Below are 144,179 nucleotides of genomic sequence, written 5' to 3'. Positions count from 1 at the left end.
ACACCAGATCACACAAATCATACATTTCATTACACCACAGCACAGAGCAACCAAATCATACATTTCATTACACCAGAGCACAGAGCAACCAAATCATACATTTCATTACACCAGATCACACAAATCATACATATCATGCCCCAGCACTGCGTCGCTCCTTACGCACCTCTGACATACTTAATACTACGAGATCACCCATAAACACCCCAGGTACCATCTTAACACCTCTTAGCACACACACACATGCTATCTATCTATATAATAATGAAACTCAAGTTTGTTTACATGTTTGAATATTTATTTGTTTGTTTGTCTGATTTGGTACTGTAAGGAAACTGCTCTATATTGTGAGCTGTAAAATAGTATGTAGGTAGAGAGCAATTTTTGATTGCAGACAGACTGTTAATCACACATTTATTTAAAGACGTTAATTAATTTATTGATTTATTCATAGGTAGATTAACCACATTAATTTTAAAGTTTTAGAACAACGGCTTAACTTTGACTGAATAGTGAGTTTGATAACTCATTTTTTTTTTATTTGTTATTGGGGAGAATCTGCATTACGTGTAGAGCTGTAAAATAGAAGTTTGGGTAGTAAATATTGTTTTTTCTTAAACACGCTGTTAATTACAAACTAATTTAAAGCCGTTAATTCATTTATTGATATATTCATTGGTAGATTAACCACATTAATTATAAAAGTTTAGAACAATGACTTTAGTAATAGTAATAATTTTTTTTACAACAATGTTTTCAGTTATTTTTTCTATGTTAATGATAAGGTTGACTATAAGGACCTCGCGGGGCACAGGGCAGGTGAAGTAGAGTTCACCTGTTTCTATGTTCTCAGCATATGAAGGGATAGTGTGGTCAGAGCCATGTTCGGCCGGAATCTTCTTTTTTTTAAATACAAACATGTCTGAGACTTGGCGGGGCACTGGACAGGTGAAGTAGAGTTTAGTAGAGTTTTTAAAATATAAAAAACGTCTTTTTGAATGTGGGGTCTGGTTATTTTGGGATGAAAAAGATGTCATTTATGGATGACCCCCCCCCCCCCAAAACCCACAGTTATCTAACTAGATAACGGGTACTCTAGTTAATATTAATGGCAGACAGACAGGTGTATTGTGGCCCAATCTCAGGTGAACACGGATGTGTGAGATAACCTTAAGGTGTAACCTAACCCAGGGTAACATGACAGGTAGGCAGGTATAGGTCATCGAATGACAAGGTTATATACAGGTTGATGAGGTCATGGGGTCATCGAATGACAATGTTATATACATATTGTAAAGGTCAAGTTGTGTTGCTTTAAGATACCTGTGTCAGTGTATCTTAAAAGACAGAGGCGGCAACAATATTACTGAGCCGACTATTCCTGCTAGCTTCTCATATACCCCCCCCCGTTTTTATGTCTTAGTCTGGTTTAGAGCTTAACTCCCCCCCCCCCCTTTCATGTCTTAGTCTGGTTTAGAGCTGAACTCCCCCCTCCCCCCCCCCCCCCCCCCCCATCTCGTACACCCCAGCAGACGCCCGTGAACATGTGATGAATTAACCCCAGTTGTTCTGTCCACTTACAACCTTTTAACTCAATAAGCGTCGCCAATGATTTCTTGCAGCAAGAGAATTAGTGTTCATCTCTCAAGCCACAAAGGGTTAAGTCGTTGGGACAGCAGACGGGCTGAGCAGACACTCGGAATTAGTGGCATCCGATTTCAGTTGTCTCAGACAGAGACAGCAACTTCTGACAGGAAATGACGTCACAATTATCCTTCTATCAGCAACTGCTGGATGGAAATGACGTCACAATCTTCCTTCTATCAGCAACTGCTGGCTGGAAATGACGTCATTACACCATGGCGCCCTTTAATGTACAACATGGCGCCCTTTAATATACTACATGGCGCCCTTTAATGTACAACATGGCGCCCTTTAATGTACAACATGGCTCCCTTTAATGTACAACATGGCGCCCTTTAATGTACAACATGGCGCCCTTTAATATACAACATGGCTCCCTTTAATATACAACATGGCGCCCTTTAATGTACAACATGGCTCCCTTTAATGTACAACATGGCGCCCTTTAATGTACAACATGGCGCCCTTTAATATACAACATGGCGCCCTTTAATGTACAACATGGCTCCCTTTAATATACAACATGGCGCCCTTTAGTGTACAACATGGCTCCCTTTAATGTATAACATGGCGCCCTTTAATATACAACATGGCGCCCTTTAATGTATAACATGGCGCCCTTTAATATACAACATGGCGCCCTTTAATGTACAACATGGCTCCCTTTAATGTACAACATGGCTCCCTTTAATGTACAACATGGCTCCCTTTAATGTACAACATGGCTCCCTTTAATGTACAACATGGCTCCCTTTAATATACAACATGGCGCCCTTTAGTGTACAACATGGCTCCCTTTAATGTATAACATGGCGCCCTTTAATATATAACATGGCGCCCTTTAATGTATAACATGGCGCCCTTTAATATACAACATGGCGCCCTTTAATATACAACATGGCGCCCTTTAATGTACAACATGGCTCCCTTTAATGTACAACATGGCTCCCTTTAATGTACAACATGGCTCCCTTTAATGTACAACATGGCTCCCTTTAATGTACAACATGGCTCCCTTTAATATACAACATGGCGCCCTTTAGTGTACAACCTGGCTCCCTTTAATGTATAACATGGCGCCCTTTAATATACAACATGGCGCCCTTTAATGTATAACATGGCGCCCTTTAATATACAACATGGCGCCCTTTAATATACAACATGGCGCCCTTTAATGTACAACATGGCGCCCTTTAATGTACAACATGGCGCCCTTTAATGTACAACATGGCGCCCTTTAATGTACAACATGGCGCCCTTTAATGTACAACATGGCTCCCTTTAATGTACAACATGGCGCCCTTTAATGTACAACATGGCTCCCTTTAATGTACAACATGGCGCCCTTTAATGTACAACATGGCGCCCTTTAATGTACAACATGGCGCCCTTTAATGTACAACATGGCGCCCTTTAATGTACAACATGGCGCCCTTTAGTGTACAACATGGCGCCCTTTAATGTACAACATGGCGCCCTTTAATGTACAACATGGCGCCCTTTAGTGTACAACATGGCTCCCTTTAATGTACAACATGGCTCCCTAACATGTCGATCTACACACGGTTCTCTAGTATGTCCCAGAGTGTGACCTAATATGTCCCAGACGGTGACCTAAAAGTCCTACATGGCGCCCTCTAGCACCTAACAGGATACCTCACATAACGACCAGCCTCAGATCGATACCGATCAAAACCAATAGCTTGCTATCGATCTTCTAGAGATTAACCAGTAATGACATCAAAACCTAATCAGGGCTAGCGGCATTACAGCAGTCATCAATGGCGAAATATTTCCTCAGTTATGCGGTACTAAATCACAATAAAATAAAAAGTTAAACGATTAGATATTTTATTGAATTCTCGTACGATTGGGGGTGTGTGTGTGTGGAGGGGGGGGGGTAGTTAGGAGAGGAGGATATTCGAGTCTCTTGCCTTCAGTAAAACATTCCGAGGGAACTCTACTTCATCTGCCATATCCACTGTCGAATGTAAGAGTTTAGTTGTTTTCTTTTTGTAATGATGATATGTTGATGTTTTAAATTAATCACATACTGAGTTAGAAAATGTTATGTGAATATATCAGCCTCGCTGTTGCTGTTAATCTATGTCCGTGGTTAAAACAGACCTTTACTGCAGTGTCGAATTGTTTTACTTTGTAGATTTGAACAGTTTGAAATTCGAACTGATTGAAACATACATTGAACTATTTTGAGCTGTTTAACGATTTGCACCGCATTGGATCGGATGTTTTCCAACAATAATGCCTGTACAAGTCATGTTGGGGTGCGGGCAGTCATGTGACTTAAGTTGCACGTTATTGTAGCGATGTTGTGTAGACTGTGTTGGGTAACAACAGCCTCTTTGTTCTAAACAAATTGACATTGATCAGTGGCTTACACGGTGGGGTGGGATGGTGGGGTGGGATGGTGGGGTGGGATGGTGGGGTCAGATCTTAGGGCCTGCTGAGGTGTGAACTGAGGGGGGGGTGTGATGAGGCGAGTGACGTGACGTGACAAGTGCCAGCAGACCCGGAGGGCTGGTGTCTCGTGTCTTTGAGGTTTGTTTTTGAAAAGGTCGCCAGAAAGTGGAGTCAAGTGACGATTGCGCAACATTGCGACATTCGAGAACTTGAGCAATCGAACATATTTGAAACAGTTCATTTTCTGGAAGCTAATTTTTTTACGTCTTTGATTTGTCCTTAACTCCGTGTCGAGTTGGCTTGACAGCGTTTATCAGTGTTTACGTGTATTCGTTTGTTGGTCTGTATGTCCGTGTGTCGGTATGATGGTATGCTTGTGTTTTCCAATTAATCAATCCAAAGAGATGATCGTTTGTAACATATATTTAAAAAAAACAGCCATAAAACAAACAAGTGGTTTATAACGTTTATAAATGATACAAAAGTCAACCAACCAATTTAATAAGCGAAACAAAAAACCAGTAGACTGAATAAATAGTTTTTTTTACTGAATCAACTAAAGTCATTGAGTAATACCATAAAAAGTTGACCATTCAACATTCGTTTCGTCCAAACTTTCAACGAACAGAACACTCACGGTAAGACCACCATTCGTACAGTGTAGGGGTATTCAATGGGAGGGTGGGGGGGGGGGGGGGGCGGGGGGGGGGGCAGTGGGTGGGGGTCTAATACAAATTTTTGATTGTTTAAACATACTGTGACGTGCCTGTCACCTTGAATGTTACACGTCTGTGACACGCGACAAACAAAAGTTTGTTCTTACACAAGAAAATTATTAGCCAATTAGACAAAAATTAGGTTAATTAGTGATAGGCTTAATCCTATGTATATTTGTATGATATACTCAAACATTCTTGACCGCTTTGCCAACACATACACCATTCAGTCTTAGCACATCTTTAAGTGTGTAGTAAATAATAATACATGATAACAGGATAACATGGTTTCAATAAAAGATACATCAACACACACAACGATACGGTACAAAATTCGAACAACGGCCCAAAAATATGTCCAAAATTATGATTACTTCACGGATTAGCCATGCGCAGAGCGATGCGCAAAGAGGCAGGTTCGAAAATAGCACAATTTGTGCTTTACTTCGCTTCTAATGTAAACTGCAGCAATGATCCTCAACAATCAACATTTACGGGAAATACTCGATTCTTTGACTTTCATTTACTGTTAGTTTTAAATTCCCGTGTAAAAATAGGAAAAATATTTATAAACACGTAATAATAATTTAGAACACATTTTCAGTGTTTCTATAATAAAAATTCCTAAAAAGAAAATGTATCGGTACATTTACATTATTGATAAGTAACTACTTATTTCTAAAAGAAATAATTAGATTTTATAAAATTAGAAGTTGCAATACCATTTTTAGAAGTATAAAATTGTTAAAATTTAGTGGAGTAGAAACAAGTTTCTAACAAAATTATTTCTCAAAAAATAGAAACTTCTTAGTTTGTTTTGTATAAGTCGTTGGTGGACTGAACATGCAGTTTGAACTATGGGACTGTTAGTGGGATAGGAATGATTAGGAGACAATGCTAACACAAGAGTCGGGGGGGGGGGGGGGGGAAGGGGGGGGGGTGCATCGCGCTAACATTGAAGGTGGGGGTGCTAACACTGGGGTGGGGGTGCTAAAATTGGGGGTGGGGGTGCTAACACTGGGGAACGATGTTGGGGACCGCGATGGTGCAGCCGTCTCGATCGTTCCTGATGTTGATGAACTGGTTGATGTTGGTGGCGCTGGGTCCGGCGTTGCCGTTGGTGTTGAGTGGCGTGCCGAAGATGTCGTTGATGTTGGCGCCGGCGTGGGTGTTGCGGTTGCTGCCGAAACCCTCGAAGGCGGCGTCGCTGGGGACGAAGTTCTGCAGGAAGGTGGGGATGAACTTGTCCAGCAGCTTGCCCATGGCGTCACACTCCTCCGTCGTCAGGCGACGCCCCCCTCTCGGGTTCACGCGGAACGGCACGGTCTCCCCGCTGCGTATCACCGTACAGGCTGCGGAAGGTCAGGATCATATTAAACAAGTTGACCTGTAGTGATTTACGATAGTCATTTAATAATATACCGTAATCACATCATTTTTTCACGGTACTCATGTTGCAAATATTACTTTATCCGCCAACGACACATGTAGCAGTTAAAGAAACTATTTGTACCATCGTCTGCTTCTATTGAGCTGTCAGCTACATAGTTTTTATGTTATAAACATGAAATTTTCTGTAACTGGAAAACCATAAGGTTGATTTCCCCCCCCCCTCAGTAAATCTAAGAATAGCTGGTTACACGTGACCCTGCGACCTACTTTTCTGACCGCTGGCCAGCGCGTTGGGTGCTGATTGGCCAGGTACAAGCTGGGCGTTGCTAAGGAGACGCGTCAGATCGTCGCCTAAAATATCCCTGAGCGAGCCCCGAATGGTGTTGACACTTCCGTCGGTGCCGGGAATTGTGGGCAGGACGGAGGAGGGAGTCAGGGGAGACAAGAAGATCAGATTGATGGCGTCACGTCCAGTTGCCGGCCCTGATGGACACATTCAAACTTTTTGAAACATTTCAAAAACATCAAATGTAAAAAGTGTGAGTAAAAATAAAAATAAAAACCAAAGTAAAAGTAGTTTCCCTTTCAGACCTTACGATCCTTAGGTCAGATGAAGTAGAGTTGACCTCGGCATGTAAAGTAATAGTGTGGTCAGCACTATACCCAGCCGCCTTTACTTTCCTTACTGCTAGTCAGGTACCCATCAGGATTTAAAATAAAGACTGACAATTAGACTGAAGACAAAAGTGTGAACTGACCAGGTGTGGGCTCGACGGTCGCAGGTGGTATCACTGACAGGACCCTGTTGTTGACAGGTGGAACTGCCAGTGGACTTCTCAACAGGCTCCGGCCAGTCACTGCAAGACAAAAAAATAAACTGACAGGCATCAGGGTTTGTTACAAGATTTATGACATTGATTTTTTTTTCATTATTTTTGTTACATTTTTTTTTTATTTTACATTTTGTTTTACTCTAGCCACTATCTTAAATTGTATTGTTCTGCTTTAGTTTTTTTTTTTTTTTTTTTTTTTTTTTTTTTTTTTTTTTTTTTTTTTTTTAATTGTTCCTCTGCTTTAGTGCTCATTAATTACCACCAAATTATATTTTTAACAATAAGGTAAAATTTAAGACGATATTTTGTGCCTTACAAAATGTCTGCAGAAAAGCCTAAAGTGTAAGACATTGAATGCAGAGCTTTCTTACTGCTAAAGAATAATCTAAAAAAAAGATTTAAAAACTAAAATATTTAAATTTTTAAAAATTTACAAGTGAGGCTACCGTAAAAATCAAGCAAAATGAAAACAAAAACGTTTTTACCTCCCTGTTTTTTTATCAGAGATAACAACACGCATTTAAATGGATTGTGTCCCTTGACTAATTATTTGTACTTGAAAGAGTGTTAATGGGCGGCAACTTGAAATTAAAAATTAAATGCTAACTTCCATAGGAGTTTACAGTAAATAGGTGAGACGTACCTGTCGCAGTTGTTGGTGCCACAAATGCCTGCACCTGCGTGTTGCTGCCAGGGTCTGTGAAGATGACGACTCGGTTGGTGGTGGTGTCGTACACGGCACCTGGGGGTGGGGGAAATCAGGTGTGTTATACGGGTGGGTATGGTCAATAAGGTGGGAGTTTTATTACAGCTGGGTGGGGGTACATATCGTGTGTTTTACACAGGTGTCTCATCAGGTGTGTATTATACAGGTGGGTCGGGTACATATCGTGTTTTACACAGGTGTCTCATCAGGGTGTATTATACAGGTGGGTCGGGTACATATCGTGTTTTACACAGGTGTCTCATCAGGTGTGTATTATACGGGTGGGTCGGGTACATATCGTGTTTTACACAGGTGTCTCATCAGGGTGTATTATACAGGTGGGTCGGGTACATATCGTGTTTTACACAGGTGTCTCATCAGGTGTGTATTATACAGGTGGGTCGGGTACATATCGTGTTTTACACAGGTGTCTCATCAGGGTGTATTATACAGGTGGGTCGGGTACATATCGTGTTTTACACAGGTGTCTCATCAGGTGTGTATTATACAGGTGGGTCGGGTACATATCGTGTTTTACACAGGTGTCTCATCAGGTGTGTATTATACAGGTGGGTCGGGTACATATCGTGTTTTACACAGGTGTCTCATCAGGTGTGTATTATACAGGTGGGTCGGATTTATAACGTGTGTATTACACTGGTTGAATAGGTGAAGAACTATCCTACACTTATTCTATTCATTCTACACTACATCAGTTTGACTTATGCTTAATATTAATCGGTGACAAATTAATTGATGTTGGGGGTTCAGGGTCTGCTAGGGTTGTCCTAAATTGATTTAGTTGGTTGGTGTTTGTGTCAAAACTGACCAAAAGCTGGATCAATTATGTTTATAGTTAGCGGAAAACGCTTAAAGAAATCTAAAGAAGCAGGTCCTTCACCGACTCCACAGATAGCTATTTCTGGAATGTTCTGACCAGATTTTCTCAAAGACTCACCTGAGATGGGGTCTACGGCCAGATTAGCGACAAGTACCGGTAGGTTGGTGGTCGGGTCGATGAAGCTGGTGACCGCGGCACCGGTGGACAAGGCTGTGAACTGACCGTTCTGGAACCGTAGGTTGGCCGGCTGGGTGACCGTTGTTGTCTGACCGGTGCCAGACAACAACCTCAGCAGAAGTAGAGTCTGTAGGAGACCGCCGTCACTGCCGCCCTTAGAACTGGAACCTGGTGACGTCACAAGATACAGTTGCTAGGTAACATCATATTCTGTATTATATCACAAGATGGATTGGTAGGCCCGTTATATTAGATTTGTAAGCGCTACTATCGTCTATAAAAACAAATTTCAAATTAAATATTTTTTATGTACTTACCTTTAGAGCTGAACAAGCCGCCTCCTAAAATAAAATTAAAAAAATGATATTAAAATGTTGCCATCTGGTGAGTACTTATTTATTTCATCATGTTCTAATATTATTTTAGGTGATATTTATATTTTGCCTTATTGATCTGATTCATCGTTCAATTAAAAAAAAAATGCAAGCAATCGCCATTACAAAATGTTTCTAACCAATAAAAACAAAGAATGCTTGAATAAAGTAGTAAAGAATGTATCTGATAAAGTGATACAGTGGAATAAAGTAGTAAAGGTTGTATCTGATAAAGTGTTACGGTGGAATAAAGTAGTAAAGGTTGTATCTGATAAAGTGTTACAGTGGAATAAAGTAGTAAAGGTTGTATCTGATAAAGTGTTACAGTGGAATAAAGTAGTAAAGGTTGTATCTGATAAAGTGTTACAGTGGAATAATGTAGTAAAGGTTGTATCTGATAAAGTGTTACAGTGGAATAATGTAGAAAAGGTTGTATCTGATAAAGTGTTACAGTGGAATAAAGTAGTAAAGGTTGTATCTGATAAAGTGTTACAGTGACTCACCTTTTCCACCGAGACCGAGTCCTGTAACGTAGAACAAAATTAATTTTAAATTACAGACATCATGGGATTACTGATATAAAATATTTGTTTTTTTATTTAAAAAATATAAACGTTTTATGCGAGTATAATTGAAGGGCTCAGTGGAAAAAGTACTTAAGTGTATTTTGAGAGTTTTGAGAAAAAAATGAGTGCAAAATTTTTAAATTGAAGCTGAAATACTAAAACAGCTGATGTATAGTATACGAATTAAGCTACTTCGGTACTTTTTACATAGCCCAAATTTACAGGGATGGTTAAGGGCAGGTATTCACATAATATACTGGTCTTAACTGATTTTTGAAAAAATGTAACTTAAGTACTTTTTCCACTGAGCCCTTCAATTCAAGGTCGTTGTGTGTCAGGTCTCGTTATGTCAGGTTTGGTTGTGTCATGTCAGGAAGTGTCGTGTCATGATGTGTCATGTCAGAGTGTGTCATGTCATGATGTGTCATGTCATGATGTGCCAGGTTGTGTCATGTCAGGTTGTGTCATGTCAGAATGTGTCATGTCATGTGGTGTCATGTCATGATGTGTCATGTCATGATGTGTCATGTCATGATGTGTCATGTCAGGATGTGTCATGTCACGATGTGTCATGTCACGATGTGTCATGTCACGATGTGTCAGGATGTGTCATGTCAGTATGTGTCATGTCAGGATGTGTCATGTCATGTTGTGTCAGGTTGTGTCATGTCAGGTTGTGTCATGTCATGTCAGGTTGTGTCATGTCAGGATGTATCATGTCAGTATGTGTCATGTCAGTATGTGTCATGTCAGTATGTGTCATGTCAGTATGTGTCATGTCAGTATGTGTCATGTCAGTATGTGTCATGTCATGCATGATGTGTCAGCACTTACCGCCTGTCAGCCCCTTGAGTTTAGGCAGCAGTAGTGACAACGTAAACAGCTGCTGTCCGTTCTGGGAGCCGCCCAACAGCAGGAGGGGCAGCAGGGAGCTGATGTCTCCCAGACCCCCCAGACCCCCCAGACCCCCCTGACTTGACCCCTTGGTGCCGGTCCCATAACCATGTCCAGTGTGGTCGAAGTGGACGTACTCTACGTCCCCTGCATCATTTAGTTGCTGGAGGGTAAAATGTTTGAAGTGATACATTATAACATTTTACGTTTGAAAGTATTACATTGCATAGCGTTACATAAAACAAATCTATTACATTAAAATATTATAGAACTATTATTTAATATTAGTTTTTTTACATACATTATTTTAGACCGTCACTGAGTCCACCCAGCTCTAATGGGTACCTAACTCACGTTAGGGAAAGTAAAGGAGGCTGGGCATAGTGTATTGACCACACTATCTCTTCATATGTCGAGGTCACATAAACAAGTGAACTCTACTTCATTTGCTCTATAGATCGTCAGGTTTGAAAAGGGAACTTTATTTACTTATTTGTAAATTAATGTTTCCTTCATATATATGTCAGGACGTGGAGCTACTGTTGTAGTTTACAGACATGTGTACAGCAGTGTCATGTAGAGTATAATATTTGGGTCCAGGTCCAGGTCCAGGTTTAAGTTTAGGTTTAGGTCCAGGTTTAAATTTAGATCTAGGCTTTAGCTTAGGTCTAGGTCTAGGTTAAAGTTTGGGTCTAGGTTCAGGTTTAAGTTTAGGTTTAGGCTTTAGCTTAGGTCTAGGTCCAGGTTAAAGTTTAGGTCTAGGCTTTTGCTTAGGTTTAGGTCAATGGTTTAAGTTTATGTTTAACTTTGTATTCTAAACGTTCAGCCAGCATCAGATGGATTACAATGCTGACATTCTTACAGGCAGATGGGCATGCTACAACGTTACCTGCGGCAGGTGTTGGAGGAACTCGACAGGTGAGACTTACCTGCGGCAGGTGTTGGAGGAACTAGACAGGTGAGACTTACCTGCGGCAGGTGTTGGAGGAACACGACAGGTGAGACTTACCTGCGGCAGATGACAGGGGAACAGTGTGACTTACCTGCAGAGATCTCTTCAGGTGTTTGTTGTTGGAGAATCCCTTGAAGGCGTTACCGAAGTACTGAGGATTTGTCAGGGCCCCGCTCTTGAGTTTGTTTCTGTACAAATTGTGTGACATTTATCATGTTTACAGTATGACATTTTATCATGTTTACAGTACACAATGTTTCTGTACAAGATGTGTGACATTTTATCATGCTTACAGTAGATATGTTTCTTTAAACGATGTATAACATTTTGTAATGTTTACAGTACTCTTTGTTTAACGCCATGTGATGACGTCGGCATTGCTTGAGACACACCTTTTTACTTTCTCGTATATACGTAGTATAGAGAAAGTATTGTAATCGTGCAAAAAAAAAAAATCGAGATTTTTACAAATCTCGACGTTTTACACCTCACTGATACGGAAAAACATAATTTTGCAATCTTGTCCGTATGTCTGTGTGTGTGTGTGTCTGTGTGTGTGTCTGTCCGTGTGTAAACACGATAACTTGAGTACCGTTACAGCTAGGTTGATGAAATTTCATATATAAGTATTTTATCAAAATCGTAGATCCGTATCAACTTTTGAGCGATTTCCGATAACCGGAAGTGGTACTTTTCCTACTTTGAATTTTTTAAAAGCCTATAACTTGAGTACTATTTCAGATAGATAAATGAAATTTCACATGTAAGTAAAAGATCTAATTCTCTACCTTCTGTTAAATTCTGAGTAATTTCCGTTGACTGGAAGTAGTACTTTACGCTACTTCCGATTTCTCAAAAAACTAATGTAAATTTTAAAAGTACTAATAATATTGCGCACTATTATGCGCTTTTTTTTATTTGCGTTCACTTGGTGTGCAATTAATTTGTCTACGAGATTTTATTCTATTTTTAAAACTTTAAGTATTTAAAATGGATTAAAAATCATGTCTATAGCCCGAGTTTCCATCCCCTGTTATTTTATATAAGAATATTCGAGAAAGTTTAGGGGAGATCACTCCCGGTTTATTTTAATTAACGATAAAAAAATAATGTCGTTAATTAATAAAAGGTGTGTCTCAATCAATGCCGACGTCATCATATTGTGTAAACAAAAATTTGACCTTCAATAAAAACAGAATGGAAAATTTATACTTCATGCTGTGGTTTATAACTTAAGTTATACAAACTGGTAAAAAAATCTTACTTGTTGATGTACCCTCCAAATCCTTTGTTACTTTGTGCTCTATTGCCGTCATCGTAGTTCAAGTCATCGTAGTAGTTGTAGTTGTTACCAGCATTGTAATCGTAGAAATTGTAGTAATCGTTCTGCCTGTTGCCCGCTTTATTGCCGCCCTTGTTCGTGCTGTAGTCGTAGTAGTAGATGGCTCTGTCGCCGTCGTCCCCCTTGGTTCTACCCGTCGACTGTTTGTTGTTGCCAAAGTTGCTGAAGAAATCGTAGTCGTAGTGGTAGATGCCGTTGTCGCCGCCATCTTTGTTGACGTTGTTGTTGTTGATGCTGTGTGATTGGTCAATGAAAACTACGTCACGCGCGTTGAGTTCTCAAACATAAAAAATAACCACATTGTGGAGGTGTTAATTAATGAGCTTTAAAACCTGTGCTCTAAAATGTGGTTCTAGAATCTGGAGACAGTGTGGAAGTGGGTGTGTGAAGAGAGACATCAATACATTAAATGTGAGTTGTTTAGATAATAAATGTACAAATTGATCTCTTATATTTTGTGTTGCCATCTAGATCTATTTTAGATGGCATAGTTGTCTACAATCCTTATAAACAAAGTATTCAGTAAAATCTGTCCGTTTATTTTCCGGCCATGATACTACACACGCCTCTGATGAGTTTTTTGTTAACCTAGTTCTGATCTATTTATTTCTCCAACAGTCTACACACTGTGTGTTACTAGTGGGGTGGGGTTTAATGGGTCAGTTAAGTCGACATTCACACACTGACCAGTAGCCTTGCTTGTGTCAATTTTGATGGGTGATCACACATATTTGTCGCCCTATCCAACCTGGGATCTCAAGATACTTTGTTTACAAATCACTTTCTACCATCTGTCACACATCCCCCCCCCACCCTCAGACATCAACACATCAACGTGTTTAGTTTACTACAACCTACAGACTACGCTACCACTAACACGTTTTACTTAGCCGTAATTGATAGACAACTTTGTACATAAACTACATTTTCTGGATGGTAACTTCACAAATTTTCATTAGATCTATTCTTTTAGCATTTTTTCTTTAGACCACTTAGTTGTCGTTTAATTAAACTATCAGTTTTATCTTTTCTTTACAAGCATGAGTCTAAGACACAGATGAATACATAGACCAACAGACACATATGTAAAGACATAGACCAACAGACACACATGTAGAGACAGAGACCGAGAAAGAGATAGAGAGAAAGCGCGAGAGAGAAACGAAGAGACTCACTTCTTCTGACGTCTGAGGTATCTTTTCATCGGTACAAAGAGTTTGGTCGGCTGCTGACCAACAAAGTGCTGACCATTGGAAGCAGACGACTGATCGTCTGAGGCCTGGAAGTCGCCGCTGTTAAAGCCGCTTTGTTGGTAGAAGGACTGCTGGTTGTCTTTGTTGGTGTCGTAGTCGAAGCCTCTGTTGCTGTCGACGTTGCTGTCGACGTTGTTGTCTCTGTTGCTGTCGACGTTGGGCTTGTGTAGCACTGTGTTGTCGGCGTCGTAGTCGGCGACGTCAGGACTTGATTGGTAGGTGGGCTTGGAGGCTTGGTAGTTAGTCGTGGCGTAGCCACGGGGAGGGTAGGGAATGATTGGTTGGAAGATGGGTGGATGGATGATGGGCATCATGGGAAATTGGAAGGGGCTCATTGGGAAGATGGAAGCCATGGAGGACTGCTGCCCGTACATGGGCTGTTGGTTGTATCCCACTTGCTGGAAGCTTCCAGACCGCTGCATGTTGCCCTGGGTGTAGACCGGCTGTTGGTTGCTGTACTGTCCGCTGTACGAGGGCTGTTGGCTGTACTGTGAGGTGCCAGAGTTGCCGCTGTAGCTAGGCTGGTTGCTGCTGGAGTCGCCTGATGTCGAGCCGCTGCTGTACTGGGAGGTGCCAGAGTTGCTGTTGTACTGGGTCTGGTCGCTGTAGGTCGGCTGCTGTGGCTGGCTGTAGGTCGGTTGGCTGTTGGAGCTGTCGTAGGATGACGAGGAACCGGTTCCCCCATTGGACATGGAGCTGGAGCCGTCGTACGAGGAACCAGTTCCCTGGCTGTACGAGGACTGAGGGCTACTCTGGGACCAGCTGTCCTGGAAGCCGGGGTCACCGGAAGTGCCAGTTGACCGCCGGGACTAGAAGAGTAAACAACAGGTGTACACGTTTCAGGTAAAATATACGAGATTTCTAAATAATTAAAGACAATTTAACATTATATTTTATCCAGCTTTGTTAGATGAAAACAAATTACAACTATTCAAGTAGGTCAGTAATGAAATCAAAGTGGATTTTTTATTACAGCAGACTTTTCTAGGAAAATGCGTCTTAAAGAAACGATAATTAGAATAATTCTGATTTGTTTCAAATATTAGATTGTAAGTTTGTCCAGTCAATGACAGCCTATAGCCTACACACATAAACATAGACACAATCAAACAAGCACACAATCAAACAAGGACACAATCAAACAAGGACACAATCAAACAAGGACACAATCAAACAAACACTCATGTAAGACGTGTGCGTGAGTACATCAATCTGTTGCTGGAACTCACCAGACCCTCATAACTGGAGCTGCAGTCGACGTTGGACGGCCAGTCGCAGATGTCGTAGTCCTTGTTGAACTTGAGGCCCGGGGGGCAGGAGATGAGGAAGGGCTTGTAGTGGGCGCACTGGTAGAACTTGGAGCAGTCGCTGGGGTGTCTGATGAACTTCACCTGTAGGGGGGGGGGGATAGGTCAGTCTTCACAAATTGCTTGTAGGTGTGCCTTTAACACAGACTACAGACTAATGACCCACTTACCCACTGACTAATGACCCCTCGACCACTGACTAATAACCCACTTACCCACCCATTAATGACCCACCGATTAATGACCCACTTACCCACTGACCAATGACCCACTTACCCACTGACTAATGCCCCACTTACCCACTGACTAATGACCCCTTGACCATTGACTAATGACCCACTTACCCACCGATTAATGACCCACTTACCCACCGATTAATGACCCACTTACCCACCTATTAATGACAGACTTACCCACTGACTAATGACCCACTTACCCACTGACCAATGACCCACTTACCCACCAACTAATGTCCCACTTACCCACTGACTAATGACCCGCCTACCCACTAACTAATGACCCACTTACCCCCTAGCTAACGACCCACTTACCCACTGACCAATGACCCACTTACCCATTGACTAATGACCCACTTACCCACTTACTAATGACCCCTTGACCACTGACTAATGACCCACGTACCCACCGATTAATGACCCACTTACTCACCGATTAATGACCCACTTACCCACTGACTAATGACCCACTTACCCACCGATTAATGACCCACTTACCCACCTATTAATGACCCACTAACCCACTGACTAATGACCTACTTACCCACTGACCAATGACCCACTTACCCACTGACCAATGACCCACTTACCCATTGACTAATGACCCACTTACCCACTGACTAATGACCCCTTGACCACTGACTAATGACCCACTTACCCAACGATTAATGACCCACTTACCCACCGATTAATGACCCACTTACCCACTGACTAATGACCCACTTACCCACCGATTAATGACCCACTTACCCACCGATTAATGACCCACTAACCCACTGACTAATGACCTACTTACCAACTGACCAATGACCCACTGACCAATGACCTACTTACCCACTGACCAATGACCCACTTACCCACCTATTAATGACCCACTTACCCACTGACCAATGATACACTTACCCACTGACCAATGACCCACTTACCCACTGACCAATGACCCACTTACCCACTGACCAATGACCCACTTACCCACTGACCAATGACCCACTTACCCCCTGGCCACAAACCACCGGCTGGCTTCTCTGCGCAGGCGCGCTGTACGACCAATCATCGACGTCCCTAGAACTGCGGCTGATGCTGTAGTCGTTGCTGTCGTCGATGTAGCTGTTCTTGTCGTCCTCCTCGCTGCTGTCGTAGTTGTAGTCCGAGTAGCTGGGCCTCCGGCTCGAGCTGCCGGAACTGCCGGAACTTTTGCCGGAACTCTTGCTGGAACTTTTGCTGGAGCTTTTAGATTTGGAGCTGCTACTTTTGGACTTGAGCTCAGCTAACATCTGACCGGAAGCGGATTGTGAGATCTTGTCACGTGGTTGTCTGGAGATGGCGGGCAACTCGTTTGTGTACTGAGATTGGAGTCAAGTGAACAGGTTACTGCAGGTTACTGCAGGTTACTGCAGGTTACTGTAGGTTATTGCAAGTTAATGCAGGTTAATAATCCATTCCTAGATAGGTTTTATTTTTTAAATTTTTCCTTTAATCTTCTATTTTACACAATTTTACTTTTAAGAAGAAACAAAAACAATATTTGAGTGACGAAGTTTAAAACTTTAATGGGTGAAAGCCGCCTAAAAAAAAACTTACCGAAAGAGCAGGTTCATTGTCTGACTGACAGTCGACGTTGGAGGGCCAGTCACATATCCTGTGGAGGGGGTTGTAGAACAGACCCGTGGGGCAGTGGGTCAAGATGGCCTTGTTGTGGGCACACTGGTAGAACTGGTTGCATGACGTGGGGTGGGGGAAGAACTCGCCCTGCTCACACAAAACATGTGCATGTAGGTTAGTGGCGCTCACACACAACACGTGCATGTAGGTTAGTGGCGCTCACACACAACACGTGCATGTAGGTTAGTGGAGCTCACATAAAACATGTGCATGTAGGTTAGTGAAGTTTCGACTAATATCTAACACAAAAAGTAAACATGAGGATACGCTTCTATTTCATATCGCAATACCTTTTGCAAACAGTTGGGATTGACTAAATAATATTAATATCATTTCCTAAAGGTAATATAAATTAACAAAGTATTATAGATTTATGGTTGTAGTTATATTTTAGTGTATCGCGCCCCGAAATCATGTTTTCATCCACTCTAAAATACTTTTACACCACCGACAACACTCACGGTAAAAGATATCTACAGTAATCACACCAAAGAAACACTCACACATTTCACACCATCCGATCCTAAAATAGTGTTACAATACTTACACCACCCTGACTCCAATATTCTTAAAGTATTTATGGCACCCTACTAAGACAGTCTTATGGTAATTACATCACCCGCACTAAAAAAGTCCTACAGTAATTACATCACCCCCACTAAAACATTCTTACAGCAATTACATCACTCCCTACTAAGACAGTCTTACAGTAATTACATTACCCCCACTAAGACAGTCTTACGGTAATTACATCACCCCCCACTAAGACAGTCTTACAGTAATTACATTCACCCGCACTAAAACATTCTTACAGTAATTACATCACCCCCCACTAAGACAGTCTTACAGTACTTACATCACCCGAACTAAGACATTCTTACAGTACTTACATTACCCGCACTAAAACATTCTTACAGTAATTACATCACCCGCACTAAAACATTCTTACAGTAATTACATCACCCCCCCACTAAGACAGTCTTACAGTACTTACTTTACCCGCACTAAAACATTCTTACAGTAATTACATTACCCGCACTAAACATTCTTACAGTAATTACATCACCCGCACTTAGACAGTCTTACAGTACTTACATCATCCGTACTAAGACAGTCTTACAGTAATTACATCACCCGCACTAAGACAGTCTTACAGTAATTACATCACCCGCACTAAGACAGTCTTACAGTATTAACATCACCCCGAACTAAGACAGTCTTACAGTATTAACATCACCCCGAACTAAGACAGTCTTACAGTAATTACATCACCCGCACTAAGACAGTCTTACAGTATTAACATCACCCCGAACTAAGACAGTCTTACAGTACTTACATCACCCCGCACTTAGACAGTCTTACAGTAATTACATCACCCGCACTAAGACAATCTTACAGTACTTACTCCTGATGAACAGAGACCATCGTCCCCACCAGTGCTGGACCAATCCCCTCCGTCCACACGGTTTTCGAACTCGCTACTCTGCGAGTTGCTGCCCCTGTTCTCATCAGAAGTGGAGAATGAGCTGTAACCGTTATCCGCCTGCTCGGGGGTGTAGCTGCTGTAGTAACCGTTGTTGTAGATGTTGCCGTCTTCAGTTCCAATCTGTCCTGGACTGTTTTGGTTCCAGTCGTTAGAGCTGCTGTAAGCTGAGCCGTCTGCACCAGAGTTATCTTTCCCCCAAAACCCACCAGAGTTTGCATTTCCGCTACCCTGGTTCTGAGATATCACGTCCTGTCCGCCATATTGGATATTAACACTTCCGGTGTCGCCTTTACTTTCGTAATTACTGCTGGGAGAGCCGTAGTTCCTTCCCCTGGAGAAGTCGCCTTGATTCCTGCCTCCGACGGTTTTGTGAAGGAACCTGCTGTCTGGCTCCACCCCCAGACTGCCCCTCCCCGGGCTGTCTGGCTCCACCCCCAGGCTACCCCTCCCCGGGCTTCCGTTACTGAACCTCCCTCCTGTCTCAAGTTGTTTGTGCCGAGCCCAGCCCCCTCCCCGACCAACAGACCCTTCGTCTCCGCCCCCAGACCTCAATGAATCTCTCCCGCCGAAATCTTGCCTAAACTGCTTCCGTCTGTTGCCAGACTTTGGACTCCCAGTTCTATCCGACCCAGAGCTGCCGTAGCCCGTGAACTGGTTGCCCCGACCGTCGTCGGCGCTGTAGTTATCGATGCTCCCGTCCTTCCTCCCCGACTGCCCGCCACTGTCCACGGCGGACGAATCGACCAGCTCAAACTGGCCCTCGCTTTGTTGACCAAAGCTTCCGCTGGCGCCGCCATTTTGTGACTCTAAACTTCCGGTCTGTTTACCGGAAGAACTCTCTGAAGCTGAGGAAGGTTTGCTAGCACCAAAAGATGAATCGGTCTCGCCATGCGCACAAATTAACACTGAAAATAATTTTGAAAATAAATACACGTTGCCATCAGGTCTAACAGATTTAGTGCAATCAAAACTAATTTTGTTTTAAGCGTTTACTAATGTGAATTTCTTTTTTAATGAGGTGTTATTAGAATTCAGAGTTTTTTCCAGGCAGAGTACCCCCCCCCCCTTACCCCCAAAGGAAGTCTACCGTCCCCCCAAACGAAATGGAATTTATATCGAAATTATATACTTTGAACAATGTCTCCCACCCCCACCCCCCCCCCACCCCCCCACCGGAAATTTTAGTCCGTCCCCACCCACCCGAAAATTTCTAGAGCCCCACCGGAGAAAAAAGTTTGGAAGAAACATTGTTAGAGTTTGAGAAATAAATTATTTTTAAAAAGACGCATATTAGTTTTCTTGAAACAAATTCTAAATGATTTGATGTATTCTTTTCTTGTATTACCGGTATTTAATGAGATGACGTTGAAGACAGTAGAGAGATCGAATGTTCACCCGGAATGTCTCGAATTCGGATTTCCTGAGTCCACCCAGCTCTATTTGGTACCTGACTCACACCAGAGGAAGTAAAGGCGGCTGGGCATAAATCTGACAACATTATCTATTCACGTACCGAGGCCACAGAAATAGATGTACTCTACTTCATCTGCTTATTGGCCACACGATTTAGAAAAACTATTGAAACTTTTTTTTACAACTTATATCTGTTGGCAGCTTTTGAATGAACATAACACATAGGCTACATATGATAGATTATTCAATATTGATACAACCGAAATATCCGTGTAAAACTTTGAAACAACTCAAAGGAGATTCCCATACATCAAGATGTTATCACAATGAGTTGAATGTTCATACACGTGATTACATAATTACATGAAGTAGCATGTAAGCGAAATCATATTGTTCAGTCTGGTAATGATTCTGTACTCACCGATATTCGCCGCTAAAACCAAGAGAAATACGCTGGCCATGTTAGCTATGTACCAGCGACAACAGAACACAAGTCACTCGTACAAAAAAGCTCCCGTCTGACTTATATACACTCTACTTCAATGAGCGCGCCCCTCCATCAGCAGCCGATACTGTAGCAGGTCGCGGCACGTGCAGACTTAAGATTATCTCCAGCCAATCTTCTTGACCTCAGGTTAAATACAAACCAGCGCCGGCAAAGGGGGTTCTGTCCCCCTGTCTCCTAGAGGCGTCAGCCGGAAGCCGGCAGACAGGTATCCCACGTGACCCTGATCCTAAGCCGGATCTCCGGCAGGCCGGTCATGTACGGTCTCGGTAACAAGTGGACGTACAAACGGTACATGCTTGTGTGCGGCTAGCCTGCTTGTGTGGCTACCACGGTCGTATTTGCTACCGTGGACTCTTGACCATACTCATTAGGAATTTGTCTATCCCCACAAGGTAAACCCTAAGCTACCAGGAATGTTGCATTAGCCAATCCGCACAAATCGTTCAAGTGATTCGACGTATGACCGTTCCTTGACCTTGCGATTAACCCATTCATAACCCATTCATAAACAAAACGACTCAGGTTACAAAGGGTTAAACAGCAACTAGCACACATTGTATGAATTCACGGGGCATACAAGAAACAAAATTGACATGAATTGGAGCACTCAACTAGGACTAGGACTAAAGCGGCTGTTGTGGGAGTCATATAGTGGCTGTTGTGGGAGTCATATAGCGGCTGTTGTGGGAGTCATATAGCGGCTGTTGTGGCAGTCATATAGCGGCTGTTGTGGGAGTCATATATCAGCTGTTGTGGGAGTCATATACCAAACAAACATTGGTTGTACGTTTGAACACAAATCAGACTCAACGCAAGAAACATGAAGTGGTACAAACTTGAAACATGTTTAGTAATCAGCATATATCCGGCATTGCCCACCCTAATCACAACCAACCAAAACCAAAGCACAAAAAAAACAAAACCGCAAACATAACACAAACGCAAACACCAATACAAACACAAACAAAAACGCAAACACAAACCCAACCACAAACGCACACATAAACGCAAAGTGCTCACAGTCTAGCCCGGGTCGCCAAATTGCACCATGCTGGGGCGCCGGCAAATTTTAGCTTGGTGAACGACTATAGTACCCTAACTTATTCATATTATTTTGCACTCACTTAAACGAACCTAAGCCGGGGCGCCGGATGACGCCCGAATTCGATGTAGTTAAAGACTATAGTAACCTATCTTATCCATAATATATCGCACTGTTAAAAACTAGATTATGCACTATAGCGCTAAAATGATAGCCCAGGGCGCCAAATCGAACCCTGCCGGGGCGCCGGCGGACGCGTCTAATTCGATTTAATGAACCACTATAATACCCCAAGCTTATCCGCAAACGGAAAGATAGAAGTAAACATTAAGTTGCGGCTTGTAAACTGTAATTGATTACATTTAATATTTAGTAAACAGTATGTTTAGATTTATCACACTATGGCGATCAAGTCTTTTTTTTTCTCTATTTCTTTGTAATCACGGGTCCGCTATCCGCTCTACGCGGCCGCATACAGAATTAAACTTTATATATTAGACTAATAATATTCCGCACTATTATACACATATTGTTTGGCGTTCACTTGGTGTGCAATTATTTTTTTCTACGAAATTCTATTCTATTTTAAAAAGTCAAAGTAATTATAAATGGATTAAAAATAAAGTCTATCTCCCTAGTTGCCCCCCCCCCCCCCCCCCACCCGTGGTGTTATATAAGAATATTCGAGACAGTTTAGGGGAGATCACTCCCGATTTATTTTATTTTAAATTCGTCGCGATTTGACTTAAGTTTATCTTAAACAAATTACAGACTAATCAGGCTTGAAAAATATATTTGGAGTTTAATAGACTAAACTTGGTTAGCCTTCATCATAAACATCCTATCATACAATATTTGGTTTAGTAATGTAAACAAGTTACAAACCCCACCCCTACAGTTAAACAGGTATCAGTGACAGGCCACACCCCCCCCCTAAAACAGATGTAGGTAACGGATATGGAAAGCTACAAGGGGACATCACCGCGACTGACGGCTCGTGACGCCGGGGGTGTCACAGGTAGGTGTGAAATCTTTCGTCACCCCGACCTCGTCACGCGCTTTTTGCAATGCAGGTGAAACTGGGTCAAGGTAATATAACAATCTGCAGAAAGAAACATCTGTTTGTGTGGTTCGTAGTTTTAAGACAGTAATTAGATCTACATTCGTGTCTTTAGTTTGTGTGGTTCGTAGTTTTAAGACAGTAACTAGATCTACATTCGTGTCGTTTGTTTGTGTGGTTCGTAGTTTTAAGACAGTAACTAGATCTACATTCGTGTCGTTTGTTTGTGTGGTTCGTAGTTTTAAGACAGTAACTAGATCTACATTCGTGTCGTTTGTTTGTGTGGTTCGTAGTTTTAAGACAGTAACTAGATCTACATTCGTGTCTTTTGTTTGTGTGGTTCGTAGTGTAACTACATTCGTGTCTTTTGTTTGTGTGGTTCGTAGTTTTAAGACAGTAACTAGATCTACATTCGTGTCTTTTGTTTGTGTGGTTCGTAGTTTTAAGACAGTAACTAGATCTACATTCGTGTCTTTTGTTTGTGTGGTTCGTAGTTTTAAGACAGTAACTAGATCTACATCCGTGTCTTTTGTTTGTGTGGTTCGTAGTTTTAAGACAGTAACTAGATCTACATTCGTATATTTTGTTTTTGCCAGTGTGGCAGGTCTTTAGCTAAAGTTCACGATTCCAAATTGTTTTGGAATTAATTTAAACGCAAATTTTAAAATGTAAATAAATGAAGTAAAGCTTTAAGTAATTTGTTCTAACCTTTATTACATTAATCAAGAATAGTAGCTCATTAACTTGTGGTATAATATGCTTAGGTCGTGGAGTATGTAAAGCACTGTGTCATATAATATGGAGGGTCATAATGCTGCATGTTATGTAATATGTGGTAGGGGGTCGTAGTGTGAGTAAGGCTATATGTTATGTAATTTGTGGGGTGGTAGTTTACGTGTTGTTGCATATTATGTAATATTTTGGGTTCGTAGTTTAGGGGTCGCCCTTTGACTAGGGGATACATAACGTCATATGTGATGGGGTTAGGTGTGTGAAAATATTCTTTTATTGTGAAATAGTGAACAGGCCCAAACAGTTCAGCGCTAGTAGTCTCTCTCTCTCACTCTCTTGGTCTCTCTCTCACTCTCACTCTCTCCCTATCTCACTCTCTTAGTCTCTGTATCTCTTTTAATCTATCTGTCCTACTCCATATCTCTCCTAGCCTCTCTGTCTCTCCTAGTCTCTATCTCTCCTAGTCTCTCTATCTTCTTATCTCTCTATCTCTCATAGTTTCTCTGTCCTAATCTCTCTATCTCTCCTAGTCTCTCTCTATCTCTCTAAGCCTCTCTATCTCTCCTAGTATATCTCTCCTACTCTATCCTAGTCTATCTCTTCTAGCCTCTCTATCTCTCCCAGTCTCTCTATCTCTCCTAGCCGCTATCACTCCTAGTCTCTCTATCTCTCTTAGCCTCTCTATCTCTCCTAGCCTCTCTCTATCTCATAGCCTCTCTCTATCTCTCTTAGCCTCTCTATCTCTCCTAGCCTCTCTCTATCTCTCTTAGCCTCTCTATCTCTCCTAGCCCCTCTATCTCCTAGCCTCTCTCTATCTCTCTAAGCATCTCTATCTCTCCTAGTATATCTCTACTACTCTCTCCTAGCCTCACTATCTCTCTTAGCCTCTCTATCTCTCCTAGCCTCTCTCTATCTCTCTTAGCCTCTCTATCTCTCCTAGCCTCTCTCTATCTCTCTTAGCCTCTCTATCTCTCCTAGCCCCTCTATCTCCTAGCCTCTCTCTATCTCTCTAAGCACCTCTATCTCTCCTAGTATATCTCTACTACTCTCTCCTAGCCTCACTATCTCTCTTAGCCTCTCTATCTCTCCTAGCCTCTCTCTATCTCTCTTAGCCTCTCTATCTCTCCTAGCCTCTCTCTATCTCTCTTAGCCTCTCTATCTCTCCTAGCCTCTCTATCTCTCCTAGCCTCTCTCTATCTCTCTAAGCATCTCTATCTCTCCTAGTATATCTCTACTACTCTCTCCTAGCCTCACTATCTCTCTTAGCCTCTCTATCTCTCCTAGCCTCTCTCTATCTCTCTTAGCCTCTCTATCTCCCCTAGTCTCTCTATCTCTCCTAGCCTCTCTATCTCTCCTAGTCTCTCTATCTCTCCTAGCCTCTCTCTATCTCTCCTGAGATGACTGGAGCAGGTTTCACGTGCATATCCCAGCATGCATCATTAGGTCAGTGGTGGGAAGCTGGGACCAGTCCTAAAATTTTAACGTGATTGTCTGGTCATCAGTTTAATCTCACTAATTACATTAATTACAGAAGATATTTTGACATTGTGTAATTAAACAACAAAAGCTAGCTATCGTCAAAATAAATGTGTTACAGCTTCCATTTAAGGGGTCCGTGGGTGGTAAGGTAAGGTGTGGAGGGCGATTTACTCCATTTCTTTGCAATCGAATCTTGATTTAACTACCGTTATTCTAGTCGTCCCTATTATTGTCGCCAACATAATACAGCTATAATAGCTGCGGCGATTGTAGCTGCCTATGGCTTCCAGTCCCCCGTAGCTGACACTATCTTAGCTCCAGCTATTTTAGCTGCCACTGCTTTACTGCTGTCGTTATTTTAGCTAAAGTACACTATCTTGCTATACATACATAAACGTAAAACGACATACCTATAAATGCTCTACATCTATAAATACATACAAGTAAAACTCAGGACCCACCTAAAATACATATAATTATACCATATAGATTCAAAGAAATAAATTATATGACCACCTATAAATACGTAGCTTTATACCATATGACCTACCTATAAATGCAAACAAAATTAGCTTTGTCAACATCACAGCTAATGAAGGCACAACCAACGTAGATGTTGCTAGGTTCGATAATCTGGTAAAAAAGTTGGGAAATAGGTTTGAAATATGGCTACAATGTCGACAGAGGATACGGTTAACTTATTTTTTGTCATCTTTGTTTTAATTAAACATTAGAGTTCATTTACGAATGAATGAATCTTGTCATATACATGAAGAAGAACACAGTTAATCTTCTTGAACAGTGTTTCTTCCAGACTTTTTTCTCCGGGGGGGGCACTTGAAATCTTCGGGGGGGCGGTAAACTTTCTTCGGGGGGGCGGACACTGTTAAAAGTATATATTTTCTATATAAATCATATAAATTTCATTTCGTTCGGGGGGGCGGTAAAAATTTTTCGGGGGGGCTTCGCCCCCCCGAAGAGATGCCTGGAAGAAACTCTGTTCTTGAACTAAAATAGTTCACCATAATGGATGACTATAGATTTCAGCGTTACAGTATTCAGGTTTCTCTGGAAGATATACCTCGCCAATCTATGTATAATGTAGTAAGGTTTTCTGGCACAGGGATATCCTACTTCATATCCTGGTGGGCGCAAGGATATTTTATTTAACAGCTAGGTGGGTCCAGGGATATTTTATTTAACAGCTAGGTGGGTCCAGGGATATTTTATTTAACAGCTAGGTGGGTCCAGGGATATTTTATTTAACAGCTAGGTGGGTCCAGGGATATTTTATTTAACAGCTAGGTGGGCCAAGGGATATTTTATTTAACAGCTAGGTGGGTCCAGGGATATTTTATTTAACAGCTAGGTGGGCCAAGGGATATCCTATATCCAGTGTTATCTTGCACTAAATAATATCTTTAAAACTAATTTATGAGGCTTCCAAGTCATTCATTAATGTGCAACCCCCTGTATTTACCCTTCAGTAATATACACCCCACTCATCCACCCTTCAGTAATATACACCCCACTCATACACCCTTCAGTAATCTACACCCCACTCATACACCCTTCATTAATATGCGACCCGTGTACTTCATCATTATCATCTTTTCCCGTTCGCGCCCAAGACAGATGGGGCAGATGAAGTAGAGTTCATCTGTTTCAATGATCTCGACAGGAAAGGGGATAGAGGGGTCAACTCTATGCCCAGCCGCTTTTGATTCCATAAAGTGAGTCAGGTACTCATTAAAACTGGGTGAACTCAGGAGCGTCCTACAGACGAACCCGAGGTCCGAACTTCAGACTTTTGTGTTTGTAGTGTAATCACCCTTCAGTACTCCATGACCCATCCACCCACCTGTCAGTAACCCATAACCCATATAGCTACCCATCAGTAACCCATAACCCCTGACCTCACCCTTCAGTAATCTATGACCCACTCACCCACCCTTCAGTAACCCATAACCCCTGTACTTACCCGCCTGTATTCTTCACTTGAATCGTCCCCCCATCTTGCGAATGCGAACCTAAATACCTGGTCCGTTTTCTTCGCTGACCAAAAGACAAACACGATTAATCGATGTAAGCCAAAATAAACATGCTGTGGTAGCTTTAATCGATGTAAGCCAACACAAACATTCCGTGATAGTGATAGCTTTAAGCCTCATTAGAATCTCACATGCTAAAACTGATAATTTCTAATTATAACTTTTATGCCCTAAATGGGATGTCAAATCGTGTCTAATATCAATGACTGACATTTATCAGATACTGTATGATATAAAGTCGTGTCTAATGTCAATATACTGACATTTATCATATACTTATTGTAGGATGTAAAGTCGTGTCAAATGTCAATATACTGACATTTATCATATACTTATTGTAGGATGTAAAGTCGTGTCAAATGACAATGTAATGCTATTTATCAGATACTTACTATAGGATGTAAAGTCGTGTCGAGTGACAATGTAATGCTATTTATCAGATACTTACTGTAGGAGATGAAGGCGTGTCTGTCATGCATGGCTGACCACGTACAGCCCTCCCCCCAGGCGGCCGCCAGGTTGGCCGTAGAATGGACCCAAGCCTGAACAGACAGAGTATGTTAGCAGGACATAGAGCTTAGCAGGACATAGAGCTTAGCAGGACATAGAGCTTAGCAGGACATAGAGCTTAGCAGGACATAGAGCTTAGCAGGACATAGAGCTTAGCAGGACATAGAGCTTAGCAGGACATAGAGCTTAGCAGGACATAGAGCTTAGCAGGTCATAGAGCTTAGCAGGACATAGAGCTTAGCAGGACATAGAGCTTAGCAGGACATAGAGCTTAGCAGGACATAGAGCTTAGCAGGACATAGAGCTTAGCAGGTCATAGAGCTTAGCAGGACATAGAGCTTAGCAGGACATAGAGCTTAGCAGGACATAGAGCTTAGCAGGACATAGAGCTTAGCAGGACATAGAGCTTAGCAGGACATAGAGCTTAGCAGGACATAGAGCTTAGCAGGACATAGAAATGAGCAATTAGCAGGACACGATGACTTAGAGCTTAGCGAAACAGATTGATTTACATAATTGCAGAATAAATGAATTCTGGTGAGGCGATAACACAAACACTTTAGATGCTTAGATTGATAAACAGCTTAGGTAGTGTCTGCTTAGCTCACTTCAAATTTAAAATCTTCCTCAAATGTACTTCTGTGAGGGGTGTTTAACGACTAACATTTTAGTCACATTGGTCCCCTGACTCACCATTTTAGTCACATTGGCCCCTGACTCACCATATTAGTCACATTGCCCCCCCCCGACTCAGCATTTTAGTCACATTGCCCCCCACCCCGACTCACCATTTTAGTCACATTTCCCCCCCCCTGACTCACCATTTTAGTCACATTGGCCCCCTGACTCACCATTTTAGTCACATTGCCCCCCCCCCCCTTGACTCACCATTTTAGTCACATTGCCCCCCCCCCCCTGACTCACCATTTTAGTCACATTGGCCCCCTGACTCACCATTTTAGTCACATTGCCCCCCCCCCTGACTCACCATTTTAGTCACATTGGCCCCCTGACTCACCATTTTAGTCACATTGCCCCCCCCCTGACTCACCATTTTAGTCACATTGCCCCCCCCCCCCCCCGACTCACCATTTTAGTCACATTGGCCCCCTGACGTATTTGGTTGTGTCTGCGCATGATGGACTGGATGTCAGCAGACGACAGGGTCATTCGCTCGCTGAAGGTCAAGGGCACACAGAGCATTAAAAGCGGAACGACCTTGAACACGATGACCTCTATCACGGACCTGTGTACAAACGTGTATGACATGACATTGAGTAGGACATTTTTTTCTACCTAGGACATTTTGTCTACCTGTTGAGTAGGACATTTTGTCTACCTGTTGAGTAGGACATTTTGTCTACCTGTTGAGTAGGACATTTTGTCTTCCTGTTGAGTAGGACATTTTGTCTACCTAGGACATTTTGTCTACCTAGGACATTTTGTCTACTTGTTGAGTAGGACATTTTGTCTACCTAGGACATTTTGTCTACCTGTTGAGTAGGACATTTTGTCTACTTGTTGAGTAGGACATTTTGTCTACCTAGGACATTTTGTCTACCTGTTGAGTAGGACATTTTGTCTACCTGTTGAGTAGGACATTTTGTCTACATGTTGAGTAGGACATTTTGTCTACCTGTTGAGTAGGACATTTTGTCTATTTGTTGAGTAGGACATTTTGTCTACCTGTTGAGTAGGACATTTTGTCTTCCTGTTGAGTAGGACATTTTGTCTACCTAGGACATTTTGTCTACCTAGGACATTTTGTCTACTTGTTGAGTAGGACATTTTGTCTACCTAGGACATTTTGTCTACCTGTTGAGTAGGACATTTTGTCTACTTGTTGAGTAGGACATTTTGTCTACCTAGGACATTTTGTCTACCTGTTGAGTAGGACATTTTGTCTACCTGTTGAGTAGGACATTTTGTCTACATGTTGAGTAGGACATTTTGTCTACCTGTTGAGTAGGACATTTTGTCTATTTGTTGAGTAGGACATTTTGTCTACCTGTTGAGTAGGACATTTTGTCTACCTGTTGAGTAGGACATTTTGTCTACTTGTTGAGTAGGACATTTTGTCTACTTGTTGAATAGGACATTTTGTCTACCTGTTGAGTAGGACATTTTGTCTACCTAGGACATTTTGTCTACTTGTTGAATAGGACATTTTGTCTACCTGTTCAGTAGGACATTTTGTCTACCTAGGACATTTTGTCTACCAGTTGAGTAGGACAATTTGTCTACCTGTTGAGTAGGACATTTTGTCTACCAGTTGAGGAGGACATTTTGTCTACTTGTTGAGTAGGGCATTTTGTCTACCTGTTGAGTAGGACATTTTGTCTACCTGTTGAGTAGGACATTTTGTCTACCTGTTGAGTAGGACATTTTGTCTACCTAGGACATTTTGTCTACCAGTTGAGTAGGACATTTTGTCTACCTGTTCAGTAGGACATTTTGTCTACCTAGGACATTTTGTCTACCTGTTGAGTAGGACTTTTTGTCTACTTGTTGAGTAGGACATTTTGTCTACCTAGGACATTTTGTCTACCAGTTGAGTAGGACATTTTGTCTACCTGTTCAGTAGGACATTTTGTCTACCTAGGACTTTTTGTCTACCAGTTGAGTAGGACATTTTGTCTACCTGTTGAGTAGGACATTTTGTCTACCTAGGACATTTTGTCTACCAGTTGAGTAGGACATTTTGTCTACCTAGGACATTTTGTCTACCAGTTGAGTAGGACATTTTGTGTACCTGTTGAGTAGGACATTTTGTCTACCTAGGACATTTTGTCTACCAGTTGAGGAGGACATTTTGTCTACCTGTTGAGGAGGACATTTTGTCTACCTGTTGAGTAGGACATTTTGTCTACCTGTTGAGTAGGACTTTTTGTCTACCAGTTGAGTAGGACATTTTGTCTACCTGTTGAGTAGGACATTTTGTCTACCTGTTGAGTAGGACATTTTGTCTACTTGTTGAGTAGGACATCTTGTCTACTTGTTAAGTAGCTTCACACCATCACCATTATCTATACATGCAGGTAGATGTGTCTTTAGTCTTCGCAAACTAACCTTGCCTTTTTTAGTTAACTAACTTTACTGTTAAAGTTAGAACACAACAACATCAGACAGTGTAGATCTAGATGGTTTATTTTTTATATAATGACCATCATGTACATTCTAATATTACACGTCAAGATATATTATTTATTCACACTTACATAGCCAAATAAAGACTGCAAAAATCAGCGAATGAAATAGAACTGTCTGTTAGAATCTCTGACTGCGGCCTAGGCTCTGTACCATTTGGTGTTAGTCATGGACACTTAGAACAAGCATTCTGTGAATGGCGTGCACTCCCATGGTGCGTACTGTGCTGGTGTGTGCACTGCGCTAACATAGAGTGAAGGATGTACATTCCCATGGTGCGTACGGTGTTGGTGTGTTGAGGATGTGCTGTGACGTAAAGTTGGTGTGAGGTTCAGAGTTAAGGATGAGTTGTGATATTTTTGAGGTATACTTTGGTAGTGTTGTAAGTGGTTGTATCGCAAGGTGTCAAACTGTGCGATGTTGCTGTTTTGTGTGTTGTGTTTTCGTTGTGTGACTGCTGTTTCTGTTTTCATAAATGGCACTCTTACCCCAGAATTACCAACTGTGTAAAGATACCGTGAGAATTACCAACTGTATACACATACCGTGAGAATTACCAACTGTATTTAGATACGCGAGAATTACCAACTGTAAACAGATACCGTGAGAATTACCAACTGTATACAAATACCGTGATTTAATGTACTTTAACATGAAATATAACTCCCAGTTTCCCAGTTGAATAGATCCTATTTCCAGCGACAATCCACAGGATTTTACAAGCTCCAATATATAATACTATCCTACACTCTCTATTGTGCTAACACTAGCTGCGTTATTACCCGTGCAGTGCACCCCATGTGTACAATGTTTTCAGTCTTATTTCAAAAGGGGTTGAGTAGTTTCAAAATTTTGGCTTTCATACAAAAACTTAAAAGTCAAAAATGGTTGGTTTTTTTTTAAATTTTAAATAAATAAAATATAATTATTATAAAGAACTTATTGGACATCAAAAAGTATATGGGTGTTGTGTGGTCGGCTAATGACCAAACTCTTCACATGCTAAGACATACAAGAACGGAGATATCGAATACCTGTTGGAACTTTTGCGTGTTTACTTGCATGTTGGAGACAAATACAACTTTAAAATAAGATCGTGGTTATACCAAGACTTAAAGCAGCCGGAATGGGAGGAGATCTTGACAAGTGAGATGATGGCGGTAAGGGATTGATATAACTTGTAGTAGTGATTCAAACTTTGACAGCAACCATACAAGATGATTGATTACACGCACAGAATCAATCGATACAATCGATACCTGTATGTGACAGTTGTTTTTTAGTGGTTAGCCTGTCATGAGCTGTGTTAAAACAAGTTCTTTCCTCACAACTACGCTTGCCTACACACAAACAATAAATGCACGTTCTAAAACGATACACTGTTTAGAATTTCAGAGGATATACAGTAGGGCTAGCGATTACAATACTATGGCTCTAGTGCATAGTGAGTTTGCTCAGCTCTGACAGGTACCTGACTGGATTTTGGGACATTTAGGGCTGCGAGTAACAACGAAGACACAACGATTATGCAGTAGTGACAATACAGATTTTAACGACTCTTATATGGCCGCTACCCGTCGGTAACCGTTACACGTGCATTATATGCCTATATATTTCAATGTTATACTTGTTTGGGAAAAATATGTTATAAAATAGTTATAGGTCAAAAGGCAATGTGCTTTACTACACGTTAAACGATATTACTGACTAATCAAAGAAATAACTAAATAACTAAAATCCAACACATTTAAAATAACATACGCAACCTATTAGAAAAAACAAATAATTACATTATTAGTCAACACAACACCATATTAAATGCACACACTGATTAAGAGACTTAAATGATTTAGTTAAAAACACGGCTGTTCAATGGTATTTATGTTGTTTTTTTAAAGTAAATTGTATTACTTTTGGCCGAGAAATTGTATACATTTCATAGTACACGTCTTGATAAGTAGATCTATAGATCTAAATCAAATTTGCATGATATAGTTCAAAGTTCATTTCTTCATATTCTAAAACTGGAAAATGACGCCAATAGTTTTGTGAACTTTCCGTAGTATAAACATGTGACGTCATTTTTACTTTCTCGTATATACGAAGTATAGAGAAAGTCTTGTAATCCTGCAAAAAAAAAATCGAGAGTTTTTCAAATCTCGATGTTTTATACCATACTGATACGGAAAAACATAATCTTGTCCGTATGTCTGTGTGTATGTGTGTGTGTGTGTGTGTGTGTGTGTGTGTAAACACGATAACTTGAGTACCGTTACAGCTAGGTTGATGAAATTTCATATATAAGTATTTTATCAAAATCGTAGATCCGTATCAACTTTTGAGCGATTACCGATAAACGGAAGTGGTACTTTTTTACTTTGAATTTTTCTAAAGCCTATAACGTGAGTACTATTTCAGATAGATAAATGAAATTTCACACGTAAGTAAAAGATCTAATTTCCTACCTTCTGTTAAATTTTTAAGTAATTTCCGTTGACTGGAAGTACTAATTTACGTTATTTCCGATTTCTCAAAAACTAATGTAAATTTATAAAGTACTAATAATATTCCGCACTATTATGCACAGTTTATTTGGCGTTCAGTGGTGTGCAATTCTTTTTCTACGAGATTTCATTCTATTTTAAAAAGTTTAAGTATTTAAAATGGATTAAAATTCATGCCTATATCCCGAATTCCCATCCCCTGTTTTTTATATAAGAATATTCGAGAACGTATAGGGGAGATCACTCCCGGTTTATTTTTTTTCGTTCTCGTAACGACAATAAACACTTTTCAGGTTGTATAATTAAAATGTGTATATCCATTCGAATATGCCTTTATTTTTCTTCTTTAAATAAAATTAGTTCATACATTTATTACATCCAGCATATTATTTTCAACAAAAGTCTGTATCTTTAAGTTCTCCATATATCGCTGAACATACTGATCATATAGTCTTAAAAATGTTGCGGACATAGAGAGAAGTGCGCAGGTGGTCATTTATATATTAGGATACTTCTAGTAAAGTAGCATGTGGTTGGATCGGGCGGGGTAGAGGACATCAATATTTTAAAATAGAACCAGAGTTTCTATATTTAAAATTACCTAATATTTTTTTTTACTAAATAAACAGTAATCTTTAGCGACGGTTAATTATGTTTTCATAACAAGCCTTTAAAGTTACAAATTCATATAGTTATTATAGTTCTAGGGCTTCTATACGATTGTACAACAAATGTTATTGTACTCATTGGTATTCGCTTTCAATCAATCTTATACTTCACAGCTTTCATATGTGTATGCACTGGAGCAATTCTAGTTAACATCTATGTTGGTATTGATGAAACTATTCTAGACAACATCTATGTTGGTATTGATGCAACAATTCTAGATAACATCTATGTTGGTATTGATGCAACAATTCTAGTTAACATCTATGTTGGTATTGATGAACAATTCTAGATAACATCTATGTTGGTATTAATGAACAATTCTAGATAACATCTATGTTGGTATTGATGAACAATTCTAGTTAACATCTATGTTGGTATTGATGCAACAATTCTAGACAACATCTATGTTGGTATTGATGCAACAATTCTAGTTAACATCTATGTTCGTATTGATGAACAATTCTAGATAACATCTATTTTCGTATTGATGCAACAATTCTAGACAACATCTATGTTCGTATTGATGAACAATTCTAGATAACATCTATTTTCGTATTGATGCAACAATTCTAGACAACATCTATGTTCGTATTGATGAACAATTCTAGATAACATCTATTTTCGTATTGATGCAACAATTCTAGACAACATCTATGTTCGTATTGATGAACAATTCTAGATAACATCTATTTTCGTATTGATGCAACAATTCTAGACAACATCTATGTTCGTATTGATGAACAATTCTAGATAACATCTATTTTCGTATTGATGCAACAATTCTAGACAACATCTATGTTCGTATTGATGAACAATTCTAGATAACATCTATTTTCGTATTGATGCAACAATTCTAGACAACATCTATGTTCGTATTGATGAACAATTCTAGATAACATCTATTTTCGTATTGATGCAACAATTCTAGACAACATCTATGTTCCTATTGATGAACAATTCTAGATAACATCTATTTTCGTATTGATGCAACAATTCTATACAACATCTATGTTCGTATTGATGAACAATTCTAGATAACATCTATTTTCGTATTGATGCAACAATTCTAGACAACATCTATGTTCCTATTGATGAACAATTCTAGATAACATCTATTTTCGTATTGATGCAACAATTCTAGACAACATCTATGTTCCTATTGATGAACAATTCTAGATAACATCTATTTTCGTATTGATGCAACAATTCTAGACAACATCTATGTTCCTATTGATGAACAATTCTAGATAACATCTATTTTCCTATTGATGCAACAATTCTAGACAACATCTATGTTCGTATTGATGAACAATTCTAGATAACATCTATTTTCGTATTGATGCAACAATTCTAGACAACATCTATGTTCGTATTGATGAACAATTCTAGATAACATCTATTTTCGTATTGATGCAACACACTTTGACATACATTGTTTCCCCTTCTCTCAACACAGAAACCGTGTGCATAAACATACATTTTTCCCACCCTACTTGCTGTGTACGACCTAAACCACACACAACTTGGTGTGAGCATTGAGCAAACTGTGTATTCGCATGGTGCGTAAAATGCTGGTGAACTTCTAGTCAGAGAAAAGAAATCCCACGAGGCATTTGTTGACTGTTAAGTAGAACAGCTGTTCCAAACGTTTCGTCCAATTTTTGGGTCGCTATAACATTAAGTATTAATTCTCTTACTAAAATGCTATAAGTGGCCTAAGGTATATCTATCTATTATACTACTAAACAGTAGCGTAGCGAAGGGGGGGGGACATATGTCTCCGGGCGCCGACCTTAGGGGGCGCCAAAATGGGTTGGAAAAATAAATTGAAAGGTTGAGGGGGGTGCAAATCGAAAGTTTGAGGGGGGGGGGGTGCAAATGGAAATCTCAAGGGGGGGGGGGGTGCAAATCGAAAGTTTGAGGGGGGTGCAAATCAAAATCTTGAGCGGGGTGCAAATCGAAAAGTTTGTCCCCGGCCGCCGGGAAGGGTCGCTACGCCTCTGCTACTGAATCTCGAGTTTTGTTTAAAAGCTTGAATATTTATTTTTTGTTTGTCTGTTTAGTTGCATGAGAGCGTCTGCACTACGTGTAGAACTGTAAAATTCGTGTGTATGTGGAGAATATTCTGCTTTTTACAAGCTTTTATTTAACTCACTTCCTCTGTCGACAGTCTGTCGACAGTCTGTCGTCAGTCTAGATGGAAACGCAGGAGTGAAAATTCGGACAGTTCTACTTGACCGATACGATTCACAGTTGGCACGTGGGTCAAGACATGAAGACAATGCAATCTGAAACTAAATTTGACTTAATTGGATACCTAATTAATTTTTTATGAATTAATTAAAATTTGGACCGAATCAGTAGGCATGTCAATCCAACCACACCACACGCGTCATCACTTTCAATAGCTGCGCCATCAGGTTTAATAGCTGCGCCATCACGTTCAGTAGGCGCGCAATGGTTTTTAGTCATGTAACACTATTGTAAATAAAACATGTAAAGTACTGAAAAAAAATTCATAAAAAACGTTTTAATAACAAGCTTTTATGTAATGATGCACTAAAAAGTAGAAAATAAATTATACACTACTATTTAAATTACTATAAAGAAAAGCGTGGGTCACTTTTGTACCTATTGGATACCTTTATTAATATTTGAGAAGGGACCCACGCTTTTCTTTATAGTAATTTAAATAGTAGTGTATAATTTATTTTCTACCTTTTAGTGCATCATTACATAAAAGCTTGTTATTAAAACGTTTTTTATGAATTTTTTTTTACAAACTTTTATTTAACTCACTTCCTCTGTCGCCAGTCTGTCGTCAGTCTAGATAGAAATGCAGGAGTGAAAATTCGGAAACTTCTACTTGACAAATACGATTCACATTTGGCACGTGGGTCAAGACATGAAGACAATGCAATCTGAAACTAAATTTGACTTAATTGGATGCCTAATTAATTTTTTATGAATTAATTAAAATTTGGACCGAATCAATAGGCATGTCTATCCAACCACACCACACGCGTCATCACGTTCAATCGCTGCGCCATCACCTTCAGTAGGCGCGCCATCACGTTCAATAGACGCGCAATAGTTTTTAGTCATGTAACACTATTGTAAATAAAACATGTAAAGTACTGAAAAAAAAATTCATAAAAAAAAAAACGTTTTAATAACAAGCTTTTATGTACTAATGCACTAAAAAGTAGAAAATAAATTATACACTACCATTTAAATTACTATAAAGAAAAGCGTGGGTCTCTTCTCAAATATTAGTAAAGGTATAAAATAGGTACTAAAGTACTAAAGTGACCCACGCTTTTCTTTATAGTAATTTAAATAGTAGTGTATAATTTATTTTCTACTTTTTAGTGCATTAGTACATAAAAGCTTGTTATTAAAACGTTTTTTATGAATTTTTTTTTACCATAACCACTTTAATTATAAAAGTTCAGAACAATTACTTTATAGTGATGTCATTTGATTCATTTACTTATTTTTCACAAGAAACAATGAAACATGGAAGATTTTGTTGCCCATTAAAAAGTTTAACATATTATAAAGCTACATTTTCTGTCGGCTAAAGCTTTCACGATAAATCTCTTTGCTATTTTTATTAGGATCCAACACTATTATAAATTTTCATTAGGATCGCAGGGAATTTCTTCTAATTTGACTATACATTATATATTTTCTTTATCTAGCGTAGATCTAGAGATTCTAGATCGACCGATATACCAAACCTAAATTAAGTAGCGACATAAAAAAAAAATTAGAGTTTCTTTATTTAACTATTTTAGTCCTTAAATATTGTATATAAATCTTTGCTGTTTAGCTTCACAGATCACCTAATGCAAGAATACAAGGGATTTATCTATCTGGATCTACGGAAAAACAAGACTTAAGCCAACCGTAGATTCTAGATCTAGATTCTAGATCTAGAATCTATGCAAATAATGAATTCCTATACTAAATTATTTCAAGCCTTCATGATTTATATAAATCTATGTTTAGCTAACCCTAACCCTAACCCTAACCCTAACCCTAACCCTAACCCTAACCCTAACCCTAACCCTAACCCTAACCCTAACCCTAACCCTAACCCTAACCCTAACCCTAACCCTAACCCTAACCCTAACCCTAACCCTAACCCTAACCCTAACCCTAACCCTAACCCTAATCCTAACCCTAACCCTAACCCTAACCCTAACCCTAACCCTAACCTTAACCCTAACCCTAACCCTAACCCTAACCCTAACCCTAACCCTAACCCTAAGCCTAAGCCTAAGCCTAACCCTAAGCCTAGCCCTAGCCCTAGCCCTAGCCCTAGCCCTAGCCCTAGCCCTAGCCCTAGCCCTAGCCCTAGCCCTAGCCCTAGCCCTAACCCTAGCCCTAGCCCTAGCCCTAGCCCTAGCCCTAGCCCTAGCCCTAGCCCTAGCCCTAGCCCTAGCCCTAGCCCTAGCCCTAGCCCTAGCCCTAGCCCTAGCCCTAGCCCTAGCCCTAGCCCTAGCCCTAGCCCTAGCCCTAGCCCTAGCCCTAGCATTAGCCCTAGCCCTAGCCCTAGCCCTAGCCCTAGCCCTAGCCCTAGCCCTAGCCCTAGCCCTAGCCCTAGCCCTAGCCCAGACCTAGCCCTAGCCCTAGCCCTAGCCCTAGCCCTAGCCCAGCCCAGCCCTAGCCCTAGCCCTAGCCCTAGCCCTAGCCCTAGCCCTAGCCCTAGCCCTAGCCCTAGCCCTAGCCCTAGCCCTAGCCCTAGCCCTAGCCCTAGCCCTAGCCCTAGCCCTAGCCCTAGCCCTAGCCCTAGCCCTAGCCTTAGCCCTAACCCTAGCCCTAGCCCTAGCTCTAGCTCTAGCTCTAGACAATAACATGTTGCATGAGGTGTAACGTCTTTTTGAACGTGGGGTCTAACCTTTGATGAAGTTGTGTAACGATTGGAAAAGGAAAGATAACATTTTTCAAACAAACGTTACGTCATTTATTGATTACACCCGAAAACCACGGTTATTCAAGAATAACGGGTAGTCTAGTGTTTATTTAAATAGTGGTACCGTATTATATGTTTAAAGAAACAGATTATGTACTTCTTTTTAGTAAATATTTTAAAATCTTGTTATTATAAACTTTATGTTTTTTCATGGGTGACATTTTGTTTCAATTTTATATTAACTTAGATTTTTTTTGGTTGTTTTAATTTGTTTGAATTAATTACTTTTTCTTTCCACAGTTCGTTTTGTGATACTTTGAATGCTATTAATTTCATGATATTTTGTTTGGTGATAAGTTGGCACAGTTTTGGGGAGAGTTAATTTGTACGAATGTTTTTGGATGCTTCGTCTGAATAGGAATACAAGTTTAAAGCCTTATATACAAACACACTTACACACACAAACATGCACACACACACACACAACCGGCACTATAGAACCGTATTTACAAATTAATACTTGTGATTTAAGATCATTATTAACTAAAAAAATTATCCTCTTATTTTACAAACCCAGCTTAAGATAAATCACCAACAAGTAATTCAAATTTCATCTTAATATTTATTGATTAAAGTTAAGTTAAATTTAAGTCAAATTAAAGTTAATTAAAGTTAAATTAAACTTAAAGTTGCATCAATGGTTTGTTGGTGACGGCCGTGGGTCGAGAGACCTTCAAGTCGGTGTTGTCGTTATTGTTGTTGTTGTTTATCGTGGTGATGGTGTTGTTCTAGTTAAAAAAACGCAGTATGTGTGTATATGTGCTAATAGTTGTTTGCATGGTTGATGAGCCAAATCGGCAGGAAGACAACGATGTATACTAAAATAAGCATCTGTGTATTGTTCACACAGACTCACTTCTGTTTGGCACGCACTGCTCACGATAGGCTCCTCACGCGCGCAGTTACCGCATATGTTATACACCCGTACCGCTGCCCGGCATGCAGGAGAACGATCAGCATGGGACCTCTTCAACAGCAGGACTGCACACAGACACAGGAAAATTCTCATTGTCAGGACCTGGGTCTTTTATCTGCAGGATGAACGATTGTTAATTAGTTATTTGGGATTAGGAGGTAAACATACACAGATATACCAGAACAATATGACACACACACAGTCACCAGGTCGTGCCCATATGACGCTGAACCAGGGGCGGATTAAGCTCGAGCGGGGGCCCCGGCTGAAATTTTGTGTGTTAGTGTGTGTGTGCGTGCGTGTGTGTGTTTGTGTGTGTGTGTCTGTGAACACGATAACTTGAGTACCGTTACAGCTAGGTTGATGAAATTTCATATATAAATATTATATCAAATTTGTAGATCTGTAAAAACTTTTTTAGCGATTTACGATAAACGGACGTGGAACTTTTTTAACTTTGAATTTTTCAAAAACTTAAGAACTATTTCAGACAGATAAATGAAATTTCACACGTCAGTAAAAGATCTAATTTTCTTCCATCCGTCAAATTTTGAGTACTTTTCGTTGACCGGAAGTAGTATTTTACGTTATTTCCGTTTTCTCAAAAAATGAATGTGAATTTACAAAGTACTAATCATATTCCGCACTATTATACACATTTTGTTTGGCGTTCACTTGGTGTGCAATTCGTTTTTTTTTGGTACAAGATTCTATTCTGTTTTAAATAAACCGGGAGTGATCTCCCCTAAACTTTCTTGAATATTCTTATATAAAACAACAGGGGATGGGAACTCGGGCTATAGACATGATTTTTAATCCATTTTAAATACTTAAAGTTTTAAAAATAGAATAAAATCTCGTAGACAAAAGAAATTGCACACCAAGCGAACGCCAAATAAAAAAGTGCATAATAGTGCGCAATATTATTAGTACTTTAAAAATTTACATTAGTTTTTTTAGAAATCGGAAGTAGCGTAAATTACTACTTCCAGTCAACGGAAATTAACAGTAGGTAGAGAATTAGATCTTTTACTTACATGTGAAATTTCATTTATCTATCTGAAATAATACTCAAGTTATAGGCTTTTGAAAACTTCAAAGTAGAAAAAGTACCACTTCCGGTTATCAGAAATCTCTCAAAAGTTGATACGGATCTACGATTTTGATAAAATACTTATATATGAAATTTCATCAACCTAGCTGTAACGGTACTCAAGTTATCGTGTTTACACACGGACAGACAGACAGACACACAGACATACGGACAGAATTGCAAAGCCCAGTTTATCTGACTGGATTACGCATAAAACCTCTTAATTTCGATAAATCTGGATTGATAATTTTTGCCCGATTAAAATAAGTCCTCTATACTTCGGATGTGATGAAGGACTGAGGTGTAATACGGTGAAAATTGTTAAAATTTCAAGTGATTTTTGTGCACGATTACAATACGGGCAATGCCGAGTGTATGATGCTTATTAAACACACAAGTCATGGTGCTTTACATATAGGTTTTTCACAGAGGCCAGTGCAGGGCCTCGCCGGGAATTTTAGCAATTTAATTATTTCAATGCTTTTCCACTGATATCGTTCAACGTGTAGTAAAGCACATTGCGTTTTGGCCAAAAACTATTTATAATTATTTTTCTCAAAGAAGTATAACATTAAAATATAGGCCTGTCATTCATGTGTAACAGGTACCGATGGCTAGAATAACAGTAAGGCACATCAAGATGTAAGGAAGATGTTACGTTCAACACAATCTAAGACTGTAAAAAACAAATAATGGTCCATACAGGGGCGTAGCGAGGGTGCGGGGCGCGGGGGGTGCGGACCGCACCGGGTGACACCATTTAGGGGGGTGACACCAAGGCAAAAAATAGCAAAATATAGAGAGAAAAACTTGGGGGGGGGGTACAAATCGAAAACCTGAGGGGGGGGGGGGGTGCAAATCGAAGTTTGAGGGGGGTGGGGTGCAAATCGAAAACTTGAAAGTTTGTCCCCGGGAAGGGTCGCTACGCCTCTGGGGGGGGGGTGGACACCATTAAGTGCCGCACCGGGTGACACCCGACCTCGCTACGCCACTGGGTACATGCTCTCTATCTAGTATTGCTTGTTTGTGTTCAGCCTCGCTCTTGTATACACCCCTCTAGGTAACATAAGGGGCGGTTTAAAATTTAACGGGGCGTTTGGAGAGAAAATTACTTGGGTCTCCACTATTTAGGGGAGTGACACCTAGGCAAAAATAACAAAAGATACACAAAAAAAGACAATTTCAGCTAGATAAATGATTAGAGTTGAATAGTCTTTTAAGAGCAAAATCAACAAATACCGACATCGGGGAGGGGGAGGGGAGAGGGGGTAACACTACGACGTAATTATATATATATATATATATATATATATATATATATATATATATATATATAAATATATATATATATATATATATATATATATATATATATATATATATATATATATATATATATGTATATATAAATATATATATATATATATATATATATATATATATATATATATATATATATATATATATATATATATATATATATATATATATATATATATGCCTGACACTAGTAGAACAATAATTGTACATTAGATTGCGATGAATCATTTAGTCATTACTCTTACTTTTCTTCTATTTCTTTGCTATCCGTGATTTCTGATATGTTTTATTTTGATTCTTTTTCTATATATGACTAAAATCAATCTGTATCTTTTCACGGAATTAAGTCATGGTCATAAATATTTACAATATGTAATTAGTTAAATAGAAACATGTTTTTTAAATTACTATTTTAAAGTGCGTGTTACAAAATAACATAGCTTTTGAAATGTTTTAATCCATTATAAATAAATTAAGTTAAAAAAATCTAATTGATGACAGCTTCAAATGGAAAATGTTTTACAACAAAAATATTGCGCCATTCGTGAATGCCACAAATCTCAAATTAAACTTACTTTAAACCAAATCAGAATCTAATTAAAATACAATTCATAACCACTTTGTGTTTTAAACAAAGTCTAGTGCCTAACCAAACGAAATTTATAGCCAGGCCTAAAGCTACATCAAATATAATGCTCAGCTATAACTGAAGTTCAGAATAAGTTAAGGCTACAACAAAATCTAATGTTCAGCAACGTCTAAATTGAAACGAAAAAGTTTTAAATACCTTCGAAATCTGTAACAAACAGAGAGTATCAATGCTTACTATCGTGTTGTGTTGGTTCGTCTCTTCATGTGACAACTGTAACATTCAGCTTGGCCTTTCAATACAGTTTACCTCGTCCTTCTATACACCCTATAGCTAATATCGGGGGCGGTATCGGCTTGGGTGGGGCGCCTGGCGAGGAAAATTATCAGGGGCTCTAGACCAGTTAATTATTAGGGGCTCTTGCCAAGTAAATTAATACACCTTATAGCTAATATCAGGGGCGGTATCGGCTTGGGTGGGGCACCTGGTGAGGAAAATTATCAGGGGCTCTTGTTATGATGTATGTTTGACTAGACAAATTGGTGCGCATGAATATTGAACGAGTGAAAGTGTGACTCGGTACGCAAGAAAGTGACCTTTTAGTTTGAGTTCGTTGTTGCCGGGGAAGAGGCTTCAATTAGTCTTGTTGTTGTTATGTTAGGATTAGGTTGTCCAGTCTTAGTACCGTTTGTTCAAGTCGTCCGATGTCTATTTCTTATAGTGTAATAAATAGAAGCAGTAAACAATGTCATTCTGTTAAGTTATTTGTATGCGTTGATGTCGTCGTCTTTCAAGATGAGTTACTAACCAGATAGACATAATAAAATGGCAGTGGTAGCGGAATATAATATTGGATCAAGTAGTTCAAACCTCTCACTGCATAACTGTGGTACACATTAGAAACCAGTTATAACAGCTCTAGTCCAGCAAACTATTAGGGGCTCTTGCTGAGTAAATTATTAGGGCTCTTGCTGAGTAAATTATTAGGGCTCTTGCTGAGTAAATTATTAGGGCTCTTGCTGAGTAAATTATTAGGGCTCTTGCCGAGTAAATTATTAGGGGCTCTTGTCGAGTAAATTAACACGGGATCTATGAGAGAAAATAATCAGTGGCTCTAGTCGAGTTAATTATAACGGGTTCTTGCCGAAAAAATTATTAGGGGCTCTAGCTAAGTAAATTATTAGAATTCAATGCGAGAAAATTATCAGGGGCTCTATGCGAGAAAACATATTCCTCACTTAACAAATGGGAACTAGCCATTTAATGTAAACATATTCCCAGCTGATTTGATGTAGTGTATACGTATGAAAAGGGTGGTTAAGATAAGTGCATTGTGGTTCGCTAATAAAAGGCGTCACTGCTGTAGGTTATGGGAGGGAGGGGGGATGTTGGGACTATACTGAAGATGTGAGATGATAGTCAGAAGCATTGCTGAAAGTATGACGACATGCGTTTGGAATATGGAGGGGGGGGGGATTAATATTAGAAATCAACATTTTTACTCCGTGAAGTTAATCCTAATATCTAAAAGCCCATGTGCGCACTTCTCTCTCTCTCTCTCTCTCACTGTCCGCATGTCCCGAGCCTAAGAGACCAGTATCTTAAAGCGATATATGGAGAACTTAAAGATACGGACTTTTGTTGAAAATAATATGGTGGAATTTTTAAATGTATAAACTAAATTACTTTTAAAGAATGAAAATAAAAATAACGACATATACGAATGTTGAAACACGTTTTTAATTATGCAACCGGAAAAGTGTTTATTGTTGTGACAAAAACGCTATAATAAATGACGTCAAATGTAACACGTTTAAACTACGGAAAGAAAACAACACTGATGACTTCACCCTCCAATTTTAGAATCAGAAGAAATGAACTGTTGCAATCAAATTTGATTTAGATCTATAAATATACGTATCATGACGTACGCTATGAAATGTATACAATTTTCTCAGCCAAAAGTAATACAAACTATTTTAAAAAAACAACACAATGACCATCGAATAGCCGGATTTTTAAAGAAATCATTTACATCTCTTAATCAGCGTGTGCATTTTATATGGTGTTGTGTTTAATAATCTAATATATAAAGCTCAATTCTGTATTTAACATGTAATAAGTTTGTTTGTCGTGGACATACTTCGATGGATTTAAGTGTTAGATTATTATCGTGCTCATAGTCTAAATTTATCAGTTAAAAAAATTACTATTGAAAGTGTTGGGAAATAATTTTCATTTTTCAAACTGATAGTAATAATTGTCGGCATGTTCATTAAACACAATTTTAAAAAAGTATCATCTTTTCCAAAAAAATTAATTATGTCTGAAAATTATTTATATTTAGTCTTTTAGCACTTACATCCCTTTGATAAATTAGGAAAACACAATTACTTCCCTTTATAAAACATTGCATAGTGGAAAAGAATTTACTTTTTATTACTTTGTTTTGGTGTTGGGAAAAAAATAATTACATAATTAGCGGGGATTGATCAAGTGCAAATGTTGTAGGTATTTTACGAATAAGCTTGGAGTATTATAATTGTTCATTTGGTTTGGTTTGGCACTTACGTTCGTTTAAGTGAGTGCAAAAGACTATGAATAAGTTGGGGTACTATAGTCGATTATTAAGCTGAAACAGGCGATTCTGCCCCGGGCTAGACTGTGAGCACTTTGCGTTTATGTTCGCGTTAGTGTTTTCTTTGGGTTTAGGTTGGGTTTGCGTTAGTGGTTGCGTTTTGATTTGGTTCGTTTTTGTTCTTTCTTTTTTCGTTTTCGTTTGTGTTTGTGTTTTTTTCTTTGGGTTTGTGTTTGTGGTTGGTTTTGCGTTTGGATTTGGTTTGTTTTCGTTTGCTTTTTCGTTTGTTTTTTTCTTTGTGTTCGTATTGGTGTTTGTGGTTGTGGTTGGGTTTGTTGTTAGGTTTTTGTTTTCGTTTGTATTTGTAATTGTGTTAGCGTTATGTTTGCGTTTTGTTGTTTTGGTTTTGGTTGGTTGTGGTTTGGGTGGGCAGTGCCGGGTTTATGATGATTACTAAACACGCAGGTAATGGTCTTTAACAGAAAGTTTTTTAACAGAAACCAGAGTAGGGCCTGGCCGGGACGGCTAGTCTAATATATAAAGTTCAATTCTGTATGTTTGTAATATGTTTGTCGTGGATACTTCGATGGATTTAAGTGTTAGATTATTATAGTGCTCATGGTCTAAATTTATGAGTTAAAAAATTAATATTGAAAGTCTTTAAAAACAATTTTCATTTTATATACTTAGAATAATAATTTTCAATTATGAACATTAACATAAAATTAAAAAAAAAAGGTATCAACGTTTATAAAATTTCTAAAATTGTGTCTGAAATGTATTTGCATTTTGTCCTTTAGTTCTCATAACATCCCTTGATTTGGAAAACACTGATACTTCCCTTTAAAAAAAGCATTAAATCGGGGGAAGAAAGAATTTACTTTTTATTACTTTGTTTTGGTGTTAAGAAAAAAAATAACATAATTAGCGGGGATTGATTAAGTGCAATGTCGTTGGTATTTTTAATACTGCCTTTTATTTATTCTATACACTGAACATACTGTTTACAAATTATTTTTTTAAATCAATAACATTTAATAAGCCAGGTCCTACAAATCCTATATGTTTATTTCTTTCCATTTACGGATAAGCTTGGAGTATTATGATTTTGTTCACTAAATTGAAACAGGCGCGTCCGCCGGCGCCCCTGCTCGGTTCGATTTGGCGCCCTGGGCTATCATGTAAGCGCTATGCTGCATACTTTTGTTTTAAACAGTGCGATAGACTATGGATAAGAAAGGTTACTATAGTCTTTAAGTGAATCAAATCATGGCGTCCTCCGGCACCCCGACAGGGTGCTATTTGGCGCCCCGGGCCTTCCCGTGTACGCTATGGTACCTACGTTCGCGTAAGTGAGTTCAAAAGACAATGAATAAGTTGGGTACTATAGTCGTTTACTAAGTTGAATCAAGCGGTTACGCCGCACGACGTCATGGTGCGATTTGTCGCACCGGGCTAGACTGTGGACACTTTGAGTTTATAATTGCGTTTGTGTTTTCTTTGTGTTAAGATTGGGTTTGCGTTTGTGGTTGTGTTTGTGTTTGCTTTTGTGCTTTCGTTTGTGTTTGTATTTGTGTTTGTGTTATGTTTGCGTTGTTTTTTGTTTTGTTTTTTTATGTGTTTTGGTTTCGTTTGGTTGTGGTTGGTTTGTGTTTGCGTTTGGATTTGTTTTCGTTTGCTTTTTTGTTTGCGTTAGTGTTTATTTTCTTTGTGTTTGTGGTTGGGTTTGTCTTTGCGTTTGTTTTTGTGTTTTCGTTTGTGTTTGTTTTGTGTTAGTGTTATGTTTGCGTTTTTTGTGTGTTTTGGTTGGTTGTGGTTAGGGTGGGCAATGCCGGGTTTATGCTGATTACTAATCACATAAGTTATGGTCCTTTACAGATACGTTTTTCAGAGATGCCAGTGCAGGGCCTGACCGGGACGGCTAGTAATGTATATAATTTGGTTGTATTTTTTCTAAGAGGCATTGGTAGTCTATGTTATTTTAAATCTGTTAGATTTTTAGCTATTTAGTTATTTCTTTGCTTTGTCACTAATAACGCTAAACGTATAGTAAAGTACAAAGCGTTTTGACCAATAACTGTTGTATAAACTTTTTTTCCAAAAAAGTATATTAGTAAAAATATATAGACCTATCATTCACGTGTAACAGGTACCCATGGCTAGTTGTTTTTTTTTTACAAATTGCAAAGAATCAATCAATCAAGAACATTGTACTCAATGTTGGATGGGTTCCCTGCATTATCAGAGTGTTGAAAGTCTGGGTTTAGACGTCATTTTAGAGAATGGTTTCTGACTTTTTTTTGAAGATGTGTAGCGTTTGAGAGAGTGAGGGAGGATGAAATAGTAAAAAACGAAAAAAAAAAAACGTAGGTTTTGGATGACCCAAGGGCCTGATTTATTTACCCAATGAGCTCGGGTTTTTATAACAGGGTACGTTGATGGTCCATGCCTCACATCCATACAGGGTACGTTGATGGTCCATGCCTTACATCCACACAGGGTACGTTGATGGTCCATACCTCACATCCATACAGGGTACGTTGATGGTCCATGCCTTGCATCCACACAGGGTACGTTGTTGGTCCATGTCTTGCATCCACACAGGGTACGTTGATGGTCCATGCCTTGCATCCACACAGAGTACGTTGATGGTCTATGCCTCGTGTCCACACAGGGTACGTTGAGGGTCTATGCCTCGCATCCACACAGGGTACGTTGATGGTCCATGCCTTGCATCCACACAGGGTACGTTGATGGTCCATGCCTTGCATCCACACAGGGTACGTTTATGGTCCATGCCTCGCATCCACACAGGGTACGTTGATGGTCCATGCCTTACATCCACACGGGGTACGTTGATGGTCTATGCCTTGCATCCACACAGGGTACGTTGATGGTCTATGCCTCGCGTCCACACAGGGTACGTTGAGGGTCTATGCCTCGCATCCACACAGGGTACGTTGATGGTCCATGCCTTGCATCCACACAGGGTACGTTGATGGTCCATGCCTTGCATCCACACATGGTACGTTTATGGTCCATGCCTCGCATCCACACAGGGTACGTTGATGGTCCATGCCTTACATCCACAATTGGTACGTTGATGGTCTATGCCTTGCATCCACACGGGGTACGAACACAACCAGTGACGGCATGAGTTTTAATGCCAATAGATGTGTTGTTATCGTACCAAATGTTTCTTAGTTTACTGAATGCTGTTGTTGTTGGGGAATTTGTGGCAAGTATTTTTGCTTCGTCCTTCATCGGATACTATGACTCACCACACAACGATTAAATATGTATATTAATAATAATCTTAATACAATATTTTGGGAACGTAGAATATAAATTAAACTGAGGCTGTACTAACTTGTGGTTGAAATAAACTAAAGATGTGTAAGCGTGGGTGTCGTAAAAACAAAAATTACACTTGATGACCCAAATTATTGTGCGTTCAAAGACTGGAATATAATTTACAAAGTAGAAAGCATTCCCCAGTGAATATTACATGATACATAGGTCTCTGAATCAAATAAAGAATTATTGATTTTTCGTACAGTTTCAATTATGTAACAGCTGCTTTATCGTGTAATCAGACAACCTCGCAAGTAAAACATGTTAATTATTGTCCTACATGCTTACGTGTCAACTAACATGAAAAAAGTACGTTAAGATAATAATACTACGGCTCTAGTCCATAGAGTTCTCTCAGTTTGCTCAGCTCAGACGAGTACGTGGCTCAAATAAGGGCCGCTGGTAACAGTACAGAGCAAACATGTTCATGTGTGTTCATTAGATATAGGTTAGTACATTTGTTTTAAAGCTAGGCTAGAAAATATTGCGAATTTACAGAATGTTAAGGTACAGTGTGTGATTGACGCCAGTATTGGGTGATATATGTGACTAACTCCAGTATATGTTTTGTAATATTATTTTTTTAATGTCTACTATGTATTCCCCAACATTACTAATTTAAAGACATTTTTCAAGTTCAATTTAAATATTAAATCTTTTACAAGATAGACACCACGACAAGGCCTACAAAGTTAACATTTTTTTTTACTGGACTCTGAATAGAAGGGATTGTGTTAGAGTTGTTTGCTTCAAACGTAGAACCGAGTTAAGCAGTCGAAGGTCATTGACTCTTGGCGTCTGCTATCCAAGGCCCTATATGGTATTATAGAACTGGTCGCAGTTCTATCTAGTAGCGCTGGTGTCTTTCTTCAGTTGCCACGTTCAACCTCCCTCTTGCTTATAAACTTATAGCTGACATAAGGGGTAGTTTCAACCTGGCGAAGCAATTTGAGCAAACAGTATTTGTGACTCCTGGAGAGAAACTTTTCTCAGGCTCCTGGAGAGAAAATTACTTGGGGCTCATGGAGAGTAATACGCTGGGGCTCTTGGAAAGGGAATAATTACTTGGGGCTCCTGGAGAGAAACTTATCTCAGGCTCCTGGAGAGAAAATTACTTGTGGTTCATGGAAGAAACTTATTTGATGTTCCTGGAGAGAAACTTATCTGGGGCTCCTTTAAAGCGTGGGTACCTTCCAAAATATTAGTAAAAGTATCCAATACAATGACGTAGCGACCGGGCGAAATTACAATTTGCGCTTCTCAAATATATATATATATATATATATATATATATATATATATATATATATATATATATATATATATATATATTAGCCGTCCCGACCAGGCCCTGCTCTGGCTTCTGTGAAAAACCTTTCTGTTAAAGACCATTACCTGTGTGTTTAGTAATCATCATAAACCCGGCATTGCCCACCCAAACCACAACCAACCAAAACAACAAAAGGCAAACATAACGCTAACACAATTATAAATACAAACGAAAACAAAAACCTAACAACAAACCCAACCACAACCACAAACACCAATACAAACACAAAGAAAAAACAAACAAAAAAGCAAACGAAAACAAAAACCTAACAACAAACCCAACCACAAACACCAATACCAACAAAAAAAAAACAACGAAAAAGCAAACGAAAACAAACCAAATCCAAACGCAAAACCAACCAAAAACACAAATACAAACTAAAACAAAAAAAACACAAACAAAAACGAAAAAAGAAAGAACAAAAACGAAAAAAATCAAAACGCAACCACTAACGCAAACCCACCTAAACACAAAGAAAACGCTAGCGCGAACATAAACGCCCGGGGCGGAATCACCTGTTTTAGCTTAATGAACGACTATAGTACCCCAACTTATTCATAGTCTTTTGCACTCACTTAAACGAACGCGCCTGTTTCAATTTAATGAACAATTTTAATACTCCAAGCTTTTCCGTAAAATACCTACAACATTTGCACTTGATCAATCCCCGCTAATTATGTAATTATTTTTTTTCCCAACACCAAAACAAAGTAATAAAAAGTAAGTTATTTTCCACTAATGCAATGGTTTTATAAAGGGAAGTAATTGTGTTTTCCTAATTTATCAAAGGGAAGTAAGTGCTATAGGACTAAATAAAGACATAATTAGAATTTTTGTAAAAGATGATATTTTTTTTAAAAACTTGTGTTTAATGAACATGCCGACAATTATTACTATAATTTGAAAAATGAAAATTATTTCCCAATACTTTCAATAGTAATTTTTTAACTCATAAATTTAGACAAATGCGCACGATAATTGTCTAACACTTAAATCCATCCAAGACCAACGACAAACATATGCGTTACATACAGAACTGAGCTTTATATATTAGATATATATATATATATATATATATATATATATATATATATATATATATATATATATATATATATATATATATATATATTTATATATATATATATGTATATGTATATGTGAATATATTTATATATATATTCCGACATTCTGGAAAATATTAAATAATTACGGTATATGATTTGTGTTCCCTAAAACTAAACTCGACACCAATTAAAAATCGCCTTAAGATGCGTTATCCTATAAAAAAGATTAATATTGTCAGAAAAAGTTTAGATGGAAGTTTGTAGTAGGCGCTAATACGTTTAGGCCAGTGTTTATATGTTCTATTTTTTGAACAGCCTCAATTTCTAATATGATGCATTGTTGAATTATAAGTTTGTTAGTATAAGGTCATACAAGTGACATACAATAGCAAATTTTCAGAAACGTTTATTGTACACAATTGAATACGACATGGATATTTTTTAGACAGGTTTATTGTATAATGAAACAAGCTAGAGGAAACAAACAAGAAATGAACGGACACAACAGCTCGAAGTCTTGGATTTAGCAGATGTCCACTGCCATCTTGCACACAGTCATCAACAAATGCAGAACTAGTTGTACTGGGTATAGCAGCCATAAGGACCCTCCATTTCGTCACTTGTTAAAATAGATATAACAGCTGTCCGCTAATCCTACAGTGAACATATTTTAAAGACCGTCCATTACGGCACTTTGTAAACTAGAAATATTGGCCGTCTACTACTTCAGTGTTAAAACAATATCCGCCGTCTACTTCGTCATTAGTGAACCTGGCTATAATAGGCCGTCCACTTCGGCATATTATAGTCTACCTAAATTGGCCGCCCACTTCGTCATTTGTACATTACAGTTAATAAATTGTCTGTGTAACAAGTAATGTAGGATATAACATTGAATAGAACATTCCACAGTACTAATCCTCACATTTAATTAAACTACCGATCAATTATTAATTAAAATTCCACATCAAGAAAATGTCGAAATGAGCAAGTATTACAAAGGTCTAGCCGGTCGATAAATGATACGTGTCGTACTACCATTGGTATCTTTTTAATGTAAGCTTGACATACATAGGCGGATCCAAATGATAAGTAAGTGGGTGGCTTAGCGAATAACCGTCCCCAGGGGCTAGCCCGCTTTGATCCATACAGACAGTAAGCAAGTTAAATAAAAGCTTGTAAAAAATAGACAACTATTAAAACAAAGAAATCTTATTGATTGTAGTTTGTGCTAAACTTAAAATATAAAATGTAGGCGATAAATTCCCGCAGTTTCCAAATGTATTTAGAATTTAAAAATTATTATAAAAAAAGTAAATTTTATATTGTTATTATTTGACTGATCTCCATTTTCCCTTCAATGAGTTATTTCAATTTTTTTTGCAATTAAAACATCGAAATGCAACGATATATTAATTCCAATTTAAACATCCTAATGCAGCAGGTGAGGAATCGATATGGTAATTCCAATTTAAATATCGAATTGCAACACGTGAGAAATCGATATGGTAAACTAAAGACTGCTAACTTGGGTTTTTGTTTTACCGAAGAGAAAATGTTTTAAAATATATTTTTGCATGATTTTTATCAGAATGGAAATCCATATATATAAAAACACGAAGATACTCCACCCCTAGTCTGCAACATGCAGCATTAGGAGGAGTAGTACAGTAATATAAAACATAATATTACCTTCATTAGGTCTACATTGTCATGATCTACCTCTAGGTACCGTCACCCTCCGTGTCCACAGACAGAAGTCTTGGGTCTGACATGGCTAGGCACGAACTACCCATAATCCCATGTCACATGACATGGGACACAGGTAAAAATCGCTCACCGAAGAGCATGCAAAAAACTATATATCAACAGTTGCGGTCACACAGGAGCCGCAACCCAATGAATTACAACTTTATTCTTATCCCCCCTTGGCTGGTAACCATAGGTGTTACAATAGTCTAGGACCAGAGGATGTCTTTTATCGTTCATTGGTACTTACTATACAAAGCATCCAATATGCAGATGGGCGAGATGGTTATTTTCCAACATTCATTGGTTTACAAAAGAAAGGTTAGGACTTTATTAATTCTGAAAAAATCTGCTTTTGTTTTTTCTTCGATAGTCAGGCTTTTTCTTTTTTGCAAAAAATCTCGCGTGGCTTTAGTAATGCACGTTTCTTTGTCAGTAGTGCTGTTATCATCATAATTGAGAATGCAGTCTAAACATGTGAAATCGCATATATATTGCTGAAAATAGCACTACCCATCACCTGTTATCCAGGACGCCCAATTGACAGATACCAAGTGCTATGATAGCCGCTATAGATCTCTGGGGGCCAAACTGTGCATTGACAAAAAATCGCACCCTCCAGGGGCGCTGTTCATAAGAAATTGTAATTATTTAGTTCGCAGATGTCTTCTCGGGAGTATTCTCATCAACTCCCCAAAGTTTCATGGCACCTCCGACTTCTTTTTAATATATACCATATGTTGGCATATATAAAGAAAAAACGGCCCCCAGGCAAAATAAAAAAAAATTACAGAAAAATCTCCTTTATTGTTCTAAATAACTCCCCAAAGTTTCATGACGATCGGATATATACGCATATTGAAAATAATCGAATCGCGCCCTGCTGGGGCGCCGAACTTGCAAATTTGAAATATTTTTTCCGCAGGAATTTCTCAACAGCTTTCCAAAGTTTCATAGCGATCGGACGAAAGGTGTAGTAATGTATAAAAGACAAACAGACAGACATACACGTACATCACTTTATATATATATATGTTACGGTCAAAGCCCGAAGTCGGCCAATGCTAGGATTGGCCGGCCAATCCGCGGATTGGCCAATATCGCCTTCCATAGGTCGGTCAAAGTCCGAAACTTTGCTTACTTTCGACCTTTGGCCGGCCAATCCGCAGACTGGCCATGGTTGACCGGCCAAAGTCTGAAATAGCTCTTGATTTCGGCCTTTGGCCGGCCAGTCTGCGGACTGGCCATGGTGGACCGGCCAAAGTCTTAATTAGAAGATCATGAGTAGATTTTGTTTTTTTTTATGCCGTAAGGATCATGAAATTAAGTCTTTGTTGATTATTAATTAAAATAAATGACAGAAATATTCAAATTTTTATTGTACTATAGTCTCAATCTATCAATATCACAGTAGCGTAGCGAGGGGGGTGGGCGGGGGGGACATATGTCCCCGGGCGCCGACCTTAGGGAGGGCGCCAAATTGAAAGTTTGAGGGGGGGGGTGCAAATGAAAACTTCGAGGGGGGTGCAAATGAAAAGTTTGAGGGGGGGGGGGTGCAAATGAAAAGTTCGAGGGGGGGTGCAAATCGAAAATTTGCTCCCAAGGGGGCGCCAAATTGAAAGTATGTCCCCGGGCGCCGGGAAGGGTCGCTACGCCTCTGCAATATCATCATTTGTTACAACAAGTTGTACTTTTATGGCATTTAGAATTACATAGCAGCTTGTTATTTTTACACTTGCAGCGATTTGTTGTGCAATTAGTTGTGCAATTGCAGCGAGTGTAGCCTTAGCCCCCAGTCAATGATTGTGAAGATGCGATGGTTCGTAGTGAATTTCCTCAGTGCCAACTGACGACAATAAGAGCAGTTTTTCGTGAAGAATGGAAAACTCACTTCTAGCATACAGTTGTTTTAGAACACCATGTTCCGTTCCTAATTTGTAGAAACCGCCCTCGACGCTCATGACAACTGCAATCACGCTTCGGGGATCACCGTGACCTCTGTCAACATATGGAAAACGGATGCGTACATTGTCACCCACTTCACCATCTTTAAATTTTGTATTTGATGTTTTAAGCATCTTAGCACCTTGAGTTTGCAAGCCAGTATGAGCTGCTGATCTGTGTTCCATGATGTCTTGTTTGTCGTGACACAATCTACAGGTAATGTTCCCTCCGTACCCTTCGTCTGCTTCATTGGGTATTCCATAAATAGCATGGACATCATTGCCACACGATCCACAAGAATGAGCTGCACTACAATGTTTTTCACAAACTATACAGAATCTGTTGGCCACATTATTGTCACGCAACTGGTCTGGACGTTCCGCCACGGCAGCAGATGTTTTGTGTTAGCTGAGGATGTAGTTGCATTTATGGCAGCCTCCATTTCTTGTTCAATGTTCTCAAGATCTTCCTCAGTAACTATTTTATTGAGAGCCTCTCTTGGTAGATTTGAAGTGCTAAGTCCCACTTTTGCTTTGCATCCAAACAAGGCTTCGTATGGTGATTGTTGGATTCCTTGATGAAAAGAACGATTTTTCATAAATTGTATGAATTTGAGACTCTCAGCCCAATGAGCTGATTCATTTGTTTGCATCCATGTCATCATCATGTTTTGAACATCTTGGTTGGCACGTTCGACTGAACCTTGGCTTTGGCTATGCCTTGGTTTTCAGTGAACTAGTTTAAGTTCAGGCTACATGTTCTTTAGTTCAGAAATAACTTGATTTACAAATTCTCTTCCATTATCTGATTAAAGCACACTTAGGGCACCAATAGTCGTGAAGATATCCAGCAGCTGGTAAGCAACTTCTTCTGCTCTTTTGGTTTCCAAAGCTCGCAACAATATGAACTTGGTTAAATGATTCTGGTAACTGAGTATAAACTTGTATTTGCCGTCTGGGTTACTTTGCATATCAATAAGATCTAATTGGCATCTTGAGTTAAATTCTTTAAATATCAAAGGTTTGGAACCTACAAGGAACGCGGCAAAGTCTTTTGAACGTTCCGTCTTGTTGCACGTCGTCGGTGACGCCGACTGTCTTTGATTTTGTTCTTTGATGATTGTCTCACCTCGTCATCATGGAGGAGGCTGTCACATACAGTTGTAGCCCATATATGGAAACTAACATGGATTTACATTTTTTTCTTTTGACAGCCATCTGCTATGTCTGTCTCATGGTCTGACGGCCCTTTTGATCCATGTCGCCTTGCATATAGAATGCTATACAAACAAGAGCTAAACAATACGTTACTCCAAATGAAACCGCACCCAGAATAATGAAAACGCAATCACAACTTAGTCTAGATAGAACATTGGCCAGGACATCCCGGCCAATGCGCGCATTGGCCGGCCAATGTACAAAATACGCTGTCAAGTTTAAGCACTTCGGACTTTGGCCAGTACGTCCCGGCCAGTGCGCGCATTGGCCGGCCAATGTACAAAATACGATCTTAGTTCTAAGTTATTCGGGCTTTGGCCAAGAGAGCCGGCCAATCCGCGCATTGGCCGGCCAATCCGGGGTTTGGCCGCACTTCGGGCTTTGACCGTAACATATATATATATATATATATATATATATATATATATATATATATATATATATATATATATATATATATATATATATATTCAATTAAATCCAGCTTCAGCTAAATCAAGAACAAGAAATAAAAAAAAATAATCGCAATATTTATTGTTGTAAACTTCATGGAGTGTTGATGGTTTCGTTAGCAAACAGCAAACATTTCTAACCCCTGGGGCCATTTCTAACCCCTGGGGCCATGTCTAACCCTTACGGCCGGGAAAGTTTTTGCACGCTGCCTTCATCTCTCCTTTAAGGGTGAGGCATGTTTGCGTATTCCCCAGGTTACCAGAGTTTCTTCCAGGCATCTCTTCGGGGGGGCGAAGCCCCCCCCCCCCCCCCGAAACATTTTTACCGCCCCCCCCCCGAATGAAATGAAATGTATATAATTTATATAGAAAATATATACTTTTAACAGTGTCCGCCCCCCCGAAGAAAATTTACCGCCCCCCCCCGAAAATTTCAAGTGCCCCCCCGGAGAAAAAAGTCTGGAAGAAACACTGCAGGTTACCACAGTTTTGATTATGAAAAAGATCTGCCTTTTCTATGCACTGCCAGAAATCTGGCTGGCAGTTTTTAGCAAATGTTCTAATTTCTTTCTGGCATGCAGCATCCCCCTTACTTTTGATACAATTCTTGGTGTCTATTTGAAGAATTTCGCAGTGGCTAATAATCATAAAAGCTTCTGTCAAAACGCACACACCGGCGGCAAAAAAGCACAGCACAAATTTCATTATTAGTGGCTTGGTTGTGTATCTGAATAATAAACAAAAGTTTAAAAATAATAATATGGGATTAACAGGTAGATTTGTAAACACATACGCCGACACACACGACGGACACACATAGACATACAGAGACATTGTTACACACATAGCCTATTTGTATATAGCGTGTGATTTCTAACTTATTTATACAACTTCAGACAGTGGCCACCCCGCAATTTTTTTTAGGCCCCCTATATATATATATATATATATATATATATATATATATATATATATATATATATATATATATATATATATATATATATATATATATATATATATATATATATATATACAATCACAAGGTACAAGCATAGGATCAGTGGCGCAACTAGAAAAAAAGGGCCACCCCGCAAAAAAAATATTCTGGGCCCCCCTATATATAACTATATATATATATATATATATATACTAGCGTACCCGCCCCTCGCGTGTTGCCGCGGGGATAGAAGAAAGTTTGACGAAATATATTAGAAGGATTTCACCAACGCGTTACCAATCATATGTTCTTAGACGTGTGACCTTCTTTTCTAAAAATTAGATATTTAAATGCAGGGGCGTAGCGAGGGGGGGGGCGGGGGGTGCGGACCGCACCGGGTGACACCATTTAGGGGGGTGACACCAAGGCAAAAAATAGCAAAATATATAGAGAAAAACTCGAGGGGGGGGGGGTGCAAATCGAAAGTTTGAGGGGGGGGGTGCAAATCGAAAACTCGAGGGGGGGGGGGGTGCAAATCGAAAGTTTGAGGGGGGGGGGGTTCAAATCGAAAATTTGAAAGTTTGTCCCTGGGAAGGGTCTCTATGCCTCTGGGGGGTGACACCATTAAGTGCCGCACCGGGTGACACCCGACCTCGCTACGCCACTGTTTAAATGTAAACAATGCCTGCGCTTGGATCATAAATATAAGGACACGGGTTTACCTACACTACCGAACGAAAACCGTAATAATATGGTAGAACACACTTCGGTGTCAGAGATTTAAAGGCCCGCTCTCATGAGCCCCCCCCCCCCCCCCTGATTGCACTACCGCTTAGGCGCGGCGTACAACCCCTGGCTCCCTAAAACTAACAGGCGCCATCGTGCCAAATAGCATCCTGTTAACAATGATGCAGATTGCGTCATTCGCTTCAGTGACACAAATGAACAGGATATTTTTCTTTAACACGTAAAAAATTATTTAAAGTATTATAAACATCAGTGTGACTGATGCAGTATGCTAGCGTTACTAATGGTCTATTATTAGATGCTCGATCTCAATTTCTGACTAGATCGTCTAATAACAGATGCTTATTGCATCATTCGCAAGGTGACGAAACTATACAGGATTTCCTCGCGTTACAAAGTTATTTTTAGAAGCCTGTTGTAGTTTTACCGCTGAATATATAGTAGTACCCCTTACTACTCTCTATGCAGGACGCTCGATTAACCGATGCCAAGTGCCAACATAGTCGCTCTAAAACTTTGGGCGCCAAACCGTCTATTGACGAAAACTGTACCCTACATGGCGCCGCCCATAAGAAACTTTAGTTTTCTTTTTCGCAAAAATATTCTCGGGAGTAATCTCATCTACTCCCTAAATTTTTATGGCACTCGGATGAACCGCATCCGAGTTTTATTTTTTATATACCGTGTATAGAGAAAAAAATCGCCCCCCCCCCCCGGGGGCACCGCCCTTGCAATATTAAAAAAAAAATTTTTTTTTTGCAGAACCCTACCATTGAGTGATCTAATCATCTCCCCAAAGTTTCATAATACAAGGATGAACGGGGTGAAACCGAAATAGACTTTTATTTTTAAAAACCGAATATAGAGAAAAAACAAATCGCGCCCTTCCGGGGCGCCACCCCTACGAATTTGAAAATGTTTTTAGCGCAGAAACCTCCCCAGGAATATTCTCAAAATCTTCCCGACGATGTGATGAGGGGTGTAGTAATGCATAAAGGACAAACAGACAGACAAACACACACACAAACATACATTGCTTTATATATATATATATATATATATATATATATATATATATATATATATATATATATATATATATATATATACAAACACAGAATACAAACGTTGAATACTCATTTTTGGCCTTATCAGGTTTTGAAAAGTCTTTTTTTTTCAATTTAAACAATTTACAACATGTCAAGTGAGTGCATAAGTCTGTTTTAATTAATTAATTTTTATTTTTATTTTTTTTTATTTTTACTTTCTCGTATACACGAAGTATAGAAAAAGTCTTGTAATCGTGCCAAAAAAAATCGAGACTTTTGCAAATCCCGACGTTTTACACCTTACTGATACAGAAAAACATAATTTTGCAATCTTGTCCGTATGTCTGTGTGTCTGTCTGTGTGTGTCTGTCTGTCTGTCTGTCTGTGTGTAAACAGGATAACTTGAGTACCGTTACAGCTAGGTTGATGAAATTTCATTTATAAGTATTTTATCAAAATCGAAGATCCGTATCAATTTTTGAACGATTTCCGATAACAGGAAGTGGTACTTTTTTACTTTGAATTTTTCAAAAGCCTATATCTTGAGTACTGTTTTAGATAGATAAATGAAATTTCACATGTAAGTGAAAGATCTAATTCTGTACCTTTCTTCAAATTTTGAGTAATTTCCGTTGACAGAAAGTACTAATTTACGCTATTTCCGATTTAAAAAAAAACAAACAAATGTAAATTCATAAAGTACTAATAATATTCCGCACTATTATGCATATTTTATTTGGCGTTCACTGGTGCGCAATTCTTTTTTCTACGAGATTTTATTCTATTTTTAAAAAGTTTAAGTATCTAAAATGGATTAAAATTCATGTCTATATCCCGAATTCCCATCCCCTGTTTTTTAATATAAGAATATTCAAGAAAGTTTAAGGGAGATCGCTCCCGGTTTATTTTTCTATGTCATTCTTTATGATGTATTTTTTTTAAGAATAATTAAGAAAAGTAACTGCTTTTTAATTAGTTTAGTACAAATATATTAAAAGGAGCTTATAAGCACCCCTTTTTAACTATTTAAAAAAGGGAAATAAGTCATGGAAGTTTTTTGAACGTTTGCCTATCTTTCACACTGCAGCTCAGGCATATTGTTTTTACGCAGCAGCATGTGTTAGCTACTGTATAACATCACTATTGTAGTAGATCTGTTTGTTATTTACAAAAGCTTTTACCGTCCAGTCGAAAATGCAAGAAAATTATTTTTTAACTATTAAAAATTTATTATGGTCGGCTATGGGCCCCTAAATGGCGTGCACCCTCACCCCCCCCCGGGGGTCTGGCGGCACTGTAGTTCCGCCCCTGCATAGGATACTCATTGCTAGCCTGTTCGGAATTTGAAAAACATCAATTACAAAAAAATTTAACATCAAGTAATGTGTGTAAGTGCATTAGTGTGTTTTGTGGAAATCAGTTTTAATTAATTTTTGATAGAAGCCCTCTTAATATCTAGTCGGTCAAAATAATATAAAACATGAAATCTTTGTATAAGTAATGGTGTCTCGTGTTATGCTTATTTTTATGGTGTTTTTCTTTTATTTATATTATTAATTTTTTAAATATTATTGATTTAATACATTTTCTTTTTATACAATGTCATTCAATAGTAATTACTTTATAAAAATCATAAGAGAAGTAATTGCTTTTTAATTGTTTGGTACAAATCTATTAAAAAGAGCTATTTGACAATTTTTTTTTTAAAAAAAGGGAAATAAGTCATGGAACCGTTTTGGTAAGTTTAATTGCAGGAGAAAGAGGACTCGGCTTTCACAGTGGTTTAAAACAAAGCGAAAAAGAATATACAAGAGCGTGGGATGGTGTCTATAGAATAAAGATAATCCAATCGCAGCTACGGTATTTTATTTACAAAACAGCCATCAAGTCAAAAATGAAAGAAATTTTACCTTTTTTTAAACTATAAAATTTTTTATTATGGTCGGCTCTGGGCCCCCAAAAGGCGTGCCCCCCCATTCCCCCCCCCCCCCCCCCATTGCGTGGTCTGGCCCCTGGCTTCAGATGGGAGACGATTTGCGTTATACTCGAGCGCCCCAAATCTCTAGTTAAACTAACTTTAAAACCAAATCTGAATCTAAACCAAAATTAATTCTTAACCATTTTGTGTTTTAAACAAATTATAGTGTCTAACCAAACGAAATTTATAGCCAAACCTAAAGCTACATAAAAAATAATGCTAATCTATCACTGGTGTTCAGAATAAATTAATGCTACATCAAAATCTAATGTTCAACCAAGTCTAAATTGAGAAAGAAAAAAAGTTTTAAATACCTTCGAAATCTGTAACAAACAGAGAGTATCAATGCTCTCTATCGTGTTGTGCCGGTTCGTCTCTTCATGTGACAACTGTTACATTCAGCTTGGCCTTTCAATACAGTTTACCTCGTCCTTCTATACACCCTATAGCTAATATCATGGGCGGTATCGGCATGGGTGGGGCGCCTGGTGAGGAAAATTATCAGGGGCTCTAGACCAGTAAATTATTAGGGGCTCTTGCCGAGTAAATTATTAGGGCTCTAGCCGAGTATATTATTAGGGCTCTAGCCGAGTAAATTATTAGGAGCTCTTTCCGAGTAAATTATTTGGAGTTCTTGTCGAGTAAATTATTAGGGCTCTTGCCTAGTTAATTATTAGGGGTTCTTGCCGAGTAAATTATTAGGGGCTCTTGCCGAGTTAATTATTTAGGGGCTCTTGCCGAGTAAATTATTAGGGCTCTTGCCGAGTAAATTGTTAGGGCTCTTGCCGAATAAATTAGTAGGGCTATTGCTGAGTAAATTATTAGTAGCTCTTTGCGAGTAAACATATTCCTACTTAACACATGGTGACTATCCTTTTGATGAAAAAATTTTCCCAGCTCAATACACATACAGAGGTCATCTATTTATGACCTCCACAAAAAGATGGAAATTTAGACCCACCCCCCCCTTCACCCCTTTCTACAAGCGTTCACTTTCGATGACCTCCAGCCCCCCCCCCCCCCCCCCCCCCCACCCCCCCCCCCCTCAATCTGAAATTGAAATCCACAAAAATTGAGTACACCTCCCAAAAGGAGCTCCAGATTTACTATTTCGATACTATGTATTGTGATTAGCGTTAAAAGGGTGCTAATAATAAGTGCATTATGGGTCGTTAATAAAGGCCGTCACGGTCGTAGATTATGGGGAAGGGGGGGGGGGGGGGGCTGGGACTTTAGTGAAGACGTGAGACGAGGGTCAGGAGCAGTACTGAAAGTGTGACGTCATACGTTTGGAATTAGAGCTCCCTGAGGTCTGACGTCATTTCAAAGAACAAGTTCTGACATTTTGTGACGATGTGAAGCGTTTGGTAGAAGAGGAGGATAAATAGTAAAAAAAAAAAACTTGACGTCATGTAGGTTTTGGATGACCCCAGGGCCTGATTAATTTACCCAGTGAACTCGGGTTTTAATTAAGCACAAGTACTTGTCCGAGTTTGACACTTGATATGTATGATACGAGTCGTACTAGTGATTAGTTCTGTGATCTGTGTATGATGAAAATCAGTGATGATGTGAAAAAATATTTTTTATATGCTATTAGATAAGTAGGGGTGAAGAATAGAGTGTTCATGTGTGTTAATTAGATATAGGTTAGTACATTTGTTTTAAAGCTAGGCTAGAAACGATTGTAAATGATATTTACATAATGTTAAGGTACAGTGTGTGATTGACGCCAATTTTGAGTGATTGGGATTTTCTTTTAGTGTGTGGAAGACATGTAGGGTTACACTTAAATCAAGCCATGAAATTCTTTTAGTAAAGTTTTGCCATTTTTGTGAGTTGGGTTATGGGAGGCCATCTTGTAATATTGGTAATGTTTGGATTTGCCTGATTTGTAATGTTGGGCCATTTTGTATGATTATTAATATTAGGCAATCTTGTATGGTTTGTAATGTTGGGTCATTTTGTATGATTATTAATATTAGGCCATCTTGTATGATTTGTAATGTTGGGTCATTTTGTATGATTATTAATATTAGGCCATCTTGTATGATTTGTAATGTTGGGTCATTTTGTATGATTATTAATATTAGGCCATCTTGTATGATTTGTAATGTTGGGTCATTTTGTATGATTATTAATATTAGGCCATCTTGTATGATTTGTGATGTTGGGTCATTTTGTATGATTATTAATATTAGGCCATCTTGTATGATTTGTAATGTATTGGCCATGTTGTATCACTGGTAATGTTGGGCCATCTGGTATTGTTGGCAATTTTAGGCAATCTTGTATGATTGGTAATGTTGGGCCATCTGGTATTGTTGGCAATTTTAGGCAATTTTGTATGATTGGTAATGTTGGGCCATCTGGTATTGTTGGCAATTTTAGGCAATCTTGTATGATTGGTAATGTTGGGCCATCTGGTATTGTTGGCAATTTTAGGCAATCTTGTATGATTGGTAATGTTGGGCCATCTGGTATTGTTGGCAATTTTAGGCAATTTTGTATGATTGGTAATGTTGGGCCATCTGGTATTGTTGGCAATTTTAGGCAATTTTGTATGATTGGTAATGTTGGGCCATCTGGTATTGTTGGCAATTTTAGGCAATTTTGTATGATTGGTAATGTTGGGCCATCTGGTATTGTTGGCAATTTTAGGCAATTTTGTATGATTGGTAATGTTGGGCCATCTGGTATTGTTGGCAATTTTAGGCAATTTTGTATGATTGGTAATGTTGGGCCATCTGGTATTGTTGGCAATTTTAGGCAATTTTGTATGATTGGTAATGTTGGGCCATCTGGTATTGTTGGCAATTTTAGGCCATCCTGTATGATTGCTTATGTTGGGCACTTGGCATGATTTGTAATGTTGAGCCATCTTGTATGATTCGTAATTTTAGACCATCTTACATATCTTATATGGCTGGTAATATTTAGGCAACTTGTTTTGATAATTACGTTTTGTTCCTATTGAGAGTCCCAGTTAGGGTTAGATTGGCCTCTTTGGTTGTGTCTGAGCGCGGTGTCTGCCATAAAGGTAGGACATTTTGTCTGCCACAAAAGTAGGACATTTTGTCTGCCACAAAAGTAGGGCATTTTGTCTGCCACAACAGTAGGACATTTTGTCTGCCACAACAGTAGGACATTTTGTCTGCCACAACAGTAGGACATTTTGTCTGCCACAACAGTAGGACATTTTGTCTGCCACAAAATTAGGACATTTTTGTCTGCCATAAAAGTAGGACATTTTGTCTACCATAAAAGTAGGACATTTAGTCTACCATAAAAGTAGAACATTTTTGTTTGCCATAAAAGTAGGACATTTTGTCTGCCACAACAGTAGGACATTTTATCTGATATTATTTTTGCCTCCGAAGGCCGCTAGGAGATAACTGCTATCAGTTTGGCATTCTCAAGCAACAAATCTACATAAAGATGTCAATGTGTAGACTACTCATGTCTTTTGTTAGTTTACCTGGTGTTATTGATAGATGTGACTAACATAAGTCTATGTTATGTTGTATTATTTTTATAGTCTACAATGTATTCCCCAACATTACTAATTTAATGACAATTTTAAAGGTCAATTACATTACTAAATAATCAGTTTCATTTATTTGAACCGAATGTTCATACAAGAAAGAAACTACGACTAGACCCACAAACTTAACATTTTTTTTACTGCACTATGAAATGAAAGGGGTTGTGTTAGGGTTGTTTGCTAAGGTCTGCACCATATGTTGTGAGCTGCGTACACTTGCAGCAATATAATGTGTTATGGGGCGTGTAGGTCCGCGGGGGTCGTCCATAAATGTCGTCACACTCGTAGGGTAGAGGGGGGGGGGGGGGGAGGGGGTCCCGTAATTTTGTGACGGTGTGTGATGAGAGGGAGGGAGGGGGGGGGGGGTTCAGATGGTGCGCCGTCATACTTTTGCATTATAAAAAAAGCAATGTTAGAAAACGAATTTTAGACGTTTTTTGCGTTTTAAAAAACTGTTTTAATAAATTGTAATAACAGTTGATTAAAATACTCTATTTTGACATAGTTCAGACAAGATTTTGGAAAAATATAGCTGTTTAAAAAAAATTCAACTGCAATTTTGAGGGGGGGTTGTAGGCTGAGGTGTGACGTCATTTTAGGGGGGGGGGGGGTCTGGCTTTTTGTGACGACGTGTGACGGAGGGGAGGGGGGAGGTAAAAATCGTCCAAAAAAAGCGTGACGTCATTTATGGATGACCCCCGCGGTCTGCCATGAAAGCAATACATTTTGTCAGAAACCAACTAGTCGGGCATACATTAAGGCCTTTATCTTTAAATTTTTAGAATTGTTTTAAAAAAAAATGTATGTATAAATACTACAAGTGGAACGAAGTTTTATGTTACAAATTCAATAGATTTGTTTAGTTATTGATATTTATTTTGTTACTTCCCCTTAAAGATTTAAGATTTTTAACAATATTGTTTTTGTTATCTCCCTTTGATAATAACTTGACAAGTTGTCTCTGGCAATACAACCGCTTCATCCGGTGTTTGCGTGGTCAGTGGAATTCACATAACGACCATCCTGTTTGAATCTGTTGACAATTGATGTGAGAAACACGTCGGATTATATACTTCACTACCTTCTCTTACTAATTATTTATCATCCTGATATCTACAATAAGGCTAAAAAAAATTTCTTTGGCAGATTTTTACACTTAAATGTTAATGTTTCTGATATCCCATTAGATTCTGATTACCCACTCAGAAAATATACTTGGCTTAACCCTCGTATAATTCACATGATCCTACCTCAACTTTACAACATCCAGCCCAGTCCAACTTATATCAATCACAAACCCACTAATCACTACGCAATCCCACACTTACACACCTAACTCGTCACAATCACACATCAGTCCCACAATCACACACCTCATTCAGTCACACAATCACACACCTTACTCACTCACACATTCACACATCTCTCTCACACACCTCACTCAGTCAGTCACACAATCACATACCTCACTCAGTCACACAATCACACTCCTCACACTCCTTACACAATCAGAGACCTCACTCAATCACACATTCACACACACCAATCAGTCACATTCACACACACAATCAGTCACATTCACACACACACACCAATCAGTCACATATCACACTCACTCAGTCGCACAATCACACCCCTCACTCAATCACAGAATCACACACCTACCTCACTCAGGCTAGAGCATGCCCCGCCCACACACGTTTCCCGATGCCATCCACACACCCCATTAAGTGCAACATACACACACAACCCAGCCGGTCACACACACACACACCCAACTCCTGTCACACACACACCCAACTCGTGTCACACACAACCCAGCCGGTCACACACACACACACACCCAACTCGTGTCACACACACACCCAACTCCTGTCACACACACACACCCAACTCCTGTCACACACACACACCCAACTCGTGTCACACACACACCCAACTCCTGTCACACACAACCCAGCCGGTCACACACACACACACCCAACTCGTGTCACACACACACCCAACTCGTGTCACACACACACACACCCAACTCGTGTCACACACACACCCAACTCCTGTCACACACACACACACACCCAACTCGTGTCACACACACACCCAACTCCTGTCACACACACACCCAACTCTTGTCACACACAACCCAGCCGGTCACACACACACACACCCAACTCGTGTCACACACACACCCAACTCGTGTCACACACACACACACACACCCAACTCGTGTCACACACACACCCAACTCCTGTCACACACACACACCCAACTCGTGTCACACACACACCCAACTCCTGTCACACACTACCCAGCCGGTCACACACACACACCCAACTCCTGTCACACACACACCCAACTCCTGTCACACACAACCCAGCCGGTCACACACACACACACCCAACTCGTGTCACACACACACCCAACTCCTGTCACACACACACCCAGCTCCTGTCACACACACACGCAACTCCTGTCACACACACACCCAACTCGCGTCATACACAACTAACCCAATCACCCCCTCCCACACCCACAACCTGTGTATCACACAACGCCCGCAAACACTCACACACACAATACCTACTGAGAGAGCACCTAGCACCAGTTTGTCTTGAATATTATATTTTAAAAATTAAACTTCTCTACCTCCAAAAAATACACACCTAGTAAATAAAATTAACTAAGCAATTATTTCATAAAGTTCATAAGTTCTGGTTGATTAAAGTTTACACTGATTGATTCATCAAATTCCTGCTCTTGTATCAGCCCGTGACACACCCGTCACGTGATATGACGATGGTTGTTGTATATCTTCTTGTCACAAACATCCTCAGGTACCAGAGTGACGGTATATACCGTTACATCTTTTTTTTTGGGGGGGGGGGAGGGGGTGCTTGGTCAAAGGATTTACCTAATCACTCACGTATTTTGATTACATTTATCACAATTTTATATATATTATAATGTTGAATTGATGTTTGCTTGACAAATACTGCAAGTTAATACATAATATGATATTTTAGATTATATTTTGCTCTTTCTTAAAGTTCAAATAAAAGTCACGATATTTAGACATTTGCCTTCTTAAAGAGTCGAACTCGGTTGGTATCTTGCTTGAGAAATGAAGGTTAACAAATTCTGATAATCAACAAATCTGAACGAGATTAACCTAATTTTCCATGAGCTGTCTAACCTAATGTCTCTACAAAAATAAACTTTGCGAATGGCAATAAAATGTTTTGTGTTTCTTAATAGCTAAAAACTCAACTAATAAAGGGGCAAGCATTTATTGCAATGCATTAATTGATGCTTTCAGATTAACAATTTTTTTTTTGTGTTAACTTGGTGAATTTGTGTCCGAAATTGTTGCACATTATCAATGGATGATTGGAAACATCCCATTAATTTACGTGGCGTTGATGTTGTTTTTTAAGTTATATAAATACAACATTAGAGCTCATTTTAATAATGAAAATAAAAGCAAGAAGACGATTCGAACAAGGCTCAAACTAGTTTATGTCATGGTTTGTCAGTAGCAAGACACAACGTTCCAAAAACAAGGCCGTTGGCGCTTCTCAAAGCGTGGAGACGGCAGTAGGCTTGATAGTTGGGTGGCGTCCCTTACTTGATCCAACTCAGAGTTGTCGTCCTTAGAGAAAGGTTCTTTCATACGTAGAATCCAGTTGAGCAGTCGAAGGTCATTGGCTCTTGGCGCATCCAATCCAAGGCCCTAAAGTAGACAAATCAAGAAAATATATTAAGACATTAAAACATTAAAATTGGTATTATAGAGCTGGTTGCAGTTAGAAGTATAGTAAAGAATTTTAAAAATGAATGCACAACTTTTTAGTAACATTGTATGGTCTTAAAATAATTAGTCGAGTCACATCAAAATGTGACGGTGCTATTTTTTGTTCTTTTATCACATCGATTTCTTAAGATTAAATAAAACTGGCTAGAAATTCCATCCTATTATATACAAGCCCATGTGCGCATTTCCCTCTCTCTTTCTCAGTCCTCAACATTTTTGAGGCTATGTGATCAGCATGTTCAGCAATATATGGAGAACTTAAAGATACGGAATTTTGTTCAAAATAACATGGTGGAGGTTTTAAATGTATAAAATTAATTTAAGGAAGGAAAATAAAATTAAAGGCATATTCGATTGTAGAAACACATTTTATAACATGCAACCGGAAAAGTGTTTATTATTGGCAAAAACGCAATAAACAATGACGTAACATGTCACATTTTTAAACAGTGGAAAGAACACAACACTAATGACTTCATCTTCCAATTTTAGAATATGAAGAAATGAACTATTTTAATTCGATTTTGATTTGGATCTATTGATTTCTAGATCTACTAATCAAGAAGTACTCTATGATTTGTATACAATTTTCTCTGCCAAAAGTAATACAAATTACATTTTTAAAAAATACCATTGAACAGCCGGGTTTTTAACGAAATCATTTGTCTCTTAATCAGTGTGTTCATTTAATATGGTGTTATGTTGACTAATATTGTATACAATTTGGTTTTTCTAATAGGTATTGGTAGCCTATGTTATTTTAAATGTGTCGTATTTTTAGATATTTAGTTTATTTCTTTTCTTTGTCACTAATATCGTTCAACGTGTAGTAAAGCACATTGCGTTTCGACCAATAACTATTATACAAAATATTTTTCTTGAGAAAAGGTACAACATTAAAATATATAGGCCTATAATTCACGTGTAACGGGTATCGACGTCTAGTGTATTGTAAATGGCCTTATTGTATTTTATTTTCCGTTCGCAGTTTTAAATATTTTTAAAATTATTATTCAAACTTTTAAAAAATTATTTCGTGTAAAGCAAACAAACAACCTTTACAAATGTTTAATTTTGTCAACATATTTACAGCCTTTAGTGTACGGAGTTAATCCTTGGATTGTGGGGCAGTACACATGAGCATTCGATACCACTGGTCTAAAAGAATGAATTGTTTACACAAGATTTGAATACAAGACACACACTGTGTAGGTCAAGGTAGACGGACACACAAGACCTAACACACGACACATCAGTGTTACTCAACAGGGTGAACTGTGTCCTATAAACCACAACACGTACGTGTCACTGTGTAGTAAGGCAGAGATTCTCTATCAAGCGGGTCATAACACGTTATGCTGTAAGGATCATTAGCGATCACCAAGGATATTTTGTAATAAAAGGGTGAACACATATAATCAATCATTTTTTACAGTAGGACACCCTCTCACTTGTTTTAATTTAAACAAAGTCAAGATTTTGGTGGTTTGTTTCTAAGATTTTGAATACCTTCACAAAAGAACTTCCGAAAAATAAATTACTCTCTTTGTTGTGTAACATACAGACATATTTTCAAAACGTACGTATAATATTGACACGTCTATAGATCTATAACAAATAATACATTTGTTTGAGGAATCGCTTACCACAATCTAAACAGAATGTAGCACAACTCGATAAGGCTACTCATGTTTTGGTGACCGTATCAAAAATGTCCATCCGTTGAGTTACACCACACTGAGATATACAACAACTAACACCCGGCGCTTATAACCGATTGTATTAGTGATGGATTGTTTTGACAATGTCATGATTTTGATCAAGAAAACAAACAAGAGCATAATGGTTGTAGTCTGTGCCAAGATTTTTCAGGCTTATTGAAAAGTTAGTGACAGGTGGATGGTTACCGTTTACTATGTCGTGTAAGAACATTCTAGAAGCGTCTTGAAAAATTTACTATTAACAAGAATAATTATTAAAAGAATAAAAAAAATATCTTGCTTAAGTTTGCCGCACTTTGAATGAAATGTCCTGGGCAAAGTTAATTTCTTGTAAGGAATCAGAAGCCTTCTATCTAGTTAACTCCTAAAGCCATGAAAGAACACGCTAGGATAAGTTAAGTCGATCACTTAAAAGAGGCGACTAGAGAATTACATGCACCAAACTTGTCAGCAGTGTTTCTTCCTGACTTTTTTTTCTCGGGGGGGGGGGGGGCACATTAAATTTTCATATATATAATATATATTATTGATCGTTAGCTTTGAAAAACTTAATTAGCATCAGAAATAAAAACGATATTCAGCAGAACGTATCCTATCATATTCTCAACACATAATCATATCATTCATAGGATAATAATAATGAAAGCCTGTAAAACTAGACTGCCTAATAATATAAAACTATATATATATATATATATATATATATATATATATATATATATATATATATATATATATATATATATATATATATATATATGTATGTAGGTATGTATGTATATATATATACATACAATAGCATTCTGCGGCTTAAAATAACAACACCGATGTTTGGTGTGAATAATCTTTATTGATTGATACAAACTTTAAAATGTTTTCAGGTACAATCCATCGGATTTACACGATTTCATGTGTACAGTTGGGTGTACATGGTGTAATGGTTTCTTAGTGTACAAAGGTGTGTACGTGGTGTCATGGTGTCCAGTGTTGTGTAAATGGTGTATTAATGTACACTGGTGTGTGGGTCCACCTTCACACCGCTCCGGGTTCTAATCCGTGTGGTACCCCTTGTGTATTTTCCAAGCCAGGTCGCAGGCGGCGTCCCTCTCCTCCCCCAGGGGGCCGCACCCCTCCGTCTCCGGCACCACGACACAGTTGTTGTCTTCATACAGCACCTGCTTGCTCAGACACTGCCACCACTCCGGCAGGCACTGCTGCAGGAACTGCTCATACTCGACCCTGCAGGGGCTGGCGTCACCATTGGCCTGTGCCTGGCACGTCTCAAATGTCTGTCTCAGAGTCTGACAATTCTCATCGTAGTCGGCACGGGCGCCTAGTACCAACATGGCGGCTAGCATACACAGTGTGATCTTCATTGTCAGTGGTTTGAGGTTTAATCTACGTAGTAAATACATTTCAGTTCAATTAGGTGTACTTTTGGAAGTATAAATGTAACTACATACACCCGAATATATATATATATATATATATATATATATATATATATGGTGCCCTGTCAAAACGGCCCGGGACAAATCGACCCCGTCAAAACGGCCCCGTTAATACGACCCCGTCAAATCGACTCCCGACAAACCGACCCCGTCAAAATAGCCCCGTCAAAAGGGCCCCGACTTATTGGCTCCCGTCAAATGGGCTCCCGTCATATTGACTTGCGACATATAGGCTCCCGACAAATGGGCTCCCGACATTTGGGCTCCCGACAAATGGACTCCCGACATATTAACCCCTGACAAATAGGCTCAGGACATATTGGCTCCCGACATAAGGGCTCAAGACAAATGGGCTCCCGGCAAATGGGCTCACGACATTTTGGCTACCGGCAATTGGGCTCCCGACATATTGGCTTTTGACAAAATGACTCCCGACATATTGGCTCCAGAAAAATGATTGATATGACCACTATTGGCATAAAAGTAACCATTGTGTCCTACCTCCAATACCACCATAACCTCTTTTTAATGCCCGAATGAAATTATTTTTTCATGAACCAACATTAATTCACAAACAAATCGAGCCCTTAACAGCTAAATTCCACCAATTCTAAAGTTTTGATAATGTTTAATTTACAACAGAAAAGATCTGTTGCTTAAAAGCGAGCACAGAAGTGTAAATGTATGATATACATGATGTTAACATGATAACAGCATTTTGTTTTGATAACCTACAAGCACAGTGGCGTAGCGAGGTCGGGTGTCACCCGGTGCGGCACTTAATGGTGTCACCCCCCCCCCAGAGGCGTTGCGACCCTTCCCGGGGACAAACTTTCAAGTTTTCGATTTGCATCCCCCCCCCCAAAACTTTCGATTTGCACCCCCACCCCCTCAACTTTTTCTCTATATATTTTGCTATTTTTTGCCTTTGTGTCACCCCCCTAAATGGTGTCACCCGGTGCGGTCCGCAACCCCCGCCCCTCCCCTCGCTACGCCCCTGTACAAGCATATTGCAGTTAGGAAGGTACAGCGTGGACCCTTCTCCCCACACAATGAGTTGGAACAGCCTATAACCGACTCAATTATGGATGTCATAGATAGATGACCCTTAAATTAAAACATACTGTATTTTATAATAGATAAACTAATATAAAAATAAGGCCTGCCGAACAAGAGATGCATACGTTGTATTACATAAGAGTGTTGGATAAGCTAACTCTAAAGAATATTGATGAAGGGGTCCCACTGGCAGATGTCATATTCAATGAGACCGCTTTGCCGGGAGACTTAGTCTCTACAGAAACGGTATTGTCAGTGCAGTGGCGTAGCTAGGATTTTTGGGCCCCTATGCAAAAATTATCGTCAGCCGTTAGGCCAGTGGCGTCGCTAGGTCGGGTCTCACCCGGTGCGGCACTTCGTATTGTCACCCCCTCCCAGGAAACAAAGCATATATATATATATATATATATATATATATATATATATATATATATATATATATATATATATATATATATATATATATATATATGTGTGTATATATGCCACATACTGGTACACGTACGTGTTTAAGCTTTAATCACTGCTGACTTAATAGTAACGATGTTTATCTACAATCTGTTTATAATACAGTTGGATGTAGCATTGTTTTCTTTATAGTTTACGTTTACGTCGTGGTGTCACCCCCCCCCTCTTGATATAATTTTCGATTTGTACTTAGAAGACTATTTAACTTTAACTAATGGATCTGGAAAATGGCATTTCATTCTATAAATTTTACAATTTTTTGCCTTTGGTGTCACCCCCCCCCCTAAATGGTGTCACCCGTTGCGGTCCGCACCCCCCGCCTCGCCTTCGCTACGCCTCTGCGTTAGGCTACAGAGGAGTTAAACGAAGAGATCAACTTCTACTTACGATGGATATTTTTTAATATATAAATATTCTTAAGGCAACATTTTGTATTTTATATGTCCTGATTTTGTATTTATACTATATTATTATGCTTGCCTACTACTGCTAAAAAGTTTATTTATAGGATGATTCTCTCAATGTCTTGCACGACAAAGTGATATAGCCTATAGTGTTATTATAACGATTGGGCTCTGTTTGACCCACAAACACTGAATCCCACTGCCGAAACGGTGGGGGAGGGGGGGGGGCTTTTTGGAACTTTTAACCTTTTTCTTTTTTAAAATTATTTATATGTAACAAATATTAAAATTCCATTGTAAAAGTTTTATTTTTTATGAGGGAAAAGGGCCCCTATGTGCCTTGGGCCCCCATGCCTTGCTTACGCTAGCTTTACGGTAGCTACGCCACTGTGTCAGTGGTCCTTTTGTCTGGAGCCAAATTGACAGGAGCCTTTTTGTCGGGAGCCAAAATGACGCTAGCCTATTTGTCGGGAGTCGTAATGACGGGGGCCGTTTTGTGGAGAAACTAAATGGCGGGAGCCTATTTGTCGGGAGTCGTAATGACGGGGGCCGTTTTGTGGAAAAAACTAAATGACGGGAGACTATATGTCGGGAGCCAAAATGACGGGAGCCTATTTGTCAGGAGCCTTATTGACTGGAGCCCTTTTGTCGGGAGCCTAAATGACGGGAGCCTATTTGTCGGGAGCCTATATGACGGGGTCCATATGTCGCTGGCCCTTTTGACGGGGCCGATTTGACGGGGTCGTTTTGACGGGGTCGTTTTGTCGGGGTCGTTTTGACGGGGCCGTTTCGTCATTGGCCGAATTGACGCCGCACGATATATATATATATATATATATATATATATATATATATATATATATATTTATTTATATATATATATATATATACATATATTTATAATTATATATATGTATATGTATACATTTATATATATATATATATATATATATATATATATATATATATATATATATATATATATATAAGTTGTGTTAAATGTAATGTTAAACCAAATCTAACGATAAAAATAAAGCTCTAAAATGAACACGGGATAAAGTTAAGCTGTATCTAAAACAGAAAGAACTGTCTATACTTACACGATTGTGTAGCGGCTTGTCTCTTCATACAACAACCTAGGGACCAGCCTCGCCCTTATATACACCACAAGGCTACTGCTACCTCTACACCACAAGTTTACTGCCACTTCTACACCACGAGTTTAATGAGTTAATTATTGATAATTGAAAGTTAATTACGAACCATCGCTCGAGTATGGTCACATGTTTTGTTATGTGAGTAGATATTAACATAATTAATGGATTTTGTAATTAGTGTCGAACGATTTAATGGGCAAGCTGTGACTGAAAAGTTCGGGTACAAAATATTGATGCGATAGTTTTAGCTAGCAGCTGTCTGACATAACCATCTATATGGCTCATCTGGCCTATGATGTAGGATTGTATGCTAATGAATGAATATACACATAAAAATATCTTTAGATATAGATATGTATAATGTAACATAGCATATGAATAAATATATGAACAGTTCATTTTTCCAATATGTTCTGGACCCTTCTGATCAGAACAAAACTGATCTTTTTGAAGGATCTTTTTGAAAAATCTTTTTGAAAGATCTTTTTGAAGGATCTTTTTGAAGGATCTTTTTGAAAAATCTTTTTGATTGATCTTTTTGAATGATCTTTTTGAAGGATCTTTTTGAAAAATCTTTTTGATTGATCTTTTTGAATGACCTTTTTGAAGGATCTTTCTTAAGGATCTTTAGGCGGTGACAGGACAAATTATCTCAGTATAAATGATGACAAAGATCTCAGGACTTATGGTCTCAGGACAAATTATCTTAAGACAAATGATCTTAAGACAAATGATCTCAGGACAAATGATCTCAGACCAAATATGTCACATTAAAACATTTATAGCATTATTCTAGTCGATTTGAACATTTTAAAAAAAATTGAATGTCATATGGATTTTATTAACTTTTGTTTACACAATATGTAAACGAATCCGAAAGCACGAGTTTTGTATTAAGAAAAATGGAGGCTTTAGGTTTCCAGGTAAAAGTTTCTGATTTCGAATAGAATTTAAGACAAGGACAAAGTAAAAAGCAAAGAAATCTCATTTTAAGACGTTCATAAGGCTCGTCTATAAAAAGTATCTTAAGACTTCTCTATAATCTTAAGACCGCCTATAAAAAGTATCTTAAGACTTCCCTATAATCTTAAGACCGCCTATAAAAAATGTATCTTTTACGTTTTTCTGACGTTAAACCCTATTGGTTAAATTCACTACAACACCTGAAAAAAATTTAGCGCAATGAAATTATGCACACCAGGCGGCCTATCAAACAGACCGCAACTTCAGATAATTAGTTGCGCATAATTAATATAATGAACCAGACCTACTGGAGAGTCACAAAATTGTCACTTGATAGATGAAGCCCATCACCATAAATGTAGTAGTTTAAAAGTTCTCACTATAGGCCCACCATCTGACTGGCTTATTGTTGACTATAGGCCCACCATCTGACTGGCTTATTGTTGACTATAGGCCTACCATCTGACTGGCTTATTCTTGACTATAGGCCTACCATCTGACTGGCTTATTCTTGACTATAGGCCTACCATCTGACTGGCTTATTCTTGACTATAGGCCTACCATCTGACTGGCTTATTGTTGACTATAGGCCTACCATCTGACTGGCTTATTGTTGACTATAGGCCTACCATCTGACTGGCTTATTGTTGACTATAGGCCTACCATCTGACTGGCTTATTGTTGACTACAGGCCCACCATCTGACTGGCTTATTGTTGACTATAGGCCTACCATCTGACTGGCTTATTGTTGACTATAGGCCTACCATCTGACTGGCTTATTGTTGACTATAGGCCTACCATCTGACTGGCTTATTGTTGAATATAGGCCCACCATCTGACTGGCTTATTCTTGACTACAGGCCCACCATCTGACTGGCTTATTCTTGACTATAGGCCCACCATCTGACTGGCTTATTCTTGACTATAGGCCTACCATCTGACTGGCTTATTGTTGACTATAGGCCTACCATCTGACTGGCTTATTGTTGACTATAGGCCTACCATCTGACTGGCTTATTGTTGACTACAGGCCCACCATCTGACTGGCTTATTGTTGACTACAGGCCCACCATCTGACTGGCTTATTGTTGACTACAGGCCCACCATCTGACTGGCTTATTGTTGACTATAGGCCTACCATCTGACTGGCTTATTCTTGACTACAGGCCTACCATCTGACTGGCTTATTGTTGATTACGTATAATGGTAATCTCTAATGTACAGACACATATACATTACTTTGTGTTTGGTAAGCTACACAATACAGGCATACACAGCCTATACATAAATACATACACATTGTAATCTAAACTATTATGATATGCTGGTATATAATTTACTAACAAACTGTTGTTTGTAACATTTATCGGCGACAATGTATCACTATCGCCTGTTATTACGAGGTATATTAAAGTATACGTATGTCTGTTATTACGGGTTATATTAAAGTATACATATGTCTGTTTGTTATTTACTAATGGAGTCTTACAAATGTAACACCAAACTACTTTGCACAGAAGACATTACTATTATATAAAATTTAATTAAGCACCTCGTTAGCTTTAAATCCATGTCACATTGCGTTGTCATCTAATCTTGGACTATGTGTTACGTTTGAATAAAACCGGTTCGGTTAAAGTGGTTCGTTCGTCAGCTTATACCCACGATAGACCACGTACAAACGACAGAAAGACAAAAATCTCTTGAAAAAAAATGTTGGTAATATCCAGCTGTAGTGTATGTTCTGAAAACAACACATTTAAAAGTTACATTACACTTCCCGAATGGAATCTACCAAATGGACAATAACCAGCATGTATATATATATATATATATATATATAATTGTGTTTCGCATAGCTATATTTAGAATTTGGAGCATAACTGCCCAATTCTATCATACAACCAACGGAGCTTTTCTTAGAGTTTTCTAACAAGAATGATTGTATTTTTAAGAATACATTTATCATGTTATAATAATTTTTTGATATACTTTGTATTTCTGGATTTAATAAGATTACCTAAATATTTTTAAGTCAGTTATTATCTCATAACGGCATCGAACAAACTATTTATAGCTACCATAAATTTAGTTAACACAGTTATTTTGTCGATGCAATTTATAAAAGCATCATCGTGCAGTTTTTAAATCTCTAAATGTAAAATTAAATTAAGCAACCGGAAAATTGCTTTTACTATCGTAAAACCGTAATTGCAAAACACTTTCAAAATTGACATCAAAAGTAAATTCAAGAACTGAATTTTTACTTTACCCGGAAGGTGAATTGATTGAAATATTTTTGTAATTGGTTAAACAAAAATTTCAAACTTCTTTTCTAGAAACTAAACGGCCGAGCTAAATAATAATTTGTGTGAATTTCCTCAACACGCATAAGACCCTATACAAAAACCTCGTTGAAAAGCTGTCGTCAATCTATCCGCGCCTTAATAGGTCGAGTAGGATCTATGAAACCTAACGCCATTTTGACGGATGAACTATGTATAGAAGTCTGAATACTGACAGGAAACTTCCTAGAGCTACACTCGAGATAGGAGTTGTGATCGCGACCTATTCATAGGCAGCCTGGCTCCTTTCCGGTGGTAGGTATAGATGTCTACTTTATTCCGGTACAAGGGATGCTAATGGTCCGCTTGTCAGATTCGTCAATATTCGATTACTAAAATAATCAGTAACAGTGGAATCTCTTGCCACCTAAGAATACTGTCAGCGACAGTTTTGTGTGTACAATTATAAAACATTGCAAGTTTAAGAGTTTTAAACTATGTAACGTTGTAAAAAAATCAACGCTTGCAAATTGCAACCCTAAAGTTGACTTAAAATTTAAATTGATTGTCTATGTGTATTCAGGCAGAAGATACGGATTTTGGCAACAGCGAGACCTAAGGTGACCTAAATAATAACATCCTATCTGGCATACATCTTAGCCAGGTAAACACATCATGAGAACTTGTAAAAATCTGGCCATTTTTAACTCACACTTGACAATAGGGCTGGTAAGTAGGTCACCAACCAGTTCTACGGCTCAATAAAACCTGCATGAGCCATAGAAGTGGTTGGTAACCTACTTACCAGCCCTATTGCTATACCCCAAAATGGTCTAAGATTTTTGTAACCCTTGAGCGTTCGTAGCCCTACACAAGATAAATACTACTGTAACCCTATACTAGCTGTTGACTACTGTAACCCTACACTAGACTACTGTAACCCTATACTAGCTGTAGACTACGTTAACCCTGTACTAGCTGTAGACTACGTTAACCCTACACTAGACTACTGTACCCCTATACTAGCTGTAGACTACTGTAACCCTATACTAGCTGTAGACTAATTTAAGCCTATACTAGCTGTAGACTACTGTAACCCTATACTAGCTGTAGACTACTGTAACCCTATACTAGCTGTAGACTACTGTAACCCTATACTAGCTGTAGACTAATTTAAGCCTATACTAGCTGTAGACTACTGTAACCCTATACTAGCTGTAGACTACGTTAACCCTATACTAGCTGTAGACTACTGTAACCCTATACTAGCTGTAGACTACGTTAGCCCTATACTAGATGTAGACTACGTTAACCCTATACTAGCTGTAGACTACTGTAACCCTATACTAGCTGTAGACTACGTTAACCCTATACTAGCTATAGACTACGTTAACCCTATACTAGCTGTAGACTACTGTAACCCTATACTAGCTGTACACTACTGTAACATATACTAGCTGTAGACTACTGTAACCCTATACTAGCTGTAGACTACGTTAACCCTACACAACAGCTGTAATGGTTGCAGACCACTGTATGTAAATGAGACCGTCAGATTACATTACAATTACATCAGCATTGGGGACGTTGTTAATGTCAATATGTCTCTAATCAAATTAAATGTCAGAAGTGATACATATTTATACTGAGATGACAATGCGAGACACTTTATGGCCGTTATACGAATATATCAGTGGTTTGAGTTAAAAACTTTGGGTGACTTAATAAACATATATATATATATATATATATATATATATATATATATATATATATATATAAATATAAATATAAATATAAATATATATATATATATATATATATATATATATATATATATATATATATATATATATATATATATATTTATATATATATATATATATATATATATATATATATATATATATATATATATATATATATATATATATATATATCCTAATATATAAAAGCCCATGTGCGCACTTCTCTCTCTCTCTTTCTCTCTCTCTCTCTCTCTCTCTCTCTCTCTGCCAGCAAAATATTTTCGCAGTGTATCACATCAGAATCTTCATCTGGTTGTGGTTAGGGTTGTGCCGGGTAAATCCTGATTACTAAACACACAAGTTAGGGTCCTTTACAGATACGTTTTTCACAGAGGCCAGAGCAGGGCCTGGCCGGGACGGCTAGTATATATATATATATATATATATATATATATATATATATATATATATATATATATATATATATATATATATATATATATATATATATATATATATATATATATATATATAAAGCCAAAAAATCTTAATAGCACACTGTATTTCTATTTGATTCTATGATTCTATAACAAACATTGTGTTTACTTGAGTTATGAAGCTGCGACATATGTGTTTAATTATCCTCATATGTTTTAGCACATTATTGTGTGTCAGTGTGTCAAATGGACGAACACTCACTCATGTTTCAAAGACCTTGTTGTTGCCAGTCGATGTAAAAACATCGGCAAAAAATAACTCGTTTTCATGTGTGGTGTCAAGGTTAAATCAAATTTAAAAGTAGTAGTAGTAAAGGTTAGGGCGATAGCTTAGATTTGTATATCATCATTGTATCTCCCCTCCTCTCTCTATATCTCACTTCCTATCTCCGTATATCACATCCTCTCTCTGTATCTCACCTCCTCTATCTATCTCCATACACCTCCCCTCCTACCTCTCCGATATTTCCGTCACGTTTCACAAACCAAGTCGCCTTTTTTTCCTGCTTAATGTGCCTGCAGCGTTTTGGTTTTTCAAGGAAGTCTTTAAAGTGACGTCATCAGAAATCGTCAATGGTGTCACCATCAGTCACCATCAGATATCGTCAATGGTGTCACCATCACACACCATCAGATATCGTCAATGGTGTCACCATCACACACCATTAGACTGTTGTCAATAGTGTCACCATCAGTCACCATCAGCTGTGAACCTCAGTCACCAGTTTTAATAAATTTTTCGACAAATTCGTGACGTGCTAGATCAAATGACAGACGAGGAGATTTCCACTGTCACAACATCACGCAGAATTTTTAATGGCCCAACACAAATCATGATACAAAAGCTTGAACCCTCTCTTACTATGGTCGGTCGTCATACATACCTCCTACATAATTGAAATCGTTCAGTACAGTCACGCTGACCTCACCCAACTCCCCCCCCCCCCCAACCCCTGCTACAAACGCTGGTTGTATAATGATACCTAATAAGGCACCTGACATTCCGCCCCCACCCCCACCCCCACCCCTGGTCCCCCAAGCTCGTGTTTCCTAGAGCTTCCCTGTTCTCGCTTCCCCTCCCCGCGCGGGGAAAGGTTTCATGTTTTAATTGGGTGACCCCACACGCCGCCAACACGACCTGTAGTCCGCTGTACACTTTTCCTGGCACTCTGAGAATCATGAGAAATTTGCTAGAGAAGCGTGCATGTGGTATACTACACACCTTATAAACGCATACCAAATCATAACATAGAGATACAACATACAACATCACGAAATACAACTAAAGCACTTTTTAAAAAAAGAACCTACAACTAAACCTCAACAGGATGCTTGCATTAAGAACAATACCATCAGATTTAATGGTGAATTAAGTTAATATGGCTCTCATTAACAAACCAAATTATTGTTTTCTTTATTTTTTTATTTTTCTTTTCAGCCTCAGACATGTAATTTACAGTAATTTACAGCGTCGGTTTGCCTTGCATGTTCGCTTTAGTATTTAAGTTTTCATCATCGGCTTGTGAGGACTGATACAGATTTACAATTATAGTAATACTTCTTTTTATTTTATAATTTTTTTTTTTTTAAATTTTAAATATTTTTATTGTTTAAGTAATTTGACATGTAAATATAAAACTGTGGTGCTTGAACCGGATTGGGATGAAAAAAAAATGACATGACGGCAATTTAGAATCAGTCAACGTTTTTGACATTATTGACGGAGACATAGTGCAGGGGTCGGCAACCTGCGGCTCGCGAGCCGCATGCGGCTCTTTTGATATCAAGATGCGGCTCTCCAGCTCCTTGAACAAATACTAATAATCTCAATAAAAAAATCAAATATTTGAAATAAAAAAAATGTTAGTGGCTCTTTAAAACCAGGGAAATTTTGAAAATTGTAACTTTTAGCTCTTCCGCTTCAAAGGGTTGCCGACCCCTGTCATAGTGGTATAAAATTACTAGCAGAAATAAGACAACTCCTAGGCCAAATGGAGCTAGCTGCGCGTAAAATGAACAATTCAGAAATTTAGAATACACCTTATCTGTACTCAAGATTCAACTAACGATAATACTTCTTACTTTTGTTTTTATTTTTATAATAATACAAGAAACATGTTATAAGAGCAATTTAGTCTGTTGTTCACATGCATGCTAATTTTTAAAATTTATCTTCTGATAGTTATTTTAGATAAATATAACTGGTTTCCTAGGTAAATGTAAAACGTGTAGGCTAATATGTGACAAATTGCTTTAATCGTCTCCCTTTACTCGCTTCAACCAATAACCACAACCCATGATTTCAGAAGAGTTATTTCCCTGAATATTATTTTTGTTACTGATGTTTACGTTTAAATATATTTACTACATGTAAAGCTAGGCAATTTTTCATCCATGTATCCATTCTTTGGTTATTTGTAGGAGAAATCTCTATAGACAAACATACACTCTAGAGGTTATGAAAGACATAATTGTTTATGTCGTATCAAGCTTAGTCCCTGCATGGTTCTGGTGTCAACATTGTAAACACACATTCAGACACGATTGCCGCCCTTGTATACAAATGTATACTATCAGGAAAGACAAAACCTATTTCATGGTAAACTTAGTACCATCCCGACCAGGGAGGGTTAGGTCAGTGTGGGGGGGGGGGCACGGTTGTTGTGTTGTGATTACATGTAGCAGACAGACATCAGGGGAACATCAGACAGAGGGTAGAACATCAGACAGACATCAGGGGAACATCAGACAGACAGGAGAACATCAGACAGACAGAGGGTAGAACATCAGACAGACAGAGTGTAGAACATCAGACAGACAGAGGGTAGAACATCAGACAGACAGGAGAACATCAGACAGACAGAAGGTAGAACATCAGACAGACAGAGGGTAGAACATCAGACAGACAGAGTGTAGAACATCAGTCAGACAGAGGGTAAAACATCAGACAGACAGAGTGTAGAACATCAGACAGACAGAGGGTAGAACATCAGACAGACAGAATGTAGAATATCAGACAGACAAACCGAAGGAAAAGAGGAAAGAGAGAGACATAAGAAATTAGATACATACGAGAAAGTAAAACAAACAGACAAAAAAGTAAAACAAAAAGAAAAAGAAAGGAAGAAAATTAACAGAAACAGACAGAGGAAGAAAGAAAGACAGAAAGACAGAAAGACAGATAGAAAGAAAGACAGAAAGACAGATAGAAAGAAAGACAGAAAGACAGAAAGACAGAAAGACAGAAAGACAGAAAGACAGAAAGACAGAATGACAGAATGACAGAAAGACAGAAAGACAGAAAGACAGAAAGACATCAGAAGATTGGAGGACAGACATACAATAGGAGAAGAGTGTAAACATCAATGCTAATGTAACTCCCCCGATATTTGAATCCCACAGCACTCACTTGTTGACAGACCCCCCCCCCCCTCACACACCCTCTTAACGTCGCTATGAGTTATAGCCGCCCCTGGGGTGTACGCGCGGTGTGGCAGCGCTTTGTTGTCCTGGATGTTTCAATAATTCACGGTCATACTGTCCCTGGAAGCGGCCATCTAGCGGCCATCTAGCGACCATCTAGCGACCATCTAGCGGCCATCTAGCGGCCATCTAGCGGCCAGACAACCCCCCGCCCAAACATACAATACAATGCCTAATGCCTTGTGTCACTCACTATTTCATGACCGTAGGCCTAGTTCTAACACGTGACCGTATGTCTAACACATGACCGTAGGCCTAGTTCTAACACATGACCCCATGTCTAACACATGACCGTAGGCCAGGAGTCCGCAAACTGCGGCTAGCGAGCCGCATGCGGCTTTTCTGATGTAAAGATGCGGCTCTTCAGTTCCATGCACAAATATTAATAATTATTTTATTTTCGAAACTCTTAAAAAATATTGTTTTGCAATATTCAGTGATGAACGATATAATGATAAATATAAACAATAAACACTCGCTTTCTATTAGAATATTTATTTACTCCATAATTCAATGTACTTTCTATTACATTGTCCATCCCGAATCGAAACATTCAACTTCATGTTAGATACTAAATACTGGATATTACAAAGAAACTAAAAGAGCTAAATGTAAAACTGCAACGAAAGGAAAACCCAGCCTATGCCTTGCTTGAAAAAGTTGATTGTTTCGAAAAAAAACTTTTTTTTATTGAAGACACAGATAGCGATACATTACTTAATGCTACTTTTAACATGAATTACTTCAGCATTACAATAAATAAAATGAAGGATGGGTTCACTGAGAGATTTGAGCAATTCAAAAGAAATGCGAGTACACTTTGACGTTAGTTGTAGATCCTCTTAACATAAAAACAAATAAGATCGACTTTGAACCATTTGGAATTGATGCTGGTTCGCTTCAAATGAAATGGTTGGATTTGAAAAGTTCACGGAACTCAGGAGAAAGTTAGGAGATTTGGAGGTCCAGAAAAGCCTGCACGTTTCGCTGAACAACTGGACAGCTCTAAAATAAGTGTCTCGAGTTAAGGCACTATTATGTGACGCATGGAATATTCTCCCAGGATACTACAATGAGGTAAAGAAGTTAGCATTTTGAGTGCTGACGATCTTTGGGTCACTATATTCATCAGAGCAAGCGTTTTCTTGCAAGAATATAATAAAAAGTAAAGAAGCCAACCAGTGTTTTTTCCGGGCATTTCTTTGGAAGGGCTAAGACCCCCCCCCCTCCCCCCTCCCCCGGGACTAAGTGGAATTTATAAGGAAAATATATACTTGTAACAGTGTCCGCCCCCTCAGAAATTTTAGTCCGTCCCCGAAAATTTTAAGTGCCCCCCCCCCCTCCCCCCTCAGGAGAAACAAGTTAATTAAACAAGTTAATTAAAAAGTCTAGTGACAATTTTAGCGCAATTTCCTTATGTTATCTAAAAATAGCTCTGTCGTAGCGTAAATCAAGAGCAGGGTTAGTAAAACCATTGGTTAGTTATTAAAACGTTTTTTATTAAATAAACCTAACTACTAACTAAACTAAGCACCTTGAAATCAAGAGCAGGGTTATTAAAACCATTGGTTAGTTGAACTTGATTATCAACATGATAATCATTAAGATGATAGATCTCTACTTCCGGCATGTATATACAACCACACCACACGCGTCATCACGTTCAATAGATGCGTCATCGCGTTCCATGGCTGCGCCATCACGTTCAGTAGGCGCGCAAGTTAATTAAAAAAGTCTAGTGACATTTATGCGCAATTTCCTTATGTTATCTAAAAATAGCTCTGACGTATAATGATGGGGTGCGTTCAAGCTAGAAGAGCGATCGGTTTGTAGGTGTTTATGTAATTTTAAAATTTGTGACCGAACGAGAGGATATTTTTGAAAACTTTCTTCGGCAATATTGTTCTAAATTATGGCAGAAATCGATTGGTACATGTTTCAAGTCGCTAAGTGGTCTGGTTGCCGAGATATGGGCCAAAAACTGCATTTTTTCGAGGTTTTTTGGCTTTTACGGGAAATACATGAAAGAAACCCGGAATTTTTATGGCCTATGCTCATTCTCGTAACTTGCTTAACATAATTGTTTTTGGAACTAGTCATCGATATTGCTTCGTTGAGGAGGAGATACGACTTAAAGCCCGGACACACATTCATCCATTCATTCATTCATCCATCCATCCATTCCCAGAAATGACGAGTTAATAAACGCAATTCTCCAGAATGGAAATTGCGCTAAAAAGTCTAGTGACATTTATGCGCAATTTCCTTGTGTTATCTAAAAATAGCTCTGACGTATAATGCTGGGGTGCGTTCAAGCTAGAAGAACGATTGGTTTGTAGGTGTTTATGTAATTTTAAAATTTGTGCCCGAACGAGAGGATATTTTTGAAAACTTTCTTCGGCAATATTGTTCTAAATTATGACAGGAATCGATTGGTACATGTTTCAAGTCGCTAAGTGGTCTGGTTGCCGAGATATGGGCACAAACTGCATTTTTTTCGAGGTTTTTTGGTTTTTCCGGGAAATACATGAAAGAAACCCGGAATTTTTATGACCTATGCTCATCCTCGTAACTTGCTTAACATAATTGCTTTTGGAACTAGTCATCGATATTGCTTCGTTGAGGAGGAGATACGACTGCGGCTGCGGACACACATCCATCCATCCATCCATCCATTCATTCATACATCCAGAAATGACGGGTTAATAAACGCAATTCTCCAGAATGGAAATTGCGCTAAAAATTCTGAAAGAAACACTGAAGATAACTAACAAATAAAAAAATCTTGAGGCGCGCTTGAAAGTGAAAACAAGTTATGAGCCAGGTTTAAACAAACGTTCCAAAGGCTTGCAAGGTCAAACTATTGTAAATATTATTCAATAATTATTGTTATATAATTTGATTAATGATTTTATTATTCTTGCAGAGCTGGTTAAAATACCATGATACGTTTTGTGCTAATCATGTGTATGTTTTTATATGAATAAATATTTCATTTTAATTCATATATATATATATATATATATATATATATATATATATATATATATATATATATATATATATATATATATATATATATATATATATATATATATGTGTATATCATAATATTGAAATACAAATGTTTGTGGCTCTTTAAAAACTGGGAAAGTTTGTAAATTGCAACTTTTGGCTCTTCCGTCTCAAAAGGTTGCCGACCCCCGCCGTAGACCTATATCTAACACATGACCGTAGACCTATATCTAACACATGACTGTAGGCCTATGTCTAACACGTGACCGTGGGCCTATGTCTAACATATGACCGTAGCCCTATGTCTATCACATGACCCAATGTCTAACACGTGACCGTAGGCCTATGTCTAACACGTGACCGTGTGTCTAACACATGACCCAATGTCTAACACATGAACATGTCTATCACATGACCCAATGTCTAACACGTGACCGTAGGCCTATGTCTAACACGTGACCGTGTGTCTAACACATGACCCAATGTCTAACACATGAACATGTCTCACACATGACCTTATGTCTAACACGTGACCGTAGGCCTATGTCTCACACATGACCCAATGTCTAACACGTGACCGTAGGCCTATGTCTAAACAGACTGGCATGAGTATTCTCCCAAGGAGAGGCCCCAAGAATCTTGAGGATTAGGCGAGATGGTTGAATTGGTTGCGTGTGTGAAGAAAATTTTGATTTGATAACCGTCACGTGACTAATACGTGTTACGTCACTGTTGGACTAGTGAGGGTCTTATCCTAGAGTATACTTTAGGCTACCACCTGCTCAGTGGGGATGACGTCACACACACACAACCTTGGCTGGCATCTGGACTCTACCGGTGACAGCCATAGCGAGGCTAGAGCGCGTCAAATAGATTGATGTTACTTCTACATCGAAATGTGTGTGTGAGCAAGTATATATCTACGTCTATGTATGTCTTCATCCATTTCTACATCTATATCTATATTTATACCTATTTCTCTACGTATCTATATCTCTCTATATGTATATATATACATATATATATATATATATATATATATATATATATATATATATACATATATATATATATATATATATATATATATATATATATATATTTATATTTATATATATATATATATATATATATATATATATATATATATATATATATATTTATATTTATATATATTTATTTATTTATTTATTTATTTATTTATTTATTTATTTATTTATATATATATATTTACTCATGTATATATATATATATATATATATATATATATATATATATATATATATATATATATATATATATATATATATATATATATATATATATATATTACTTATTTCTTATATAATCATGACTATAGAGATAACAAGCTGCTGAGACTGATAGCTCTAGACTCGCGGTAGACTGGAAACCATTGAATAAAACAAAAGAAATATCGGCTAACTACGTTGGTAGCGGAGTGATTATTTAGAGAAATGTCAGATTTCTAATGTAACAGACCCAAAGGGGGATAAGCAATGCACTCATATATTTATACCGGGCTAAAGATAATTAACTCCCTTTCATACAGCGCGGCTACTATTGTGTTACTTCCCATGACAGAGTATGGTGTATTGCCGTCAGACAATCGTCCATCCACTTGAGGTATAATAAACATTCTCTGAATTAAATAGTGGAAATTAATCCCACCGGATTCCCCATTGTAGCCAACAATGATAAATATTACAAACACTACAATTTTTTTTAACACGATGTAGATTTCACGCTTTCTATTTGAAAGAGTTTCAATCACTTTATAAAAAGTTGTGTTTTGTTAGTGAATATCATTATTTTAATATGTATTCATAAACACACTCACTCACACGCACACACGCACACACACACAAATATACGCATACGCACACACACATGGTCCATGCTTTTATATTTTTTAACCGTTTTTTATCTTTGAAAAATTAAACAAATTATTTCAAGATATTTACCTAAATCGATTACTGAAGGAACGCCTTCATAGTGCTTTATCTATACTGTGGCCCCAGATAAAATGGCCGAGTTAGTTAACTAGGTGGCCCCAGATAAAATGGCCGAGTTAATGTACTTTTAATGAAAAACTATCTTATGTGCTTAGTGGGGTTAGGTTAGAAAATAGACACGTTTTCAATGTCTTATGTTATTATGCTTTCAGAAAATTTAAAATATATGATACATATTGCAATACAGAAAATTTAAAATATAGGAGACACATTGCAATACAGAAAATTTAAAATATAGGAGACACATTGCAATACAGAAAATTTAAAATATAGGAGACACATTGCAAAACAGAAAATTTAAAATATATGAGACACATTGCAATACAGAAAATTTAAAATATATGATACATATTGCAATACATCTAATTTTAAAAGGGAGGGAATCAGCTGCACCGAGTAAATGATCAAGGGACTTAACTCGATGTGATGAAAATATCGGAGAAGAAAAAAAGTCTGTTAAAAATCAGACAGAATTCAATCCCCAACACCCATTTGGGGATCAAAAGGGGACTTAACTCCGATGAACGCTCAAAGGGAGCTAACATCCCTCGATCACGTGCCCATGCATGTGATAGGCATACATTAATTGATGAGATGCCTGGCTTTAAAAACATCCAGCCGGATTAAATTATTTTATCTCGATATCCAAAACATTGAGCACTAAAGTCTAAACTTTCCGACCTTTAACGGGATCATTGCAAGCATACGCCTACGTCAGTCCTACATACATACAACTACACCAACCAAACATACGCCTACGTCAGTCCTACATACACCTACATCATCCTAAAAACCCACATCAAACAAATAAACCTACACCAACCAAACATACACCTACATTAACCAACCGAACCTACACCTGCCAAAGTAAAATATCAATACTGAGGGCATTTGATTCAAACCATTCTTTTATTGCATACTTGATCAAATCTGTTGTACCTGCTTGAGTGTCCCTGCCTTAACCCTACACTAACTTTACACTAACCCTACACTAACCTGCCCTAACCCTACACTAACCCTAACCGTAACCCAATCCGACCCTACCCTACCCTACCCCTACCCTACCCTACCCTACCCTACCCTACCCTACCCTACCCTACCCTACCCTACCCTACCCTACCCTACAATAACCCTAACACCTAACCCTAACTCTAACCCTAACCCTAACCAGACTCCTACCTTACCCTAACCCTAACCCTACTCCTACCCCAACCTTAACCCTACCCTAAACATTAACCCTTGCCCCAACACTGTCTCTAACCCTAAATTGATCATGGCTTTGACCTCCTCCCCCCCCCCCCCCCCTTTGAGGTAATTCTATCACTAGCACAAGTACGCCTGAAAATTATTTCCATAATATTCAACCCCACGTTAAGTTTGAGCCCATTCCTTTTCCTAATGCACTGTGGACCCTCGATGTTACGACTTCTAAAGGTAGTCTTCAAATTATTTTCGCGAAGGTGTCCAAAAATTATTGTTTAATTTGAGTTGAATTTTTTTTATTATCACCGCAATTTTGTAAATGTGTAGTTATCGTCGTTTTTTATTTAAATTTTGAGATTTTTTTGTGCTAAAATAGAAAGGACGTAATGGAAAATTTGATGAGGATAATTAAATTACATCCAATATGCTGCGACAGGTTTTTTTATATTTTAGCGCGACCGTGAATTTTAAATTATCTATTTAAAACCTTTTCAACGCTCCATGTCCGGCACGCCCCTGTATCATTTCCGCCGGAACTACGTCATTGAGAGCCTCGACTTGGCGCCCAACTGCCGGCACATACTCACTGCTGTGACGTAATTACTAGTCACGTTTGACCCCCGTGTGACCTCGACCTTGAGTGTAGGTTTGGGTATGTACAAGTGTGTGTGTTTCTGTTTGTATGAAACAATTTTATTATTGCATAAACATATATCAACTACTGCAGAGTCGGAATAAAATCAGGAATTATTTCATGTGACGTATTTTTTATTTCTTTAAGTAATCAATGTTTATTTCTTTCTGACAACTCTTTATGAAACATTATGATGTCTATATGTTTTGTCCCCTGATACTACGACACTATTTTAAAATATCATGATGTTTAAATGATATGTTGTCCCATGGCCCTACGACACTATTTTAAAACATCATGATGTCTATTAATGTGTTGTCCCCATTCCCGACGACTCTAAATAAAAAAAATGGAGTGAACATCTCAAGAGAGACAGCAACATAGAACTGAATCAACAGATTTTTATTTCCTGCATACATCCTCTATCATTAAAAACATCAACCAGTATTTTCTTTTTGGCAACAAAGTTTAGAGAAAGCGGAACGAAAATTTAAAAAAAAAAAGTCTTTAATTATTAATTGTAAATGAGCCATAAGAATGGAATGATAACGGAGCAGACTTCTCTGATAACGGAAGTAGAGGCCATGATTTCAATGTACACTGAGTGCTTCACGTTTTTTAACACACTCCATCGGAAGTCTCTAGCCCATCTAATTTTTTTTTTAATTAAACGTGAAGCTTTGATTATGTTAATCAATTTAGAGAGAAGCACCTCAAAGCCAAATGTACCTGAAATGTTTGTAAAAACTGAACGCCATCTACTAATGCGCTAATTAAGGCAATAAATATTTAAAGCGTATTAATGGTTGAAGCATTTTTTCTAAGACGCGCTCTTTGCTGAGTAATTTGCTGTAATACTGTAAGATATATTTAAATATTTAAGCGATACAAATGAATTCAAAATGTTTCGTTAGAACTCCACATCTAATGCAGCTTTTAGTGTGGCTAATTAGGTTAATTAATTAGTCACAGTGAAGATCTAGCAGCGTAAATTTTCGTTCAACATCTGCATACGTCACCTCTTGACACCTCTAATTGCAGGTAGGGATGGGGATGGTTGCTAGCGATGGCTTAACAAAGGTATAAACAAGCAGTTCAGATACAAAAAAATACTAATTACAGTCAAGCTAATTATTTTTCTTGAAGAAAACCCTAATAATTAACCTTATTTGTAATTAGCCTTAATTACGGTGCATATTTTTAGCAGCGTGGGTGTGTAGACAAAGAAGCAGGCCTTGAGGTACGAGCAAAGATCACATTTCTAGCCTGTCACAAACTCATACATCAGCTGGACTTTCTGAGATTCAGATCTTGTATTTTGTATTTTACCTGTAAGCCGCTATTGATAGTAGCCGACGCTATGTCAGTATGTTTTCATTGTTGTTGTTTTTACTATTGCTGTCATACAAATTAACCATTGTCCAATCTAACCATTGTCCAATCTAACCATTGTCCAATCTAACCATTGTCCAATCTAACCATTGTCCAATCTAACCAATGTCCAATCTAACCATTGTCCAAACTAACCATTGTCCAAATTAACCATTGTCCAATCTAACCATTGTCCAAACTAACCATTGTCCAAATTAACCATTGTCCAATCTAACCATTGTCCAATCTAACCATTGTCCAATCTAACCATTGTCCAATCTAACAATTGTCCAATCTAACCATTGTCCAATCTAACCATTGTCCAATCTAACCATTGTCCAATCTAACCATTGTCCAATCTAACCATTGTCCAATCCAACCATTTCTACCTTAGCAATTCTCTGAGTTTACCATTTCCAATTTTAGTCAATATTCATGTTAGTCGTAGACCGAGTCAGCCATCGCCAAAGTTAACCATTGTTCTAGGTAGCCATTGTTAGTCAAAGTCAGTCATTTTCCAAGTTAGCCACTATCACAGTTAGCCACTATCCGAGTTAGCCACTGTCCGAGTTAGTCACTATCAAAGTTAGCCACTATCAAAGTTAGCCACTGACAAAGTTAGCCACTGACAAAGTTAGCCACTGACAAAGTTAGCCACTGACAAAGTTAGCCACTGACAAAGTTAGCCACTGACAAAGTTAGCCACTGTCTCAGTTAGCCACTGACAAAGTTAGCCACTGTCTCAGTTAGCCACTGACAAAGTTAGCCACTGTCTCAGTTAGCCACTGACAAAGTTAGCCACTGTCCGAGTTAGTCACTGACAAAGATAGCCACTGTCTCAGTTAGCCACTGTCCGAGTTAGCCATTTTCTAAGTTAACAAATGTCCGAGTTTGTTATCCTCTAAGGCGATATACGAATCAACCGCAGACAGGAAGTACGTTTGGCACCGGATGTTCCAGTGACATCCGGTCAGCGAGGCTCGTGTAATCTGACGTGTCGTCTGCCGGTCAGTTTCCTGTCACAGCCTATGAAATACAGTTCCTGGCGCTAATTGGCCAGGCATTCGGCCACGTGATCGTGTATGCAAGGCGACACAAAATGTACGGGCATGGTACTGGTAGTGGGTGGAAGAAGTTAATTAGGCTAATGAGGTTTTATGATTTTAAAAGCAAAAGTTTTCATTTATGATTTTCAAAATCAGAAATGGTAAAACCTATTCGAGATAGGTAATTATTCAACACTCAACTGTTACAGGTAATTATTGAACACCCAAATGTTACGGATAATTATTAAACACCCAAATTGTACAGGTAATTATTCAATACCCAAATGGTACAAATAATTTTTCAACACCCAAATGGTACAGGTAATTATTCAACACCCAAATGGTAAAGTAATTATTCAACACTCAAATGGTACAGGTAATTATTCAACACCCAAATGGTACAGGTAATTATTCAACACTCAAATGGTACAGGTAATTATTCAACACCCAAATGGTACAGGTAATTATTCAACACCCAAATGGTACAGGTAATTACTTAACACCCAAATGGTACAGTTAATTATTTGACAAATAAATGAAACTGGTAATTTGTCAACACCGAAAAGTTACAAGAATTAATGTGTAAACAATTTAGATAATAATTTTATTTCTAATTAAAAATTGAATTCGTACTTTTTGAAGTATTACAAGCATTTTTAAAGCGTCGAATTGTTTCATCTGATTTTAAATACCTAAACTTTGTTTTTCTTGAATAAACTAACTGATGTTAGATTCATGTTTTGATTTATGTCTATATTATGTTTTAAAAGAGTTTTTTGTTTGTTTTTTTGTTAGTTTTTATTTATTTATTTATTTATTTATTTTTTTTTGCATGAAGAATTCTAAACTTGATGTATGAATCAACTTTGTGAGGTCTTATAGAAACACAGACATAGCTTTGAGGAACTAGATTAGATGATCTACGGTCACATCTGATGAAAGAAGGAGAAACAAGACTTACCTCATCATATTCTTCCGGTGTTGCATCTAATCTCCACGCATGCGCACTGAGGGTGAAACAGCAGAAGAGGATAACAGTGAAGACCATGGCGTAAATCTGAAAAAAAAATCTTTGATCTGACAGCTAATCTAAGTCAAACATCTAACAGGTGATCTAAGTTATACCTGCATGGTTAGCCTAACATCTGATCTAAGTTATACCTGCATGGTTAGCCTAACATCTGATCTAAGTTATACCTGCATGGTTAGCCTAACATCTGACAGGTGTTCTAAGTTATACCTGCATGGTTAGCCTAACATCTGATCTAAGTTATACCTGCATGGTTAGCCTAACATCTGACAGGTGTTCTAAGTTATACCTGCATGGTTAGCCTAACATCTGATCTAAGTTATACCTGCATGGTTAGCCTAACATGTGATATACGTTATACCTGCATGGTTAGCCTAACATCTTACAGGTGATCTAAGTTATACCTGTATAGTTAGTCTAAAACTTTGACCTTACAGATAAATATAGAGAAAAAAAAATCTTATTATGTTTGTAAAATAAAATTGTTATTTTATTTTATTTAAAAAGTGTATGAAAAAACACCTAAAATCTACTCCACATCCTGTCTTGACTGACAGTTTCGTAAAGGAAGCTTAAGTTTTTCTTTTCACTGAACTTTTTTGTAAGGTGTAGCCTTTTTATATTCATTAAGTTCAAAACGAGACTAACATTACATTAAGTTCAAAACGAGACTAAAATTGTGACTTAATTGTTAAATGTATCTAGGATCTGCAAGCTACATATGTTGAGGGTTCAAAACGTTTCGTCTTTATGGGCCTGATCAACTAATTGATTAATCCGAAGAGAAAGTTTAGCACCTGTAAGTTTGTTCAGTGAAACACCCCTTAACACACTCAATTACGGGTGAGAGAAACTGATCTTTTCTCTCGTGGGTTCGTGGATTAAATACTAAAAACGACGTCATTTTAAATGGCGTTTCTCTGCGATATATTTATATGCTAATGTGATGTAGAACGTACGACATTTTAATTGTAAAGTAATTATAATATTGTTCCATGAGGTGGAAGATAGATGATCGATCTATTATAGATCACAGCGGATGGTCGATCTATCATAGATCACAGTCACAATGATTTCATGGATTCTGTCTCAAAAACTGACATACGTAACCACAACAATAGCTTGACATTATCTGGACAAAACCAGTCCGTTTTGACACATCTTGACCTAACTAATTGATTACTAAAAAAACTAATTTATGGCGCTTCTCCAAAGAAGCTCATAATTATCCATAATTCATCAGATGATTTGAGTTTTCGGACCTAGTGAGATTCTGATATTAATGTCACTACGGAGATTCTAATATTAATATCACTAGGGGGATTCTATTATTTGAAATTTGAAATAAATGTCACTGTCACTTGGTATCAAATTTAATGGGTCTAATGAGAGTCCCCTGCACTAACCTACAATTTGTATGTTCACTTGAAATGTGCGTCTTGTTTGAATACCTCTAGATACGAAAGTGGACAATGGTCTAGTCTAAAGGTCAGGGGGCACTCGTGTCAAGTAATCAGAAGATAGACGCTGTTGACTAGTATTCTAAACTAGTCCGGTGATTGATGTTGATTGAAGCTTAATCCCCGTGAATGATGTTGATTCAAGATAGTTTGTTGATAATCACGTAGTGTCCAAGTTGAATTAGTTAAGAAAATATGTCTTTATTTGAAATAAGCTGATTCATAAAGAGAAGTTCCTTGAGTAATGTGTCTGGTAGCATGAGGCATTAAACTCATCAAAAGATACTCAATGAATCAAACTGTGTGACACAGTAATGTGTCTGGTAGCATGGGGCATTAAACTCATCAAAAGATACTCAATGAATCAAACTGTGCGACACAGTAATGTGTCTGGTAGCATGGGGCATTAAACTCATCAAAAGATACTCAATGAATCAAACTGTGCGACACAGTAATTTCAAAATAAAAACAAAAAGAAATAAATAACTTTCTGTGACAAAAATTCTTAATTGGTAGAGTTAAAATGTTTGCTTATTTTCATGGCGTTTTCTGACTCACACATCACCGAGGTAGTTCTATATTTAGCATGTGTGACGGGCACATTGTCGAGGTAGTTTATAAACATTTAATTAGGAAAACAAATAACTTTAGTTAAATCTTGTTACGAGTATCTATATATATAATTCTCTTCTTGGAGACACTAGAAAACAAGCTGTAAGCGCGCCTAACAGTCCCCTCTCTTCCTCTCTAGGCATATTGCAACCTCCCCCACCCCCACATGGTCTGGTGAGCTGTGGTTCACGCTAAATGTTTATAATCGTACAGCCGGGTTTAGTGCCTACTACTAGTGTTTTAAAGCAAATATTTTCAGTGGCAGCGTTGATACTGTCGAATTCACAAATTATGAATGACTGAAAAGTAGAAAATAAAACAACTAAATATCGGCGTATGATATGCCGCGGGTCGGCTCGTAACTGTATAGTGCATGTTAATCCATCATCAAACCAACAAACATACAAACATACATGACATGGTTTTAACGACCGTGTTTTACCCATGATGCACCATTGATGCACGCGGTATACGTGGCTTGGATAATAACCTAATTAATTATTCCATTATAACTCGACTTCGTTAAGAATAGTTTTGTAATAGAAAGCTGAAGAGAAAATGGCGAGAATTTAGTTGTATTCACACTACAGTATAATTAGTAAAATAATGCCTTTAATGGTCACCATGACTGTTACAACCTACTTTCATGCCAGCCCACACAACCCACACAGGTCAAGTCCACACAATCCACACAGGTCAAGTCCACACAATCCACACAGGTCAAGTCCACACAATCCACACAGGTCAAGTCCACACAATCCACACAGGTCAAGTCCACACAATCCACACAGGTCGTCCACACAATCCACACAGGTCAAGTCCACACAATCCACACAGGTCAAGTCCACACAATCCACACAGGTCAAATCGTTTATTCAGATCACCTTTGTTCACACATCAACGTAACGTCTCCTACGCCAGCCTCTACCAAAAAGCCCCCAACAATCGTTCACTCCCCGCATTCTACCTTTGAGTTATAAAACCTAAACACCCCAGGGTTATCTCAACTCACACACGCCTCTCTAGACTATTCTAACCTATTCTAACCTAACTTCGCAAACTAAATATTTTGACCTAACGCAACTCAATGCTGTATTCACAACAAAAAAAATGGTATGTTCGATAATACGGTGAAAATGCCGTTTAAAAAAAAAATATTAAAACTTTAAAGATTTAAACCTATGGAACCATTGAGAACCAAAACATGGTGCTATTCGATTTTTATTTCTTTGCAAGGAGTCGAATAAAAGTACTTGCAACAAGAGCAAATAAAATATTTTAAATTTCATGACGCTTTAATTCTTGCTGACGCCGTAACTTTGGTGACTGAATTTTTTGTGACGCGGTGATTTTTAACCACGATATTTTTTTTAAATGTCTGCAATAGTTGAGATAGTTTCAGCACTCATCTAGCCAACCATCTAACCAACCATCTAACCAACCATCTAACCTACCATCTAACCTGCCATCTAACCAGCCATCTAACCAATCCTCTAACCAACCATCTAACCACTCATCTAACCAACCATCTAACCACCCATCTAACCAACCATCTAACCAACCATCTAACCAACCATCTAACCACCATCTTGCACTTTCTACTAATGTATTTAAAAGAAAAACACCCCCTCCACCTCATTTTAATATCACCACCACGGTCTAATGTAGTCCCCCGTGTGACCAATATTTACATTAGCATAAAGACCGGCCCATCTGAATACATTAGGGGTCACGTGCCGTGACAGTAGGATGGACCTTGGGGGGGGGTCTATCTCACGTGATCCAGCCCCGAGCATTCAATCACGTCGATAGCTAAACGTGATCTATTTTATCACGTTACAACAAAATATCAACTACTTGATCAAGTTACAACAAAATATCAACTACTTTATCAAATTACAACAAAATAACAACTACTTTATCAAGTTACAACAAAATATCAACTACTTTATCAAGTTACAACAAAATATCAACTACTTTATCAAGTTACAACAAAATATCAACTACTTTATCAAGTTACAACAAAATATCAACTACTTTATCAAGTTACAACAAAATATCAACTACTTTATCAAGTTACAACAAAATATCAACTACTTTATCAAGTTACAACAAAATATCAACTACTTTATCAAGTTACAACAAAATATCAACTATTTTATCAAGTTACAACAAAATATCAACTACTTTATCAAGTTACAAAACAAAATATCAACTACTTTATCAAATTACAACAAAATATCAACTACTTTATAAAGTTACAACAAAATATCAACTACTTTATCAAGTTACAACAAAATATCAACTACTTTATCAAGTTACAACAAAATATCAACTACTTTATCAACTTACAACAAAATATCAACTACTTGATCAAGTTACAACAAAATATCAACTACTTTATCAACTTACAACAAAATATCAACTACTTGATCAAGTTACAACAAAATATCAACTACTTTATCAAGTTACAAAAGAATCTAACTCCTGTATATATTTACAACAGAATATGAATTTCATCAGTCTTAAAATAGAATATGAACAGATCTATAACATTTAGACCGAATATACACTGCTATATGAATCAAGAACTGAAAATGAAACTCGACAGATTTACACAATAACATGAAAGATTGAATAAAGTTGGTACCCGATGGAAAAATGGCAATGTAAGTAATGGAGTGACCATAAGCTTTTAACATTGTACTTTCAGAATCTATCTCCGGTAAAATGGTATAAAAGCTGTTTCTGCCGTACGATTATGGCTGTTTTAGATGTACCTATTGTACAAATATCACATAGATACAGAGGCGTAGCGAGGGGGGGGGGCGGGAAGTGCGGACCGCACCGGGTGACACCATTAAGGGGTGTGACACCAAGGCAAAAAATAGTAAAATATATAGAGAAAAACTTGAGGGGGTGCAAATCGAAAGTTTGAGGGGGGGGTGCAAATCGGAAGTTCGAGTTGGGGGGGGGGGGGGGGGTGGGTGCAAATCGAAAATTTGAAAGTTTGTCCCCGGGAAGGTCGCTACCGCTCTGGGGGGTGACACCATTAAGTGCCGCCACTGCATAGATAAACATATATCATATTGATGTAAGATATCAGATAGATGTAAAATATCAGATAGATATAAGATATCACATAGATGTAAGATATCACATAGATGTTAGATATCACATAGATGTAAGATATCAAATAGATGTAAGATATCATATTTTTATGTGGGAAAAAACATGATCCGCTTTCTCAGGCTTTAGACGGTGTGTTTTTGTTGCGCGCGTTTTTATACTCCATCCGGTAAGATCCGATTGCACTGTTCTATTTTTAGAATCAGCGAGATGCGGTATTTCCCAAAAGACAGTCTTACATTTCTATTTAACTTGTAATCAAAACCACATATCATTTCCTAAAATAGATTTTTGTCTCCTATTCTTCCACACACTTTTATTTCAGTTTGTATTGCGAACGCTGAAGTACATTGGGTAAAGGAATTTTGAGATAATAAATTGCAGAAGAGAGCTTCATTGTGATACGTGCGACTAATAAAATTGAAAATGGAATTTTCTACTCAATCGTGATGACTTTGGTGGCAGCTAGCATTAGTCCCTCTGATGACCTTGATGGTAGCTAGCATAAGATTCTGTGATGACCTTGAAGACAGCTAGCATAAGATTCTGTGATGACCTTGAAGACAGCTAGCATAAGATTCTGTGATGACCTTGAAGACAGCTATAATTAGATACTGTGATGACCTTGAAGACAGCTAGCATAAGATACGATGATGAAACTAGAGACGCAAGTTAATTCTCACTCATTGTCCGCGCCCTTTGGTTGAAATAAAGTCTAAGGTACACCCCAATGTTTCGTAATGGTCTGGCTAGAACTAAAATATTTGAAGTTTTTTTTGTTCAAACACTAAGAGAAGATGAACCTATAAATACAATGAGAAATATTTTTTTTTACTGCTGGGACTGTTAGACTTTGTCAAATCAAATTTTTTTACTGCTGGGACTGTTAGACTTTGGCAAATCATATTTTTTTCCTAACGGAAAGAGAGAGGATTAGCGCCGTGTCGGGAGACGGACGAAGAAATTAGACCAGAAAAGTCTAGAAAAGTCCAGAAGAATGCGAGCTAAAATGTTATTTGAACAACCCCTAATCTTAATATTGAGGAAATCTTTCTTTTAAAACCCCGAATCTCTATATTGAGGAAATCTTTTTTCTTTTTTCTAACAAGCACTCAAGATAAATTTTTGCTATGTCTAAACAACCGTTGAAAAAGTCAATGTAGTCGATAGATACAAATAAGATGACCAAACGATAAACTGTTTACGTCGAGTGTGGTATTGATCACACTGATCAGCTCAACAGCTCTTCTATCACACACACACACACACATACAGACAAACAAACAAACACACGCAGATGCATTCTCACAGTGACACAAACCCTCACACATACGAACACACACATAAACAGACAGACAAGCAAAATGACACATACACACACACAATCAACCACCCACCCACACACGGATAAGAACATAACGCTACCCAATATAAACTTTAACTTCATTTAAGAAAACACTAGATAGTACGTAATACTAAAATATAAATCAGGTATAATTAGCTGTGTTTGATTAGGTAAGCTTATGTCGAAGTTAATCAACAATATTTAACGACATAATCTTTGAAATTAATTAACAATATTTAACGGCATAATCTTTGAAATTAATTAACAATATTTAACGACATAATCTTTGAAGTTATTTAACAATATTTGACGACTTAATCTTTGAAGTTAATCACCATTATTTAAAGACATAATCTATGAAGTTTAGAAACAACACACACATTTTTTTTTAAATGAAGCAAATGCTTTTAACGGCACGTCAATACAATTTACCAGTAATAAAAAGGTTAATACTTCGTTTAAGTAAACAGTCGAGTTGCTGTTTTTGTTTATATTGTAACCATAGAAACTAGTCATATTTTTGGCTATCTTCATTTTACTTTTATTTTAAGCTTGTAAACCCTAATGCTGTATATTGTATCGATTTTGCGGATGTGTGTATATCGTAAAGATCTACATTTCACCCTTATTGCTAAGAACAGTCCTCTTAAATTCATTAGCATTAACCTGAATTTGGAGTACCCGAACATTTGCGCTCGTCTCTACTGGGAATACCTGAACATTGAATGTCCAGGGTTCCGTCAAGTAAAAACGGCGCTTGTCATAAAACATCAAAGCCACCATCAGTTGTACAAACGCCATCAGATTGACAGAAACGACGCCCGGCCGCCGAGTTTAGTGCGATCGCTGTTAGTCGAAGACTTACAGGGTCTCAGGAAATAGCGGGCGGTCACCAGCACGCTTAGCCGCCTCAATTAGCGACCTGCTGGCTGTTTGCTTAGCGTGACGCCCGATATGTTCTACCGTTAGAGTTGGCTGATGAAGACAAAGTGTCGAAACATTTTACCCAGGCATAGAATGAAGTTAACTGATGTACTTTAAATTAGCAGATGCCTTCATGCGAGACGAATTGTGGCCACCGCCATAACTTGATTGGATGAAATGGAATGTTGGAGCTAACGATGTCTAACGCTGGTAAATTATTTTAAGTAAATAAAAGCAGTTATAAAATTTGATGACTTAAAAAACAGATGCTAGCAGTTATGAAATTTGATGACTTAAAAAAACAGTTGCTAGCAGTTATAAAATCTCGTTGAATAATGTAGCAGAAGATATCAATAAAATAATATGGCACCTTCAAGTAGCAGTCGCTAGCGGTTATAAATTCTTTTAACCTGGGTATACAGTGGCGACACTTTTAAACATCTGATGGCTGAGATTAGCAGAAGTTACCTCATGAGATTAGCAGAAGTTACCTCAGGAGATTAGCAGAAGTTACCTCATGGGATTAGCAGAAGTTAACTCAGGAGATTAGCAGAAGTTACCTCAGAAGTTGAGATTATTAGGATTATCTTTTTTAAACTGACACAACATTAAACACATCAGAGGGGACGGCATGGTCGAGTGGTAGAGTGCTAGACCGCTAACCCGATTGTTTCGGGTTCGAATCCCAGGCTAATGGGTACCTGACTCGCGTTAAAGAAACAAAGGCGGCTGGACATAGTGCTGACCACACTATCCCCTTAATACCGAGGGCACTAAAACAGATGATCTTTGACTCAATTATTCAATGTGTTTGACACTAACGTGAGAAGACGATGATCAGAATGAGACATTAACAATGTGATAAAATTATTGTTACCGTTAAGTGAAAGTCGCAGTGCTATTAAAATTAATGGAAATTAATTAGCTTGATATAGTCACCGCTAATTGAAGATCCCAGTACAATTAAAATTAATTTGACAAGATTTTGTCAAATTCGGTTAATCGAACACAGTGCTCAATAGCAGTGTACACTTATAATAACTCCACAAAGACTTATTTACCAGCTAGCAATTTTGTTGGCAACACACAACAATTTAGTTGACAGCAGATACTTTTTTGTTGACAACACACACAACATTTTGTTGGCAACACACACAACATTTTGTTGGCAACACACACAACATTTTGTTGACAACACACACAACATTTTGTTGACAACACACACAACATTTTGTTGACAACACACACAACATTTTGTTGACAACACACACAACATTTTGTTGACAACACACACAACATTTTGTTGACAACACACACAACATTTTGTTGACAACACACACAACATTTTGTTGACAACACACACAACATTTTGTTGACAACACACACAACATTTTGTTGACAACACACACAACATTTTGTTGACAACACACACAACATTTTGTTGACAACACACACAACATTTTGTTGACAACACACACAACATTTTGTTGACAACACACACAACATTTTGTTGACAACACACACAACATTTTGTTGACAACACACACAACATTTTGTTGACAACACACACAACATTTTGTTGACAACACACACAACATTTTGTTGACAACACACACAACATTTTGTTGACAACACACACAACATTTTGTTGACAACACACACAACATTTTGTTGACAACACACACAACATTTTGTTGACAACACACACAACATTTTGTTGACAACACACACAACATTTTGTTGACAACACACACAACATTTTGTTGACAACACACACAACATTTTGTTGACAACACACACAACATTTTGTTGACAACACACACAACATTTTGTTGACAACACACACAACATTTTGTTGACAACACACACAACATTTTGTTGACAACACACACAACATTTTGTTGACAACACACACAACATTTTGTTGACAACACACACAACATTTTGTTGACAACACACACAACATTTTGTTGACAACACACACAACATTTTGTTGACAACACACACAACATTTTGTTGACAACACACACAACATTTTGTTGACAACACACACAACATTTTGTTGACAACACACACAACATTTTGTTGACAACACACACAACATTTTGTTGACAACACACACAACATTTTGTTGACAACACACACAACATTTTGTTGACAACACACACAACATTTTGTTGACAACACACACAACATTTTGTTGACAACACACACAACATTTTGTTGACAACACACACAACATTTTGTTGACAACACACACAACATTTTGTTGACAACACACACAACATTTTGTTGACAACACACACAACATTTTGTTGACAACACACACAACATTTTGTTGACAACACACACAACATTTTGTTGACAACACACACAACATTTTGTTGACAACACACACAACATTTTGTTGACAACACACACAACATTTTGTTGACAAGACACACAACATTTTGTTGACAAGACACACAACATTTTGTTGACAACACACACAACATTTTGTTGACAACACACACAACATTTTGTTGACAACACACACAACATTTTGTTGACAACACACACAACATTTTGTTGACAACACACACAACATTTTGTTGACAACACACACAACATTTTGTTGACAACACACACAACATTTTGTTGACAACACACACAACATTTTGTTGACAACACACTATATTTTGTTGGCAACACACGGCAACGCACACAATTATTGTTTTTTAATTTTATAGTTTTTAACAGCGTGACGGATGTTAGCACACCATAAACATAGTTTTAAAGTCACCAAACGCCAGTCATAATCAAAAAGAATAAAAAGAATAGATGACAAGCCATAGTTCGGTCAGACCAGGGAACTCAATGTTGACCAATCAAATTCTAGAGACGTTGAAAGATTTCAGTTACGTAACACTCGTCCCTGCCTCCCTGTGTCCTACATGTTCTCGTCGTCTCGTACTTCAACAACAGCTGACCCACTTCTGTACCTCAACATCTGACCCACTTCGGTACCTCAACGACAGCTGACCCACTTCTGTACCCCAACAACATCTGACCCACTTCTTCAACAGCTGACCCAATTCTGTACCTCAACAACATCTGACCCACTTCTGTACCTCAACATCTGACCCACTTCTTCAACAGCTGACCCAATTCTGTACCCCAACAGCTGACCCACTTCTGTACCTCAACATCTGACCCACTTCTGTTCCTCAACATCTGACCCACTTCTGTACCTCAACATCTGACCCACTTCTGTACCTCAACATCTGACCCACTTCTGTACCTCAACATCTGACCCACTTCTGTACCTCAACATCTGACCCACTTCTTCAACAGCTGACCCAATTCTGTACCCCAACAACAGCTGACCTACTTCTGTACCTCAACAACAGCTGACCCACTTCTGTACCTCAACAACAGCTGACCCACTTCTGTACCTCAACAACAGCTGACCCACTTTTGTACCTCAACAACAGCTGACCCACTTCTGTACCTCAACAACAGCTGACCCACTTCTGTACCTCAACAACAGCTGACCCACTTCTGTACCTCAACAACAGCTGACCCACTTCGGTACCTCAACAACAGCTGACCCACTTCTGTACCTCAACAACAGCTGACCCACTTCTGTACCTCAACAACAGCTGACCCACTTTTGTACCTCAACAACAGCTGACCCACTTCTGTACCTCAACAACAGCTGACCCACTTCTGTACCTCAACAGCTGACCCACTTCTGTACCTCAACAACAGCTGACCCACTCCTGTACCTCAACAACCCACTTATTCTAGAACTGACAGCAAACTTAGACCGAGACAACTTTTGAATTCAACTGACAGCTTCCTACTGAAATTAAGTTAACAAATAGAATTGTCTAATTCATTTGTTTAGCTTGATTGTGGATCATTTCCATACAAGTGCCTGAGTTTGTGGTGTGATTTGTCTGGGTAGTTTTGTCAGGTAGTTAGACAAATTGTACACATTTCTCAAATGTCTGGTAGTTGGACTATTGTCGGGTAGTTAGACAAATTGTACACATTTCTCAAATGTCAGGTAGTTAGACTAGTGTCGGGTAGTTAGACAAATTGTACACATTTCTCAAATGTCTGGTAGTTGGACTATTGTCGGGTAGTTAGACAAATTGTACACATTTCTCAAATGTCAGGTAGTTAGACTAGTGTCGGGTAGTTAGACAAATTGTACACATTTCTCAAATGTCAGGTAGTTAGACTAGTGTCGGGTAGTTAGACAAATTGTACACATTTCTCAAATGTCAGGTAGTTAGACTAGTGTCGGGTAGTTAGACAAATTGTACACATTTCTCAAATGTCAGGTAGTTAGACTAGTGTCGGGTAGTTAGACAAATTGTACACATTTCTCAAATGTCAGGTAGTTAGACTAGTGTCGGGTAGTTAGACAAATTGTACACATTTCTCAAATGTCAGGTAGTTAGACTAGTGTCGGGTAGTTAGACAAGTTGTACACATTTCTCAAATGTCAGGTAGTTAGACTAGTGTCGGGTAGTTAGACTAGCTGTACACATTTCTCAAATGTCAGGTAGTTAGACTAGTGTCGGGTAGTTAGACAAGTTGTACACATTTCTCAAATGTCAGGTAGTTGGACTAGTGTCGGGTAGTTAGACAAATTGTACACATTTCTCAAATGTCAGGTAGTTGGACTAGTGTCGGGTAGTTAGACAAGTTGTACACATTTCTCAAATGTCAGGTAGTTAGACTAGTGTCGGATAGTTAGACTAACTGTACACATTTCTCAAATGTCAGGTAGTTGGACTAGTGTCGGGTAGTTAGACTAGCTGTACTCATTTCTCAAATGTCAGGTAGTTAGACTAGTGTCGGGTAGTTAGACTATCTGTACACAATTTCTCAAGTTTCACTTTCTGTTTTACCGGGTATCAAGTGGAATTGACAATGGACCATTTCAGAAAATAGTGGCAACCTAGACCAAATGATCTAAAGATACTTGAGGTAAAACAATAGAGTTGTTCTCATTGTTTATTTTGATTTGAACCTTTCACACTGACATGAAAAGAAAACATTTTTAAAAGTTCTCTCCTAACGAACATGAGCAATATCTAAAACCGGCGTAGATTTCTTGGACATTTATAATTCTATTTTTTTTCAAAGCATTCAAATATCCGGCGATCTCTTGTAATTTTCTAATCGAGAAAAAGATTTTAGAATTATAAAAAAGGATGATGTGAAAATTATTAACGAGGCAAGATAATTACATAAAATTATAACTTCACTTAGACTAGTGATTAAAATTAACTGCTCCTAATTTTTATACTAAAAGAAGGAACCGAACTATCAATTTTTAAATTATTTTTTGTACGGCCAGCATTCAATGTTAATTTATTGTTCTGTTGTATTGCTCAATTAGCCTGTTCTGTGGCTAGTTTTTGAACAGTCATTAAAACAAAAACACCTTAAAGTGCTGAGAGCGAGTGTCACGACATTTGGCGTGTGTCAAGTTTTTAGAAGCGTTGTGTTGTGTCGAGTGTTAGGTTCTAGCCTCCAAGTTTTTAGAAGCGTCGTATTGTGTCGCATAGAGTGTTGGGTTTTAGCCTTCAAGTTTTTAGAAGCGTCGTGTTGTGTCGAGTGTTAGGTTCTAGCCTTCAACTTCTTTAATGTGAACCCCCATCCCTCTATTGACAGTAATACCATACTTAGATTAACCGAGTTAGTTCTCAACCTCAACTCGTTCGAGTTCGATGGTCAGTTCTTTGACCAAATAAGTGGGGTAGCTACGGGAACTAAAATGGGTCCTAGTTATGCGTGTCTCTTCATGGGTTACCTGGAGGGTCAAATCCAGGAAAAATACACTGGCAGAATTCCATGTTTTTATCGGCGGTACATTGATGATGGGTTAGGTATCACAGAGATGGCAGAAGAAGAACTGCAAGATTTCATATCATTCTGCAACAACTACCACCCAAACATTAAATTTACCTCTGAAATTTCAGAGAGTTCTGTTAACTTCCTGGATATGACAATATCGCTTAACACAACCAACGTTGGGACGACTGTATATTACAAACCAACCGATTCACATTCATATCTGCTTTACTCTTCGTCACACCCCCCGGCCTGCAAAAATTCTATACCATTCTCACAATTATTAAGACTGCGACGTATTTGTCAAGATGATGACGACTTTTGGATCAAGGCCCATGAGCTACTACAGTTCTTCCGACTCCGGTCATACCCGGAGCATATACTCCAGTCAGCACTACACCGCATAACAACTGTTGACCACCAAGCCTCCCTTCAACAATTTCCAAAACAAAAGTCAGATAGAACTAAACTCATCTTACCCTACCATCCTCATTCAGTTTTGGCTAAAAATATCATTATAAAAAATTATTCTATCCTCAAGTCAGACCCCCATTTAGGCCATTTATTTCAACAGAATCCTTTGGTTGTGTATAGAAGGGAACGCAACCTTAGAGACCTTTTAGTTCGCAGCCGCCTGCCACCCACTAACAACACCGGTTTTGGCACCACTCCTTGTCCCCGTAAATGCAATACCTGTCATTTCACCCTTCAGGTTGAATCACTGCAGCTGCCGAAGGGAACCCTCAAAATTAAAAATCACTTCAACTGTGAGTCCCGCAACGTAGTTTACGTCATCCAGTGCAGGCGTTGCAACATCTTTTATATCGGACAAACGGGGAAAAGATTGTCTGACAGGGTTAGCCAACACCTGCGATCAATCAACAATGAAGACGGTCTTCCTGTGGCCAAACACTTCAACAAGAGTGGGCATGACTTAAAAAAGGACTTGTGTAACCGCCGTTCGGTTTTGCCACAATTTTAAAAATCGCCTTAGCACTGAAACGCGACTAATACTTAAATTTGGTACACGGGCACCCGATGGCTTGAATGAACAGATATCTTTCACCTAACCAACCCCCCTCCCGCATACACCACGCCCCCAACCCCACCCCTATACGGTGTCCAAGCGTCCTTCTCACGCGTCTTTTCTTTTGGATATCGTGGCTAGCAGACAAGACGTGTTTTCACTGTCGAGCTAAGTCAAAAAATGTGTTACTGTTTGTCTTTATTTGTCTAATCTGTAATCACACTGTTGTGTGCTGACGAAGACCTTGGGTCGAAACGTCCATAGTACTTGTAACTGTCTTTAACTTGTGAGGCAACTAATACTATCTGTTTTATTACTAAGTTTTTAGAAGCGTCGTGTTGTGTCGAGTGTTAGGTTCTAGCCTCCAAGTTTTTAGAAGCGTTGTGTTGTGTCTCATAGAGTGTTAGGTTCTAGCCTCCAAGTTTTTAGAAGCGTTGTGTTGTGTCTCATAGAGTGTTAGGTTCTAGCCTCCAAGTTTTTAGAAGCGCCGTGTTGTGTCGAGTGTTAGGTTCTAGCCTCCAAGTTTTTAGAAGCGTCGTGTTGCGTCGCATAGAGTGTTAGGTTCTAGCGTCATATTCTGTTCTGTGCTATTTATAGATCATTTTACTGTAAAACTCCTGGCCGTACTCAATTAGCATTTTAAACACTAAACCTGGCCAGTCATGAAGCACATATTACCCTCTTCCCCACCAAACTAACCTTGTACCTTGAATCACACAATCCCCCCTCGCCCACCTAACCAAACTTGTATCTTGAATCACACAATCCCCCCCTCCCCCACCAAACCAACCTTGTATCTTTGAATCACACAATTTCCCCTCCCCCCCACCAAACCAACCTTGTATCTTTGAATCACAAAATCCCCCCTCCCCCACCAAACCAACCTTGTATCTTGAATCACACAATCCCCCCCTCCCCCACCAAACCAACCTTCTACCTTGAAGCACTGTATTTAACCCATGTACCTGGCCAGCCTAGAATCACGTGACTACATCTCACCCCCACCCCAACACCTGGCGACAGCATCGACGACAGGTCCTTTAAAGCAATACGTTCTTTTAGTATCAACAGATGCCGTCAGATCAACGAATGTAAACAAGAAGATCACGTGACACTTACTTGTCGTAGTCCCTGATGCTTCATTCTGTTCTTGTGATGTTCGTTCTAGAACAGAAAGGAACGAGGTAAAATGTTTATTCTAGAACAGAAAGAACGACGTAAAATGTTTATTCTAGAACAGAAAGAACGAGGCGAAATATTTATTTTTAGAACAGAAAAGAACGAGGGAAAATATTTATTCTAGAACAGAAAAGAACAGGTAAAATATTTATTCTAGAACAGAAAGAACGAGGCGAAATATTTATTTTTAGAACAGAAAAGAACGAGGCAAAATATTTATTCTAGAACAGAAAAGAACGAGGCGAAGTTGGTTTCTCTGATATGAAATACCAAGAGGGTCACATCTAGCTAAAATGGCTAATAGCTGTAGGTACCTGAGCTAAGGTGGTTCATACCCAGTCAGTTCAAATGATGGCCAGATTGTTCTATTTGGAAACAACACCAATCAGCTACCAACTACAGTTACAGTAATTTCATATTTTTTATAGTGTAACACCAATCAGCTACCAACTACAGTTACAGTAATTTCATATTTTTTATAGTGTAACATCAATCAGCTACCAACTACAGTTACAGTAATTTCATATTTTTTATAGTGTAACATCAATCATCTACCAACTACAGTTACAGTAATTTCATATTTTTTATAGTGTAACATCAATCAGCTACCAACTACAGTTACAGTAATTTCATATTTTTTATAGTGTAACACCAATCGGTTACCAACTACAGTTACAGTAATTTCATATTTTTTATAGTGTAACACCAATCAGCAACCAACTACAGTTACCGTAATTTCGTATTTTTTTATGAAGTAACATTAGTTATGATAATATTTATGATCTTATCATATTAAATTTTAAAGTGTAAACTACGTCTTAAATTAAACGTGAATACATTTTAAGTAAATTCTAAACTACTTGATAAGTAAAGTATTTAATGTATAGGTGTAAAACTACTTGATATGTAAGTGTAAAACTACTTGTGTAAGTGTAAAACTATTTGATAAGTAACGTGTAAACTACGAAATTTTAATTTCCAATAATCAAAACATCCCTACATTTCTGATGTCCTTTAGAAAAGAATACCCGGGGTCAACGAACGTATTAACAAACATGAAGATTTAAAATCCCCATTTCATCAGAACCTAGTACTGATTCTCAACAAGAACAGAAAAACAAATAGTATTTTTTTTTAAATTACAGTGTCAGGATCTCTGGTAATATTAAACATAACACGCACATCACGATATTTGGTGTAAAAAAAAAAAAAAAAAAAATTCGTCCACATTTCATAAGCCTTCTTTAGGTAAAAACGTGTGTTTGTGTGTGTGTGTGTGTTTGGGAGGGAGGGGTGGGGTATTTTCTGGTCAGGTAAGTTGTAATATTACCGAGAGAAAAGTCGATGTGGTTTCAATGCCAGCCTAAAAGTGCTCAGGTTTTACAAAGTAATCAGGATTTGGTATATTAAATCGGTCACGGGAAAACCTGTATTGGCAACTTACGTTATACATATATATATATATATATATATATATATATATATATATATATATATATATATATATATATATATATATATATATATATATATATATATACTAGCCGTCCCGGCCAGGCCCTGCTCTGGCTTCTGTGAAAAACCTTCCTGTTAAAGACCATTACCTGTGTGTTTAGTAATCATCATAAACCCGGCATTGCCCACCCAAACCACAACCAACCAAAACTAAAACAACAAAACGCAAACATAACGCTAACACAACTACAAATACAAACGAAAACAAAAACCTAACAACAAACCCAACCACAACCACAAACACCAATACAAACACAAAGAAAAAACAAACAAAAAAGCAAACGAAAACAAAAACCTAACAACAAACCCAACCACAAACACCAATACCAACAAAAAAAAAAACAACGAAAAAGCAAACGAAAACAAACCAAATTCAAACGCAAAACCAACCAAAAACACAAATACAAACCCAAAAAAAAAACACAAACAAAAACGAAAAAAGAAAGAACAAAAACGAACCAAATCAAAACGCAACCACTAACGCAAACCCACCTAAACACAAAGAAAACACTAACGCGAACATAAACGCCCGGGGCGGAATCACCTGTTTTAGCTTAATGAACGACTATAGTACCCCAACTTATTCATAGTCTTTTGCACTCACTTAAACGAACGCGCCTGTTTCAATTTGATGAACAATTTTAATACTCCAAGCTTATCCGTAAAATACCTACAACATTTGCACTTGATCAATCCCCGCTAATTATGTAATTATTTTTTTTTCCCAACACCAAAACAAAGTAATTAAAAAGTAAATTATTTTCGACTAATGCAATGGTTTTATAAAGGGAAGTAATTTTGTTTTCCTAATTTATCAAAGGGAAGTAAGTGCTATAGGACTAAATAAAGACATAATTAGAATTTTTGTAAAAGATGATATTTTTTTTAAACTTGTGTTTAATGAACATGCCGACAATTATTACTGTAATTTGAAAAATGAAAATGATTTCCCAACACTTTCAATGGTAATTTTTTAGCTCATAAATTTAGACAAATGCGCACGCTAATTTTCTAACACTTAAATTCGTACAATTCCAACGACATACAAATGCATTACATACAGAACTGAGCTTTATATATTATATATATATACTAGCCGTCCCGGCCAGGCCCTGCTCTGGCTTCTGTGAAAAACCTTTCTGTTAAAGACCATTACCTGTGTGTTTAGTAATCATCATAAACTCGGCATTGCCCACCCAAACCACAACCAACCAAAACCAAAACAACAAAACGCAAACATAACGCTAACACAATTACAAATACAAACGAAAACAAAAACTTAACAACAAACACAACCACACCCACAAACACCAATACAAACACAAAGAAAAAACAAACAAAAAAGCAAACGAAAACAAAAACCTAACAACAAACCCAACCACAAACACCAATACCAACAAAAAAAAAAATCAACGAAAAAAGCAAACGAAAACAAACCAAATCCAAACGCAAAACCAACCAAAAACACAAATACAAACCCAAACAAAAAAAACACAAACAAAAACGAAAAAAGAAAGAACAAAAACGAACCAAATTAAAACGCAACCACTAACGCAAACCCACCTAAACACAAAGAAAACACTAACGCGAACATAAACGCCCGGGGCGGAATCACCTGTTTTAGCTTAATGAACGACTATAGTACCCCAACTTATTCACAGTCTTTTGCACTCACTTAAACGAACGCGCCTGTTTCAATTTAATAAACAATTTTAATACTCCAAGCTTATCCGTAAAATACCTAGAAGATTTGCAGTTGATCAATCCCCGCTAATTATGTAATTATTTTTTTTCCCAACACCAAAACAAAGTAATTAAAAAGTAAATTATTTTCACGGAATGCAATGGTTTTATAAAGGGAAGTAATTGTGTTTTTCCTAATTTATCAAAGGGAAGTAAGTGCTATAGGACTAAATAAAGACATAATTAGAATTTTTGTAAAAGATGATATTTTTTTTAAAACTTGTGTTTAATGAACATGCCGACAATTATTACTATAATTTGAAAAATGAAAATTATTTCCCTACACTTTCAATAGTAATTTTTTAGCTCATAAATTTAGACAAATGCGCACGATAATTTTCTAACACTTAAATTCGTACAATTCCAACGACATACAAATGCATTACATACAGAACTGAGCTTTATATATTAGATATATATATATATATATATATATATATATATATATATATATATATATATATATATATATATATATATATATATATTTATATTGATGGATATTCAAATTTCAAACTAACAATTTACCTTTGTTTTCATTCAAACGTTTTCACCTTTTAATCGTATTTTAAACGAAAATGTCCGACCTATAGCTAAGTAACCTATTGCCCGTATCCCTGCCGGGGGACCACCAGATAACTTGAAGTAAACATGGACCTATCAGCCTCCAAGTCTTCCGTTAAAATATTACAACCCTCGCCACAGCCGGTGAATAATTAATGAGCTCTACTCACCCCAACAGCGGGGGAAAGGGGAGGTGATTTATACCAAAGGGAAGTAATTGTGTTTTTCCTAATTTATCAAAGGGAAGTAAGTGCTATAGGACTATATAAAGACATAATTAGAATTTTTGTAAAAGATGATATTTTTTTTAAAACTTGTGTTTAATGAACATGCCGACAATTATTACTATAATTTGAAAAATGAAAATTATTTCCCTACACTTTCAATAGTAATTTTTTAGCTCATAAATTTAGACAAATGCGCACGATAATTTTCTAACACTTAAATTCGTACAATTCCAACGACATACAAATGCATTACATACAGAACTGAGCTTTATATATTAGATATATATATATATATATATATATATATATATATATATATATATATATATATTTATATTGATGGATATTCAAATTTCAAACTAACAATTTACCTTTGTTTTCATTCAAACGTTTTCACCTTTTAATCGTATTTTAAACGAAAATGTCCGACCTATAGCTAAGTAACCTATTGCCCGTATCCCTGCCGGGGGACCACCAGATAACTTGAAGTAAACATGGACCTATCAGCCTCCAAGTCTTCCGTTAAAATATTACAACCCTCGCCACAGCCGGTGAATAATTAATGAGCTCTACTCACCCCAACAGCGGGGGAAAGGGGAGGTGATTTATACCAGCGGTCGTGTCGAGCAGGGAGATAATCCTTGAACTAGTCCGCCAAGAACCAAATAGCTTTCAAGTCTAGTTACATAAAGTTGGTGGTCTTAAGGATAGTACATACATGCTGTCAAAGTCTGGCGCTTGGGATGTCGATCGTCTTAAAAGACACAGAGGCATAACTTGTGATAGACACAAGGCCGGAAAATGTTTCACACTTTTAAGACGGAGTAAAGAATATAGAACTACAGCCTCAAGAGCCGTATTGCAAACTTTTATCTAGGCGAGTTAAGCTTATGGGGGGGGGGGGGGGGGGGGGGTATTATGCGTCTGTTCACTGACTGAACTTTATTCCAGAGGTGTGTGGGTTTATGTAGCTAACACGGTATAATTAGGTAGGGGAAGTGTACTATCTCTTGGTTTTATATCATACAACTATACATTTTCGCTGAGCTGCTAATTCGAAAGTCTCGAGTTCGAATCCTGGTCCATGTCAGTAGAACGTCTCTGAGTCCATCCAGCTCTGATGGGTACCTAACTCACGTTAGGGAGAGTAAAGTGGCTGGGACAATAGCTGACCATACCTTCCCTTCATATGCCGAGATCGAGAAACATATGAACTCTACTTCATCTGCCCAATGGATCGCGAGGTATGAAGAGGATTTTCTACTTTTAAGTATTTACTATACATTTTATCATGAGTATTGAAATTTATTTTTGTTCCAACCCCCCCCCCCCATCCCCCCCCCCCCCCCCCCCGCCCCCACACTGACTGCGATCTCCGATATTGACACACGTTTTATCCCAACAGAAACCAGTATGGCTGTCAAGGATAGACGTAAACATATAAATATTTGTGTCGGCCTGTTTATTCAAGTCAATCTTTGACTTTAAAAAATCAGTTGACATGATTAACCGTAGTTATTATCAATTGCTAGGATACGTCATTATTTTTTTATTATGATTGATTCCAATAATACTTTAGAATATATACGATACACTCTTTTTCTGAAATGTGTTATTATACTTAGTGTAAAAAAAAACTGTAGGAAATCGTCGGATTTAAGTCAGAGATTACGTTCAATAGAAGCCTATCTTATGTGCACTTGGTTACATTGTTTCAAGTTTATTGTCAGCTGTCAAGTTTTTGAGTGTCTATATGTATGGGAGGATGAGGAAAAATTAAGGAGAATGGGTAGAGTGAATGTGTGAAACGTGTTGGGGAGAGATGGATGGATCAAAGAGGGGAGGACGCGAGAGATAGGAGGTGGGATTTAACTGAGAGGTATGACGTGTTGGCCAACTTGTTGAAATCCCAATGTCGCCAAACTAGGCCGTTTTGCTGGGAAAATGTGCTTGGTTTATCCTTACAAACCAGATTAGGGTTACACAGTTGAAAGCCTGGGGTGTACAAAGGTGATAGTCTGAGGGTGTACACATCTGATGTCCCAAAGGTGTACACAGCTACTAGTTTGTAGATTTACATAGGTGTTTAACGGTTAGTTCAGTGGTGAACATGTGTTTGTCTGTATTTTTGTGTGTTGGCTGTCTAGCTTTGTTTACAGGTTGGGTAACGTGAGCTCTGTTTGGCTCTGTTTGGCTCTGTTTAGCTTTGTTATGCTTGGCCTTGCCTGCGTGTGTCTGTTTCCCTTAGGCTGACCATGTTCAGCTACATTGAACGTGTATACCTGAGGTAATCTCCGACTCTAAACACACCCCAGTGGAAATACATTACGAAGCACAACTGTGGTAGCTACATAAAGACTGCGGAAACCAGTGGCCTTCTCAAGATGGCGACGTCACTGGTCTATCGGCTGTCCATTTGTGGTCAAACCTTATGAAACCGGTTTTTTGTCTTTTTCTAGTGACGTTTTTCATACATTGTAGACACGTGCATCTTTGAAAACAACATACAAATATCTTATTTTAAAACAAATTTGATATAACATTAGTCATTTTAAAAAATTCAAATCTTCATACGAGCAATGTTAAAAGCAACCAGTGACGAATATTTACAAATCATTTGGTTGAGACAAACGTTAAACCAATAAGGGGAGATAATTGTCGTTTAAAGTAAAACAACCCTGTCAAGTTACTGAGCGGGACTTAGCGCCAATAATTTTAGTCGCCTGTATGTTGATTGAATTAAGAATATTTGGAATAGAAAGAATAAAAACTCACCAAAATTCTATCAAATTTTAAAAATTCCAGTGTACATCGTTAACATTTAATATTTTATAAAGAAAGTTAAAAAAAACTTGAGGAAAAAAGGGGTTGAGGGAGGAGGGGGGGGGTATGCTTGAGTGTTACCTCTTTCTAATGGGTTAAATCTGACAGTGTGAAGGTGGAGGAACTAATTACCATAAAGGTGTGAATTCACGCATGGACGACCCATACATCTCACTTAAATGTTGCCTTGACTAAATTTTAGACTTACCGTGACACCATGATATATTTTTAAAATCATATTTGATACTCTTAACAAAATGAAACAAAAAAAGTGTATAAAAGGTTTCGTTAGGTCTAGTACAGTTGTAATGGGTTAATCAATTTCAGGTATTTATAAGGGCGATATTTTTTTTTTCCAAAAAAATACTTGGCCATTTTAAACTGATCATGTTTGTTTAGACAAGTAATTTAAATTTAAAAACATATTTTTTTATTTTTTAAAAGACAACAAGTTAAACCAATGTACTACAGACATTCGCTCTTGTTCATTATTTTTTCATTGAAACTTTAGCTCAATTAAAGGTAATTGGGTTATGAAGACTAATTAGTTTGACTTTATTGCGAAACAATCAGAGGTTAAGGCGAGTTGGCAGACCTAATGAGGGGAGAGTAAGGGGTTGAGGGGTGAGGCTGGAGGGTGAAGTAACTGTCAGGGAAGGGGGATAGAGAGTGAGGGGTGAGGTGTGAGGGGAGAATGGGGGTGGGGCTGGAGAATGGGGGTGACGGGAGAGTGAGGGGTGAGGGGAGAATGGGGGTGGGGCTGGAGAATGGGGGTGACGGGAGAGTGAGGGGTGAGGGGAGAGTGGGGGTGGGGCTGGAGGGTGAGGGGTGAGGGGAGAGTGGGGGTGGGGGTGGGGCTGGAGGGTGAGGGATGAGGGGAGAGTGGGAGAGTGGGGGTGGGGCTGGAGGGTGAGGGGTGAGGGGAGAGTGGGGGTGGGGCTGGAGGGTGAGGGATGAGGGGAGAGTGGGGGTGGGGCTGGAGGGTGAGGGGAGAGTGGGGGTGGGGCTGGAGAATGGGGGTGACGGGAGAGTGAGGGGTGAGGGGAGAGTGGGGGTGGGGCTGGAGGGTGAGGGATGAGGGGAGAGTGGGGGTGGGGCTGGAGAGTGGGGGTGTCATAGACGGGCACCCAACAATTTGATGACATCACTACATTCAGAGTTGGTAAAACCGCGACAGGTCGTATTGGGTGACACCATGAGCGGGCGGAAATGGTGATAGGGGAGAGATGGATGGATCAAAGAGGGGAGGACGCGAGAGATAGGAGGTGGGATTTAACTGAGAGGTATGACGTGTTGGCCAAAAAAAAATAAATGGTGATACAATACTCACCAAAAAGGGTGACACCATGAGCTGACGTAATTGGTGACAATGCGAGCCGTCATAAATAGTGATAAAATGCCCACCATAAATGGTGACACTCTGACCCGCCATTAATGGTGACATTATGACCCACCATAAATGGTGACACTGAGACCCGCCATGTTTGGTGACCCTACGACCGCCACAAGACCCAATCACGAGCTCGCTAATTAAATAAGTCCAGCTGTTGGGTGGGTTTGTGTGCCAGACGTGACCCCCCATTCAGCTCCCGTGACCCCCGAGACGACACGAGATCTTGTTGGTTTGTTACGCGTCTTTTCATTGGTCTCCTACGGCTTCCGTTTACGTGAACTCCAGCGGTGATTGGTGAATGAGAAACTCAAATCAGAACCAACACGGGCTGATCATTGGAGGGGGAGGGCTGAGTAGTTAGATGTGTTGTGTGGGACCTTGAGTGCGTGTTGTGTGTGGGACCTAGAGTGTGTGTTGTGTGGGGAGTATGGTGTGTGGGGCTAGGGTGTGTGTTTGTGGGGTGTATGATGTGCGGTGTGTGGAGCTAGGGTGTGTGTTGTGTGGGGAGTATGATGTGCGGTGTGTGGAGCTGGGGTGTGTGTTGTGTGGGGAGTATGGTGGGTGGTGTGTGGAGCTAGGGTGTGTGTTGTGTGGGGAGTATGGTGGGTGGTGTGTGGAGCTAGGGTGTGTGTTGTGTGGGGAGTATGATGTGCGGTGTGTGGAGCTAGGGTGTGTGTTGTGTGGGGAGTATGGTGGGTGGTGTGTGGAGCTAGGGTGTGTGTTGTGTGGGGAGTATGGTGGGTGGTGTGTGGAGCTAGGGTGTGTGTTGTGTGGGGAGTATGATGTGCGGTGTGTGGAGCTAGGGTGTGTGTTGTGTGGGGAGTATGGTGGGTGGTGTGTGGAGCTAGGGTGTGTGTTGTGTGGGGAGTATGGTGGGTGGTGTGTGGAGCTAGGGTGTGTGTTGTGTGGGGAGTATGGTGGGTGGTGTGTGGAGCTAGGGTGTGTGTTGTGTGGGGAGTATGGTGGGTGGTGTGTGGAGCTAGGGTGTGTGTTGTGTGGGGAGTATGGTGGGTGGTGTGTGGAGCTAGGGTGTGTGTTGTGTGGGGAGTATGGTGGGTGGTGTGTGGAGCTAGGGTGTGTGTTGTGTGGGGAGTATGGTGGGTGGTGTGTGGAGCTAGGGTGTGTGTTGTGTGGGGAGTATGGTGGGTGGTGTGTGGAGCTAGGGTGTGTGTTGTGTGGGGAGTACGGTGTTTGGTGTGTGGGACCTAGGTGTGTATTAAATGACGAATTATTGAGTGATGTGTGATGAAGTATTCCCATGACATAACACTCGACTGTCCTACACATACCCTAATAACATACGAGCGGTTGGTCCAATACCATTTCTAATCTCACAGACAACAACGTTAAGTGATAGGATGATCAGTAAACTTAACTCAATGACGTATTTAATCTGACTTAACTAGAACACACTAGAATGTAAAACACGAGTCATACATTTTGCATTGACATTTCCAAAAGTATTTGAGATAAGGTATAATAGTATTGGCTAAACTATTCGTGAACGACTACTCATATCGAAATCTTTATTAATTTTTTTTCCCAAATACTTTCCGGTAGCTCGAATCTTGTCGTCTTAAATTACCTTTCAGTGTTGTAGGTTCTATAAAGTTGTTTTATCAAATAGTAAAGAAAGATTCATTAATGAAAATAAAATGTTCACGTCGTAAAAAATTACAACGAAAAACTTACTAAACATTTTAGATGTGCTGATCAGTGTAAATAATACATTGAAACAAAAATTAAGATTACATGACTTTGTAGATATAACATCAGTATAAACTGACTTTAAACTAGCTTATTATTTACCTGTCTAACGTAGTCAGTAAATCAGAACAGAGGTCATAGAGTGCTACTGTAACTTAAAACGTATCAGGTAGTGAAGATTGATACACCGGGGGAGTATAAGTTCAATAGCCGGAGATAGCTTGGCCGTCATAGGGTTGATACATTAAACGTCGTCTGTCTCTGAGACAACGGGCAGGACCAGATTGTGGGGAGAGCAGAGCATTTCAACACAGTTATAGCCCCTGCTACAGAACATTCCTACCACAGTTATAGCCCCTGCTATAGAACATTCCTACCACAGTTATAGCCCCTGCATAAAGCAGTCCTACCGTAGTTATAGCCCCTGCTACAGAACATTCCTACCGCATTTATAGCCCCTGCTACAGAACATTCCTACCACAGTTATAGCCCTTGCTACATAACATTCCTACCACAGTTATAGCCCTTGCTACAGAACATTCCTACCACAGTTATAACCCTTGCTATAGAACATTCCTAACACAGTTATTGCCCTTGCTACAGAACCTACCACAGTTATAGCCCTTGCTACAGAACATTCCTACCACAGTTATTGCCCGTGGACAGAACATTCCTAACACAGTTATAGCCCCTGCTACAGAACATTCTTGCCACAGTTATAGCCCCTGCTACATAACATTCCTACCACAGTTATAGCCCCTGCTACATAACATTCCTACCACAGTTATAGTCCCTGCTACAGAACATTCTTGCCACAGTTATAGCCCCTGCTACAGAACATTCTTGCCACAGTTATAGCCCCTGCTACAGAACATTTCTACCACAGTTATAGCCCCTGCTACAGAACATTTCTACCACAGTTATAGCCCCTGCTACAGAACATTCTTACCACAGTTATAGCCTTGCTACAGAACATTTCTACCACAGTTATAGCCCCTGGACAGAACATTCCTACCACAGTTATAGCCCCTGCTATAGAACATTCATAGCACAGTTATAGCCCCTGCTTTAGAATATTTTTACCACAGTTATAGACCCTGGAGAGAACATTCCTACCACAGTTATAGCCCTTGCTACAGAACATTCCTACCGCATTTATAGCCCGTGGACAGAACATTCCTACCACAGTTATAGCCCCTGCTATAGAACATTCATAGCACAGTTATAGCCCCTGCTATAGAACATTCATAGCACAGTTATAGCCCCTGCTATAGAACATTCATAGCACAGTTATAGCCCCTGCTATAGAACATTCATAGCACAGTTATAGCCCCTGCTATAGAACATTCATAGCACAGTTATAGCCCCTGCTTCAGAACATTCCTACCACAGTTATAGCCCCTGCTCGCTGGTGTTAAACGTCTAATTTCAAAATAGTGTAGCTGTTGTTGTAGTGAATAGTGTAGCTGTTGTTGTAGTGAATAGTGTAGCTGTTGTTGTAGTGAATAGTGTAGCTGTTGTTGTAGTGAATAGTGTAGCTGTTGTTGTAGTGAATAGTGTAGCTGTTGTTGTAGTGAATAGTGTAGCTGTTGTTGTAGTGAATAGTGTAGCTGTTGTTGTAGTGAATAGTGTAGCTGTTGTTGTAGTGAATAGTGTAGCTGTTGTTGTAGTGAATAGTGTAGCTGTTGTTGTAGTGAATAGTGTAGCTGTTGTTGTAGTGAATAGTGTAGCTGTTGTTGTAGTGAATAGTGTAGCTGTTGTTGTAGTGAATAGTGTAGCTGTTGTTGTAGTGAATAGTGTAGCTGTTGTTGTAGTGAATAGTGTAGCTGTTGTTGTAGTGAATAGTGTAGCTGTTGTTGTAGTGAATAGTGTAGCTGTTGTTGTAGTGAATAGTGTAGCTGTTGTTGTAGTGAATAGTGTAGCTGTTGTTGTAGTGAATAGTGTAGCTGTTGTTGTAGTGAATAGTGTAGCTGTTGTTGTAGTGAATAGTGTAGCTGTTGTTGTAGTGAATAGTGTAGCTGTTGTTGTAGTGAATAGTGTAGCTGTTGTTGTAGTGAATAGTGTAGCTGTTGTTGTAGTGAATAGTGTAGCTGTTGTTGTAGTGAATAGTGTAGCTGTTGTTGTAGTGAATAGTGTAGCTGTTGTTGTAGTGAATAGTGTAGCTGTTGTTGTAGTGAATAGTGTAGCTGTTGTTGTAGTGAATAGTGTAGCTGTTGTTGTAGTGAATAGTGTAGCTGTTGTTGTAGTGAATAGTGTAGCTGTTGTTGTAGTGAATAGTGTAGCTGTTGTTGTAGTGAATAGTGTAGCTGTTGTTGTAGTGAATAGTGTAGCTGTTGTTGTAGTGAATAGTGTAGCTGTTGTTGTAGTGAATAGTGTAGCTGTTGTTGTAGTGAATAGTGTAGCTGTTGTTGTAGTGAATAGTGTAGCTGTTGTTGTAGTGAATAGTGTAGCTGTTGTTGTAGTGAATAGTGTAGCTGTTGTTGTAGTGAATAGTGTAGCTGTTGTTGTAGTGAATAGTGTAGCTGTTGTTGTAGTGAATAGTGTAGCTGTTGTTGTAGTGAATAGTGTAGCTGTTGTTGTAGTGAATAGTGTAGTAGTTGTTGTACAGAATTGTGTAGCCGTTGTTGTAGTGAATAGTGTAGTGTTGTTGTAGTGAATAGTGTAGCTATTGTTGTAGTGAATAGTGTAGCTATTGTTGTAGTGAATAGTGTAGCTGTTGTTGTTGTTGTAGTGAATAGTGTAGCTGTTGTTGTAGTGAATAGTGTAGTGTTGTTGTTGTTGTTGTGAATAGTGTAGTTGTTGTTGTACAGAATTGTGTAGCCGTTGTTGTAGTGAGTTGTGTAGCTGTTGTTGTAGTGAATAGTGTAGCTGTTGTTGTAGTGAGTTGTGTAGATGTTGTTGTAGTGAATAGTGTAGCTGTTGTGTTAGTGAATAGTGTAGTTGTTGTTGTAGTGAACAGTGTAGTTGTTGTTGTAGTGAACAGTGTAGAGAGAAGAATATCAGTTAGATTAACTTTAAGGATGGATATCTTGATGTAGGTTGAGTCGACCTTATGGTATACAAACGCATTGAATAAAATAAATAGGGCACACATGTTTTATACTGGAATATGTCTTGATTTTAAACCTTTTACAATAACTAAATAATAAAAATGTAGAATATAAAAGAAATATAAAATCTTATATAGTAAAACTACATTTTCCTAAAAAGTGTAACTGTAAAATAGATGGACCCTAAATTGCATATAAGTTCGATTTTTTAGGGGGGGGGGGGGCTTTACTTTTATAGCAAATTTAAATTTATGCTGTTTTTTTTCATTTTACTGTATTTAATTGCTTGTTTTCCCAATAAAAGTTTTAAGTCCATCTTAAGATTTCTAAGCCCATGAGGTTTTTATAGCTAAATAACCAGAAGATTCTTAAAATCAACTCACAATTGCGTCATCACTAACCGCGGTTGATCGATCTCAGGGTGGGTGGGGGAGGGGTTGTCTCAATTGACCGGTGGGTGGGCCCTTGGGAGTCGAAACAATTCCGGCAACGGTCCCGTCGTTCAGCCATTTTCAGCAATAATTCAATATCAAATGCAGGCTTTATCTTTATCAGATTTGGTTTTTTTAAACAGCAACAATATTTGACGCTATCAAATGTTGGACAAAATCGATATTTGAAATACTTTGGTAAACTGTAGGATTTCAACTAGACTAGGACGTAAAGGAAAAAAAATGTAGGATTCAAATTTGAATAACTCAAATTTCTTTGTGGTTTTCTCAGATTTAACACGACAAAAACACGCACAGTTTTTTTCTGACGAACAAGTCTCCAGTTTCCAAAAACACGTTCACACTTTATCGAATTGGAAACTTGTTCAGTAACTTAAAAAAAAAGTTTCTTATTATGCGAAAAAAAATTCAAAGCCTACATTTTTTTACAAGATGCTGCGATAAAAACATAAGACTGCTCCGATCTGATAGAAAGCTAAGATTTAGTCTTAAAAAAAAAATTAATGAGAATGTGAGTAGTTGTCCCTAACGTGCGGATGTGTCTTGGACATCTAGAGAGCAGTTACCTATGTGCACTTAGCTATTGGCAGTTATGCCGGGAGGTAGTTGTAGATGTTGCGTGTCATTTAGATTATCATCCTGATTAACAGCTCAAATTTGCATCAGTTTTCAAGCAGGATTTCAAACAGAAAGACGTGTTATAATAACAGGAAGTATCTTAGACAATATCAAATGATGGGAGATTTGTGTCGCTGGAATTAAGTCGGTGCTTTAAGACGGAGTGTGTGGAAATGAAAGACGCAAATATTTTCTGGAGCCGTTCTCGGCATTTAAAGAGAATATAGATAATGGCAGCACGTCAAACAATTCCAGGAGAATCAAACACGTCAAGCGTTCAACACATGTTTGAGGCGTATATTTCAATCTTCAACAGCTTCCCCGCCAGGATGGGGGAGGGTGAAGGGGGGGGGGGTGGTAGTAAAACAAGATAGATGGCGCTGTTGTCTCGCGGAGAAAATGAATACGGAGACGTGATCGTCAGGTGTAGAATGGGATGACATCACGGTGGTTGGGGCTGGATTTGGTTTATTCTCTACATTGGATTGAGGGGGAGGGGGTTTAAGGGCGGGGAGAAAAGTTTGGCCACCACATGAATGAAGATTTAGTTTCTATATTGGGGTGGGCTACTATCCGATGAAGATTTGGATTCTACATAAGGGAGAGAAGGGGTGGGTGGGGGGCAGAGTTAAGTCACGATTAGACCCTGGTCTCTGTAATCCCCACGCTAATCCCAGCCACCGACCCACACACACGAAAACACGGGTCGCTAATGTGAACATTAGTTTGACTTATCTCAACCCACGGGGGTCACTGGGGGTTCCACCATTTTAGTATTAGGAGACTGACCAGTCTATATTTAGATCTGCAGTTTTAGAGCACGATGTTTGATGGCGCCATTTATTTCACGTTTTTTTCCACGGTTTTTAAACTGCGAAGTTTATTAATAAATAATTGTCAGATTTATTTAAAAAAAAAAACAAAAGCTGTGTTTTGATATTAACTGATTTAAATGTTGCACTGTCGGTAATTACTGGGTTTCTTGCGTCCTTTCAGAAAGGCAATTACAATTTTTAGTTTCAAATCTCGAAATGGAAGTCTAAAAAGTCAAATGTCTAAATATTTAATTTACAAGTTTTCTAGCGATGTTGTCGACTGGTAAAGCTTACACTGTCCCTTGAATCTAGGAAAGCTTTAAGCTGGTGGATGGTGACCTTTAATATTGAGAGGCCACTTTTAAGGAAACAAAGGGTGAGGCGATACACGGAGAAATATGTGTTGCTATGACTGCCCATACAACTTTTTCTATAATAGGCTATCAGTACCGGCAAATCACGTGAGAAAATCGACCAATGGCGTGGAAGAAGTGAACTGTTGTCATACTAAATCGTTAGGTTATTAATGTCAAACTGAACTGGTTTTTTTAACGGGGCAGGGGAGGGGGGAGGGTTGAAGATGAACTATTTTAAGGTCGTATGAACGATGGAATTTAAAATTTCGAATTATGGTTCTTGTTGTGTCTTTAACGTTTAACTTTTTAAACTTTTACCATCGTAATTTTAGACATATTTTATTCAACATTATTTTCAACAGGCGGTATGTCTTTTTTTGATTAATGAAATCCTATCATTTAAAAAAATAAACGGAAAACTAAACGTTAAGCATTCAGTGGTAGGTGTAAGTTCTGTCTAGGTATAGGTTCGGAATTTTTAAATTCACATGATTTCCAACATTTATTGGTGTATGGGCCGGCAAATGTGTGTGTGTATAGTGTTTCTTTTGTATGGTATGTGGGCTGACACCGGACCATGCGGCCCACGAGTTATAAGTTCCTAAAATTCAAGTTTGAGAACCCCAACTATATCCCCTCACATAGTACAAGCCGTGATAATCTTTGATTTCTGTTATGTCTTTCATTATAAGTCTGGCGCTATAAGTCTGGCGCGCATAAAACTATGTTTAAAGAACATTACTGATATAATAACATAGATCCTTGCTCGGATAAAAGTAAGGACATTTTAAAATTCTAATAACATTTGTAAATTCGGTAGACTAACGCTATATAAAAATATTTATCGCAAAAGCCAAAACGGAATGACGAAAGATGGAAATATATCTGGCCACAAGAACGGCAACTCCCCCCTAAACTTGACATGATTAGGATCAAAGTCTTAACGAAAGATTAGCCAATGGAATCAAAGATTGCCGTTTGAAGTCTTGAGCCGAGAGACAAACTGATAATTCTGGAAATAAAATATGCATCAGTTTCTGGGATGCCAGGATCGAGATGGTGGGTGCCAATAAATCCTGCCCGGGTGGGTTTGTTTGACCGACCCGTGCTGGGGACAGATTACAAATTGATGATCTCTAGCGGGGATCTAAAAGTCTTTAACGGTTTTTCTGGTCGCCGGTCGTACAGACTAAATTCTGTCAAGTCTAGGATTTAGTTGGTCGCTCAGACTAAAGTCTGTCAAGTCTAGGATTTAGTTGGTCGTTCAGACTAAAGTCTGTCAAGTCTAGGATTTAGTTGGTCGTTCAGACTAAAGTCTGTCAAGTCTAGGATTTAGTTGGTCGTTCAGACTAAAGTCTGTCAAGTCTAGGATTTAGTTGGTCGTTCAGACTAAAGTCTGTCAAGTCTAGGATTTAGTTGGTCGTTCAGACTAAAGTCTGTCAAGTCTAGGATTTAGTTGGTCGCTCAGACTAAAGTCTATCAAGTCTAGGATTTAGTTGGTCGTTCAGACTAAAGTCTGTCAAGTCTAGGATTTAGTTGGTCGTTCAGACTAAAGTCTGTCAAGTCTAGGATTTAGTTGGTCGTTCAGACTAAAGTCTGTCAAGTCTAGGATTTAGTTGGTCGTTCAGACTAAAGTCTGTCAAGTCTAGGATTTAGTTGGTCGTTCAGACTAAAGTCTGTCAAGTCTAGGATTTAGTTGGTCGTTCAGACTAAAGTCTGTCAAGTCTAGGATTTAGTTGGTCGCTCAGACTAAAGTCTATCAAGTCTAGGATTTAGTTGGTCGTTCAGACTAAAGTCTGTCAAGTCTAGGATTTAGTTGGTCGTTCAGACTAAAGTCTGTCAAGTCTAGGATTTAGTTGGTCGTTCAGACTAAAGTCTGTCAAGTCTAGGATTTAGTTGGTCGTTCAGACTAAAGTCTGTCAAGTCTAGGATTTAGTTGATCGCTCAGACTAAAGTCTAGGATTTAGTTGGACGATATCAAGCATCAGATGGTGGGGATTATTTTAAAATTATATCAAGATAATTCCAATTTTGTTTCCTTGCGTTAAGCCATTCATTAGTAAAGTATCAGAAGATATATATATATATATATATATATATATATATATATATATATATATATATCTATATATATATATATATATATATATATATTTCCAGAACCAGAATGTTCTAACTCAGAACTGTTCACATTTTGTTACTTAACATTTCTAAATGAAGCACTTTTCATAGCTGACGTATTGTGTAACAATGGTTACAGATGGGGCCACATTTTAATTTAACAACGATACCTTGGTGAACTTAGAATGTATTGTTCCTCCCCCATTCCACCGTACACCAACCCCTAGGGATGGCAGCATTAAGTCCCACGGTAACCCACAGTTTTAGCACCTTTACACGGATGAAAGAATTGCTTGATTCTATTCTTCTTCCTGCACATTCTGTCTTGCTGAACTACATTCTTGGAGCCGGTAAAGTGGGATTAAATGTTAATAATGTGCTAGGGTTCAGTAACATTCCAGCTTGCTCGGCCTTAAAACTGTATCGATAGAACGAAGTAGATGTGTTTTTGTTTTCTTGATGCGTAGGCCGGCGTGAAGTACACTTGCGAACAATTCTTTATTTCTCTCCACACCTAGCGGTTACAGAAATAGGTCCAGTGATACAGGAATGACGTATGGTGAGCTCAGGGCTCCTGTTTGAAATGTGTATCAAATTTAAATATTTTTTTTTTCAAATTGAAATTTGACTCGTTTAAATTCTAAAGGTGATTAAAAATTTAAGCAGCAAACTTAAAAAAACAAAAACCTTTACCGGCTTAACATCCTGAATGTAAAACTGATATCATTAATTACATTAATCATTGATGAACTCCGTTGTAATTTCATCACACTCTTTTTTCTTTCATTATTTGTAATTATGTAGCAATGGAAAAATATCTCTGACAAAGTTTCCACAATTTAATCTGGCATTGACAAGAGTCACCCCCCCCCCCCACCTTAACCTAGGAGATGATCTGATCCAAGATATACCTGTCATACGTCATACTCCTGTAGACACGATCGGCGCCCAATTTTTTTTTATCGTCAGACTAAAACACAATCCTACCTAACACTGATACCGTTCTAATTACATTCTAATTAGTTTATTAATTGATACATACACGATAATGATATGTAACATTATTATCGGACCAAAGGACACTGAAAAACTGTTTTAACCTTATGAATGTTAGAAGGATTAATCTAAAAGGTCAAATTTCAAAAAATTAATTGTTTTTGCCGTTCTTCGATTACACAAATAACTTTTCATCAATTGTAATTATTTTAAAATTTGTTTACTCAGATATTCATGATTGTTACCTAATATTTGAATTGGCCGCGGACAAAGTGCTGACCACACTATCCCTTCATTTGCCGAGGTAAAATATCACATACACTCTACTTCGTCTACCGAATGGATCGCTAAGTCTAAAAAGAAATCTTTTTACTTTTATATGCATAGCCATTTGTGTTTCGAACTCTTTTGTTTTTTAAGGTATTGAGTTTAGTTCAGGGTGCTAGGGTCAAAAAAGGTCAACAGTAGCAGTAGGCGATAATTGACTGAAAGGTCTGACCTAACTGACCCTGACCTACTGGGACTGAACCAACCAAAACGTTTCTTTAATCGTCTGATGCTGTTGTTCTCAGCCAGTGGCGGCACCATCAGGCAATAAATAATAAACTGGCACCCTGGAGGATTTTGTTGAGTCCCTGACTGTCCCTAGTGGTGCTTATCAGCCTGGAACAAAACTTACGTCATCCACTGTGTGAACTTGGTGCTAAGTGACGCGTCTTTAGCAGGTGACCTGATATACAGCACTCAGTGACACGTTATACAGCACTCAGTGAATCATTATACAGCACTCAGTGATTCGTCATACAGCATTCAGTGACTGGTTATACAGCACTCAGTGAATCGTTATACAGCATTCAGTGACTGGTTATACAGCACTCAGTGAATCGTTATACAGCATTCAGTGACTGGTTATACAGCACTCAGTGAATCGTTATACAGCATTCAGTGACTGGTTATACAGCACTCAGTGAATCGTTATACAGCACTCAGTGAATCGTTATACAGCACTCAGTGAATCGTTATACAGCATTCAGTGACTGGTTATACAGCACTCAGTGAATCGTTATACAGCATTCAGTGACTGGTTATACAGCACTCAGTGAATCGTTATACAGCACTCAGTGAATCGTTATACAGCACTCAGTGAATCGTTATACAGCATTCAGTGACTGGTTATACAGCACTCAGTGAATCGTTATACAGCACTCAGTGAATCGTTATACAGCACTCAGTGAATCGTTATACAGCATTCAGTGACTGGTTATACAGCACTCAGTGAATCGTTATACAGCACTCAGTGAATCATTATACAGCACTCAGTGAATCGTTATACAGCATTCAGTGACTGGTTATACAGCACTCAGTGAATCGTTATACAGCATTCAGTGACTGGTTATACAGCACTCAATGAATCGTTATACAGCATTCAGTGAATGGTTATACAGCACTCAGTGAATCGTTATACAGCATTCAGTGACTGGTTATACAGCACTCAGTGAATCGTTATACAGCACTCAGTGAATCGTTATACAGCATTCAGTGACTGGTTATACAGCACTCAGTGAATCGTTATACAGCACTCAGTGAATCGTTATACAGCATTCAGTGACTGGTTATACAGCATTCAGTGAATCGTTATACAGCACTCAGTGAATCGTTATACAGCACTCAGTGAATCGTTATACAGCACTCAGTGAATCGTTATACAGCACTCAGTGAATCGTTATACAGCACTCAGTGAATCGTTATACAGCACTCAGTGACTCGTTGAAAGAGTTCCTACAGCCCGTTATACAGAGCCTAGTGACCCGTTCTATAGTGCCTAGTGACCCGTTCTATAGTGCCTAGTGACCCGTTCTATAGTGCCTAGTGACCCGTTCTATAGTGCCTAGTGACCCGTTCTATAGGGCCTAGTAACCCGTTCTATAGGGCCTAGTAACCCGTTCTATAGTGCCTAGTGACCCATTCTATAGGGCCTAGTAACCCGTTCTATAGGGCCTAGTAACCCGTTCTATTTATGCCTACTAGCGACATATCCAAGATACTTTGTTCTCTGCTAATATAAATAGTTGGTAGCTACTTTAAAAGTACTTTGTTGTTTGCTCTTACAGACTATGTCCTATGTTTCTAAAGTACTTTGTCTTCTGTTCCTAAAGTACTTAGTCCACTGCTCCTACGGTAGTTTAACCCTGCTCCTAAAGTAACCAGTCCACTGCTCTTAAAGTACTTAGTCTACTGCTCCTTCGGTAGTTTTTTAACACTGCTCCTAAAATAAGCAGTCTACTGCTCCTAAAGTACTTAGTCCACTGCTCCTTCGGTAGTTTTTTAACCCTGCTCCTAAAATAAGCAGTCCACTGCTCCTAAAGTACTTAGTCCACCTGCTCCTACGATAGTTTAACCCTGCTGCTAAAGTAACCAGTCCACTGCTCCTAAAGTACTTAGTCCACCTGCTCCTACGATAGTTTAACCCTGCTCCTAAAGTAACCAGTCCACTGCTCCTAAAGTACTTAGTCCACTGCTCCTACGGTAGTTTAACCCTGCTCCTAAAGTAACCAGTCCACTGCTCCTAAAGTACTTAGTCCACTGCTCCTACGGTAGTTTAACCCTGCTCCTAAAATAACCAGTCCACTGCTCCTAAAGTACTTAGTCCACTGCTCCTACGGTAGTTTAACCCTGCTCCTAAAGTAACCAGTCCACTGCTCCTAAAGTACTTAGTCCACTTCTCCTATAAAACTTAGTCCCTGCCCCCCCCCCTACACACACACAAAGATCAAACACCTGACTATTATTCTCTCACTCGCCTAATGAATTTTTCATGACCCCCCGGGACGCTAACCCGAGTAACCGGCTTAAACCCACACCTCCACTGCTGGTTCCTGTTTCAAATTTCAATCATTTAATGCCTTAATGCCCACTGCCTTTGATACAGTCGTCAAAACACGTCACATTTTTAATGCATCTGAGCGCTGTTCTTTGAAAATTCAGTAGAGATAAATATATTTCTAAATGACCATCACAACGGGTACATCAGATGTATGCGTAGCGTGGAATTAGTAATTTAATAATAAAAGCTGCTTCATTATGAAAGATATTCACTAATATCCGCCTGTTATTTTTTTAACAGCTCCACTACTTAGCGCTTGGATGTTGTTTTTAGGTTATATCAACAGGAAAAAACGTGTCAACGATGACTTGAATAGATGCATTAATACGTTGCGACATGTCGCAAAGATGAGGTTTACATTAATTGTTTTAACAAAGACTTTAATAGATGCATTAATACGCTGCGACATCTGACAAAGATGATGTTTATCTAATTGTTTTTACCAGACTTTCAGTAATGTGCCTAAATCAAACACTAAAAAACAAAAACTGAATAGATGTTTGTTGATAAAGATGTTGATGTATGTAGTAATGAGATGACCAGATGGAGATCGAGTAACGAAACGACAATGTAGGGCGGCGGATTTGGAGGGGAGTTGGCAGGTCATCAGCCAGAGGCCCCAGAATTTTTGGGGCCCACAAATTTAAGAAAATTTATTGTCCTGTGGTTTTTTTTAAACAGATCATATAATGAAATGGTTTAGCCACACACACAGTAATATAAAACAAAAGTTTGAGATATTGTGTAAGCCAGCTCCCACCACGGTATTCGGACAAACAATGATAGAACCCTGACATAATACTAAATAAACAGGTAAATATACAGGTCTCTTCCGCCCTCGACATAAATCTGAGATGTTTCACAATATTTGTGGTAGAATCAAAATGACATGTAGTCAATAGCTTGGTGGAATTTTTAGATATTTAAGTTAATGAAAAATAGCACAACTAGAAGCACGACAAGGACAACTTCAGGTTTTAACCAGGTTTATCACGTGGTACACAGTCCCATGTCCTCCACCAATGTGTATGACCAATATTTCACCAATAGACTGCTGAACCAGACACATATGATAACATAGTGGGACAGACACTGAGCACACTAAAGTTACCGTTAAACTATGTACCGACTTAACGGAAAGTGATAAACATTGTCTTGGTTTTAAACATGCTTCTTGGCAGCGAAAGAAAAAAATATAAAGGAAAAACATACTTCAGTAGCAATGTTAATGTTACCATCAATGTTTCTATTTTATATTATCTCCCCTACCATAAAAATTGACTTTAAAAATGTGTGTTCGCCGTACTGGAATTAATTATTAGCAAATATTTTTTACCAATATAATAAAATACCTCGTATATTAGATATCAACTACATTACATTCCATCTATATATAATGCCACCTATATCAGAAATCAACAATTTCAGATAATACATATATCAGATATCACTTATATTAGATTCATCAAAACTTGGATACTACAAATAAAAAATCAAATATTAGGTGCAAGATATACCACGTGCCATCTATACAATTACCCATATATAAGAAACTCAATCTATTCCGTATACCAAATTTACCAACCAACACCTAAACCCAACACTACCTGTACAAAATAACATGAACAATCTGTACCAAACACCATATATGCCCGTACACAACACCGTCTACACAAGACACCAACCAACTAGACCAACAGACCAGATACAAGACACCAACCAACTAGACCAACAGACCAGATACAAGACACCAACCAACTAGACCAACAGACCAGATACAAGACACTAACCAACTAGACCAACAGACCAGATACAAGACACTAACCAACTAGACCAACAGACCAGATACAAGACACTAACCAACTAGACCAAATACCCATCTAAATCAGGTATAACACAGACCAGATACAAGACACTAACCAACTAGACCAAATACCCATCTAAATCAGGTATAACACAGACCAGATACAAGACACTAACCAACTAGACCAAATACCTACCTAAAGGTATCACACATACCAGATACAAGACACTAACCATCTAGACCAAATACCTACCTAAAGGTATCACACATACCAGATACAAGACACTAACCATCTAGACCAAATACCTACCTAAAGGTATCACACATACCAGATACAAGACACTAACCAACTAGACCAAATACCCTCCTAAAGGTATAACACAGACCAGATACAAGACACTAACCAACTAGACCAACAGACCAGATACAAGACACTAACCAACTAGACCAACAGACCAGATACAAGACACTAACCAACTAGACCAAATACCCATCTAAATCAGGTATAACACAGACCAGATACAAGACACTAACCAACTAGACCAAATACCCATCTAAATCAGGTATAACACAGACCAGATACAAGACACTAACCAACTAGACCAAATACCCACCTAAAGGTATCACACATACCAGATACAAGACACTAACCATCTAGACCAACAGACCAGATACAAGACACTAACCATCTAGACCAAATACCTACCTAAAGGTATCACACATACCAGATACAAGACACTAACCAACTAGACCAACAGACCAGATACAAGACACTAACCAACTAGACCAACAGACCAGATACAAGACACTAACCAACTAGACCAAATACCTACCTAAAGGTATCACACATACCAGATACAAGACACTAACCATCTAGACCAAATACCTACCTAAAGGTATCACACATACCAGATACAAGACACTAACCATCTAGACCAAACAGATACAAGACACTAACCAACTAGACCAAATACCCTCCTAAAGGTATAACACAGACCAGATACAAGACACTAACCAACTAGACCAACAGACCAGATACAAGACACTAACCAACTAGACCAACAGACCAGATACAAGACACTAACCAACTAGACCAAATACCCACCTAAAGGTATAACACAGACCAGATACAAGACACTAACCAACTAGACCAAATACCCACCTAAAGGTATAACACAGACCAGATACAAGACACTAACCAACTAGACCAAATACCTACCTAAAGAAAGTATAACACAGACCAGATACAAGACACTAACCAACTAGCCCAAATACCCATCTAAATCAGGTATAACACAGACCAGATACAAGACACTAACCAACTAGACCAAATACCCACCTAAGGAAGGTATAACACAGACCAGATACAAGACACTAACCAACTAGACCAAATACCCACCTAAGGAAGGTATAACACAGACCAGATACAAGACACTAACCAACTAGACCAAATACCCACCTAAAGGTATAACACAGACCAGATACAAGACACTAACCAACTAGACCAAATACCCTCCTAAAGGTATAACACAGACCAGATACAAGACACTAACCAACTAAACCAAATACCCTCCTAAAGAAGGTATAACACAGACCAGATACAAGACACTAACCAACTAGACCAAATACCCACCTAAAGGTATAACACAGACCAGATACAAGACACCAACCAACTAGACCAAATACCCATCTAAAGCAGGTATAACACAGACCAGATACAAGACACTAACCAACTAGACCAAATACCCTCCTAAAGAAGGTATAACACAGACCAGATACAAGACACTAACCAACTAGACCAAATACCCACCTAAAGGTATAACACAGACCAGATACAAGACACCAACCAACTAGACCAAATACCCTCCTAAAGAAGGTATAACACAGACCAGATACAAGACACTAACCAACTAGACCAAATACCCTCCTAAAGAAGGTATAACACAGACCAGATACAAGACACTAACCAACTTGACCAAATACCCACCTAAAGGTATAACACAGACCAGATACAAGACACCAACCAACTAGACCAAATACCCATCTAAAGCAGGTATAACACAGACCAGATACAAGACACTAACCAACTAGACCAAATACCCTCCTAAAGGTATAACACAGACCAGATACAAGACACTAACCAACTAGACCAAATACCCATCTAAATCAGGTATAACACAGACCAGATACAAGACACTAACCAACTAGACCAAATACCCTCCTAAAGAAGGTATAACACAGACCAGATACAAGACACTAACCAACTAGACCAAATACCCATCTAAATCAGGTATAACACAGACCAGATACAAGACACTAACCAACTAGACCAACAGACCAGATACAAGACACTAACCAACTAGACCAAATGCCCATCTAAATCAGGTCTAACACAGACCAGATACAAGACACTAACCAACTAGACCAAATACCCATCTAAATCAGGTCTAACACAGACCAGATACAAGACACTAACCAACTAGACCAAATACCCACCTAAAGGTATCACACATACCAGAAACAAGGCACTAACCAACTAGACCAACAGACCAGATACAAGACACTAACCAACTAGACCAAATACCCATCTAAATCAGGTATAACACAGACCAGATACAAGACACTAACCAACTAGACCAAATACCCATCTAAATCAGGTCTAACACAGACCAGATACAAGACACTAACCAACTAGACCAAATACCCACCTAAAGCAAGTATAACACAGACCAGATACAAGACACTAACCAACTAGACCAAATACCCACCTAAAGCAAGTATAACACAGACCAGATACAAGACACTAACCAACTACACCAAATACCCATCTAAAGCAGGTATAACACAGACCAGATACAAGACACTAACCAACTAGACCAACAGACCAGATACAAGACACTAACCAACTAGACCAAATACCCACCTAAAGGTATAACACAGACCAGATACAAGACACTAACCAACTAGACCAAATACCTACCTAAAGCAAGTATAACACAGACCAGATACAAGACACTAACCAACTAGACCAAATACCCACCTAAAGAAGGTATAACACAGACCACTTAGATATTTAAAAAATCAGAAACAAGCTGCTCCATATTCTACCCCTAATGGGCCAAACACACCAGAAGCCACACATACCACAAACCACCAAAAAACGGATTGCTCAACTTAACGACGGCTAAAAATGTAAAAGTACAAAAAAACTAGACGAGTAAACAATTCTTAGACCTCTATACCAAGATTAAATAAAGTGCTAATTTTATCCTACAAACATGCTCTTGTTTGGTTGGCACAGATCGGTCTCTAACTCTACCTTCAATGAATGGTCAGTCTTTACCTTCATAGAGTGGTCAGTCTCTAACTCTAACTTTATAGAGTGGTCAGCCTCTAACTCTACCTTCATAGAGTGGTCAGCCTCTACCTTCATAGAGTGGTCAGTCTCTACCTTCATAGAGTGGTTAGTCTCTAACTCTACCTTCATAGAGTGGTCAGCCTCTACCTTCATAGAGTGGTCAGTCTCTAACTCTACCTTCATAGAGTGGTCAGTCTCTAACTCTACCTTCATAGAGTGATCAGTGTCTAACTCTACCTTCTTAGAGTGGTCAGTCTCTAACTCTACCTTCATAGAGTGGTCAGTCTCTACCTTCATAGAGTGGTCAGTCTCTAACTCTACCTTCTTAGAGTGGTCAGTCTCTAACTCTACATTGAAAGAGTGATCATAATCTAACTCTAGCCTCATAGAGTGGTCAGCAAAGTTTCTTTATTAAATGAGAAGCTACATTTGTTGTCATTTGTTTAAGTTTCAGAAAATAAAAGTGTTAACCTGTTAAATTTCACCACTTCAGAAATGTAACGTCTAAATAATCATCTTTAATATCTAATACTGTTTGCTATTAGTGAAGCTTTTTGCAGGATATAATTTTATTGTATAAAAAAGTTAATTTTCGTGATATTTCTGGAAAGTTACGAGAAAAAAAAGGGTTTTTCCTTCACGTTGATTAAGCACTTAATTAACCATGGAGAAAAATAGAAACGCTTTAATTGAGACAAAATTTTCAAACTATGGGCCATTAAGTTAAGGTTTTTATACAGAGAAAAATTACATGTTGTGTTTGTTTATGTCATCATTTAATAACAATGAATTCGTAAACAAAACTATCACTATTTGAATATTTTTCATTTTTTAATCCACTGGTATCTTGTGTAATCTAAATGTTTTTTTTTTAAGTATTGGTATTTTACATCCTCTAAATGTTGAAACCATTGGTATTTTGAAGAACCTAATTTTTGAAACCATTGGTATTTTGTAGAACCTAATTTTTGAAACATTGATATTTTACACCCTCCAACTTTTGAAACCGTTGGTATTGTGTGTTATCTAATTTGTACAAGCTGAGCCTGAACATATTAAACAATGCTATGTTAAGTCAATTATAAAATCACAGTTAGTTACGAGCTTCGTCAAGTCAATTGTAAAATCCCAAATTAAAACAACTCTGAAATTGAAAAATCTGATAGAAAAATCAACTTACTTGGGACAAAGCAACTTAATTGTGAAAAGAAATCAACTTACTTGTGAAAAAAATCATCTTAGTTTTGTAAAATCAACTAAATTGTGAAAAAATCAACTTAATTTTGTATCATCAACTTAGTTGTGAAAAAAATCAAATTACTTTTGTAAAATCAACTTGATTGTGAAAAAAATCAACTTAGTTGTGAAAAAAATCAACTTACTTTTGTAAAATCAACTTACTTGTGAAAAAAAAATCAACTTACTTGTGGCCCTGTATGGCGTGAGGCTGCCTTGGTCCCTGCGCACGAAATCTGACCAGTGTCACAAACACTCAGCCACAAAGGAACTGATGACTGTCACGTGACTAAGATACCAACCAGATGCCAGGATCAACTCACTATTTTTACAAGATTCAGCCCAATCACTGAGCAATTGTTGCTTTTTATAAATTTAATTTAATTGGATCAACAAGGCAAAAAAATTCAATTTAAAACGAAATTTCTGAAATTTTTACTTTAGAATTTAAAAGTTTTTTTTAGAAGACTGCCCGAAAAAAATTTTGTTAATTTTTTTGTACCTAAATCCAAATATAGAAATGTGTGAGTCGAATGAAGAAGTGCCCAACTAGTTCTCGCTAGTTGTCTGTATGTCAATATAACCAATAGTCAACGCACTGGAATCGCCACCTTGTTCCACGCAAAGTTAATAATAGCTCTCGTCTGCCGGCTCCAGAGCGAGGCTCCTCAAGAACAGCAACTGCTGATGACAAGAGTTACCGTTCGTGGTGAAATGAATTAGGGGACAGGCCCCGGCCCACCGTTAAATATACGAAGCGTGACGTCACGTGGGATATCAATAATGAAGCACGACCCGTAGTCCCGGGGGGACGTAATATTGCATACTGGTGAGCGGTGGTTGTGGGGGTGAGGGGGGTAGGCCCGGGGCCTGCCCACGGCAGGGCGTCTCGAGGGGGGTGGCCAGCTCTCAGCGCCATTTCACTCGACCGAGCCAATTTCCCCGGGGTCGGAGAAAACAACGCGGACCCGGGGCTCACACAGTCACGTGGGAGGGACGGAGAAATTAAATGCCAGAGAAACGCTGTAGCAATTTTATAAAAAAATCTTGTATTATCTGATGGCGGTTTGTGCTGTTGTAGCTTCAAACTTAAGTTGTCGTTAAGCATCAGACTCCCCCCCCCCCCCCACTTCCACCCCCACCCCACTGACCCCATGTGAGGTTAAGGCATGAATAGTGTGAGGGTAATGCATGAATAGTGTGAGTGCGACCAAATGAACTACGACTGCAGCTTGCAAGATGACCGGAAATGACCACGGTGACATTCTGCTAGGTCACGTGGGGTTGGAACCAACGGGTAATAAAATATTTTGTACGCCCGTGCAGAACATTGTCAAAATGAATATAGACATTAGAATTTTATAAACTTTTATAAATAAAATACATTTTGTGGGCTTAGTTCCATGAAAGAAAAACAGGTCTTGAAATTTTTCGTTATGAGCAGAGTTTTCTGGGTGTGCAGGGGGGGGGGGGGGGGAGAGGGGATACACCTGGACAATAACCGCCCTCTCGCCCTCCCACACTCACCTTCACACACCCTCCCCCCACACACCCACACATTTCATGTCTGATCAGGTTAGATCCCACTAGAAAGATCTCTGACTATTTACTTAACTGCTGCAGTGAGCGATAGATGCTTATCTTAATTAATGCCAAGGTCATTACTTGCTCGGGTGATATGGTACAATGGTCATTAATTGCTTATCTTAATTGCTGCGAGGGTCGATACAAATTACGCAAGTCGCACACAATAATGCCGTATTACACAAGACAACTTGGATGTGTGGCATGTGTGTAGTGTAGCGAGTGGTGCTATTTGAATGGACACGTCCCACACGCATACGGTTTTATGCCTTGCTGTTTGTTATATCGAGTGGGCGATTGAACGATTTAAAAAGGATGCCACCAACCCATGCCACCAACCCACGCTACCAACCCACGCCACCAACCCACACCACCAACCCACACCACCAACCCACGCTACCAACCCACGCCACCAACCCACGCTACTAACTCACGCCACCAACCCATGTCACCAACCCACACCACCAACCCACGTGACCAACCCACACTACTAACTCACGCCACCAACCCATACCACCAACCCACGCTACCAACCCACACCACCAACTCACGTCACCAACCCACGCTACCAACCCATGCCACAGACCCACGCTACCAACCCATGCCACCAACCCACGCTACCAACCCACGCCACCAACCCATGCCACCAACCCACGCCACCAACCCATGCCACAGACCCACGCTACCAACCCATGCCACCAACCCACGCTACCAACCCACGCTACCAACCCACGCCACCAACCCACGCCACCAACCCATGCCACAGACCCACGCTACCAACCCATGCCACCAACCCACGCTACCAACCCACACCACCAACCCACACCACCAACCCACACCACCAATCCACACCACCAAACCACGCCACCAACCCACACCACCAACCCACGCCACCAACCCACGCCACCAACCCACGTCACCAACCCACGCCACCAACCCACGCCACCAACCCATGCCACCAACCCACGCCACCAACCCACGCCACCAACCCACGCGACCAACCCATGCCACCAACCCACGTCACCAACCCACGTCACCAACCCATGCCACCAACCCACGTCACCAACCCACGCCACCAACCCACGCCACCAACCCATGCCACCAACCCACACCACCAACCCACGCCACCAACCCACGCGACCAACCCATGCCACCAACCCACGTCACCAACCCACGTCACCAACCCATGCCACCAACCCACGTCACCAACCCACGTCACCAACCCACGTCACCAACCCATGCCACCAACCCACGTCACCAACCCACGTCACCAACCCATGCCACCAACCCACGTCACCAACCCACGTCACCAACCCACGTCACCAACCCACGTCACCAACCCATGCCACCAACCCACGTCACCAACCCACGTCACCAACCCATGCCACCAACCCACGTCACCAACCCACGTCACCAACCCATGCCACCAACCCACGTCACCAACCCACGTCACCAACCCACGTCACCAACCCACGTCACCAACCCACGTCACCAACCCACGTCACCAACCCACGTCACCAACACACGCGACCAACCCACGCACATTACACACCCACACCACCAACCCACACCACCAACCCACACCACCAACCCACACCACCAAACCACGCCACCAACACACGCGACCAACCCACGCACATTACACACCCACACCACCAACCCACACCACCAACCCACACCACCAACCCACACCACCAACCCATGCCACCAACCCACGCACATTACACACCCACACCACCAACCCACACCACCAACCCACACCACCAACCCACACCACCAACCCATGCCACCAACCCACGCACATTACACACCCACACCACACACTATTATCACTATTTTTAAGATTTTAAACAATTACAATTTTTTTTAAACCAGGTTAAGGAAAGGGACTAGAGTTTCTTTCAGTCATCTCTTCGGGGGGGGGGGCGAAGAAAGTCGTCTTATATACACTTTTAACAGTGTCGTCACCCCACTCCCTTCGGAGAAAAAAGTCTGGAAGAAAGACTGGAAGAGATATATTAAACAAAAAAAAGGACAAATTGTATCTATTTATATTTTTAAAAATTACATTCTGAGTAAAATTCTCCGAAAATTCCATAAGTTTTATCCCAGCAAGGTGCTCACAAAATGACAAGAGGTGTACCTGCCCGTTACCCGCACACAAACATCGTACAGCAGTAGCCAAAAACCAGCCCAGCCAGCAGCCGACCATTCATAAGTCTTGACGGGCTGCGCCTGACGGTGCCAGTTCCTGCCGTCTGCCGGAACACTCACTTCATAAACCGAAACCTCGTCGCCCGGACGTGACGTCACTAAATAGTCACCGGGGTTATCAGCGTGTCACTAAACCGTCGTGCGTAACGTCTTTATCAGAACGTGCGGTTGAATGACGTCACTAAAGAGCTACCATGATGTATGACGTCACAGAACATGATGGTGGTTCACGGTGTCTTGTTTGATAAAAACGTCTTGCAGAATGTACATGATTGCGTCATCTAAACTATCAGCTGTAGGAGGTCGTCAGAAAAACAACGATATCGTTACAGGAAACTTTAGGTAAGACAGGGAGGTAATCTGGACCTAAAAGTTTTGTCTGTAACACAGATATGGCCAGCATGCAAAAAGACTGGCTATAAACGTGGTGGCAAGCAGTGTTTCTTCCAGACTTTTTTCTCCGGGTGGGGGAGGGGGGGCACTTGAAATTTTCGGGGGGGGGGGGGGGAGCGGTAAACTTTCTTCGGGGGCGGGGGGCGGTCACTGTTAAAAGTATATATTTTCTATATAAATTATATAAATTTCATTTCGTTCAGGGGGGGGGGGGGTAAAAAATGTCCGGTGGGGCTTTGCCCCCCTCCCCCCCCCCCGAAGAGATGCCTGGAAGAAACTCTGGTGGCAAGTTTAGCAGAAAACAAATCAACCAATTCTGTCACTGGTCAACCAATATCTGATTGGTCAACCAATTCTGTGACTGGTCAACCAATATCTGATTGGTTTTAGTAATTCCAGCCATGAGAACAGGCACAACTTGAACTAAGCTTGAATAAAAGCATAACCTAGGTCAACCACGAACACAACCCTAACCTAGGCCAACCATGAACAACCCTAACCTAGACCAACCTAGAACACAACCATAGCCTAGGCCAACCATGAACACAACCCTAACCTAGGTCAACCATGAACACAACCCTAACCTAGGCCAACCATGAACACAACCATAACCTAGGCCAACCTAGAACACAACCATAGCCTAGGCCAACCATGAACACAACCCTAACCTAGGCCAACCATGAACACAACCCTAACTTACGCCATCCATGAAGACAACCCTAACCTAGGCCAACCACGAACAACCCTAACCTAGGCCAACCAATAACACAACCCTAACCTAGGCAAACCATGAACAACCCTAACCTAGGCCAACCACGAACAACCTAACCTAGGCCAACCAATAACACAACCCTAACCTAGGCCAACCATGAACACAACCCTAACCTAGGCCAACCATGAACAACCCTAACTTTGGCCAACCAAGAACACAACCCTAACCTAGGCCAACCAATAACACAACCCTAACCTAGGCCAACCATGAACAACCCTAACTTTGGCCAACCAAGAACACAACCCTAACCTAGGCCAACCAATAACACAACCCTAACCTAGGCCAACCATGAACAACCCTAACTTTGGCCAACCAAGAACACAACCCTAACCTAGGCAAACCATGAACAACCCTAACCTAGCCAACCATGAACAACCCCCCCCCCCCCCCAACCATGAACAACCCTAACCTAGGCCCACCAATAACACAACCCTAACTTAGCTAACCACTACCACAACCTGAGCCCAAAAAAAAATTCGGTCTGTCCGTAACTCACTTTGTGTATACACATTTGCGGTGCTAGATCCACTTTTTCTGCGCATGACATTAATCAATTGGACTACTTCCTGTCTGCCGAGATACCTTGACAAAAGTAACTCCAAGTTATCGATTCAGGTGAATAACCTCAAGGGTCATCACTCTGCTAGTGACAGTTTGAGTGACGATTCATTTCACTTGTCTAAAAATATTTCCCTTCCTCCCCTGAACAACAATTCACCGACATTTCATCTCGTCAACTTCTTCATCACAATCTCTATTGTACTTATAAATAGTGCAACACATTCAACTTAAAAGGTTGTCAATTATTTTTTTTGAAACAATGTTAGTTAAATCAAGGAGAAATAGAATTTAAAAAAAGCTGTTCAACTTATCTCTTTGTTCAGTTACTTGATGTAGAGCTAAGTCATCTCATCTAGCTCTGAATACGTGCCGTCTACTTGAGATCACTATTGTGTTAATGAACTGAATGTAAAGCTAAGTCATCTAGTTATGAATACATACCGTCTATTTCAGACCACTAAATGAACTATTGTGAGAGTTAACCAGCTTTTGGTATTTCGAAATCAGTGTATGGTTATAATACTTTTATGGGTTGTGCTTTATGGTTGTCGTAATGCAACTAAAACGTGGTTTGTGTGTGTGTGTGTGTGTATGTGTGTGTGGGGGGGGGGGGGGTAACGTAGCGTATGGTTTGTGGTTGTACAGGTGCCTTTAAAAATATTTTCACCAGATCACGAAAAATGCTTAGTTTAAGATTTGACGCGACCATTGAACTCGACAAGGTGAAATATTTGAGCACTGCCGCCATTTTTTAGTGTATTTAACTAATTCACAGACATGGGAGCCTTCATTCGCTCATGTACTCACCTAGCTAGTACACCAACACGTGAGTGTACACCAGCTGGCGTCATGTACTCACCTAGTACACCAGCTGGCGTCATGTACTCACCTAGCTAGTACACCAACACGTGAGTGTACACTAGCTGGCGTCATGTACTCACCTAGTTAGTACTCCAACACGTGAGTGTACACCAGCTGGCGTCATGTACTCACCTAGCTAGTACACCAACACGTGAGTGTACACCGGCTGGCGTCATGTACTCACCTAGTTAGTACACCAACACGTGAGTGTACACCAACTGGCGTCATGTACTCACCCAGTCCCCCCCCCCCCGCATGTCTGCCATCGACGTTACAACCACTCGCCCAACCCACCAGACCAGCCCACCAGACCAGCCCAACACGAATAGGGTGGGGCGCCCCGTGGTCAGTGCTACAGGGGAGACAAACAGAAAACATTTGGGCGTATTTGAATTATGCATAATCGTTTTCTGGAATACTCCAGGGGCCTAGGGGAGGTTACTCTGGAAAGCCATGGC

General features: G+C 38.9%; 3 protein-coding genes across 3 annotated transcripts; all 3 read right to left on the bottom strand.

Moving 5' to 3' along the window:
- Window positions 1-5,753: 5,753 nt before the first annotated feature.
- On the bottom strand, window positions 5,754-20,803 carry LOC131942933 (hornerin). The gene is made up of 16 exons (XM_059302902.1): window positions 20,637-20,803; window positions 18,722-19,707; window positions 17,236-17,403; window positions 16,650-16,997; window positions 15,341-15,502; window positions 14,034-14,920; window positions 12,781-13,092; window positions 11,608-11,704; window positions 10,505-10,727; window positions 9,608-9,628; window positions 9,048-9,071; window positions 8,671-8,898; window positions 7,650-7,748; window positions 6,932-7,030; window positions 6,441-6,656; window positions 5,754-6,133 (listed from the first exon to the last, which is right to left on the bottom strand). Exons 1-16 carry the CDS (start codon window positions 20,674-20,676, stop codon window positions 5,793-5,795), a joined length of 4,251 nt encoding a protein of 1,416 aa, XP_059158885.1. The 5' UTR covers window positions 20,677-20,803; the 3' UTR covers window positions 5,754-5,792.
- A 4,083-nt stretch (window positions 20,804-24,886) lies between these two features.
- LOC131942930 (uncharacterized) lies at window positions 24,887-30,902 on the bottom strand. Its single transcript, XM_059302899.1, has 6 exons — window positions 30,816-30,902; window positions 28,687-28,774; window positions 27,536-27,629; window positions 27,018-27,091; window positions 25,587-25,669; window positions 24,887-25,027 (listed from the first exon to the last, which is right to left on the bottom strand). The coding sequence occupies exons 2-6, from the start codon at window positions 28,765-28,767 to the stop codon at window positions 24,997-24,999; spliced, it is 363 nt and encodes a 120-aa protein (XP_059158882.1). The 5' UTR covers window positions 28,768-28,774; window positions 30,816-30,902; the 3' UTR covers window positions 24,887-24,996.
- A 37,359-nt stretch (window positions 30,903-68,261) lies between these two features.
- LOC131942941 (uncharacterized) lies at window positions 68,262-138,056 on the bottom strand. The gene is made up of 4 exons (XM_059302910.1): window positions 137,525-138,056; window positions 109,615-109,659; window positions 94,077-94,172; window positions 68,262-68,495 (listed from the first exon to the last, which is right to left on the bottom strand). The coding sequence occupies exons 2-4, from the start codon at window positions 109,636-109,638 to the stop codon at window positions 68,295-68,297; spliced, it is 321 nt and encodes a 106-aa protein (XP_059158893.1). The 5' UTR covers window positions 109,639-109,659; window positions 137,525-138,056; the 3' UTR covers window positions 68,262-68,294.
- Between the last annotated feature and the right edge of the window lie 6,123 nt (window positions 138,057-144,179).

The sequence above is a fragment of the Physella acuta genome, unplaced genomic scaffold, assembly GCF_028476545.2.
Source record: "Physella acuta isolate Inbredline_101_S28 unplaced genomic scaffold, ASM2847654v3 ptg000434l, whole genome shotgun sequence".
NCBI lineage: Eukaryota > Metazoa > Mollusca > Gastropoda > Physidae > Physella > Physella acuta.
The sequence above is the reverse complement of the archived record's forward strand: the minus strand, read 5'-3'. Positions and strand labels throughout refer to the sequence as shown.

Bases quoted from the DNA above. Each gene is read 5' to 3' on its own strand.
- LOC131942933 (XM_059302902.1), bottom strand. From the start codon at position 20,676: ATGGCCAGCGTATTTCTCTTGGTTTTAGCGGCGAATATCG. The intron at 11,705-12,780 runs GTAAGATTTTTT...CAATTTGTACAG, and splicing joins TTTGGAGGGTACATCAACAA to AAACAAACTCAAGAGCGGGG. The intron at 8,899-9,047 runs GTAAGTACATAA...TGACGTCACCAG, and splicing joins CGGCTTGTTCAGCTCTAAAG to GTTCCAGTTCTAAGGGCGGC.
- LOC131942930 (XM_059302899.1), bottom strand. From the start codon at position 28,767: ATGACCCTGTCGTCTGCTGACATCCAGTCCATCATGCGCAGACACAAC. The intron at 27,630-28,686 runs GTGAGTCGGGGG...CTGTCTGTTCAG, and splicing joins GGGCCAATGTGACTAAAATG to GCTTGGGTCCATTCTACGGC. The intron at 27,092-27,535 runs GTAAGTATCTGA...TCTTTTGGTCAG, and splicing joins ACACGCCTTCATCTCCTACA to CGAAGAAAACGGACCAGGTA.
- LOC131942941 (XM_059302910.1), bottom strand. From the start codon at position 109,638: ATGAAGCATCAGGGACTACGACAA. The intron at 94,173-109,614 runs GTAAGTGTCACG...TTTTTTTTTCAG, and splicing joins AGCATCAGGGACTACGACAA to ATTTACGCCATGGTCTTCAC. The intron at 68,496-94,076 runs GTAAGTCTTGTT...TGTCTACTTTAG, and splicing joins CACCGGAAGAATATGATGAG to GGCCTTGGATTGGATGCGCC.